Below are 144,179 nucleotides of genomic sequence, written 5' to 3' on the forward strand. Positions count from 1 at the left end.
TATATATTAATTCTGGGGTTTGAAGTGCCGAAAACTCCCACAGTGGGTAATGAGGGACGCAGTAGTAGGTGGACGGGTTCTGATTTATTTTGGGTGGTTCTTTTTAACTATACCCCGAAATTGAAATTTAGTTCCAGTTGCCGGGAATCGAACCCGCCACCTCATGCTCAGCAGCAGGACGCCGCAGCCGCTAGGCGTACACGCTGCGCGGGTGAGTGCGTTTCTAATTGTGGTCCAGTTCGGCCTGTTGAGGGGAATTACCTGAAGGGGTGGACACTACGCGCACCGCAATTCTCGACATTGATTAAATGAATTCTGTACTTACATTTTCATTGGTTTCTTTTAGGGTGCATATTGAAATTTCGAGCCGTTCAGGTAGTGAAGTCACATGCGCGTAGCAGAAGCCTCAATTCTTACGTTCCTGAGGCCCACGGGCCTGTATCAATCAATTAATTAATTATATAATTACTTAATTAAACAGTAAAGCAATCAATCAACCAATCAATCACTCAATCAATCAAATCTTTATTTTCCACGACAGTTGGGGGTCAATTAGACGAAAAGCGGCAATAACACCACTTGAAGATGCCTAAAGGCCCACGTACATGACAGCGGTATTAAGATCCATACTTTCAAGAACAAATTTACAATAATAGAATAAAAAATGCAGTTTTAAAGCAGACATAGCCGACTTTGATAACGCTGCACCCACTGCGGTAGCTTAGTGGCTATGGCGTTTGCGCTGCTGAGGTCGTGGGTTCTACCCCTGCCGCAGCGATCGCACTTCGTTGGGGCCGAAGCGCAAAAAACGATCGTGCAATTAGATTTAGGTACACGCTGATAGGAAAAAAATTAAAACGGAGTCTCCCGCTACGGCCTGCCTCATAATCATATATATATATATATATATATATATATATATATATATATATATATATATATATATATATATATATATATATATATACACACTACGAAGAAGAAAAACTAGGCAGTACCTTGTGACGCTATAAAAACTCACGTTAGTGCTTATTCATATGAATTTGCCCAAGGGAACATTTTTAATGCCGGAAAAACAGTCGGAAATTCAGCTCGCATACAAATTAATATTTATTGAAAGATCCGCATAAAATGCCACACACACACACAAAGACAAACAGTAGCCAATGAGGTACTTGTGCTGAACAATATATACCTCGTTTCGAGCCCTAGGAAAGCATGAGCTGGTGTCTTTTAGGCGCAAAACAGTGCGGAAGAAAATAAAGGAAAAGAGATTTTGAGAGAGTTTTTGTTTATTTATTTATTTATTTATTCTTTAAGAAAAAAAGTGTTGTGGTGAGCGTGGATTGCTCAAGCAAATGCTGGGAAAGAGCCATCTGTGTAAATAAAAGAAATATATACATAAATTGTGCGAGTTGTTAATTTATTCACGAGGCAAATAACTTACAAAAAGTGAGATGAAACGATAGCGCATTTGTTGCGGGTGAAAAAAAAAAGAAAACGGCGATAAATATGAAGTGCACTCTTATACGGTAAAGCTAAAGGCAACGCATGATATTTCCTGAAGTGAACAGCATTGGCCTGGCAGGTGAACGATTGTTATATGGCCCCTGCCGTTCCCACGTGTTTGCAGTCCCGAAGAGGGAAACACACGCTGCTCCTTTACTCTACCGCGTCGCAGGCGCAATCGCCGATTCTACACTGATGGTGGGCCTCTCTGTTGAACTTCCAGGCCTGCCTGGTGGACTATGAAATCTGGGAGAACACTTCTCGAGGAATGGGTATCGGTTGTTCGCCTTCGTAGGGCATCAACTTCTGAGACCTCGGGTGTAGGGCGTACGTGCCTTGGACAACGAAAGTCGGCCGGAACGGGTCTTGACCAGGCATTGGAGGCATCGGCCGCCTGCTTTCCTGCAACAAGAACGTGCCAAGCGACAGAAACATCAGACACAGTTTAAGACAACGAGGATTCGAAGGGAACAATAGGGACAAACGTAACCGCGAGCGTCGGGAGTTCTTACCGCATGCGAACACAACGAGCGTATATGGTCCATGGGACGATTGCCCGCTACAGCACTGTCCGTCAACCGACGGCAGCTTTAATCATTGCAAAAACTGGGAAGGTAGGGAACGGGTCAACCGCCCCCTGCCGCTCCCCCGTACTGCTGCTTGAGCTGAACTTAGAGGAAACTGCTTCATTTCGGTTGTCTTTAAGGTCCTACGTACTTTGCTGCCATACTGTCATCGCGTGATTTTTTACCCAGTTCCCTAATTAATTTCTGAAAACTAATTCTGTGCCGTAAGAAGTAAAACATAGAAATCTTTCATCCGCAAGAAAAGTAAGTTAAACCTAAATGTAGCGGGAAGAGGACATGTGACGAACATTGTTGAACGGATACACCGAGGTTTTCTTTGGATTGCGCGACACACGTACACTCGGTGCACGTATGGGACAATCATTCTGTGTGATGCACTGCTAACCATGCGTGAAGTATTTCCGTACACCTGAATATAGAACAAGGATATGCAACGGCTCTCCTCGCCAAACGAATTTCGAAGTCAAAGAGAAGTTCTTCCTGGCCCAGGAATCGAACCCGGAACCACCATCCAACCGGGAGATCTCACTAGAGCAATCGATCTGGCCAAGAGGTTGGGGAAAGGCGGCACGGGCGCATGATTAATCAAAAATTATAGAGGCCCGCAACAAGTTTGAAACATCGAATTCTTCAAATGAGTTATGCGAAAATGCGCATCGCACTTAAGTGCCCGTACTGAAACTGAACGGCGTTTCTTCTTGCCAAGCCCTCGCGTGTTTCGTAATAATGTCGCTGCTTAAATCTAGTGCGAGGCGACCGACCTTGACGAGACCCACACTGTTGCCCACTTATCAAGACTAAATAAACGCCACTTCATTCGCTCCTTTTGCGTGCTTTGGGAAAATGCGGAATTGAGAACTCGAATTCTTGTGCTAAAGTTAAAAAAAAAAGAAGGGATTGGAGAACACGAAAAATCACCGCCAAGGTGTATTTACGCCTTTGCGGATATTTCTTTCCGGCTTGAAAAGTTGAGCGTGTCGGGTTCGTGACGTCTGTTCGTCCAAGCATCGCTAGCCGCGAGGCCTAGAGCAGCGCGGGCTGCGTGTGTGGCCGGTGGTTCGATGCCGTATAGCGACGCGTATCGCGAAAGCCTACCGCGGGCAACCACGCGTGTAGCCGGCTCTCAAAAAGTTCTCAACGACCCACCGATCTCTTCATCTCACTGCGCGTTCGCCGTGCGCGCTGTACCGTGTCGACCCGGAGTCGCCGCCGTTCCCATGCCGCTTACCAGCGCTGCATCAAGCGCTGGCACGCCACGGGCGCCAACGACGGAGATCGCATCGCTGGGTGCTCTGTCAGAACGCGTTTCCGCGCTATACGGGCGAGCGAACTCGTTTCCCGATAGCATTTTTCTTTGCTCGCTGCGGGCGCGCGCACGGAAGGTGCGAGAAAAGCACTTGGGAAATGTTCCACTTCCGGCGATGAGCCTGGCGGGGCGCGATGAGCGCACTTCGCTCCATTAATTACGCCAGCACTCTTGTGCGCGAACGAAGGGTCGCGATTCAAGCGATGCGCCCAACTGGTGAGCATGAAGCCTCCCTGCTGGTGTGCCGGTTTCACGTGTTTTTCAAAAGACTCAGTTTTAATGGAACGCCCTGATACGCTTCGGTATACCCGTATTGCTCGAGTGTTGATGGGCCTTCAAATAGACCTTTCTGTGCCTAACATTTCTTGGGTTACCATTGTGTTAGCTCGTAGACCAAGTAATCTTGTGGCGATATCACTAGGAGCATCGTCATGCTTTCTGTAACGGATAGAACGCACGTAAAAGGGGCGGCAAATGGAGGGGTTAACGTTCTTGTTCCTCTATTTTCTTTTCTTGTCCTTGTGTTCTCTGGCGTTCTTGCTGCCAATACCAATGCAAGCTGTAGCAACCAAATCGCTCGCTTTTTCGCCTACTAAAGAAATCAAGAGACCTCAGCGGCTCCTCTCACTGTGAATTCATTTACTGCAGTTACTCTCGCGAACCTCGCCAATGCCCCTAATTTTATGCAAAACTCCTGCAATCTCGACCTAATTCTTCAACTGGATACAACGGCAGCAGCAAGTACGACGATGACGTAGGAACAACAACAACTACGTTAGCGGCATCAAGACATTATTTACACGGCGCGGCGTCACTTGGTCGCCAGACATTAAAAAAGCAATAATAATAACGCGAGAGGAACGCTTACAATAAATAGCTGTTCTGAAAGCCGCGCTGCGGAGTCGTGCATTGCTCACCAGCTAAGCTGCGCCTGTTGCTGCCTCCGAAATATATTATACGCAGACGTCATCACGCTCACGAGCCGGCCGTGGCCGCACACGCTGTTCACAAACCCGGCACAATTACACTCCCATGCTCGGATGTTGCGCGCAGCTTGGTGGCTGGCTCGTCGCGATCGCAGCTACGCAATGCCGCAGTGGCAGTGTGTTCGATCACGATCAGCGGCTGTTGCTACGGCTTTGTTCTTTTTTCTCTCCTTATGGCGATGGCGACCAGGCAGCGAAGTTGGGGAAGGTGCGTGAAGACCCCGCGACGACACGAAAATGACGGCGGCGGCATGACGATGATGGCGCACACCGCGAGGTTACGGAGCGAGATTTAAGGACCAACAGCCAGGGCAAATCTAGATTCTATAGCTCCTAACTGAGGTCACACTAAATTGAGGAGGGCACTGACGCGTCGTTCAGTGCCTCATCAGCAGCCTTGTCCTTACCTAATGTGCGTGGAAAACACTATGTGTAGGCAGATTAGATTAGATTGAGGAGGTTTACGTGTCAAAATCACAATTTGGTTATGAGGCACGCCGTAGTGAAGGACTGCGGTTTAATTTTGACCACATGGGGTTTGTTAACGTGCCCCCGATTCACGGGACATGGGCGTTTTTGCGCGTCGCCCACATCGAAATGCGGCCGCCGCGGCCGGGATTTGATTCCGCGACCACCTGCTTAGCAGCGCAACGCCATAGCCGGGAGCCACCACGGCGGATAAATACGTCTAAGCAGTGCCTAGGCACAATCTCCGTGTTACTGTTTTGATAAACCGGCAGTCAGCTGATGGGGTGCTGAATTGTATTTTCTGATCGACACGAAATAGAAGGAAGTTTTGAGCCCACTTTTCAAACCATGCATCTCTCGATATTCGGATGAACATTTCCAGAAAACAGTTTCTTGCATCGCTCTGTGAAAGAGTAATCAGACATGTCTCATTTTCAGTATGCGCCGCGCATGCTACATAGTTTGTCAGCAACTGTGTTGCCAGGAATGACATAGTGGCTAGAAACCGACTTTGATAAAGTTGGTATACCGCTTGTTTTAATGCAACTACCATTCTTAAGGCACTCCGTGAACTTTCCGGAGGTTATCTATCTGCCTATCTCTAACCGTTTTCCCACTAACTTGAGTAACTGCGGAAATTATGGTCTTATGGGTAGAGCATTTGGCCCCTGTACTGAAGCAACCAGGTTCAAATCCAACCACCAGCGAACTTGAATCACTGAGTTGGTAACACTAGGTATGGGCTGTTCTTTAATGAGCCTCTCTGATGCCAACTTAGGTCCCCGTGTATGCGCAACCGGACTTGTGCCGCTCTACAGTAAAGCTCTTTGATGCCAACTGGAGTAAAACTATGTGCTGCTTAGCATGGGCCACTCCTCAATAGTAAAAAAAAAAAGGAAAAAAAAAATTGGTAATCCTCCGGTGCTAGTCGCAATCGAACCCGCGTCATATACGTACAATCAGACAAACTTGTCTGAACGTATATTCACATAAGGGCCACGTGCGAACTTCGCGGTATTGCCGCTGAATAATGCAGCGTGTCCAGAGCGAAGCGCGAGAAAGGAGCCCAGCCGCATACACACATCATACATGACGCGTCTCCGCAGTGGCAATACAATGTGTCGCCAAATTTATTTATTGCTACTTGCATCAATTGAATATTAATTGCACGTCGACATTCTTCACGAGACGGGTTCTGCCGCAATTTCTTCGTTCTTTTATGTTTTCTAACGTTAACAGAATTTTCAGAAATCACCTGTGGCATATAGCACAAATCTACTGATTCAGCTGCAATACTCGAAGAGGCGGACATTACTTGCACAATAAATAAAAGTTGTATTGCTGAACTTTCCAGCTAATTACCTTACAGCCCACATATTGCAATTTGCAAAATGAAGCCAGTCATTTCATCACGCACATCCACTTGGAACGAATTTGGAACTAGCGCCAGTTTTGAGATTAGCGCTGTCAAACTCGCGGTAAAAATGCACTGTTGCTCCTCTTACTTTATTTATTAAAGCAAGTTTCTATGGCGAAGCGAAAAATAACTGGAACACCAATGCTTTTCATAACCGCCGCGGTTGCTTAGTGGCTTTCGTGTTGCGCTGCTAAGCACGGGGTCACGGGGTCAAATTCCGGTCACGGCGACCGCATTTCGATGGGGACGGAATGCAAAAGCACCTGTGTACTTAGATTTAGGTGCACGTTAAAGGGCAACTCTGGCGATTTTCTGGCCATGTTAAGGTAATGGAACATCTAGATTCCCGAGACCCCCCCTGCAACGCGTCTGATAGTAGAACTGGTCTGCGTATTCGAAAATCATTTTAACTAAGCAAAAAAAGCGCAAACACGAAACCGAAACCTGACCAAGCAGCCGAGCGAACCTCTTCGCGTAGCGTCACGAGTGTCCTCAGCGAGGAAGGCGCGCAAGGCATGCCGGTCTCGCCCGCTGGCAGCGAAGAGCAGACGCTCCGCTGATTGGTGACCGTGCCGGACCTCCGGGTGACAATGTCAGCTGCCCAAGCTCTTCGGATCTATCAAATATTGACAGCTATGATTCTGACGGATTCAATAGCCACGGATCGCCGTTCACATTCGACCCGCCACCACGAGAGCCAGCGCCCATGCGATACATATAGTTCTGCAACACGAAGACCAAGAGTAGCCCTAACCACTGATTTTATGCGTGCGGCCTGCTATTCTAGGTGTTTTACCCCTTCTCAGGGAAGCGGTGCGCTCGCTCACTCTAAGATGTGGAGCACGACTTTCCGCATTTGTATCTCACAAGAACTCCGCTGACCGGCCGAAGCACCGACCGGTGCATTTGTTTACATCGGCAGGTATAGGGACCACTCGTTCGCTTGAGATATAATGCTAGCCCCTCATCGGTGACTTCAATTAATGTCGAAACATACCGAAACAGAGTTCATGCATACCATCGTCCGTACCATCACTATGAATTGCGCTGATTTTTGCGATCACATCTTCGAAAACAGCGAGCGGGAGACCCTAGTACGGGAGCATTGTTGTGCTGCCTACTTAGCATTCTTCGTATTCTCTTCATGTACACATCAGGTTCTGTAAAGGAGACACAGATGAGGACTTTGCACGTATGATCGCTCATTTAGAGAACCCCTAGTTGTCTCGCGGAAACGCCGATGCCAGTATTGACACCATTGACAGCTGAACGAGGCGGTTTTTTGCGCTGCTCTATCGAAGGGGCCTACGCTCGCTGCACATTTGGGATACGCACCCACGTTCGTAGTCGCATTTAATTTAAGGAAATGCTGGTGAGTGCAGCTTGCAGCTTTCCGTCGAAAACGGTAACGTACCGATATCGACACTGCTTCGTGTCGTCGCTTCTTGCTTTTTGCGTGTGCAATGAGGAATGATTTATTTCAAATCCGTATGGGCAAAACTGAAGCACAGAATTAATTTTCTTCATCCTGATGGCTTAATTAGCTTTAGATCCGTCGCTCACGCCCGCCAGCAGCAGACGCATGAACTACGCGACTGTTACATACAGGCTTAACCTCGGCTGAACGCGATCGGCATCTGCTGAAACTGTGTGTGCGCATAGCGAGGGCTGAAGTTCGTGCAGCCAACAACGCAACACAACTTGCCTCTCATCTATTGCCCGTCTACAGGAAACGCAACTTATCGCGGCAGCAACTTCGGAATACATGTCTTACGTATGTTCATCCTGAGCGTCTTTTTACTGCGATAAGTAGTCATGAGCTAGGTATCGAGATACCCCTGTAACACCGCGCTCGAAGCCACGAAAATGGAAAAAAAGAAAGAAAATGTTTATGAATTTCAGTCGGTTCAAGGCGATAACGCCGTGGCTCTGAAGTGGGTAAGTACTGTACCGCTAACCCCCCTGGAAACCGCAGCATCTTTGCGGTGAAAAAAAAATTGCATTACAAGCTTGCTGTCCGCGTCCACAAAATTTTGTCAACGAATACATTAACCAAATTAAGATATAAAATCCATGCTTTTGTGATTGAAATTGAGCCTTGAAGAATACAATCGGAGAGACTCGGCCTTGTTGATGCAACATATTGCAAGCAAATAGCCTCAATAAAACACGGACTGAAGAAGGACACGACACGTGCGCTAATTTCCACAGCGTGAAGTCTTAGAAGTGCGCAAGGGTGAACCGGACAAGCATAAGTCCTCATCATCGTCTTCTCCCATCTCGCAAAAATAAAAAGAAACAACGAAAAAACCTTATCACCTTAGATCTATAACATGCTTTAAATGCGTTGCGTTCTACGTAGGATAAAAATGTGAAACTCGTTCTTTATTTATTTACATTATATCTTAAAAGTACGCAAGGACAGATTAAAAAATAATCCACGCGCGTCGTCGTCTTGTTTTGTTCAGTCATCCCTGGCTTAAGATCACGTAAACGCCAGGGCACCGAGGTGCATCACACATGAAATTGGATCCTTCTCAAAATTTCGCATTGTATTGGAAACCATTTAAACCGCCAAATTTGATTTCCTCTTTAAAACCATGCGTTTTGATCACAAATAACTCTTGAAATTAGTTTTTTTTATACTAGTTGTAAAATGCACACTTTTTCATTTACTTTCTCTTTTAAGCTGTTACTTATCCAACCCCCTTTAACCGCCAGCTTCTTGGCAAATTTCCCGTAGAGTGCCAATCACACAGGCTCGGTAGCCTGCTCTAAGCCAACACGTACTGCTTAGCGCCGTCAATTACGGCGCAAAGTAGCTTCTCTGCAGTGTGCATGTCCACATGAACTAGCAACCGCAGTGGTACAACTCAACGAATGTTCAGCCAAGCAATGCTCAAAATTGTTCTTCGCTTCTGACTTCATATTAGTTGGGCTCCAACCAGGAAATTCACGGCTGTAATATACCGCGGGCCCTTTGCATTGTTTGCAAAAACGAAAAAGAAAGTGAAAATAAAAAAAATTGCTTCGTAACAATAATTTCCAAGATCGCAAAAGGGTTTTAACAGGTAACTCTGAAGTATTGACAGAAAATAGGAAATCGCTTTTCTGATTGAAATTAAACCTGAAAAATATTGTGAAATGAGCTAGCTAACATCCGAGCTCCAGCGTATATATAGCTGAAACCGATATATACACACCGTATGCCTCCATTCAAACCTAAGTTCTTGCTCGAAAATTCATTGCCGTCACAATCCCTACAGTATATTTTGATGTTAAGGTGTACATCCCTCGAGGAGTTATTCCATCAGTCGAGTATGTGAGAGGTCAGGGACTAGGGAACTACAAATTTCACCATGCCCTTGATGACACCAAGCACAGTTTCGAGAAGTAGCATCTCCTAACAGAATAAGCACAACCATAGTTGCGACGTCTTCTCTTAACCTTTGCCTTGTTACGATGAATGTAATTTACTTTTGTAAAAGAAAATATTGATAAAACGTTCAATAATGCGCATACGCACAAATTCAACTTGAATGAAGTAAACCTATGTAACAGGAGCACGCATGGTGAACTTTCTGGTCTGTAGGGGCACAAAGTGAAGACAGTTACTGAGCAGTGTACAATTACGTTCGAGACCAATCTAGAGTATTGCTTATGTAAGCATCCGTTCGGTTGTACGACTATGGTTGGTAGGTCATGTGAAGAGGCACATTATAGTGCAGCTGCTTAGCGCACAGTCATTGCGCCGGGGCTGCCCAGTCTGTCTTCTTTATGAAGGGGGGTCCACATGACGAGCTGCTAGGCGGAATTGAATAAAATTAATGCATAAGTAAAAAATAATTACACGCAGAATCTTCTGTGGGAGTTCTCTAAATGATGCCTAAGCATTTGAAACTAATAATCTGCTGCTTCGTCGTCTCATGCTGCTGTGTTTGGTATAATTGGGAGACACACCGCGAAAGAATCGTGAAACGAAGAAGCGCGATTGCAACGCTAGAATGTTAACTGAGACCAGCACGAGACGACGAAGAAGAGGCAAGTAGTAGCAATGTGCACTTATGTTATGTAACGGCGTCTTTAGATGATGCCGCTGCTTCATTGAAGATGAGCACTGGCCGATGCGTGCTGTAGTACGTGACGTAATCGAACAGTGTCATGTTTGGTAGACTTCGTACGTAGACGTGTGCGATGACGCTGTCTCCTCTCGACGCGAACCATTACCAACCGTACTCCGACTCCGGCGACGGCTGCCTTTGGCATGAGCGTTATCTGCGGCCTCGAGCGGGCCCTATCTTGAAAGCGGTCTGCGATGGGGACTGAGTGCGCTGAGTGCTGATAGCTTCGTGAGCGCTGGTTCTCGCCGCTTAGTTCGCGTTGAAGCGAGAGGCAGCACGAATGGGAATTAGCTCGCTGCCGCGCACCCTATCTTTAAAGCGATCGTCTTACGTGCCGGACGGAGGGACGGGTTTTCTCGTTGGGTAGGCATAGAAATGCTTATACATTTAAAGGCAATGGCGGCACATCTCAGCAAATCTCGATGCACGAAAGGGGGGCCTCTGCAATTACTAACACACTCGCAGTTGCGCGTGATGCAGTAATACGTATGCGCAGGCTTCTGGCCAGAAGCCGGCCAAGAGTGTCCTCCAAGGAGAGGGACAGACCCTGAAAGACAGCGGCTGAACAGAGAGAAAGAGAGAGAGAGAAATAGGAAAGGCAGATAGGTTAGACAGAGGCGAGTTTCCGGTTTGCTACCCTGAACTCAGGTGGGTGATATAGGTGTTGGAAAGAAGGCAAGAAAAGAGAGTGAGAAAAAAAAAAAGCAGGAACAGGTAACAGAAAAGGCGTTCCAGTCACATTATCATTGGCCTTATGATTACACAGTGTCACGCCGTAGCGATGTTAACACTAAAATATGTTGATGCCACTGTGCGATGCAGAATATCTGCTGCTGCATTTATTTTTCATTCCGTGTCTTTCACTTGTGGAGCTCATGTTATTCTTCGTTAGAAGTCTATAACAATCTATACGCTTTTCTGATTCTCTAGAACGACTCACCCTAAGCGGCATATTACAGTATATTTCGGGATCGATATTAAACACCACGCAGTTTCAGCCACTATGATGATACCAGGCACCTCTCGACACCCAAGCACACATATAACGCTAACTGTTGCGGGCATTACTTCGAGGAAAACGAATCCGGTAGGTTTTATTTCTGTCATGTCCCATACTATATAAAGATGGGCTGTTTCAAAGACTGTGTTTTCAGGAGTATCGCAGTGTCTATGAAAGTAGTTAAGAGGTTTTATGTTATGTTCGTTATCTTGTTGGTTTATATGAAGGCAGTCACTGAGAGGCAGCTAGCGTTGGTTGTGCGTGGAATTTTTGAAGAGGATACTCTTAAGAGAGGTCGTTGCGTGACCTCACTTCAGCATCGAAATCCTCCGGCGGCTCTTCGAAGTGCACCCGCTCGCGGCTGCTGTGTCCGAGCAGCCGGCGGTCCTTGGGCTTGCGCCGGCGTATCACGTATACGGGGCGGTTTGAACCGCTCGCCACGGCCTCGAGGTCACGCATCAGGTCTCGATTCCGGCCCCGCCGGAACACTACCGGTGCATCGTCCACGTCGTCGGCATCCAGGTATCGGATGCGGTAGCGTCGCCGGCACGACGCCATTGCGACGGCCGCGCACAGCAGCACGGCCACCTGCGAACAGAACAGCCTTCACGTTCAGCCTCAGTTGACCCGTAGGGCGTGATGGCGCATGCAGTGCGTATTTGTGTGTGCCACCACAATTATGAGTTCTAGGGATCTGAAGTAAGTATACTATAGGTATACTATAATAAGTAGATTATAGGTACTATAATAACTATACTATAGGTACTATAGTATACTATAAGTATACTATGCAGGTTTGTCGATTCTCACCTCACTTGTGCGAAGTCTTTAATTTAAGAAACTATGACCACGCTGCGCAAACGCGACCCACGCAGTTTTCTTCACTTTTTCATTGAGCAACTCAGACAGTTCTACTAACCAACTTACTATATTTTCGCTGAGCGTAACTTGTGATAAGCGAAGAATAACTATATATATATATATATATATATATATATATATATATATATATATATATATATATATATATATATATATATATATATATATATATATATATAACGTCAGCCTGGCTGCGCTCACTGCAGGGCAAAGGCCTCTCCCATACTTCTGCAACTACCCCGGTCATGTGCTAATTGTGGTCATGTTGTTGTCCCTGCAAACTTCTTAATCTCATCAGCCCACCTGACTTTCTGCCGCCCCCTTCTACGCTTCCCTTCTCTTGGAATCCAGTCCGTAATCCTAAATGACCATCGGTTATCTTCCCTCCTCGTCACATGCCCTGCCCATGCCCATTTCTTTTTCTTGATTTCAACTAAGATGTCATCAACTCGCGTTTGTTCCCTCACGCAACGTGCTCTTTTCTTATCCCTTAACGTTACACCCATCATTCTTCTTTGCATTGCTCGTTGTGGCGTTCTCAATTTAAGTAGAACCCTATTCGTAAGCCTCCAGGTTTCTGCCCTGTAGGTGAGTACTGGTAAGACACAGCTGTTATACACTTTTCTCTTGAGGGATAATGGCGACCTGCTGTTCATGATCTGAGAATGCCTGCCAAACGCATCCCAGCCCATTCTCATTCTTCTGATTATTTCAGTCTCGCGATCCGGATCCGCGATCACTCTCTGCCCTAAGTAGATGTATTCCCTTACCACTTCCAGTGCATCGCTACCTATCGTAAACTGCTGTTCTCTTCCGAGACTGTTAAACATTACTTTAGTTTTCTGCAGATTAATTTTTTTTAACCACCCTGCTTATATATATATATATATATACATATATATTAAAGACCTTAGTAAAAGAACCTCCAGTTAAACAAGTTTAACAGCATATTGATAAACATCACAACCATTTGTTTCAGTGAAGCTAACTGACCTGTGTCTAATTTTGCCGAACTCGTCAATTGTGCGACCCTCTTTGAATGTTGTAACGCGTCGCATCGCGTTATTGTGTGAATTTCTGTCAATTTCCTTTTTTCTTCTTTCTTATTTTATTCCCTTTACGCCTTTCACCAGCACAGGGTAGCCAGCCGGTACTTACACTGGCTAACCTCCCTGTCTTTCCTCCCCTTTTGTCTCTCTCTCTCTCTATTTCCGAGCTCCAAAGAATTCGCGCCAATTGTAAAACAGGGCAACTGGACCGCATACTTTCGTGCAGCGATGTTATTGCCTTCAAAGAAGCTTTCGCATTAATTAACGCTGCTGCAAGCAAACGCGCTTTTGGCTGCGTTCGCACTTCACGGGAAAACGGCGGCTTAGTGGCTGTGGTGTTGCCCTGCTAAGCACGCGGTCGCGGGATCGAATCGCAGCCGCGGCAGCCGCATTTAGACGGGAGCGCAATGCAAAAGCGCCCATGCACCGTGCATTGGGCGCACTTAAAGAACGCCAAATGGTCACAAATAATCTGCAGCATGTCTCATAATCATCTTGTGGTTTTGGCACGTAAAACTCCCGAATTTAATTTAAATCTTCATGGGCAGGAACACCGTGAGCAAGAGGGCACTTCCGAGTTTATTCTAATAGACCACACAGCAGGTTTCATATTCACTTGAATCAAGCCACCGGCCGAAAGTGTTGCGTGAAGCTCTGCTGCCATTGAACACGCCTTTAGGGCGATTCAATGAAAGACGACCGCGGTGACATGTTCGGAGTACTTCGGAATTTCACTGCGCATATCGACCTCGACGTATTCAGTTGCTGATACATCGCTGGTGTGTACGCTGCAGTCTGTCGATATTGGCAATGGAGGAAAAAGGCAAGGTAGATGACGTGAAATCTATTTTTATTTCATGTGTGCTCTATGGACCACCTGCCTCTGCACTTGCTTATTAACATTACAAATTCATATGTTGAAGTACCAAAGTAGCAAAGTCCTTGTATTCGGCGATCTTAGTTTACCTGGTGTGGACTGTAAATGTCTTTAAGCTAACTCAAGTAACACTAGTCATGTAAATGCGATATTTGGCATTATGTTCGCGCATAATTTGAGGAAAACTGTTCTTCAACCAACATGTGTTCTAGACTTCTCGAGATCTGCGTTAGATTTAGTATTTTCCCCCGCGATTTTGATAACTCCGCTGTTGTAATTGATCAAGGGATGCCCGACTGCTACCTCAGTTCAGTGTTCATTCCCAGTATTTCTTTTACCTAAGAAATAACCTCAACCTCACGTTTCTCTATATATGCTATTCGAGCGCTAATGGCGCACGCATTATTGACTACGTAGAAGTACGTCTCATTGATTTCAATAATACCAACGCTTGCAGTCTGTGGGCCCAATCTTAAAAGCATTTGGGAACTATGTAAGCGAAGAAAAAGATAGATCAAGCATAGATATTGACGACAGTACTACGTTATCTGATACATTGCTCGACACTCCACTGGACATTGTGTCTGGAATCGCGAACCAAACTCAGTCAGTGAAGGTCAATTAAAAGCAGCTAATGAAACACCAATGAAGAGCACTTGGGTACGTTGATCCTCGCAAGGCTAGTGTTTAATTGTTTCACGTCTTCTTCAGAAGTTTACGCAAGAGGCATCCCCCTCCCCAATTACGGGTACGGGTAGTACGGGTACTTCCCTACTGAACCATGTCGTGCCGGGGTATAGATTACCGAATTCTTTTTTTTTTTAATCTCCTGGAAAAGTTGTGAACACACGCATCAGCATTTATACGCTGTATCACATCAAACGTGCCCTGTCACGTCATTACTCGCCAAGCGTTCCGCTTTCCTGGCCGTCGCCTTCACCGCGAGGCGCCGGATTAAGAGCAGCGAGCCAGGCGCGATTAGCATGCGTTGCAAAACGCCAACTCGACGGTCGGCGCTCCGTTGCACGCACGGTAGGTGCTAACGAGAGCGTCTCGCGTTGTTGCGTGTCGTGTATCCGGGACAGCATTTTGCGCGAGACACGTACGGCTCCGATTCACAGCAGGACGTTCCCCTGGCCTCCCTGCGCTCCTGGCCGTAGCGCAGCGTTGCAGAGGCCGGAGTGGTGGCTCGGGCGTATACACGGCGCGTGAGAGCAAACAATTCGAAGGATTTATAGCGCAGCGCCCAGGCGCAATGGGGGCGAAGCTTTATTTGTGCGTGCAACGCGACTGCGCGGAGCAGCCGAGCCCTTCGTGCCGGCCGGCTTTGGCGCCCTTCTTTTATGTCATAGGCTACCCGGTAAAAGGTGCTGCTGGTGCGCCCTAGCATTGTGGAGGAGGTGGGCCGGTGTCGATGAGTTTGGCCAACACAGAAGACGTGATGGCATGTGCCAACGTCGGTCTCGGCGCACAATGTGCCCGCAGCTCTCAGAGCCCGGTTTCGCTTTCGCCAATGGGTAGTTACTTCACAACCACCATTCCCTCGTTCCTTCGCCTTTGCATGTGGCGACGCCGGCGCTTGCCCCGCACGCTGGCGGTCGGTGATTAACGTTTGCGACGTAGCCTGGGAAGGTGTGGGAAGTTGCAAAACATCGGCGCTGACTGGCTCGACTAATTCTCGACATCGCTTCCTTGCGCGCGTTTTGCGAAAGCGAGGTTCCTCCGTTCGATTGATGACGAACGAGGAGGCGAATGTATGCCAACCGCCCGTTCCATATATTGCTTGTTACCACTCCTCCGGATAAGAAGGAATGATGGAGCGCACACGAACTCGGCGAGCTTTTTTAATTGCCAGTCCTATCCCCATGAACGTTCCCACGAAAATGGTTACAGTTTTGAAAAATTGACATTGCAGGGAACATTTATCACTCAGCCAATATCTAGCTCAAAGCACCACTGGTACGCTACTAAGGGCCTGCTGATGAGCTATCCATTTTGGTCCTGCCTACGCAATTCAATAATATATTTTATACTACGGTTCGTTCTTCCTAGACACATGTATGAACTACTGAAAACAGGTTGCACTCAAGGCACAACAATAGCGCCGAGTACAGTTGGCGATCGTCGAAAATCTGCCCAGCGGGTCAAGCACGTCGGCTTTTATGCATGACTCGTCAAAGGTTCCAGCGTAATCGCTGGTGCACGCGTGTCTTCCAGAAAGTACTACTCCATTCGTGTCGCGCATAAAATCAGATTACACAAGGTTTGGGGACAAGAGACAACAGATAGAACCGAGTTTCGATAGATAGTTTCGAGCATATATATACACGAGGCCGCGATGCAGCCTGAGATGAGCAGGTGCACAAAAAAGAAATAATCACTGGTTTTCTGGGTCAACACGGCTGACTTTGACCGATACTTTGAACTCCATACGTATATGTGTCATATTTGTAAGTGTTAATGTGATGAACCTTTAATATACATGGATAGTGACGTCCGTTGCAACGACTGACGAGTGAAACTCCTATTTGAGGCGCGCACTTAAACAGCGCCACGCGCAATGGGTGCTATTCGATGCGGACGGTGCAAATTGTTCTGGCGGCGGTCATTCTCACCCCTTCGCCGTCTCATGAAAACACCTCGAGCGTCACTAATAGCTCACGACGTAGTGTTTAGACAGCCTTTTTGGAAGTCAGGGGACGTTCGGAGCGGTCGCAAACTGCACCTGGCACGAGCGGGTGCTTGAATTTCTGCGTTCGCTTCCCTGCACTGCGCAACGTGCTATAGCCTGGGCGACCCCTCGAGCGATGAACGCAGTGCTCGGTCCGTGCATCACGACCGCACGCCGCGCTCACGACATGATCGAAGCATTGACCCGGCTTCCTCGCGGCAACGTTTTCCACATGCTCCGCGAGGGCCGAGGAAACTGCTTAAACATTCGTAACGAGAGCAATGGACGCAGTGGAAGGAGGAAGAGGGGTCTGAGGCATGTGTGTGGGAGGGGGGGGGGGGGGGTGCGAAGCGCCCGCTTGTTTATTGGCCACTGGACGACATGCTTTCTTTTGCTTTGCATGCGATTCCAGAACGCGGCAGTGTGGCGGCGCCGTTTATTTGCCACCACTATACTATAGAGTCTCCGATTTACATGCGCGCTCCCGTGCCGCCTGAAGAGCGGATCCCCCCGCGGCGCGTGCTTGTACACACGCCGCGGATCCGCGTGAGGCGCCTGTGGAAGAAGGAGCCGGTTGGTAAACCCACGTGCCTTAGTGCGCCATAAAACTCGCCTGGCGACGCGAGCCTGCTTCGGCGCGGGGCTCTCGCCTGGGCGGGCGGCCGCCTTCGTCCTCTTTCTTTCTTGCCGGCCGAGCGCGCGTGCGAGGCTTCCTGCTTGTCGCGGGTCGCGCGTTTTGCGGGCGAAAAATCAAGCGGCGAGGCAACACGAAGTCCGCGAAGTAACTGCATAAGAAGCAGACGATGTGTATAGGCGCGCGTCAAGTCGCTCGAGAGTCGCTGCTTATGCAGAGCCACACTACAGCCGGCTGCTTTTCGTGGCTGACGCTCACCGTGCCTGGCGAAAGCTATAGCGCTTACGGGCAGGGTGAGAGATGCGTGAGCTGACGTCTAGACGGCGTGGAGAGGTCACCGGCTTTGCGTCTTGGCCGATGAGAAGTTTAGAAAAGTTAGTGCTATAGCGCGAGAACAAATGAACCAGCCAACAACCGGCTGTCCCGTATAGCGTCTCTCCCTATGTACACGTGTGTCGTTGTGGCTGCTCAGATTTTCTGGTCACGTGCGCATGCGGGCTGGGCGTGGAAGCGTGAAAACATTAGTACCTGCGATCATTTCTCGTTCTTTTGCTCGCGAGACTTGTATCTTGATGCATGGACACGCGTTTTCTCCCTGCCGGCTGTTATCTCGAAACGGCTGTCGATACTACTCATATTACCTTTTGCTAGGTTCACGGTGGTTTCATGCGATATCTTATGATACTGAATAATTTTCAGAGTGCGTGAGGACGCCATCCAACCAGAATTCATATACGGGGGTGCGCCCCTCTGTCAAGCCAGTCATAGGCTTTTTGGGTGCACCCCTCACATCCCTGATGTTGAAATAAAGGTATTTGTATATAAGCGTGTCAAGGCATCCAGTAGACGGACGGTAGAGAGAGGCGCCCGCATCGTCGGCGATTGAAGGACCCTCCATCCTTCGCTTAAATCTGTGTGCAAAATACTGTGTCAGTTTTACTGGCAATGCGCAGTACGCAATGCGCAGATTTTCTATGGCATGGCCCGTGGTTAAAGAAAAGGAAAAAAAAATGCCTTTTTTTTTTACCGAGCGTCTGTGCCTATGGTAACGGCTTCCGCCTTCTTCTGGTGCGGCAATCAGAAAACGTTCGCATATAGTCTTCGACCTGTCAATATAAAAAAATAAAATAAAATAATAAATAATGGTGACAAAAGCTGTTTTTAATGCGAAAGCATTATGGCTCATGAGGCGGAAAATCCGGTGTTGGAGTGACCACACGAAGGTCTGAAAAGGCCACGAACCCTCGACCTTTAGTGGAAGTCGAACCCACGACCTTCGGTGTTAATAAAGGCACAGTTAATTATGTTAGAGTTGTTGAAGGCACTCGAACCCACGACCTTTTTGGGGGTCGAACCCACGACCTTTGATGTTAATTAAGGCGAAGTTAAGAAGGCTGAGACAGCATAGGCATCTTGCGGTGGCCACTACGCTTTCGCATCCATCCACGTAGGGATAACTAAGTGCCCCTTTTGTGTTCTATAAACTGCGCAAGGCACGTAAAAGAAGGCCACCTGTGTTCGTAATCCATCAAATTGGGTGCCTTTATTTTTTCTTTCTGCAATGATCCCATTGAAGTTATATTTGAATTTCAGTAGAATCCCCTAAATATCCACTTAGAAAATATTCAACACAAAACGAGTATAGCAAACTGGAATTTACACGTAGCGCAAATTTAAATGGAACTCTGATGTCACCAGTACTGTGAAAGGAGATCGAATGTATATTTTTATGATGTGACATTTGTTTACTTCGATGGTAAAGTGCAATGTGCCAAATGAGTTGTACCAAGTAACATTCCATCGTAACGTTTGTGTTAGGAAACCGAGTCATTGCAAATTAATTTCGGCATTTTTTCTTGAGACAAAGATTCTGTAGAAGCAATATTTAAAACTCCGCAGTGTGCACTGCATACTTTCTGAAATTACAGTCAGAAAATACTTCGTCTGAAATCCACCAAAGAATCCGCTATACTCCAAGTGATCCATCTTGCCCCTTAAGTTGGGGCTAAAATCCGCCAAGTGCAGCAGAAAATTCCCAAAGATGACAAAACTACTCGACGAAGCCACTTGTCCCCGAGTCCCTGTTTCAGTTCTATTTGCACGATATTTTTTTTTTTAAATCACAGTCTGAACCACCTTTGGAAATAAATGAATTTCGCTTCAGTCACTCGAATGGACGAGAAATGCGAGACAATATGGAAGTGGATGTGCATGGCTTCATTTCGTTATTATTATTATTTTTTACATGTTTATAAGATGAGCTTGGCATCAGGGTTGATGTCGTCACTTAGTCGTACAATACATAACATAGTTAAGCCTGCTCAAAGAAACGAAAGCCAAAAGAACCTTCAAATAAAATTAAAATCGGTATTGTATCACGCTCGTGCTCTGTTCACAAAAAATTTCAAGTAAGAGCTTTGTACCTCGCAACAAACACACACAGTACACCAAGCAATAACACGTAAAAGATGCTGTAGTGAAATAAAAATAACATTGAGGTACCGTTACTGTCGGTTCACAATAAGTTCGAGTACTTTCGAGGTAATGAGGCGGTCGAGACTTGTAATTTTGCTTTCAGCAGTTCACCTACTACAGGTCGTCCAGAAGAGCCCATAGGTGGGAGCGTAGCAAATGCCTCTATCGGAACATCTTCAATTTCCTTCCTTTCTTTTTTCCACATTGCTGCTCCATTTCCGCGATCGGAGCGGCGCTAAACGGAAGGAGCATCAATAATAAAGACGCAGTATACTCGCAGGCCGTCTTGGGGCTCCGCGGAGACGATGCTGGTGCATTCGTAGCTGCCGCATTAAAAGATAGGCGCTTGCCGAGCGCAGCAATTAAACCGGCCAGTGCGGGCCACGACGGCGGGGGCTTCCGTGCCGCCACGTGCCTGCCTGCTCTGCCGAGCCCAGGCCAGGCGCTCGCGGACCGACCGGCATCGCAGGATTTATGCAGATGAGAGCCAGCTGCTGTGGGTCCAGTTTGCGCGCCGCCAGAGCATGGCGCGGGGCTGCGGAAGGGTGAGTCGAACGTGAGCAGCGAGGGCCGACGCTCCGTGCTCCATTTAGAAGTAGCGGAAACAAAGCCGAGCGCGAGAAGATGGTGCATGAACCGGCGCCGGGAATCGGTGGCCAGAAAAGAAGAGAGAGACAAGAGAAAGGCGCCAGACATCGCTTTCGCATCTCGAACGGGTGATTACTTCCACTGCGCCTATACACGACGCGTGCCCACATGCGAGGGGCGACCAGGGGCTACGCCGAAAAAAAGGAAATAATAAGCCGGCACGGTTTTTGAATGTAGGAGGGCGGCTGGTGCTTGCACGACTAGCGAGTGTTGGCGCTAAACTTTATCCCGTGTTCTCAATTCGGACGGGGAGTAATTCTGTCAGTATATAGTACAGTCGAGAACGGGGCTGAAATACTGCTGCGTTTTCGGTCTCTGCTTGATTTGACATTTTAGTTCGACTTGGAAAGTGTTATAATACGGAAGCGTCAGCCCCCACGTCTGATTCTACCAGTTCTAATGCCAATTCTCATTCTACCATTCTGGCTATTCTCATTCTACCATTCTGCCAATTCTGATGTTCATTCTGCCAGTTCTATTGATTGATTGATTGATTGATTGATTGATTGATTGATTGATTGATTGATTGATTGATTGATTGATTGATTCTTCACAGTACAGCGTAACAGAAGGCGGAGGGAAAGGACGTTCAAATGAAGGATTTAAGATCCTTCGTCCCCTTTGTCAACAATGACAGCAGCAACAATATCACAACATTGTTTTCAATGTGACAGATTGTTTTAAATAAAAATCAAGCCCTAAAAACACTGAGAAAGTAGTTCTACATAGATTATGCAGTAAAGAAAGCCGTTGTAATTTACATTCAGATAACACACTCACTAGCTTAAACAAGAGCCGCAAAGTCGTCGGGTGCACTTAAACAAATTCCTACATAGATTATACAACAAAAACAGCCGTTAATTCTGCTCCACTTAAATGATAAACATATATTTTTTTGCTATAGTAATAATTTGTAATCCGTGGAAGCGTACGTCGAAGCGTTTGAAAGCCATAATTAGCACGAAAGTAAGGAGCGTTACACATTTCTGTATTTCTTGTTTCATAGGCCTTTTCCTTTAAGCAAATATTTCCCATCTGCATGAGCAGAAAGTTTGAGCATTTGCAGTTAAGACAGTATTCTTGTAGTAGTCTGTATTGATAGAGGTCGCTAATTTTGATTATCCTATATTAACACGTTTTCCTGCAGGTCCTTTATAGAAGATCGCTGCCTAGTTCTTGGCCTCTCTCCGCTCCGCATCCCCCGTACAGACACCTACGTAGAGCGATACCGTGTTGCTATTCTAGTTAGCCTTCCTTACTTGCGTCCCTCTGTGAGACCTTAAGCAGCTTTTCTTTTCCCTTCTCCAACGTTTACCATTGGTCTAAAGAAAAACGGTCGTGAAGAGACATTAAAAATATATCTATTCGATGGCGGGCGCACAGCAGGAGGCGGTTGAGGCTTCGTGAGGAAACTCGGCCATTATATGACAGATGACTGCCTAAGCAGACTGCGTAAAGTGAGAACTGATGGTCAGTGCATCAATATCACGGCTATAATGCGCAAACCTTGCTATGATGCAGACTTTGTGCTTGTTATTAGAGATGAATATCTAATCACTTTCGAGAGCACACGCAACAGCATTTCCTTATCGCTTTGCGGTATATAATATCCAAAGGTCAGTGGTAAGCCGTATACTGGCTCACCTATTGAAAATTGTTCTCACTGGAGGTGTGAGTAATCTACAGGGTGTTCATATATATAAATATATATATATATATATATATATATATATATATATATATATATATATATATATATATATATATATATATATATATATATATATATATATATATATATTAGCTATAGTTTGAAATTGCCTGTGGCAGATAACACATTTCTAACCCCTGATCTAAATTCCTTGATGAGGCGGTCACTACTTCTACGAGAAATCAAAATGCTTTCTTGAATAATTAACGTAATTAACATATTTACGCTAATTATGCGTTTAATTAATTTACCTACGCCGCCTGCTAAAATCTACGAATTGTAGCTAGTGGGTATGCAAGGGATATCGAATTGGAACGAATTCTGAGGATAGCACAGGTTTTGACATATGCGCCGTCAAACTTGCGCCAAAAATGCACTTTTGTCCAACTTTGTTAAGAAAACGCTGTTTTATGCGTTGAAGCACAAAAGTAACTGGAAGGCCAATGAATTTCGTCTGACATTTTGAAAATTATTATCTCGGAACTGCTGTAGTCCTGGGAATTCGTCCTAAGTTGATGTGCCTTTCATGCTCACTAGCTACAGTTCGTAGATTGCAATGTATGCCGTAACGCAATTAAATAAAAAGGTAATTAGCGTAATTAAGTTAATCTTTCAATTAAGCATTTTGATTTTATGTAGGAGTAATGGTCGCCTCATCAAGTAATTTAGATCAAGGGTTAGAATTGTGTTATATTCCACATCTAATTAAAAAAAAAACATTGGTGCAGCTCACAAAAAAAGAAACACCCTGCAATTGAAGTATATATATATATATATATATATATATATATATATATATATATATATATATATATATGTCGTGGCTCGGCTGACCCTTCTGCAACTACGCTGCCTACTATCATTAGAACAATAAATTGGTCGTACAAAGTTCAGTTTGTTCGGGTTCTCTCCTCTTATTAGTATATCGAAGCTTAGTATATCGAAGATGTACGTCAGAAGTACCACCACGTTGCTTCAAAGCTCGCCTCCCCCCGCTGCCAGTTCTCATTTTTTTCTCCAGCCTATCAATATGCGCCTTAATGAGCCACCTTCTGACCAAGTTTCGTAACCTACGCTTTCCTCGCGGGCTGTCCCGATGAGGGGGGCAAAGACGGAGGAAGCGGAGCACTTCCCTCTTGCGTTTACTGGGTGCTTAACATGCGCCAATTCGAAATCGGGGTTCTGTGTGCTTTGAGTGCACCGACCAGTCTGATTTCCGAGAGAGATACAAAAAATTGGGCTGGTCCCGCCTTGCTTTTCAGCATTCATTGAGCGTTTAGTCTACACGCGACGTCTCTTATCGTAAGACCGGGTCTTCCAACAACGGGTGCTATACTCATTGCTGATTTATTTAGTAGAATAACTCGGTCAGTTCTTGAAACCGGATGATAAGTAAGGCTCAATATTTGCATAACTCCCTTTGCGCGTGCCCTGCCATATTGAAAAATGACCTGTAATGAAGTGGTGCCATATTACCACATTGCGAAATCCTCATCTGCTCCAGAAGTAAGGGGTGGAGTAAGCTCGTGGGGAACTGCCTTCTGACAAGCGCCGAAATACAAGATTGCAAAACTGGGTTACTGGTGTCACTGGTTCCTGGTGTCTCTTGCGATAACAAAAAATGTAAATGGCAATGTTGCCTGTTTCCAAACGAAAATGTCTTCTCGAAAATAAACTCATTTTTTTCTAACGTATCTCACCTGCTATTGCTAATCGTCGGTGGTATCTTATAAAGGCTAGAAATGGTAACATGAAGCAGTTAAACGAACTGCTGTACGTCGGTCCCGAAACACCAATTAAGGCTAAAGTAATTTGTGCAGGCTTGTTGTTCATAACGGAGAGAGAGACAGAAGAAAGGGGAAAGGCAAGGATATCAAGGTTTGGTTTCTGACACTTGGGATAGACTGCTATCTTACACTGGCAGTGGGGGGTAAAACGATAAGAAAGTAGAGAGAGACAGAAAGAGACAGGAGAACATAGACACACAATCGCAGCCGGTCACTATCACGGCATTTTATCACCGCACAGTAGCACTTGCAGCACTACGAACACCATTTCAAGCTACAGCCACTAGTGCTTATACGGTTGTCATTTAAAACTGCTACAGTGTCCTCATCGCTCTCACTTGCGATGGCTGGTAAGGTCGGTATTCTAAAATGATTTCCTCTGAGATAAAGGTCTTTGATCAAAACGCGCTCTCGTGATTGCGAGTGTTCGTCTCTCTAAACTGTTGCGAAGATACTCACGCAGAACGTGTTGAAAAGTCTCCTCGCTACCAAAGTCACTAGGCGTTGTCAGCCAAACCGATTCGAAACCGAAAAGAATTTGTAAATGTCACTCTTAGCCATAGCTGACAAAAAAGGGTGGCCTCACGTTGGCAGAGCCCAGCTGGGATGCCAAGGCGGAGAGAAGAGCCCAGTTCGTGCAGCCGACTGCCTTGAAAACTTGGGGTTTTCTACATGCACGTAGAAGGTGATATCCCGTGCGCTATGCAGCTTGGTTTCTAGCTGCATATGCTCTTGGTAGTGGTATTGAATCTTCGTTGCTGCCTTGATGAACCGACTGACCAGAGTTATCGGCATGTTCATTACCTATGACGCTGCAGCAACTTGGACGCCTCTGAAATGCGATATGGTGTGCTTTCTCAGCCATGGTATGAATGAGTTCTCTAATCTCGAATGCAAGTTGTCTGTGTGAACCGCGCCGCAAAGCTCACAGCAAAGACTGGAGTGCTGACATTGAGTCACTCCATATTGACCATCTTCGAGGTTCTTTTCTTCTTCTTCTTCTTCTTTTTTTTTTTTTTTTTTTTTTGCTTATACGATACGAAGTGCAGCGGGGGGAAGACCTGCAAGGTCCGCAGCCGTCGATGCCTTGAAAGTGATGGTGGTGGCTGTCGTTGGGAAAACTACGACTCGAGACGGACAATGGAGGAAGGCTGATGTAATAATTGGAAATGGTATCACCAAATCATGCCTGCGGCCTTTCGGAAGGTAATGATGCGAGATGGCAGGAACGGGCTTGGGCGAAGTGCCTAATGTGCGCTCTCAACACCTCTCCCGAAATGTGTGTTTATATTGGTCGGTCCCAGGTGATTTCAACAGTCGCCGCTGTTGATGGGCATTTTGGCAAGCCAACTCTGCGAGCCCGAGCTTGTATAACCTGTAGAGCACGAATATTTGACCTGAAAGTGTTGGTCAGTACGGGTGAACTGAATCTGAAAAAGTCCAGATAAAATGCCCTGTACAATGCCAACATAGCACGCACTGACATTCCCCAAGTCTTTCTGCCAAGAAACTTAAAAAACTGGGAGATTGCTGTCAGGCGCTGTTTCATGTAAGTCACGTGCAGGCTTCATGAGAGGTCTCTATCAATGTTTATGCCAAAAGATCTCTGAGTCTTCTGATAAGAAATAATCTGACCATTTATGGAGACGGCGTAGAGTGTCATTGGTTTGCGAGTGAATGCCCCCAGTGCACATTTGTCTGACGAGCTTTCAAGAACTTGGTTATGGAGGTATACAGCTGTCAGAGTAGCAGCTTTTCGAAGTCTTGAACGTATCTGAGTACGTGTCATACCTGAATTCCATACACATATGTCGTCTTCGTACATTCGCATCTTGATAGCTGCTGGCAGATGTTTAACAAAGCCAATGAGTGTGAGGCTGAATAGGGTGAGGCTAAGTACTCCACCTAGAGGAACGCCTCGGTAGGTGTAGTATCGTGTAGTTTGGTCATCGTCAGTACACACAAAGAACGATGTCTCAAATAGGTAATCAGAAACCCATTGAAAGATTCAACCCCCCAGGCCAACCATCTGAAGAGCATTGAGAATAGCCTCGTGAAATACTTTATCATATGCCCCCTTTACATATATGAACAAAGCTGCAAATAATCTGCAGATAATCTGCAGATAAGCTGGACATACGTAGCAAGGTCAACAACACTCTATGATGAGTGGTCTCGTCGGAAAAAAAGTCATGCGATTTGGATACATGTTATGATTTCTATACCCAATCTCGCAAGTAACTTGCAGCACTGCCAAAGTACGATGCATACACAGTCAATATTCTTGCGGAGCGTGATAAAGTTCCGAGCGTATCTGTTTTATAATTGGTGGGATTAGAGAGAGAGAGAGATTCAACTTTTATGGATGCCAGCAATCACGAGGGCGGGCACCGCCTCCCTCCGCCTAGCAGACGGCCGAGATCCCCTGGGTCTCAGCGGCTGCTTCGGCTAGCTGGACGGCCCAGACCTGGTCTCGCTGGTCTGAGCTTAGCAGCAAGGTCTCCCACTGCTGCCGGTTTTAGAGAGCTTTATTTTTGCTTCATACGCGGTATGTTCTAGTGATACGTAACATGTTCAGTCCTTTGCGCATACACGTCGTGTACGGTGAAAGAACTGTGGTGTTTACCACCGGTAACAGTACTACAGCCACTCCAACCGCGATTACGTAGCAACATGACAGCGCCCGTACCTCCCCGACCACCCGCTTCGATCTGATTTTGCGCTTGTTACTTCCCCTCTGCCCTGACAACAACAAATAAATGGCAAAATCAGCCATCACTTAATGTAATCGCACGCTAAGGGCAAATCATCAGGCATGTTTTCTCGCTATTATTGAGATGAGATGTTGGCTTTGGCGCTCTTATAGGACTACAGAGGGGGTGCGGAGCCGTAAATGTGGTTTCCTTTCCAGTCACCAGATGGCGCCACATCATTACCACTCTGAGTGGTAATGATGTGGCGTAATGATGTAATGAGATTTGTTGACGATGCGGAGTGCTATAAAGGCCTAATTGTTCTTTGCATAATTATTTACTACTCCACTCTAGTAGTGTAGGTGGTGACGGTAGCGAGCAAACGCCAAATAGACACCGAGCGTTCGACGTGGCAGGGGTGTATATCTATGCGGGCGTTGGTCATTACTACTGGTTAAGGAGACTGCAAAGAACTGCTGAGAAAACGTATAGATGAGCGCGGAGCCCCACTGTCGCATTCAAGCAAACACAGTCTATTGTTAAAACGCGAAAATAGTTCTGCGTAAACCTACCAACCATGGAGGATGGCAGAGCAGACGCTGAGCAGAGGACGCGGTTCGGATGAACAAATTTTGAGGGGCGTTCGGCCTTCCTATATAGGTCAAAATGTCATGTAGCTTCCACAGTATTGCAAGGAACTACTTAGAGTATAGGTACCACGCCAAGCGGGCAAGAATCATTCTTTCCATTACCTGCCCCACACAGCTATGCTGTCTTTAAGAATTGTAGCAGTGTGCTCGTCACCCTCTGCAAAGAGTGCATTTTTAATAATTGCCAGCGGTGCCTTCATCGCCCTTTGCTGCGATAGCTTATGATATTGGCACTCTAAAACGGTTTGCTCTGATAATGGTCAGTAATCGAAGCGAGCTAGTGTCGTGCCGAGCGGCCGTCTCTGTACGAACTAGCGAGGATAGTAACCTAGAACATGCTGAGAAAAAAAAATATTTTAATTCTAAGGTTATGCATGCAATAACGACAATGTGATTATTAGACACGCCGTAGTGGGAGACTCCGGGTTACGTTTGGCCACCCGGGGTTCTTTCACGCGCAACTAAATCTAAGTACACGAGCGTTTTTGGATTGCGCTCCCACCGAAATGCGGCCGCCGCGGTCGTGATCGAACCCGCGACCTCAAGCGCAGCAGCATAACGCCAAAGCCACTAAAGGTTACCGCGGCAGGTGGAGAACGCGTTAAAGGCTCTCCTCCCGACCACAGTTATTTGAATGAGAAAAGCAAAAGGCTTCGTAGGACATTCCTAGCTACAACTGACAAAGCAGGATAGCCTCTCGTCGGCAGAGTCCAGATGAGATGCTAAGGCGGAGCGAAGAGTCCAGGTGATGCAGTCCGTTGTTTTGAACTTTGGGTGTTCAACACTGAGAACGAGATGTGCTGCACGTGATTCTTGGTTGTGATGGAGCGCGTTGACCATGACTAGCGGCAGTGACCATGACTAGCGTGTGCCCAGACTCTCCCTCTCTCTCTATTCTCACTTTTCTGCCTTCCCCCTACCTCTGTTCCCCAGTGTAGGGTAGCAAACTAAATTTCCTTTTGTGATTAACGTCCCTGTCTTTCTCCTTTCTTTTGGTTCTCTCACTGTCCCGGAAACATTGCAGTGTAAAAATTAAAGTTAACTTACGCAGTTTGCTATCCGAAAAAAAGAACGTATCTGTGAGAAACACCGTATAGTGGCGAACTCCGGATCAATCTTGAGCACCTGGGGCTCTCTAACTTTTCTTATTCCGCACCCGGCGGAATCGCACCCGTGATCTCGCGCTCAGCAGCAGACCGCCATAACCAATTAACTACTGTGACGATTAACCTTGTAGTAGTTGAAATAGTTCTTTTTTACTGTATAAGGAAGAGAGCTGCACTAAAGCCGCAAAAAACTGTTCAAGCATATTGCTACCAATTGTGGCATCATCTTGCTTTTCACGGGAAAAGAGTGTCATTCATCCAGTGCATGTACTTCGAAAGGAACCCAGTTACGCGAAATCAAGACACGGGCATCATTTCGCTGCATGAAACCACTGGCAAAGACTGCCTATGTTCGGCAACGGCCTTATGCCCCAACCACTGGCACGCGCTGGAAAGCTTCGGCGCGCGCCGAAGGGTCAAATGCACGGAGGAAGTTTCCTTCCTCCGTGGTCAAATGCGTCAAAGCGTCGGTTGGGAACTCGCTGAAGCGGAACGTCGCGCAGCGATTATGTCTACTGCCGATGCTAGAAGTTTGCCGGCGCGCGGCGAAGCTGCGCCGGCGTGCACCAATGGGAGGCTGCGACGCCTCGCAGGCGTCAACCAATCGGAGGCTGCCGAGGCCTCCGGCTGCTAAGCCTGTAATGGCCGACCGTGCGGAGACGCCGGCACCAACGATCGTCCGAGTGTTTTGGACGCACGACGCGCGCGACAGCGTTCCTGAAAGACAGTGTTGTAATAGTAAGCCGACAACGACACGACCGACCGACCGACTACCGTGGGTTGTGGCAGTGCGACGTGGATCCGAAGCGACTTCGAACGACGCCGACTAATCCAACCTGCCCACTGGGTTCCGCCGGGCTCGGTACGATCGTCTGCTAAAACAGCCAACCGAATCACGATTGCCGCAACGTCTGTGCTTGTTGTATGTGCATTGTGTTGTGCTCAAAACGAATGGAAACACGTTTACGAGCTCCGAAGTCTGGATAATCAACACTCGCCTATCGCCGATGTTGTTTACGTTACGCGTAGGCCTAGCGCGTCCATCGAGTTCGTAACTGGCGAGTGAACGAACTCACCTGAGAAATCTGTCGAAGGAAATGAATTTTCAGGTCCGTTTGGTGCTGCAGTGATTTAAAATATGGCACTCTTGACTTCGTGTGACCTGTGATGTGGTGAATGAACCGTGTGGAAGTTGGGTTGGTCAACCGCGGCGTGTTTCGTGTGGTGTCGGTTGACTCAAGTTTAACGGGCAAGTTCTGCGCTGTTTCCAGTGGTAAAGATAACTCCCGAAAGCGAACTACACTAGTAGCCGAACTATTGGAAGTACTTACATAATCAGCCGTGCCGCCTGTTTCAGATGACACTGCGCTCTTTTATTCGGCATGTGAATCCAGTTTAGTACAAGTTCACTGTACTCATTCACTCACTTCTTTCAAGTGCGACCGTCTTTTGGGCTAGTTGGGGATAAATCGCTCGTGTAGCAATCAAGAACACTGACGCACTGAAGCATACGTGGCAACGCAGTCATATTTGAGTCAGTGTGTCGTTATAGTTGAGCACTGCAAAAAGAAATTATCTGTTTGCAACGTGTGCCCTGTGTGCAGTGCATAGCAGGACCTGCATCATGCAAGACCTATGCATGTAGCAGCGTATACCACGATTGCTTCGATGCCCGCTTCAGAAGCAGCAAGTACTGAGTCAATGAAACTGTAATTGAATTTTTATCTCACTTTTTGCTTATGGAAAGTGTAGATGGTGTGAGTGCATTGTGGGGAAAGTGAAAAGGTGTCATCAGTGTTTTGTGCAGTCAGTATGCTTAAACTGCTGGAATCCCTTCAGCCTCTACTAAAATGTTTCTTGCTGCAATACTATAAATTGTAGTCAGGACAAAGATGTACTCAAAACCAAGTTACTAATGCATCTGCCCAGAATGTGTTTGATTAACAAGTTAACGCTTCCACAACAACAATATGCCGATGAACAGCATATGTGCTTACAATAAATACATTCCGTAAAGGCAAACGACTGGGCTTACAATATAAAACTTTGTAGTAGCACCGTAAAAAGTGCTGCCATGCGTATCAGCCACAACGAAACTACTGCACGTCCAATCTCCTTCCTTGGAGGCACTTCTATAAAGACTGTTCGGGCCCTTCTCATTCTGAGTGTAGCATTTAGCTGTTCTCTCAACTTTTCCACATATGTCACCAGCACTGTATGTAAGCACCGGCCCTTTCCTGGGTTTTTGTCCCGTGTCTCCCTTCCCTGATGACCTAAGGTTTTCCGAGCACTCTACACTTCTATCATTCTGTCACGACTTGAGTACTGCTCATCAGTACAGTTCCCGTACCAAACTCGCGACGCTAACAAACTTAAGCTTGTTCAGCGCGGAACAATACGCACCCTTTACTCCCATCTTTTCGGTTGTCACAAGCTCATGCCAGCCTTCGAGGATTGCCTCAAACCCCTCAAGTAGCACACCCTGCAATACCAACGCAACATTGCACTAGTCTATACTGCAGGGTGTTTGACCTCTCTCTGGACAGCACTAATCTTTCTTCAGTTCGTCTGAACAAGTGGTCAGCACAGCCTGAGCCCTCACCATGCCTGTATGGCCCGACACCACAACTCCATGATTATATCTGGCATGCAGAGCTTTCTCTCCACCCCCCTGGCGATTTGGATTCTCCTTCCTTGGAACCAGACTTCATTGGCACTCCTGTGTGTTGTGCACCTGTCGAGTGTGTGCGTGTGTGCTGTGCTGTGTTATTGAGCAAGTGTGTGTGCACGTGGAGGGGAAGGAAGTGTCTTCTGCATCCTGCAAATTCCTGCTTTAGATGGCTGGTTATCAGATTCTCTAACATACAGGCATCAGCCTTCTTTTTAGTCTAGTGTGCCAAGTTACCACTAAGATTATTATTATTATTATTATTATTGTTAGAATCATTACTTTGACCACATTGATTGTGTCGAAGCCAGCGTGACACATAATTCAAAATATTTCTGGAGCTTTGTGGGCTCTCTCTTCTAAAAAGAGTGCCAAAGATGTACGGCTTCTTCATGAAAATAGTGGTGTTGTCTCGAACACTGCTGATGCCTTTGCAGAACATTTCTGTTTGCTATGTGGTGTGAAATATGCTTCAAGTAACCTTCCTTTTCAGTCTGGCGCAGTGTATGCTAACAGTCAATGAAAACCTCATTTCCAAGTATATGAAGTGCCTTAAACTATCCCTTTCTTGTGGTGTTGATGGTATTTCCTCCACAGAGCTTAACCCTTTGAGACGCTGTCTACACAATTGGGCACAGCAGGAGCGTGCATCAATAGCAAAAGCACTGATGAAAGTAATGGTATTTAAAATGTGTTTCATACATCTTGAAACACTTATTATTGGAACTGTGCTGCAATTTTGAATAATGTGCAGAATGTTTTAACAAAATGAGTGGGAAGGTAGACGGCTGGGTGTTGTTACTCTGTGTCAGTATGTTGTATGTAGCGGGTTCAGTTTTTTACAATGTCGTGCACCAGGCATAATTGTCAAGTGGCTGGATAAGTGCTTTTCAAGCTTTTCAAAACACGAAATAGTACATGTTTTCATATTTTGTGTTCCTGTAGTGAGTTTTCGCATGGAGTCGAAATTTTGTAAACTTGACAAAACTCGCTAAACTATTGAAAATTCTTAATATTTGCTGCGGCTGTACACTTTCTACGATTCTGAGGATGCAAGAGATGTAGTGAAAGCAACTTTTCAATCAACGGGATAAAGTGGTGTCTGAAAGGGTTAAGATGTATGGAAGCATACTTGTTCCTCGTTCTCACAAGCATCTTCAATAGTTCCCTAAAGTCTAGTACCTTTTCTAGCACTCGGAAGGTAGCATGAACATTGCCCATGCACAAATCAGGTGCTAGATGTGCAGTTACTAACTGCCGACCTATATCTATCCTCTTCAGTGCGTCAGGTGTTTGAATCAATATGGGGTTCCTCGCTTTCTGTTAGTGCTAAGAGCATTTTAATAAATGAACAGCATGACTTTGTGTGCCGACATTTCAGACTTTCAGACTATTTCAGACTGTCAACAGTGTTCACTACTGCATCGACTTCCAAAAAGACATTTTTTCACTCTCGAACTGGTGCAGAAACAATAAGTACTCTTAAATGCTTCCAACACTATGGCATTAAGTTATATGCACAAAACGCACCATGTGAAATTTTGATACACCCTACGTGATGCTCCACTCCTTAAGGTCGATGAAATGAAAGATTTTGGTGTGTACTTCGACAAAATGCTAAGCTTCTCTTCACATAGATAATTACACAAGATGCCCTTCACGCTCTTGGAATTGCATGACGTATATTGCATGATTTCCACTCACCTGTTGTGTTTCTGAGATTCTGCTGTGTGCCTCCAACTACTAGAGTATGCCTCTGTAGGAGGGGGGTGCAGTGAGCAAATCTAATTCTGACCTCATTGAACCCATCCAGAATAAATTGATGTCTATCTTCAAGCACCACTTTTGCCATTCTTGCGACCACAGTTGAGCCTTTGTTCCTGCACCTTTTGTTCCTGTATAAGGTGGTCCATGACATTATACATTCCTTAAAGCTTCTTGATCATATGCATTTGTTTGTGCCGCAACAGTATACCAGGTAGCATTCCACATTCGTTGCCTGGGCTTGTTACAAGATTGTGCTAATAAGACTCGACTCCAAAACATACTTCAGAGTTCATTTCCTGTGTTTTGTGTATCTGTAAATAATCATGTAGGATTAACTCCCTTTTACTTTTCCGCGTTTCCTTTTTTCCCTATTTGTTTCTCTATCTTCAATTTTTTTGTCTACTGCATTCATGTTTTCTCTACATTTTGTCTCACGTAGTGCTCTTTAAGTGCACCAGTACAAAGGCTCTCTAGCTGTTCCTGGGCACTACAATAAAAATTTGAATGATTGACTATTATCGTAGTATAAAATTTTGCTTTTTAAGTATGTACTAGTATACTATTTTAGTGCAGTAGCTTTCGTGCAATTAAAAAAAGGGCATGAATTAAGAAGAGAGAGAGAAAATGATAAATGAAAGGTAACAGCCGCAGTTGCATAGAGGGATCGAGGGAATGCAATCGATGTTGAGTGAATTCAGGTGTGTGCCAGTTTTCCAATGTCAAAAGAGTGTGCTAGCTTGCCTAAGTGTGGGGCTGTGTCGGTCCGCGATAAAGGTACAGAAATAAGGATTGCTCCTTTGTGGGCTTTCCTAGCAGCTTCGTCAGTGAGGTCGTTGCCGGAGATACCGCAATGACCAGGCAGCCACTGAAACACGACGTCGTGTCCTTTCATGATCATGTGACTGTGCATTTCTCGTATCTCCGACACGAGTTGTTCACATGACCCGCGACGGAGAGATGACAGAAGACATTGTAAGGCCGCCTTTGAATCGCAGAATATTGCCCACCGATTAGCCGGTTGGTTATTAATATAATCAACGGCACCTCGGAGGACAACAAGCTCCGAACCGGTCGATGTTGTCAAGTGAGAAATCTTGTATTGGATGCTTAGTGATCGTGATGGTATAACCACTGCGCTGGTGGAGCTGGTCTGAGTGGAAGAACCATCCGTATATATGTGGACTCGATCAAAGTAGAAAGTGTGCAAACAATCCAGAGCTGCTTGCTTCAAGGCCAAGGTAGGCAGGACGGTCTTCTTTCTTATCCCTGGAACCGTAAGACGCACTTGAGGTTGTTTTAAACACCACAAAGCTGAGGTTGAACGTGCTGAGGGTGTGAAGCCCGATGGTAAGGAGGCATGATTGATGCTGACCTTGTTGAAGAAGGACGCCTGTGGTCGTCGTTCTGGCATGAATTAAGAAAGTGCAATATGCTATGTGCCTGATCATATGCATTGTGCTATTCATTTCTTCTGAGTTTTAATAATGGCTGGCTACTGTATGCAGTGTTGTGCAATAAAATAATATGCCACAGCAATTATTGCGTGCCTCGCAGAACAAATTGAATATATCTTTCTCAATCAAAACATCATAGCAGGCTGAAAACAATAAACTGCAATTTTTCTTTTTGTGGTGACGAAGTGTATAAATTGTGAAAATAACCTGTTTATATATTTCTTATACTATGGAAATGAGCTGCTCCCATACATTCGAATAAGTGCTTCAATAGTACGACTTCACAAAGGGCAACGAAAGACTCCTATTAAAACCCTCTAATTCTCAAGCTTGTATTATCTGAAGGTATGTCATTTGATTAATGTAAAGAAAGGCAAACTTGATATGTGGAAACCAGTTACAATAGAACATGGCCCTTACACTGTGAAAATGTTTTGTAGCAATACACTCAATGTGAAGGCCTCCAGATGCGGTGTTGATGCATCAAAACAACCTAGAATAATAGAGGTGCTCCATGGGCTAGATTTGGCAGAATCAAGAATTGGGGGGGGGGGGGGGGGGAGACAAGATGCGAATTGCATACATTTTAGCTATTCTAGTTTTTTTTTTTTTTTTTTTTGAGTGCTACAGGTGTTTCAATTCTGTTTTGCTGATTTTCTCAGAACCCACTTGTTCACGTTTCTCTCATGCACCAACAAGCATAATTATATTGACACGGATGCTTTATCTGTATCCGGTTACCGTATTTCACCGGCTAAAAAATGTTAAACGTTATCGCTCGGTGCAGGATGCGCCTGAACGTATTGGAAGTTTCGCGAATGTTATCGATGGTTCTGTCTGTTGTCGACGAACCTTGCTAATCTGATTGCATACGCGACACGAATTGTGTTGTAGTTTCTGGAAGGCGCGCGGGCACCAGCGAATAGGCTGTAACTGTCGACGACTGACGTATGCAAACCGACGCGCTTGACCGGCAGATGAGATTTTCTACGATTGCCGACATTGCACGCCGCTATCGTTGCGATTGAGCCGGCACTATTTATTTACCGTCACTACTACGTGGCAATATTTCCAACACAGATTTTTTTCAGTTATACATTGCACGCCTAATTCTTACATAGTTGGCTGTGCAATATATGGCATCGCCGTGCAGGTGTTTGCAAATTGCAAAGCGATCTTGCAGACAGACGACGCGCGAGCGCTGATGTCGATATTTTGTACACTATTGTTACTTCAAAAATAAAAACAAACTGTTGCGACAGGTTTATATTCATTATTCAAACGTGTTTTGTATATCTAAAAGCACATATAGATCACTAACTTATTGTTTCAAGCTTAGTTTACAGCAGGCTGTTTTAGGCCGGACTTTGACGGATGAAGACGGAATAGCCCAGCAACAGTGCGCCGCAGCCGAGGAGCGAGCTTCGGCGCGCGTCGGATCTTGTCTCCAGTGGTTGCGCGCCCTTTCCCTCCAGCCGAAGCGAAGCGGCGCGTTCGCTTGCCAGCGCGCGCCGAAGCTTTCGGCGCGTGCCAGTGGTTGGGGCATTACTGGAAAACGCGCGCGCGCTTTTGGAAGAAGAGCGCTTGTTCTCCAGTCCGGCCGTGATTGCGCGTGCGCCATCGCGACATGGACGCTGTGTCGCGAATTGAGCTCTGCACTGGAAAAACGTCATGAGGCGTGGGAATATACCTCCGGCAATTAGTGCGAAATGGGGGGAGAGGGAGGGGGAGGGGGCGTTCCTGCTCTTTCCCTTTGATGGAGTACGCGTTCCCCCTGCGGCGTACGGCGGCCCTTTGGGCACCGAGTAAGATAAGTGCAATTCGGAGGAGCCGAGCAAAGGAGCGCCGGCATAACTATACCAAGCCGGAACCAGACTTGTATTGGGCCCGAGCACTCTGCAAACGCTGCTCGCTGGGGTGGGGTGATCTCTCGAATGAGGGCACACACACGACCAGTCACGTTCTCTTCATCCGCGAAAAGGAAGAATATTTAGATATCAGCGTTAAGGGACGTGGCAAAGCGTGGTTTACGACTCTTGCTCGTTCATTACTAGTGCACGTGGAGAGCCTAAAAAACGCGGAATCAGCGCCTAGGGGCTTGATTTCAAACGGAAAAACCAATTATTGCCATCTTATTTCTCAACAAGACTATGTTACCACAGAAGCTGCGGCCACTGAGGGCCATGAGAACAGTGAAAATAGTCGCAAATAGGTTTGCAAGTTTGTGGCAATAAAATATGTATTAGCCATATTCCATCCCACCATCGGACACTTAAATTCATCTTTATTGGAGAGGCCCAATACGATGCGAGACAGGAACCTACCCCTACCTACCTACCACAAAGAGCCTGTGGATGAGCCAAAGAGTGATTCGCATTAAAATGTGTTTGCAGAGATCCTATATAGTCGTGGTCTTACCTGTGTTCAGTTGGTAAGTGCGCTCAACTTCTTGCCGAAGCAATTGAGAGATGTTAAGCGCTGGACATGTGAGACACAATGAGAATCATCAACAACGCAGATATTTAAGAAGGTTACTGCAGTGTCTTCCTGAAAAAGACACTTCAGCGTGCGTGCATGTGTCTGTGTGTTTGCACGGGCGTGAATGTGTGCTTGCGTGCGAGCACACATGAATCCGCCCCTTTAAAGCACCATAGCACCGGATGTGAAGCCTGCTCAAGTAGGAAGATATGTTGTAAGCTACAAGTGGGCCTAATGTTGCAAAGGCATGCTGGCAATTGCTTCGCCGAGTGCCGCTTTACACAAGTCTAGAGTTCATTGTACTGCGGTAATAACAGTGGGCGGGGTATATTACCCGACACCAATAGGCGCCCATAGGAAGCGCTAGCTAACCAGCAGAAGGGAAATAGGCCACATAACGCGCAGGTTGAATGCCTGAACTTGGTGAAGTTCGTCTCACACCCACCCAACCACACATCTGCCACACCTATCCCGTGATAATAACGATAATAGTCGCCGCTTGCTCACAGACCTCAGGGGAACACTGGACATGTCCCGCTCAAGAGGCCAGTCTCCTCGTGGGAACACTAATGGTAATCGAAGCAAGCGTGCAGTGCCGCTCTATGTCTGACATTCAAGAAGTACTATGCGCAGCTAGTGCAGGATATTCTCGACCTTTCTAATGAGTTAATTGCCACATCCCCCTGAGAGCGACAAACTATACACACTGGCAGCTTCGTCACTCCTAACTAGCACACTGGCATACAGAAGCACCCGCTGGTGACAAGCAAACAAACTGTAGTCGGAGGGTTTACAATCCGATAAATCTTTTGACCACGCAGCGCTGCTGAGCTAGAGACACTAGGAAGTTAAAATAATTTTCACAGTCTGTAAAGAAAAGCATTCAAGTCCGTTGCTACAAATCGAAAACGACATCTGAGAGAGAGAGAGAGAGAGAAAGAAAAGAGAAGGAAGTACAGGGAGGTGTGCCATGGTAAGTACCGGCTGGCTACCCTGTGCTGGGTAAAGGGGTAAAGGGAAGGAAAGGTGAAAGAAGAGACAAATGAAAAAATAAAGTTCGGAAAATTCACACAATAACGTGATGCTACACGCTACAACCTTCACAGTCGGTCGCACAATTCACAAGCACTTAAGAACTTGAGCAGGCCTTGAGTGCCAAAACCCGTCTGGACCAGTGTCCTAAAACTTTTTCCTCTGTGAAGTGAGCAAGTCTGCATAGGTCACCCAGAAATCATTTGTTATGTTTCAAGCATTTCATTTATTCTTGATTACATTGCATCACACAGTGATCACATGGTACACATACAGTGTCATGACTCTTCACAGTGATAGACAAATGCTTCCAGTAGTGCAGACTGCTATGAAGATAGAGCCCTGTAGGTAGTCCTCTTTTGCTTTTCTTTGTTACAGTATGTTAACACCTGTTGGCACTATTTCTTCATCATCAGCTAATAAACACTCGAGGAAAGGGCTATCACAAACTCCGCCATCATTTCTACGGCCAGGGACTTTAATAGTTGGTTGGCCGCCTAGCCATAGTAGAAATTTGTCACTTCCTCTTTTTCCTTAAACCCCTTCTCCTGTGTAGGGTAGCGAACCGCACCTGCGTATGGTTGACCTCCCTACCTTTCCTTCCTTCTTTTTTACTCCTCCTCCTCATCCTCTTACCCAGTATTGAACCAAACATAAGATAATGGCGAACACTGAGTAGTCATCATGGGTTCAAGGCACGAAGCGGAGGAAAGAAGGACCAAGGAGGAGGAGGAAATGCAGAGAGAAGGCAGGGATGTTAACCAGAAATGCATCTGGTTGGCTACCCTACTCTAGGGGACGGGAAAGATGGAATAGAAAGATAAGATAGAGACAGGGAGGGGAAGGGGACGAAAGCCGCGATGAGCTCGCGCACGCACGCGGAGGGCCTGAGCGAGTTAAAGACGTTCACATAGGCCAGCCACCCTCAAGAAAGGCAAAAGTGCCTTCATAGCTTGCTGGCCGACGAGCGATGGGGACGGTCTTCAAGCAGCAGCTGCACAGACAACGGCCGATCTTCCAGTCGTCACAATGCGATAGGTAATGTTGGTCTTTCCGAGTGAAATCGATGACAATAGAAGAATAAATGCGCTATGTTCACTTCCACGCAAGAGACGTCACATGCAGCACTGTCGGTCATTCCAATCAAAGTAGTGTACGTCTCCGGGAAAGCCACTGACAACCACAGCCGGTATAGAAGTGATGCCTCACGTCGGTGGAGCCCGGGGAGAGGTCGGAGTTGGAGCGAAGGGTTGAATTCATACAATCTGGTGCGCCTTATATTTGGGGTGTTCCACTCTGTTAAAGAGAGCTTGCGTGCCAGGTGACGAAGCTCCCTTGCAGCGTCTGTCGTGGAGAGTTAAATGGGAATGCTGTGTTGTTCTCAATTGACTCTCAGAGAGCTTTGTTTGCTTGATCATTTCCACTGATCCCGCAATGGCCAGGTAGCCACTGAAAAAGAATTTCGTGGCCTTTCTGTTTGACGTCGTGATGAAGTTTGACGATTTCGTATGTTGGCTGTTCGTGAGCTCCACGTATGAGAATTGGCTGCATGCTGTGTAAAGCCGATCTCGAGCCAGAAAATACGGCCCATGTACCAGGACTCTCTGTGTCAATAAAGTGAAGCCCACTGCTCAGAGCCGTGAGCTCTGCAGCCGTGGACGTCGTGACATGTGACGTTTTGAATCGGTGTTACTCCTCTGGTCGGTATAAACACAGGACCTCCAGAACTGGTCGATGTGGTCGCTCCGTCAGTATAGATGTGTACGTGGCTACTGTATTTCTCGTACAACAGGAGTAAGTTCAATTGTTTTAGTGCAAGCGGTGGTAGATCTGACTTTTTCTGAAGTCCTGGAATTCTGAGGTGTACTTCAGTACGACACAAACACCATGGAGGAGACACCAGCCTGGTCGCAGGTGTGTACCCTGATGTAAGCGAGGCACGATATTCACTGACAGTTGGGCTAAATGACGTGCGGGGTCTTTCCACGGTGAGTGTTGCAAGGTGGTGGCAGGGAGTCCGGGCAATATGCCTGACATGTGCACGCATTGTCACGACGGCGATGTGCGTCTTGATTTAATAGTCTTCAGCAATGGCTATAGTTTCAGCCCTTGACGTACTGCATGGTAATCCAAGGCATATCCTCAGAACTTGGGCTTCAATGCTCTCAACTGTACACAAATTGGTTTTGCTGGTGTTGGATATAACAGGAAGGCTGCACCGGAAGAACCCAACAAACAACACCCTGTACAGCTGTAACATGGATTGTGTGGACACTCCCCAGGAGGACCAAGGAATACAAAAAGCGAAAGGCTAGCAGCTATGACAGAGAATTTGATGCGGTGTTAAAAAACAGCCTTTGGCAGGACTTTCCGTTGTTTTCTCCGCGAACCTGTCTCGTCTGAGCAGTGAGGTACGTCTGTGTTCTGCATTAACAAGAAGCTAGGATGCACCCCACTGGGCCTCTTTACACAAAATTTGTTACTGCATACAGTCTTTGCCTAAATAAACTGCTGAAGTACCAGTGTTCACGTTACCTCTTTTTTGTAAACGTTCTGGATTATAAAAAGTTAAAGTAGTTCCTACAAGCAATCTGAATGTCTGGCACGGTTGAGAAATTTTATTTTTCAGCGACTCAGCGAGTGCTTTGGTATTCCGTACCGTAAAACGTTCCATTGAAATGTATTTTCGAAACCGTATTATGTATCCAATAGTTGAAGAGCCTCTGTGTATACAGAAGCGTCAGTGTGAGAGGTTGCCTCTCTGAGAAGAAACACCAATCTTGATATTTTTTTTCCTACGCTTTTCACTCAACATTCGAATGTATTACGGTCTGTATGCGGTCTCGCCAGCCACTCACAGTAGCCACTGGGAAAGAATTTATTTTCCAATTTGCTCTGCGCGGCGAACAGAAGAAATGTTGCGAAGCGGGTGAGTGATCGAACGCGAATGATGAAAGGCAACGGAACTGGAACTATCGCGCAGCGCTGGCCTATTTCGCACGCTCACCAATGTGAGGCGGCGCTGGAGTTTGTGTCCGCTCACCGAAAGGTGCACCCCACTTATTAGCACGTAGCGCTATGCGCAGGGCCAGCCCCATGTTTCTTCTGGGTCAGCGCCCCCGAATTTCGCCACGGTTTTAACGGGTGTGGTCAGCAGATTCGACGGCCTGGTCTGATTGCTTCTTCCCTTCGCCACGCGTATTTATGTGCCGCCAGTAGGTTTATCCTTTCGAAAGCTGAGCCCAAAGAGCAGAAGAGTGTGGCGCTACTTTACGGCTTTCGAGTCCTGGTGTCGGACATGTGAACTTCTTGCCTAATGCAATCAGCCGTGCGAGCATAAACCGCTGTTCTCCGCTTTTGTCGGGGGAGACAGAGCCCTTTTGAAAATAAAATACATATGAGTATCGTGGCACAGACTCACGAAAGCTTATCTTTCGTAAGATCTCGGGCACCGGCCTTTATCGATAGCCAGGTATTTGATAGCCAGATAACGTGAGCAACCAATGGGCACCTGCACTTACGCAAGAGTGATTAAGTGAGTTAGCATCTATATTTCAAAACGAAGGGAAAAGAAGTAATTAGGAAAATGCTCAGGGGCCTAATGACTGAATGTGGACGGGCTTCTTGTTTGTCGTGCACCACGTAGTTCGTACAGATTTCGTCGTCTGAACCACAGAGAGACAATTCCTTGAATAATATGCTTTAAATGTAGCATGGCTTGAAGGCGACGTACGTGGACACCTCCCCCGTCCCGGCAGTGGTGGCGGTGCATACGGATTTGCTGTAGTATAGCGTCCGGCATTTGTGATCATGGAAAGGCAACTGCTGCTGTTATTGTCGCCCCACTTCTAATTCTTTTCACTGCGGCGGAATCTCGCTATATGAGTCCTGGAAATAGAAAAAAAGAATAGAAGGGCTTGACAATGTGGGATACGCTGCTTCTTTGTCTTACAGCGACTTTTGTTCATTTTATTTCGATCCGGTATTGTTGTCAAGTAGATAGTGATAGCGTGGTTCCTCCTTCGTCTCTTCGGGGCTGAACAGCGTGGTGGTCAGGGTATGTGCTTGTTCATTCCCTAGAATACCCCTGTGGTCTCGGATCCAGGAAATCCGGATATATATGCCACCATCTTTAAGCAGCTTGACTTGAATATACAAGTCAAGGTTAAATCCCAGGCAAGATTAAGTAAAGCTTAAGCTTCTTGACTTTTGTGACATGTGTAATGCCACAAACTTACCTGAGTACTTTTATAGCGCTGCAGTAGAGTCGGTGTCTATGGGAATGTCATAGATATGTTCATTGCTAATTAATGCCTCTGCATAGTGCCATGCTGTAATCAATGCCAAGTAGGTTCACAACTAAAGGCATTCTCTAGTCGTTCACTGGAGACCCCGTAGCTTTTCTGCTACGGGGTCTACTTTTCCGTAGTTGTGTCTGCTCGTGCAGCTACGGATGCACCGCTACGAATGTCATCCTCCTGCTTACAGGCGCTCACAGTTTGCGTGTTAGCGACTGCCATTTTTATTGCTTAGCAGCATTGCTATATGTCACTGGTCCCGACGTTAGCTTCTCGGGCATGAGATTTTCTACTCCCCACGGCGGAAGGGACGGATCATCCTCCAGGGCCCATAATCCCGGAAAGTTCTTGCGCTAGAATTGTTCGTAAAAGCAATTCCCAGCCAATTGTGATGCTCGACTTATTATTAGCGAATTAAGGCGGCCAGCCAATGGCAACAATCACGAGCGAAAAGCTTCGTTAATTTGGCTCCAGATACTGTATTCTCAAAAGTCAGGCTAGAATTGGTGCTATCTAAATACACGTAAAAGGAGAATTCGTTTTTCTCGGCAACCACTGCACCAAATTTGGTGAGGTTTGTTGAATTTAAAAGAAAACTTTAGATCTAGTGACTGCTGGTTTCAAGTTTGTGATTTAGGCAGTCAATGTTTATTAAAAAGTGGCAAACATCGAAAATATTCAGAAAACCAATCTATCAAGCTTACAACGCAGTAACTCAGCAATGAAAAGTGATGTCACAATTATGTGAATTGCATCCAATAGTACATCTAAAGCGGACAAAATTGATATGTTACACATTAATCTCAAAAAATTTAGTAATATGGAAATACAGCTTTTGCCGAACCCTTGTACACAACGTAACAAATTCACGTAATATATAAAATGACATATCAAATTTGTCCGCTTTCAATGATCTAGTGAATGCCGTTTACTGAACCGCGATATCCGTTCTTGATGCAGAGCTCTTAGTTTATAAAATTCGTGCTTCTATTTTTTTCAACTTTTCGAACTTTTGAAAATCTTTTTAACAAAATTTGGGCCCTAAATCGAAATTTCGCTCCCAGTAGTCACTAGAATTTGACTTTCTCTCTCAAATGCAACAAATTTCATTAAAAGCGGTCCATGGGTTATCTCAGAAAAACGCTTTTGGATTTTACATGTCTTTGAATAAGCCACGTCGGCGTTGGACCCGAGCTAACGCTTCCTCTTAAGAGCAAATTCTAGCCAATCCTGATGCTAGACATATCATTAGAGAAGGTGACCAGCAAATGGCAAGGATCATTTACCAACGAAAAGCTTCGTGAATTCGGCCGCAGATCTTTAAGGTGGAGGGGAGCGTTCAATCTTTCGGCCTCCTTTACTGAAGTAGGTCAGTGATAGTGCTCATCTAGGTGCGCTGGATTAGAAGATTCATTAATAGAATTTTGGAGAGTCTGGAAACTGGTCTTATTGCTCCCTGTTCGCAACTTCCAGCTTTTCTAGTTGTCATTTCCTGAATGAATCACAGGTATAGCACAGTAATGCAAGCGAGATCGTTCCCCTGCCCTAACGAGCCTGGTTGCTACAAATCCTTCGGTTCAACTGGCGTCGTTGTGCGATTCTCCTGGTGAAGGGTATTGTTTGCTTTGCTGTTGACTCCCGTGCCCACTACATCTGCTAAGCCTTTCGGCATAATGGTGATTCAGAAAATTTCGAGTACATCTGTGTTCTTCACATGACTTGTGTGCGCGATTTGGCTCGTCTTGCATCGTCGATTCATTTTCAGCATATTAACTTAATCGTCAGCTTCAATGTCATGAATTATATCTGTGAAAACGCCGTCTCAGCCAGAAACTAAGGCTTATTCGCCTATGTTCTCTCCATCTGCAAGAGGTATGCCTTCGATTCGCATGTGTCAGTCAGTTCGCATGTGCGGAGCTGAATGGATACGTCTCTGCCGCAAGTTACACGTCCAACAAAAGCGTAGCAAAGAAATCAACGGAACTAATGCAACAACGTTCCAGATTGGGCAAGAAAACACGTAAAGCTCGCTGTTCAAGCACTAATCTGTGAATGTATATCGATTCTGTGCTTGGTATTTCGGTGAACACAATAGGCAATAACTGCAGCGGACAAAGACGACGTTGTTGGGTGCACCGCAAAGGAGTAGCTTTTTGTGAAAATGGCGATTTCAGCTTCGAGAACCGCGCCTCCTCTTTACTGCGGTCGCTATAAATGGATTGAAAGATAAGGAATCACTAAAAATCTTTTTTTCTTTCTTTCTTATTTTTCTTTACGTCTTTCGCTTTGCTTTGACTGCGTTTCTTCTACGTTTGCACTAGGCGCGAGGGTCGCACGCAACAGCTGCTTCCTTTGAGTCGGCGAGTGTAGTTGCTTAGCGTGATACGGCTGGCAGCAGCACTTGCGCCTTCCTTTGTCACAGATCTTGAGTAAGGCTCATGTCTGTTCTGTTTATTGTCATAGCAACGACGAGTTATTAGGTTGTCTTCAATCAATCTTTATTTCGCATTTATTCATTTACAGAAAATGAACGCTGGGACAAGAACCAAAAGCTGCTTTTTTTCAGCTTCACAAAGTTCTTGCCCGTATTCATGAGCGTGATGGGAACGAATCTGAGTGGTCGGTGAACTCGGTCATGTCATGCGTGGAGTTCCCAACTCTACTCACGAGAAGTGAGCTACCGCCGCGGTTAGTTCAACGCCACCTTAGCAGTATTGACGAACGAAACAAATTCGCGTCGAGATAAGGTGACACTCGCCTAAACTTCGATTGCGGTCTTCCATCGGACTGTCATTTCCGGATTTTGCAGTTCTGATCTAGTATAGATGCTTGGCCTCGTCCAACATGGCCACCACGAAAGCTACGCGGGCTTTAATGACTCTCTTAAAGTATAGCCCTTAAAGTATAGACCTCAAAAAGACTCTTACAGACACCCGGCGTCAAGTGTGCCAGTAATCTATTTGCCTTCTCCTTTTTATAGCGAAGCTGTTTATGCGGGCCTTGTGCCGTCGTTGTCGGAGTTCGCTAAAACTATCATCATCAGCAATGGCTCGAGCGTCGTGGTCTTCTTCCACAGCGCTACCGCGCGAACGCACTCGTGCCACTGCTCCTGCGTTCTTCGTCGTCGTCGTCTTCTTCCGCAGCTGGCTCCGTTGCCGTCGTCATTCCAGCGTAGAATTCCACTTTTCTTCTCTCGTCGTAATGGGGAGGCCGCGTTGATTATCTTACGTGACGGACATATTTAATTTTGAACCAATTTAATTTTGAAGAATCGCAACTGGCAATGCCGGGCGGATGCTGCTAACCACGCCACCGAGCAAACTCGCGATATCGAATGCAAGCGACAACAGCGGACTGCTGGCATAGCGTCACTGACAGCGTTCTCTCCGTCGCAGCCGGACGTGTGTGTAACCTTATTAAGAAACACAAAGACATCAATCGTCAAACCAATCCAACCAATCGTCAAAATGATTGCAGCGCTCACATCTCCAGTGGTGGGCCTTGCGCTTATATATGGAGCTTTGGATTAGTGGTTCCACATATTCCATCCCAGCTACAACTATGGGAAGACCACGAGTAGTGCGTACTCCTGAGGAAAAAGCTGCCTATACTACGAGCGTCACTGAGAGTTGGCTCGTGAACGGGCTCGTCGTCGTAGGGCCGACGCCGAGTTGCGCGCCACAGAAACCTCACGCGCAAAAAAAGAAAAAGATGAAAAATCAATGGGAGAACAGCAAAAAAAGAAAAGTACCCCTAAAGCATGCTCACCACGCGAGGCATGCAAAAGCGAAAATGAAATGAACGAATGGTGAAACAACATGTTTACAATATAGACTGCTTCCGAAGTTTGACTCGCATGGTGTAACACTCAGTGTTACTAACATAGCTTCGCTGTTTGACCATCTTCACGGGCTGGAAGGGGCGATTTTTTTCCTTTCAAACCTCTCTCCCCTGTGCAGGATCTACAACTAGACGACCATCTGACTAGCCTCCTTGTCTTTCTTTGTTTTTCTCTCTCTTTCGAGCAAAGAATAGCGATGCAAAAGCGTTGTTCTCTCGTCTCGCCGCATTACCGAAACTTCCTTACGTAAGACAATTTTTGTGAGTCTTGGCCTAGTGACGTCACTAAGCGAACAAGGAACAGAATTCGCGCGTGCGCTTTCTGAGACTTTCATGCTTTATTAGCACACGTCAAAAAAGATTTTCTTTCTTGTCCAGTGGTGACAACTCAGCTGCCTGAGTATATTTTCTAAAATTTCTATCTTACTCTAACTCGATACATCGACAACAATACATAGCCTCAGCGGGGTTTGAATGCGAAGTGACAGATGTTATCTGGGGAGGAGGGGGTATACTTGGGGTGCAAGAGTTTGAACCTCTAGGCGCAAGGCAGTAGGAAAGGTCTCTCTTTCGTCAGGACCCCTCATGTTGTAATCAGTTTCTCGATGCAGTAAGGCATAAATATTCTGAAAATTTTTAATATATTGTATTGTTCCTGGGCTCTTGCTTGTGCGCTCCTTTGTATTTTGTTTTAGTTGTGTAAGGCATGCTGAATTCGCATCCTTTGTCTGAGCAGAGAAGACCTTTCTTATATTATCATGATCCGAAGAAAGATAATCTGCTAATGTGTACACGCTACTACCCTGCAATAGTAGCAGAGTGAAAATCAAACATGGCAGATATATTGTGACCGTAGCTGTTGCCGTCGTGAAGAGCGGTGATTATTATTATTATTATTATTACTATTATTATTATTATTATGACGACAACGACGACAACGACGACGACACAGGATCGTCTGGCTTTGCGAAAGTTGTGAACACTTGACAACTAACATGACAAAGGTGATAGGTTACGCATCACGGTCAGCAAGCAATCCGCTTTAGTGTTGGCAATGATTCTGACGTGGGATAGGAGATTCGTTACGATCATCTGGGCGTCAGTTCATAACGGCATTCCTGGCTCTACAAGGTAATACATTCTCCCACGCAACCAAAAATCACCTCACAGCCTCTGCACAATTCTCTCCGCAATGCTGCTTCTACGCAGAACCAGGGTCACTGAGACATATCGTAGGGAGTTGCAGACAGGCACCATTACATCCTCCGAACCTTTATCAAACCAATGAGCTTTGCGAGGGAGCCTTGGCCAGCTACGACCCCGAGGATCAGCAAAGGTTGATTGCGAGGACCCAGGACGCGGCCCGAGCTCAAGGCATTCTGGAATGAGCACGCCTCTCCTAAGGTTCATTTATGTAATAAAGATGTTTATTCTCTCTCTCTCGCTCTCCACTAAAACGCGATGCTAAATCCTTTAGGGCGGAGGCTTTGGAGAAGACAAAAAGATTCATGGCTAACGGGTGCGGAAGCGGCAGGCACAACACAGGCATGACAGGCAGCTTGCTGCGTTACGTGCGTGTCGAGTAAGCGGTCGCTGCAAGCACACAGCAAAACAAGATAAAATGTTTGCGCGCGGCCATTGGCATATTACCCGCTTCTGTGCTGAGCGGCGTCATTCAAGACACCAGCATTCTCGTAATTGCTGGTGCCTGTATAAAACCAACTGCGAGGATCTGCGAATGCCTAGGCGAAATAGCGGCCCGCCGTATGTGTGTCACGACTCGCGTTGTTGACAGGGGGGCACGGTGTCCATGAAGGAATTATGAGCGAGTGCCGTTAATCGAGCACGCCCAAGCCTGCCTCATCGAGGGGCTTGCGTGGCGATTACGACGATCGGCCGTGATTGCGGCGACGCCCGGCGGCCTGACGCGACCCAGCGCCGCCATCGCCGGGCTTCCTCGTCGCGCCTCTTCCGCTTCGCCTCTCCCTGAGCTACAGCAGCAGCAACATGCCGAACGACTGCCATGCTCGCTCGCCACCAAAGCCGCTCAGTAATGTGGAAGCTGTAAAGCTGGCATCAACTGTTCGGACACTGATTTGACGATGCTATTGGCACGCATTGCTTTGACTCTCATTGAAATCTAGTAGATATGTGGAAGGTGGTCAGGTAGTCGAGGACCAAATCCAAAAAGCCGTTCGCCCAGCAGGGTCGCTCATTGTGGGCTAGGCACCTTGGTTATCGCATCACTGCCCCATGGCATTTTGACATCGCGCGGCCACCTGCTGTGTCATTTCGGTGTCGTTATTGTTTTGTTTCCTTCACTCTCGCTCTCTCTCTATTTCTTTAAGAGGAGAAGTGTAGTATAGATAACACTCATGTAGAGTGCAGAAATGGCGTGCTTCGGATACCAGTAGTGCCGTTTGCTACACTGACAGTGGCTTCGAACAACAGCTTCTTACTGAGCATACACGTTGTAGAAATGGCGTTGGAACAGATCAGGAATTCTGAAAGGGCCGCCACCACGCAGTTTTGTTTTGTTTCTCTCTGTTTTGTGTGTTTTGTGTGTATCGGTATTTTGTGTGTGTGTGTTTTTTTACATATTCTGCGGAGTATTTTTTATAGTGTTTCGTCATTTTATTGCCTCCTGCTATATTCTTATTGTTTTCCAGTGGCCAAACTTCATATTTAGTGCCCAAACTTTTCATACTTCGCTGCTAACAATGAAGGAGAAACCATCGTATTCCGCAGCGCGCTGTTAGCGCCTTCACCCTCAGGGCCCGGAGTCATTACGAGAGAGAAATAGACAACAAGAGGCGGAAATGATTAGTTACGAGGAACTAGTTATTGTTACTGGAGACAAAACAGCCAAAACAGATTGGCACAGTACTCCACCTATGCGCTGGGGTTGTGGCTAGTGAAATATACGAACCGAATTTACAAGGCTTTAAAATTTTAACCCCTTGATGGCCGATTTGTTTAAACCTGAGCAAGAAATGCTAAACTTAGTGATTCATTCGGCTTTTCGCTCCTATAATAAGCACTACACCAGAAAATGTCATAGCGCCGCTGCATTGCTTTTTCTAAAAAATTGGTTTGTCGCTAATTCGCGGCCCAACGCGTTTGGTTCGTATTCGACGAATGCTGAAAATTTATGCAGGCAGGCACTTACTCCAAGAAAGCGTCGTTTTTGTCTTTTGAAACGCTTTTTATCTTAAGAAAACCTCTAATTTTGGTCTTGCTGGCCAAAGTGCTCTTGAAAATTGAAGAATGAGCGCTTGCGTTTTCTTTGTAAGGCAGAGATAAACATTGCACTTGGAGCGTATGAAAATCGTCTGTTCTTTAAAGTTAGATTGTTTGCGCTTCCGCCGCGTGTCATTTACAACTGGCGAGTGCCACGCGCCCTCGTTCTGACGCCCGAAGTTGGAAATGCGTTTGCGACACTCTTCTCCTTTGCCACAAGGAATTTTTCCACGGACGAAAAGAGTTTGCCGCTCTGTTTTGGAGCAGCGTATATTTCCTGTTATGGAGCATGCTCCTTCATGGGAAAATTCTGAAATATTCAACCGGAGTGTGCACCCTCTCGCTCTCAGGCAGAACCTGGCACTGCAGCACCCACATTTCTCAATGTATAGGATGTCTTCAGCCACGCCATTTCTATTGCTAAAAGAGACGCGTTCGGAGCGACTGCACTTTTTGTCTTCCTCGTCCTCACTGTTCGCGTGGATTATTGGAGACGTCGTGTTCTGAAGTCTGTACGCATAGTTCTTGTCACTGTCCTTGCTGAGGGTCCTGTCATCAATATCGCCTTCCTGCTGAATTCGTTTCCTCAGCCGACTCGATCCATAAAAATAAAGCGCAATCTTGTGCGTCCATCATATATGAAACGAACGCATCACCTTACTATTAGTTTAAACCATTCTTCAAGGTAAGCACGAACAAAACAATTGAGCGTGGCACACAGCCACACACTGAGTCTATCCAAAATCTATGAAAGGGAGGCTTAAAAGCACCGCCAGCGTTACGCCAACAGGTGCCTATGGTCTGGCTGTTCGCCTCATTTCAACAGCGCTGCTAAATCACGTCCCCATTGTATTTCTTTACCTAACAGGTGGTCTATGGCCACCTAACCACTGGTACAAAAGAAGCTGCGAATTCCCGGTGTCATGAATTTGCGACACAGAGAGAAATATAGACCGTGAGCGGCGAAGACCACATTTTGGAAGGTTTATACAAGAAAGAACCAATACTGAGGCGCACGAGAACAGCAACTAATTTTATTTTGCAACGAGTCCCATCTCCTCTATCAGCAGACAACAACGAAAAAAAAAAGAAAAAGTGAAATCACACGTGCTCGACTACAGCATAGTTCTCTGGATTCGCACTCGCTTCTCGTTCAGATTACTAAACAGAAGTGATCGAAAGCTGTTAACGAAGGCGCTGTTTATGTAGAACACACAAAGACCAAAACCAGCCCGTAATTTTTCTGCGTTAATGTGGGGTCGATCAATGTTCGGTATTTCGTGAATTCGGAGACACTGGGCAGTAAGGAGTTAAGAGCTATTTGTCTGTGCCAAGTTTGCTATCCCGATTGACCGGTGCCTGTTCTTATGAACCGCTTTAGTTTGTAGAGTGCTTTGTGAATATGGGCGTTCATCCTTCATCCAAAGCAATTCACCTTTTCCAAGAACCGAATGGCAGTTGTCTGTCAGACTCACTTGCCAGACTCACCGGCACTGAGTTTCTTTTCGGGCAGTAGTGTACCGATGCCTATACTGCCTACATGCCATCATATCACTATTGACAAACTGTGATTGATTGATTGGTTGATTGACTAATTGATTGATTTTTCTTTGATATATTCGTCGCACTCAACTGCACCATTTTCCTTGCGTAGCTCCTTTTGATTCGCTTCCATATAATTTTGGAACTTGGAACAAGAGCAATGCCGCATTAGCTTTGACTAGGAAAGGTATCCTTACACGCCAGTGGATTGATGTCACTTCGGGTCTTTTGCTGTTCAGCGAGCGAACATGCAAATAGTAGAAGCCCTGAACGCTCACTAAATCGTTCAGTAAGTAAGCGGACAACCTACATCTCGACCCCACTCATACTAGAAATAACACCGAGTAGTTCATGGTTTCCTCGGACCCCGTAAGGTGTTTGGCGCGTGCGGTTAAAAACAATAGCGCACTTAAAGTTGTGGACCGACCACTCGGCGAACAGTCTTGTAGGGCGTCGTCGGGCGCTAAGGCTGCGATGTATACATGATTGGTTATTTTACCGCAGAGAGGTACACGCCTATATATTGACTGCAGAGCAAGGAAAACTATGTAATTTCTGCAAGGAAGCTCCACATCAACCGAGAAGACGTAAACCTCTATGACAGAAAACACCAATGACAGAAAACATGGCATACGCGAACATCAGCGCGATCCGCTATGAAGGCGCTGCTGCGGTACTTAAAAGACACTGGACTTTCTGACAAATTGTGACTACACTGTGTGACGTAGGATTGTACGGTGACACTGCGTAGCACTAGGAACGCCTTTGCGGGCTGCGTGACAATGCCAACAGAAACAGTTTGTGTGTACGTGTGTTTGTGTGTAGGTATCTTTTATTTTTTTTTAAATCCTCCTCTCTCTCCCCTATCGCATCCCTTTGCCCTCCCCCAGTACAGGGTAGCCAACCGGAGATAATCTTTGGTTAACCTCCCTGTCCTTACCTTGCCTTTCTATCTCTCTCTCTCTAACCGAGCTTCTGTACACCAAACCATAACCCGGGTATTGAAACCGGCAGTTCCTGTTAATATACGTCCCCTACTCAGCCAGGGTGAGGCGGTTGCAGATTGTCGAGGCTTGACGTACACCACCCTGCGGCGATGCGTGTTAGAAATGCATGGGCTGTAAAACTCTGCCTGCGGCGTCACGCCAACAAGAAGTAGCTGTATTATTCTGCAGAGCGTATTATCACTGCTCAGCTCCCATCCGCCATTGCGCTTAAGCGGCCTGCCAAGGAACAAGTAGCGGTTGAAGGCCAATTACAGCAGTTAAATTTCTAGCCAGAGGGCGCACGAGGCGCGGCTCTTCCAAACATGCGAAGCATTGCCTCGTCGCGAAGGTGCTCATTAAACGGTGCCCTCGTTCGTTGATCATTCTTACAACTCATTAGCATGCGCATGGATGTTTAGGGAGCCCGCAACTGTAAAAGAGAACCATATATCTGAGATCTCGCTTCATTCAGGACAGTGGCGCCCACAACGGTGACGCTAATCTTTTTAGCGCTGTTTACGTTCTGCGTTTTGCCTCGCTTGACATTTGCGGACGCAGACCGAGCCGGGCTCCGTCGGCGGCGCGTCCGTGTAGCTGCTGGTGTGGCGAAGACGGCAGCGTCGTCGCTCGGAGCCCATTCGTGCGCATGCTAGACGAACGCGGAAATGGCCGCCTCCGCCGCTCGCAAGCGGTCGAGGACGTGCGGCCGGTCGTCCTCGTCGCGGAATATTGAGTGGCACTCGCGTTGAAAAGCGGCGGCCGGGCAGCCGCTTCTCTGCCCAAGTTCCTCCTGCGGATTTCCCCGGAATCGGTCTCCGCTCGTCGTCGCTCTCGCCAGGGCTCTGTGCACGGACGAGAAGTGGGCGCGGGCGGCGCGCTTCCTGCATAGTGCGGCTCTCGACAATGACAGTAGCCGCGCGTGCGCCCGAAGAGCGGATACGTGCCGCCGCCAGCGCTAAATGACATCGCGCCCTCGAGGAAGGAGAAACGGAGGCGGCGCGGGTCTTCGGAGCGGCCGCAGTGGCGCCTGCTGCACGAGCGGGGCCTGCGCACCCGGCCCACACGGGATGAGGTGCTATTCCTGAAGCGTCAAGGCGTCCGCCGAAAACTCTCTCCCGGGTCGCCCGCTGCCTTGCGCGCGCGCACACACACACTCGCTCGCCGGCGAAGCGACCGCGTTTGCCGGAAGCTGGTTGACGAACACCGCGCGTCAAGTTTGTTTCCTACCGACGGGGGAGTATAAAGGCTGCTTGTAGACCGCGCACCCTCATAGTGCGGCTGGAAAAAAGTAAAAGAGCTGGCAGCTCCGATGTGCGCGCGTGTCGCTTACTTTGAAGCCAGTTTGCGAGAAAGCACCAGCGGCCTGCATCGAAATTCGTTTCTGTGGCCACATATCCATGGCGACCGCCACAGTTGACAAGCGTCATGTCCGACGGTGGTGAATAACGCTACGCTAAAAAAAAAAGAAAAAAAGAAAAAAAAAGAAGACGAGGATGAGAAACGGCTGAGACCGTTCTGAATTCGAGTTAGGACACTTTGGGATTTTAAGTATGCCAACTGGTTGCCCGGGTGAGCATCTTTGTTCTCGATATCATTGGTAAAAACAAAGATATTTATGCGTTCGCAAGCATTGTTATCGTAAACAGAAAAAAAAAGGTATACTGTCCTTCTCTGGAACGTTTTTCGGAGATTATATTTTCTAATCAATAAACACTTACTTGGTATTGTGAGGTTAAATTCGTTTGAGCAGGCCAGAGTGCTATTATGTCATATTATAGTATTCATGCTCAAATGAAAGTTGTTCATCCGAAGTATTTTTAGCTTATCAGTTCCTGTATAGTTTGCAGTGTGTTGTGCTAGTCAGTGGAACAGGAAGACACATGGGGCATATAACAGGGTCGTCCAGCTCTTTTGAATAACATTATTAGACAACACGCGCGTATAAGAACAAAAAAGAGAAAAGCAACAACTAAGCCGAAGCAGGCCTGCGAGATTGGTGCCATCAGTAGTTGAACACCTTTGTCAAATAAAATGTGAAATTTTATTTATTTCTCACGAGTAATGTTGGCTAACACATAGTATGCCCCTTGATGTGATACATTAAGCCAAGGCTAGTTCTAGAGTGAGCCGGTTGACGTGCCTGCAGAACATATATGTAGCGTCGTGAGGAAGCGCTAAAAAGGCTGTTTACGACATATCGATACTTAAATGCGACGATATGACTGTTCGCCTTTTAAGAAATTTTCTTCCAGCGCTGTCTCTTCTGCTTAGTACCTTCAATTGTCTTTTGTTGGACTGTTTTAGATGAACTTAAACCTTTTCGTGCATTGGACCGTGCTATAACTTATTGTTAAATCTCGCCGAGTGTTCTGACAGTGACCTGCCGTGCAGTGTCTCTATAGCGTTGTACACAGTACTCCCTCTCCGTTAACGTGGGTACAGATCCACAGGTGCGCGATTTTTCATCACAGCCGCAAGAGGTTTTCGCTGGTAGGGCTCGCATCCAATAAGAACAAGAATAAAATACTTTAGGACAGCGGTCCAAAAGGGCGTATGCACGAGACGGCTATACAGTCCTGCGAGACATGTGATAGTGACGTGCGCTGCCTCAGAAATTTGTGCCCCAATTTCCCTTTCCACTGATTTTTTTTGCTCGCTTGCAATTACTGTAAATTCATTTCGCCCATCTCGTGCACGGCATCTTTCTGGTTATGACCGTCCTGCATTTCCGATCTCTCTCTCTCTCTCTCGCTCGCTCGCTCTCGCTCTCGTTTAGTGCTTCTGCATTAGCTGCGCTGCCGAGGCTTCGGCATCTGTACACATATATCTACCAGAAAAGTGTACTAGAGCACCGTAAAGATGGAGAATGAGTGCAGAGTGCCCTCTTGTGGTACCAAACAGGTGTTTCAGGCAGGTTGATAGGTCCAGGTTTCTGTGTGGCTCACGGCAAAAAAGGAAGTGCCGAAGAGAAACACTGAAACTATCGGTTTATGCGCATTGCTGATCATTCCTCGTTAGCGCCGTGAAATATATGACCGTTCAGCGCCCCACCACCCCTCGACGTCTTTATTTTTCTTTATTCTTCTGAACATATTCAAGGAGGATGAGGCAAGATAAAGGGGACGCACACGTGATCGTCATCAATTCTGAACGTGCATGTATACGACGAGAATTTTGGGCCAGAGGAAAAAGGGCTTTCCTCCCTCCCACCTTAGCGCCGCTTCGGCGAGCGCTTGTATTTATGCGTGTGTAGGGCCTGTCCACCGATAGCGCCAACGAACTGGCCAGCCCTCATCCGTGGCACGAGGCGGCAGTAGTTTCGCTATATATAAACACCCGCGCGTCAGGCACCACGCGCTCCATCATGCAAATTATCTGGCGTTGGCGAAAGAGAACGCGACGCGCTACAATTACAGCGCTTGGTGAATGCCTACATGTACTCGACTCTGCGTGCGATATGCCAGCTGCGCGCTAGTTTTGGCCGCAGTTGCCAACGTCGGCGGTCCTGCAGCCAGTCCATCTTTATGGCAGCGATGCACTTTATAAAGACCGCACATGTATCAACTCCTCGCCGAGGAAACTGCGCTACAACCGATTCTTCTTTTTTTTTTTTCTTTCTTTCTTTCTTTCTTTCTTTCTTTTTGTCGGAGAAGAAAGTACCCTGAGGGTCGTTGATGGGCCCTGTCATTAGTAGACGCAACGAAAACTATAGGTTACTAGTATTTCTATACCTGTAGTACTAACACACAGCACGTATTGTGCCAATTTACGGCGACTACACCACTTGCTCAATATTTTCCCGTTGCTTTCTCCCGCCACGCCGAATAGTCGATCCTAGTGATAGCGGAGGTGGGGCCATGCACAGGTTAAAGCTCAAGTCTACGGTATGGTGAAGGACCAGAAAAAAAATTGATGCTTTGTAGATTCGTATTACTCCTGCTTCTCTTCCTGGTAAGCGGAGGCACAGTTCTACTTCTGTAAGCTGTATTTTATTAAATATGCAAGTCGGGCATGGCATCTGAGCAGAATCATCTGAGGGCCCACCTCTTTTTTTTGCTCTTTATTTTGTTAGAACCTATGAACTAGGATTTATCAGCGTTTCTTCTATCCTGTGTCTGCAGGTTTTATCAGGAATGCTGCTTACATTTGTCTACGTTTTCTAGCCGGAAGCGGGGACAGTTTTCAAGCTTAGCGACAGGACATTCACGTCAACCTCTGTGTACACGTATTGATTGTTTCCCTTTGTCCCGCTCTGACTGACCATATATACATGGCCGTTACCCGCCGCAAAGCCGCTCAGCCGTTCAAAGCTTACTTTGACATTCAAAGGATCTTCCCACAGTTCTGCGAGCCGGCTCTCGTGGAATAAAGAACGGCAAAAAAGAATGAAGGACAAACGACGAGGCCATTTTGCAATAATGCGCACGTTACTGTCATTTGCAATACATCCGGTTGGCTTCTTGAATAAGACATGAGTGCTAATCTGTTAGGGATTATCACAATACTAGGCGCCACTCCCGCTTGTTATAGCCTCTTTAGTCTCGAGACCTAGCGTCATTACCGGCAACATGAATGTCACTGACCCAATCCACCACAGCGTTTTCGGGTTGTCAATGTTCACGTATAACTAAAATCAAAGGATTGGGTGAATAGCAGCCCTGTCATTTCTGTCTGCAAGAACGCAACTCGTAACTCTGTTAAGGACGTGAGTGAGTGAGTGAGTGAGTGAGTGAGTGAGTGAGTGAGTGAGTGAGTGAGTGAGTGAGTGAGTGAGTGAGCGAGTGAGTGAGTGAGTGAGTGAGTGAGTGAGTGAGTGAGTGAGTGAGTGAGTGAGTGAGTGAGTGAGTGAGTGAGGTCATCTTGCATGATTGGCTAATTGGTTCAGCAGAATTCTTGTTTTATGCATCCTACATAATTCATATTGTGTTGGTTTAGTACCAAATAAGTGTATTCATAATCCTTTCCGAGTGCAGAAGAAAGAACGGTAACTATAAATGCAGTGGTTTCTACTAATATGTTCTCCGTGTGCTCCACAGCATAGCAGTGCGCGCATCTACCTCTTCACGAGCTATTAAGCTCCTGTTTTCGCTCTAAGCCATTTCTGCTGAGTTCGATCAGAGTAACAACATCCGAATGCGTTACATCCCGCGGGAGCGTGCTCACTCAAGAAGGATGCACGCCGTGCGCGACTTTTCATGTTGCGCATTGTCAACTTGCGCAGCAGGCACCGCGCCTTACTCGATCGCCGTCGCTTTCACTGATGGAGTTCTTGATATGCGGAACGTCTACATCTTAAATATCGATACACCTTCGAGATAAAAGGGAAACAGTGGCAAAGCAAACACATCGCCACAACTTGCGCTTGACTTCAGTTCGTCTCTGGCGGAAGGGCTGGGCGTACCAGACTACCCGCATCACGATACCAACGCCCCGCTATACGTGCACGCGCGCTTGTGGTCCCGGCCAGAAGGCCTGTTGTTTGAAGCACGCTTTGTTGCCTGCCTTGCTTTTTTTCCCTGATATGGTCGGTGTTATCGCGGCTTTCTCTGTTACTGCCCTTCCCTTTGTTCCGGCGGCTAATGTAGGGGTTGCAGCGGCTGCCGGTGGGCCTTTTGATGCCGCCAAGGCGGAATCGCTGGCAATTGCGCCTCCACTTACGCATTGTGCACACTACGCAGCAGCCGTCACTTGGACGACGTAAGCTTCGGCCGCTCGTTTCTTCATGCCGAACTCCACACCCCGGCGGTGGGCACCCGTCCGCCTCTTTTTCTCCGCTCTAGAAAGAAAGATAGAAAGAAACAAAGAAAGAAAGAAAGAAAGAGAGAGAGAGAGAGACGGCGAGTTCCGCGCAAGGGATGCGAGCACTGCGCCAACTGTTGCGATAGGCAGGTTACACTGCTGATGGCAGTGCACTGGCGCGCGCATTTGTGAAACCTCGCTTTTTTCGAAAATCTCGTGCTAGCGTGCGTGAGTGCGTTCTGCGGGGGAGTTCTCTTGATACCTTTTTCTGTATTCTTCTTCTGTGCGCTGCGCACGTTTTACTTTCTCTCTATCTGCTTAGCTTGGCGCGGTTTTCATTTCTGACCCCGTCATTCTTCCATTTCCTCTGGCGCAGCGATTCCGGTCAGCCGGCCTCCGATCGGTTCGACAGGATGGGAATGAGCCGCGCCGAACGGACACTGTGCTTTTCACGATCTGCGCCCCAACGCGGTCGCATCTCCGTGGCCCTGTCAGACGGAAAAGCAGGAAGAGCTCCCAAATGTTGACTCCACGACCGCAGTGTATGTTCCGGGCGCACGAGGACATTTCTGACACGATTTCAAATCAAAGGGTTCGAGCGAGCACTGAACGCTGCGCCGAATGGTCGCGGGGATGAAGAAGCAGGACAGTAGGCATGGTTTTCTTGTCCCCTTTCGCAGGCTTCAACTCGGCCACAATCACCACGGTATGCACAGGCTTAAGCGGACGATTGTTGGGCTCTGCAAGTTGATCAGCCACATGTAAGGTTTGTTTTTCATTGTTGTGCGTTTCAGAACTACATGTAGGGAAGCAATCAACGAGTTTACACGAGCGCTCGTAAAACATTAGACGATATCGCAAAACCGTTACTTTTAACGTAGGGACGTTCGAATAGTGGCATTTTCCAATCAAGTCGGATTAGAATTTTCGAGGAAAATGTCCTTCTAATTTCGGATCGAATATCAAATATTTCCTCGTTTCTAAACCAACTGAAATCTAAATTTTGTGGATGCATTCTGGTAGAAAGAAATTAGGCTTAAGTAGTTATAGTATTTGATACATATATGAAGAACAGTTCGCAACAAGACATCCGATCAACTAAGGAGCTTGCAAACAAGAAACAACCCCTTTCAGTTGTCTGGCGCACCTTGACAATGACAGCAACTAAACAATGGAGTCATACAGCGAGTCATACAATGTACTATGTTGAGTGTGGTGTTCGTTGAATGGAAGAAGTGCGCTACTAAGTACCACGTCTTCTTTTAAAGGATGCAAATAAGCTTAGACTGATTAGCTAAGTATTGCTTTGCCTAAACTGAGACGACTGATTCGATTATGGGCCCCTTGAAAGCAAGGTGTTTTTTTTAAATTTAAAATTATTGTGATAGACGGTATCTGCCGGGTGCGTTCTCTCAGGAACTGGCGCCCCTACGCAGAAACTGCAGCTCCCCTGCTGCATGATTATTCATTATCGCTTCCTTTTGTCCCTTGAGACTCCACTAAGTGCTGTTATACCATATATGTTCGAAAGAAAAGAATATTGCACAATTTGGAACAATAAACTGTTCAATTGAACACGAGTCGAATAACAATAACTGTTCGATTCATATTGGAAATTTACAATATTCGCATATCCCTACTTTAATGACATCAGTGGCAGCAGAATGAAAACCAATCTTTTTCTCGAATTTTCCGTTCATTGCTCTCCCCTATCGCGGCAAGTGGACCGCGCAATAACAGCGGCTCGGCAGCGCTCCAGCCCGCGAAAAGGGGCGGGGCAACCGGCTGGAATAAAATTAGAACAGATTCACAGGGATAGTTCTGCGTGATTTTTTTTTTCAATTTTTACTCAGACAATATAAATCAACCTTCAGTCTTTTCACATTTTTGTAATAAGGGCTGTTTCTTTTCAACTGCTCTTGCTTTCTTGTCGTACTGTGCGGCTGATTGTCAGCCGAAGTAAAACACAGTGGAAACTGCATTTCGATTCACTACCACGAGTACCAGCGATATCACTAAGTGGAACGATAATTATTACTTTTTTGAGGAAGTTGCTTATGTGATGGAACAACCTCGCTTCTAAATATTGATCAGTAGTTTTGTTTCGAAATAAACTTTCAGTCATAAGCCCACATGAGTAGGCCGAGCGCTAGCTTAATCACCGAATACTAGCCGAACCGCCGCACTGCCCCTGCGGCAATGTATCAAGTTGCGGGGCCTTGAAAAGTGGTCATCAACACCTTCGCTGGAGGTTAGCTTTTTAACTCTCTTGCTACAGGAAGGCTGCGCTTTTGTATTTATAGACGGATCTACAACACACGGTAGCCGGACATTTGGCATTTAAGTGTCGAAGCGAATGCCTCTCCATGCCTCCCGTAACTACACTGGCCGCGCAATTAAATCAGCTTAGTGAAAGTGCCCTCGCACAGCACTCATCGGCCGCAGCGCGCGAATCCACGTATACAATTTGGCTTAGCCCCACATATTGAACTAGCACTATATAAACGTAGCGCGACTGGCACTATAGAAGCTCGAGGTGTCATGATGATGTATGGCTCACGGGCAACTTCTTAAGCAGTGGGACACCAACAAGTGGGGAAGAAGCGCGCCGTCATAAACACAAAATAACACGCACAACACCTGCCAAGGGGTTTTAATAGGCCTGATTAAGGTGCCACAATGCGGCGCCTTAGGCTGGATGGATGGATGGATGTTATGAGCATCCCCTTTGAAACGGGGCTGTGTTGCGCCACCAAGCTCTTGCTATTATACTACCTACTGTTCTACCTAGGTTAAAGAAAGAAAAAAAAAAAAAAGAAACCACGACGAATTCCCATAACCAAATTTTCTGACCCCCTATTGTGAACTTTGTTTTTTGTACGTCTCCGTTTTTTTTTGTCGTTTCCCTTACTTTTCTTTTGCCAATCTTCCAATCGTCTCTCGCTGCTCTCGCTGTACTCAAGGGCTTCAAGTGGTACCTAAAGGGACTGTTGGGCAGATATCTTCACATTCTCATACAACATGCTCCATCGTTTCCCCAGCTTTACCGCAGCAAGCAGATGCGTCTTCTTCATTCTTATATCTCGCTTTATAAGTGCGTGTTCTAAGGCATCCTGATCTCGCTTCGAAAAGTAACGAGCTTCACTGTGAGTTATTTTATTTAGTCATACTGTTAACCCTCACTTGAGGGTCGTTACAGGGAGGGTCAGTAATTGATTTGTACATAGAACAAACATTGAATATCATTTGTAGGAGAACATTTGTAACACACAACATTTGTAGAAAAAACACAGTTACGTGCAAGGAATAAATAATAAGCTATCCAGTTTGAGCGAAATACTTATCAAGGCCAACCTCAAAATCACTCACAGTATTTTCTTGTACCACATCATTCGGTAATTCATTCCACAGTTTAATAGCGTCAGGAAAGAAAGAAAAGCGGAATAAGTCTGTTCGTGCTATTATTGGTTGCACGAATGTACTGCGTGTTCTTCGTGGGAACCTTTTGTGAAAGAGCGTTTGATAATCATCCTTATTTATTTTCACCTCTGCGTGTAGTATTTGAAAAAGCAGTTTCAATCGTTGCTTCTTCCTTCTTGATTCCAGTGGTTCCAAGTTACATATTTTGAATATTTCAGTTGCCGAGTCACTTCGTCGATATTAAGAGCAGATAAAGCGAACTGACATTCTCTGAATTCGTTCTAGTTTATGTTTTAAAACCTTTTGGTGGGGGCTCCACACAGCACCAGCGTATTCTAGGCTCGGACGGATATATGTCTTGTATGCAATCACCTTGACTTCTTTCATCGCCTGGCGCAATTTCCTTTGCAGGAAGCACAGCTTCTCATATGTTGATTGACAAATATTTTCAACATGGAGACACCAGTTCAATTTATCTGTTATGGTTATACCATAATATTTGAAACTGGTTTTTTTTCCTGATTTCGCTTTTTCCTCTTAAGCAGTTACACATGTCAGGTTTTTTTTTCCATTGCCGCCCCCCATCAGATTATCTCAGCCTCTCTGACTTTCCACTTGACGTTCTTTGTTGCTGTGTTGCTCACCATACAGGCCGCATACTTGTTGGTAAGCTTCCTAGTTCTTTTCCTCCACTGCTAATCAATGTTTTCCTGTACTAATACCTCAACACTCTCCCAGCCCATTTACTTTCTTCCACATTCCGCAGCCATTTTTCATAATCAATTTTACTGTGAGCTTCCCTCACTTCAAAACTTGTCCAGCCCATATCACCCTGCACAGCTTCATTTGTAGTCTTCCCGTGAGCACCAAATGCAAGACGTCCCACCGACCTTTGGTTGCCACCGAGTCCCGATAGTACCCCTGATTTCAAGCAAACAACCGTATTTCCAAAAGTCTGTCCTGGAACTATTACACCTTTCCACATACCCCGGAGCACCTCGTACCTGTTGTATCCCCATAGCGCTCTGTGTTTCATTATGACTGCATTTCTCTTCCCCTTTACTGTTATTGTTTTTTTCCTGTGTTTCCGTATATCTACTGCCTTCGTGTATCCATATACCAAGGTATTTATATTCTTCTACCGGAGGAATTTCCTAACCCTGTATTGCCACTGTCTGTTCTCTGTTTTCATTGAATATCATAACACCTGATTTTCTAACGCTAAATTTCAAACCTAAATTCTCGCCTTCCTTTCCACAGAAAATAGCCAGACGTTGCAAATCACTTTGCTTGTTAGCTAGCAACACAATGTCGTCCGCATAAAATCAACCCAGAAGCTGCTGCTCTACTACTGTACCCGCCTCTATGTATGAAAGATTAAACCCGATATTACTTCCTTCTAGCGCCCTCTCCATCCTCACCATGTACATCATAAACAGCAGTGGGGATAAAAGGCACCCCTGCCTCAGTGCCTTGTTGATATCAACGTTCTCCTCGCTCCTCATTCCTTCCCATTCAATGCAAACGGTATTGTCTAGGTAAATCTCTCTCAAAAGCTGTAGACAATCGTCACCTAAGCCTTCCCCTTCAAGAATATCCCACAAAATGTTGCGGTCTACGTTGTCATAGGCTCCTGTAATGTCTAGAAAGGCCACATATAACGGTCTGCTTTCTACTTTTGATATTTCAATACACTGAGTAAGAACAAATCAGTTATCATCTAAACGCCTACCTATTCTGAAGCCATTCTGAACTTCTCCCAAAATGCCATTATTCTCTACCCATGCCTGCAGCTTTGATTTGATTGCCTGCATTGCTAACCTGTACATTAGCGATGTAATGGCCCACGCTCTATACGAGTGAATTCTATCTTTCTCCCCCTTACCTTTTGTGGGGATGCGCGACTCTCACGCGTCCCCTGATATGTTGGTTTTCCCGCACGGCTCGCGTGGCCTGGCGCCCGCGGCGGTCGGAGTGGTTGAGGCGCAGTACGAGAGATGGCGCGAGTGTTGCGCTGCTAACACCGCCGACAGGCGGTGTTACTGGGGCGCCGAAAGACAAGGCGCTTGCTCTTGGGTTCGAGATCGTCAAGCCGTGCGGACGTCCCACGCGGGCGCCGATCCGTGCTTCTGCGAGACCGCCTCGCGTGGCCTGCCTTCGAACGCGCCCCCGTTCGCGTGACCGTACGCGCGAACGACCAGGCGTTGGGACCCAGCATGGGGCGAACATATTCGCTCGCTATCCGGTCGCGGTGAGTCGGACTTCTAGATTTGTCGCGCGCCCATCGGCATGTTTTGTGGATAGCAACTCGGCTAGCAGGCATTGATCTATGAAAGGTGCAATAAATGCCCTTGTGATTGTTTGCACTACTGTGTTGTCGTTCCTTTGTCTCAAGAGCACGGATGGAGAACCCCACACTTTATAAATTAAATTCATTCTACGTTGTCGCCAACTGTCTAGTATTCATCTATCTTTTAAAGTTTTTTTCCACTGCTTTCACCAGTGCTTCCTAACTTTTGGGTCCTAGTTCATTAATCAGCCTAACGGGAACCTCGTCTAGACCTGTGGCTGTACGCTTAGGAATTTTTTCTTCGGCTTTCTTCCAGTTGAACTTTGTCAGCACCAGCTCCCTTTACATCTGGTTCTCTTTCAAGGTCTTTTTTTTTCTTCAAGTACAACATTGTCTTTGCCTTGGAAAGATTCCGCTGTGCTTTTTCGGATGTAATTTATTGCCGCTTCCCCTTCCAGTTTGTTTCCTTCTTCATTTGTGGGGCCATCTTTGGGCCACTACGCGAACCACTGCGTACAACAAAAACGCTCTCTCCTCCGCTCCTATGACGACGAGTTTTCTGCCAAGATCTCTTTTTGTTTCATTCTGGGGCTGCCTCTTTCCACAATTGGGCGAGCTTCCCGACAGAGTGTTTAAAGCCAAGCTTTCTTTGCGAACCCTCCCGGACTTCCCTGACCATGATTGTCTTGCCGAATAGCTCGTAGCATACTCACTTCTGTTTTGCTTCCTTGCGTACCTGGCGTGTGTGTCTCCTGTTCCAACCCGAACCAAGCTTATCTTGGAGAAGGTCCTCTTTCATTTTCTCTCGAAATGGACAACTGGTTGTGTAGCTCGGAGGTGCTTAAGTTGCCCAAGGATACGGGAGGACTCGGAATTCCCTACCTGGGCATAATGGCTACTGCACTACACGTCGGGTGGACCCAAGTCGCTCTTAACTCGGATATGCTCCTGATTCGAAGCTTTACTTCCTTTTTTCTTAGTACCCGACTCCCCTTGTTCTCGCAGAGCACATTTTCCCACTGTGTGCCTTACTCAGGTTCCCCTTCCACCATTTATGTGGCGGCTGCCAACTCTCTGGTTCACTCCGGCATCGATGTAGTTTCAACTGCAATCCAAGAACTAGTCGATATCATCACCCCAGGTCTCTTCCCGCATTGCGGAAGGTACGATCTGTCCATCCACAGGCCAAGCTAGAAGCTCATTATGGCCAGTTTCATCGACGCCAGGCGAGCTACGTTCAATTTAGCGCCTGGCGCGAGGGTGCCTGCCGTTGAGTTACAGGCCCTTCACAACCATCCAGGCTCGTGGAGTGTACCCTTCTTGCGGTGGTCGTGAGGATTCGGTTCATATCTTTACACAGTGTTTGCTTCCCGCAGCTATTCTCCAACGGATTGCTAGTCTTTTTAGTCTCCCAGGTGTTTCATATCAGACTGTTCGATTTTTGCACCCTTTGTCTAAGCAGGCGATCAACCAGTTCGTGCTTCTTCTTGTCGAGTGCTCATACCAAGCTTGATTGGCACGCTGTGATGCTGTTTTCGGGGGGCGAGCGCCGGGCCTTCACGAAGTGCTTGCGAAAGCACGGAAGGAGGTCTGGTTCCATCTCACCCGGGAACGGCATCACTTGGGCGACAGGAAGTTTCTTGAAGCGTGGGCTCATCCTGCCGTGATTTTTGATGAGTCAGGTCGAAAGCTCTCCATTAAGTTAGGGTGCATGCTCCTAAGGTCGCTCGGCTTGGCCGGTGTGTGCCAGTCGATATACGGGGTTTTGTTTGCTCAGTGGAACCCAGAGCCAGAACCTGTCATGTGCATCCCCCGTGTGGTCGCACTGCTCCGTGAATGGCTTTGGTGGTCTCCAAGGCTGTATGGCTTGACCTCTTTTTTTGTGTTAAGACAATCCGAGGGTCTGTCAGGCTCGTGTCCTGTAAGATCGACATGGCTGTTTGTGTGTTGAGTGCAGTAGTTCAGTCGCGCTGCACCACAACAGCTCCCCGGCCACTCAACCCGGGTAGAGGGGGAGTGCCGGGGTCAATCTACCAAATGATGTTGGGTTGATGAGTACATGTGGGCTCTGGGACTCGAGACCTCCGGGTGCCAAGCCCTCTTCCCATCTGACAACGGCACAAAGAAAAAAAAATAGGCCATTACGTGCCAGATGGTAGGATCGAACCTCGGTACGTCCCACAGCACAGGAGCCCGATGCTTTAGCCATTAGGGAACACCGCTTCTTTTTATGTTTGATTCCGGATCTCCCCATTACAACAAACACGTACCACCGACTTTTGCACTTCACGGAGGGCACTAAATGCATGTGATCTATCAAACCTTTGTTGAAGTTGTCATTTTAAAATTATTTAAAGGCTGTCAGGGGTTCTACGCGGGACAGCCGATCAGGAAGACATTCTTGTGACTTTATCGCTTCCAAAAAACTTAGCAATGCTCTCGTGAAAAAGCAAGCGCACTGGACGACTGCCATGGTCACATTGAAATCCAGCCTTGAACACCCATTGGGAGAATACACCTGCAAAATACCTTGGAGTGGCCTCTTCAAAGTCACAAAAATAGTAGTAATGTGTAAAAGACGAGGGAATAGGCCTGTCACACCTGTTTGTGCGACAAATTGTGAACCGCTTCATGTTCGTTCTCGACGAATTTTTTCGCACATTGTGTCAGCCCATTCAGTCGATCATTACCGGAATATGTGATCCGCACTGGGAGTATGGCGGGGACAATTCGTGGGTACTTGAAAGAAGTTGAAGCCAGCGTACGTTTCTCGGCCACACGTTTTCTCAATCAATATGTATTTTCTGCAAATTGAGAAAAGTTGTACAATGATATCTGTGATATAGTTCTGTAGGCCACAATCACACGCATACCTCGACCATGCCAACGCCAGCTAGCTCTTTGAGATAATCACCGCACTTGTAACATTGCGTTCAACGGGTGCGCAGAGCACATGCGCCAGTTTCCTTTACGCCAAAGATGTAAGAATGAAATGGGCATATTTAATACTTTTGATTCACCGCTTCAGGAAAGCTTCGCTTCGCACAGATTCCAAGATGTGCGTTGGATGTGCATAATTTTTTATATTCCCTGCATTATTTTCTGCTGGGACTACGTTAATTTCACTGTCCATTCCACACCTGTGCGTGGACGGATTTTCAGACGAAACTTGGCATTAGCTTAGACTTCAACACAGTGGTATCTGTTTACGAATGCTTCCGTTGATTAGCAGTTCGGTCTGCGGACAGCATAGTTCGCAAAATCTTACTTCAGTTCACGAACTACGCCTGAGTTCAGGAACTTATCGAGCTCACGCAGATCGATCTTGTTGCGCTCGGATAATTTTATTTATTTAAAGTTAAATATAAACAACTGAGGAGATAAGCATCGATGCTATCAAACATGTTTAGGGTCATTCGTTTTCGGGTGCAATCCGATAATTGCCGTGCTTTGCAATTTGGAAAAACATAATTATAAATGGAGCTTATACAAAACTAATCAATGCTGCCCACCTTTCGTGAGCTGGTTGGAAATATCATCATCATCATCATCACCACCACCACCATCAGCCTATTTTTATTTCCACTGCAGGACGAAGACCTCTCCCTGCGATCTCCAGTTACCCATGTCTTGAGCTAGTTGATTGCACCTTGCGCCTGCAAATTTCCCAATTTCAACAGCCCAACTAGTATTTTGCCATCCTCGGCTGCGCTTCCCTTCTCTGGGCACCCATTCTGTAACTCTAATAGTCCACAAGTTATCTACCCATATGACCTGACCAGCTCCTTTTTTTTTTCTTGAGAGGAAGCTTGAGCCAGGGCCCAACTCTGATGCAGCCTATTAAATACATACAAACGCAGAAATGCTTTTCTGAGATAACCACTGGACCGATTTTAATGATATTTGTCACATCACATCAATACATCAATCACATCAAGATAATTGTCCGCCCCCGTGGCGGCCTCGACGTTAAAAAGTTCAGCCTGGTACATCTCTCCAGAGCGCTGGCCATGGCAGCAGCCTTAGCGCCGGAAGACACGACGGAGGACACGTACTGTCCGAACGGCTGTCAAAACATCTTGGTGGTATCGACTCCGCGGGAAGAAAACGCAAGAGCTTACGCCAAGGTACGCAAGATCCATACGAGGGATGGACCCTTCGAAGTGGCGGCCTACACCGCAGCAGGAGAAGATACATGTAAGGGTGTTGTTCGCGGTATCGACCTGGACATTAGCGACGCGGAACTGAAAACCCTTTTCGTCAATCACCGAAATCCGGACCTCGTCGAGGTACGTCGCATCAAGCAAACTACAACGGTGGTGGTACTTTTTGAAGGACAAAGAGTGCCAAACCACGTTATTTGTGGTAACGTAATCATGCCCTGTTACCTCTACCGACGACAGATAGATGTGTGCTACGGCTGTGGTGAAATCGGACATAGATCCGACGTGTGTCCCAATCCGGCAAGTGTTTGAAAGTGTAGGGGCTGTGGAATCACTTCCCCACCTGAAGATCATCATTGCGATCCCAAGTGCGCTATTTGCGGTGGCGCACACCTCTCTGGGGACCGAAAATGCAGTCGAAGATTCCAGATGCCTTATATTGTGAGGCAAAGGCGTCGAAGGCGCCAACGACAGCAAGCACGCTGTACACAGGTGGCCGACGACATTGAAGACAGCGACAATCCCCAGCGCAAAGGGGTCATGCAAGAAATTGACCCCAACTTGCGCTCTCGCACGAGAGGACGCTCCAGCTCACGAGGGCGCTCCCGCTCCAGAGGGCGTTCTCGATCCAGAGGACAACCCAGCTCTGGAGAATCTTCTGGTGTTGACCAGCAACCCCGAGGACCTGGGGCAAGATCGAGGTCCCGTTCACAGTCGACCCCAAGAGCAACCTGGGCCGATCGAGTCAAGAACGGAGGCCTTGGGAAACCAGGACAACCGACAAGGGCAAGGTCTAGGAGTACTAATGGTAGGGCACAGCCGGAACGTGAGTCAAATCCCCGAATATTGGCATTAGAATCAGAAAATCGGAAATTAAGGCAAGAGCTGTCTGAGCTCAGGGAGGCTTTCAAATCCTTTAAAGAAAGGTCCGAAACACCCCGTAGTCAGATGGAGACAACGGCTCCAAAACCCTTGGCCGGCAAACCTAAACGTAAAGCCCCCCACCCCGTTCCCATTAGCGAAACAGAGGAGGAAGATTTAGAAACCTCTGAGGCAGAGGAGATGGGAGAGAGTGAGGCACCCCCCAAACACAAAAAAGTCAGAATAGCCGCAAGGTTAGCCACAATAGACAGGACTCTGGCGAGAATCATGGAGCTCATCACTAATCTAGATGCTCGAGTGGGTCAACTAGAAAGGCCCAAAGTTAAGGCAAAGGCAAGCGCAGCGGCTGCATCGGCAGTCCACGGAGGCACAAACGGTAGCCCGAGCGCGGACTCTAGGGGTTCGGGTAGTCAACCAGTGGTATCATAATGGCTTCAAGCGACAACAATAACATTAAAATATGGCAGTGGAATTGTGCGAGTTTCCGAAGGCGCAAGGCTCCCCTGCAGCAGCTCATTAGATCGGCCAAAGTTAAGCCGCACGTTATTCTCTTACAGGAAACACTAGCTAAGGAGGATATCTCTCTACCGGGTTACAACTCCGAAACCTTGACCATTCCAGGGGGTCGGGGAATAGCGACTTTGGTTCGAAAGGGTACCTCCTATGAAACTCACGAGCTTCCCAAGTACAAGGTTGGTCTAGAAGCACAAATGATCGAACTCATCCTGAAGAACAAAAAAGCAGCTAACGTGTATATAGCTAACGTTTATAGCTCTCCGCAAGATAGGAAAAGGGATTTTAAGACCCTCTTGGGCCGCATTTCCAGTAAGGCAGATACAGCCCCACTCGTAGTGGCTGGGGACTTCAACGCTCCCAACAAAGAATGGGGCTATGGTCATCAGAGCGTCAAGGGTACTAATTTAGCAACCACGGCAAGTGAATTAAAATTTGCTCTTATTACAGATGCTAACTTCCCCACGAGAACTGGTACCTCCACTACCAGAGATACAACCCCCGATCTTACATTCCTTCGGGGAATTGAAGGCTCATGGGACAATCTGCAGGAGAATTTAGGAAGTGATCACTACATAATTGAAGTCATCTTACAGACGCAACCACCACCACTAAGGAAACATGAATACGTGGACTGGGATCTCTTCCGTAAGCTGCGTAAGGAAACCAGCATAGATGACGAATCTTATGAGGAGCTTTTAGATCAACTAAAGGCAACGGTTAAGAAAGCTACTAAAGTAGTCTCAACAGAAATCGAAGTCCCAAAAATGGACTCCAAGCTAGCTCACATGCTGGAAGCGAAAAATGCCCTTCTAACCAGATGGAAGAGTCACAGACTCAATAGAAGACTTAGAGCCAAGGTCGCCCAAGTTAATCGTGATATCGAAACATACGCGGCTCAACTTTCACGTCAACAATGGGACGAAACTTGCTTAGAAACAGACGGCAGATTGCGCAGAGGAGGCAAATGGAACCTATTGAAGAGCCTACTTAATGACAAGCTCTCCAGAGGTACTACAAACCTCGCCATAAACAGGCTCGTCAATAAACAGATAACTATAGGGCGGACAGCAACAGAGGTCGCAAACGACCTCGCACACATGTACCTGCCACTTAAAAATGAATATGAAAACGAAGAAGAAATAAGCGAACCTTACTCCGGAATATCGCAACCGGACTTGGACAGTGACTTCACTGCAGCTGAGATAAGGCATGTACTATTTAATTTAAATGGGAGATCTGCCCCGGGTCCGGATGGCATCACAAATAAACTTTTGCGAAACCTGGACGATGATGCCATAGACATAATCATGGTCAAAATTAATAGTCACTGGAGATCCGGCACTGTCCCACCGGAATGGAGGGAGGCCAAGGTGACGTTTATACCGAAACCCGGCAAACCACTAACAATGGAGAACCTCAGGCCCATATCACTTACATCCTGTATTGGCAAAGTAGCCGAACATGCTATTCATAATAGGATAATAGAACACATAGAAAACCAGGAGCTTTTCAGACACAATCTCATAGGCTTTCGGAAGGCATTATCCACACAGGACGCCATGCTAATGATCAAACGGGCTATTATTGACGACCCTAGCAGGGACGTAAAGGGCCTCCTGGGTCTGGATCTTAACAAAGCATTTGATACGGTTGCACATAAACATATCCTACATGAAATCTCAACCTTGAACCTGGGAAGCAATTTTTACAATTATGTGAGGTCCTTTCTAGCTAATCGGACAGCTCGGGTCAAACTCGGGATAGTCACAGGCGGTCCATACAATTTAGGCAACAACGGCACACCACAAGGTTCAGTATTGTCCCCACTCCTCTTTAACATTGCCATGCACAGGCTCTCGGAGGAATTGTCCAAAATCCCGAGCTTGGGGCACGTCATATACGCTGACGATATCACAGTGTGGGTCCCAAGGGGGTCACTCGCAGCACTAGAGCAGACACTACAGGCAGCGGTAGACACCACAGAATCCTTCCTTAAGGGCACCGGACTCAGGCTATCACCTAGTAAATCTGAGCTGCTGCTCTTCAGACAGGGGAGACAAGGTGTTAGAAACCTTGTGCCTTTAGAAACTCTGCCAATAAAAATCACGGACAACACAGGACGGGTCATACCCAGAGTAGAGCAAATAAAAATTCTGGGTCTTCTGATTGACGCAAGGAGCTGTAACGCTACGGCCCTAAACCGTCTCACAGGTCAGGCCAACAGTACGTTAAAGCTCCTGGGCAGGGTCTCAAACCGAAATGCAGGCCTCAAGGAGGACAATCTCATCAGAGCATATCATGCATTTTTCATCAGTCATGTGACGTACATTGCATCATACCTGAACTGGGGGAAGGGAGAGAAGGCTAAGCTAAACGCACTTATACGCTCCGGACTCAAAAGGGCTCTGGGACTCCCGCACGGAACGAGTACCGAACTCCTCAACAAGTTAGGACTTCATAACACTATAGATGAGCTCATTGAGGCACATTCGATGTCACAAATTGCAAGACTCTCCAACACTAAGCCAGGGTGTAAAATTCTAGATGAAGTCGGAATACTGCCTCGAGGAGGAGATGTCTCTAAGTTCAAAATACCCAAGGAGGTGGAGACACAATTAGTTGTAGACCCCATACCTAGAAATATTCATCCTGTGTACAACAAGGGCAGAAGGGACGCCAGGGCCAAATGCATTCTGGGTAAACTGTACCAACAACACAGCTCAGCTCTTTTTGTCGATGCAACTAGTTATGGATCGGGCAACCGCTACGCTATTGCCGTGGTCGACGAGAGCGGTAAATTAATAAACGCGGCGTCACTAAGAACGACCTCCATTCATGCCGCCGAAGAAGCAAGCATAGCACTTGCAATTACAATGAGGAGAGGCTCCACGATTTTCTCTGATTCCCGTACAGCTATTAGGAATTACTCAGCCGGCTTCATCTCAGTGGAAGCACACAAGTTACTTATACACAGTATTAATACTCATAATTACGACCAACTGGATAGCTCACACCTAGTCTGGTTTCCGGCTCATCAGGGCCACTCGGTCAGCCCCAGTGGCTGCAATCCTAACAAGCAAGCTCACTCTGCTGTGCGAGATCTCACATGCCGCGCATCAGATCAGGAACTGCTCCAGGATGACTGCGGCTCCTACAAAGACCCACTTACTACTTTTCACGAGATCACCTCACACTATAGGGAAGGCAGGAGGTTTTTTCCTCCCCCCCATCAGAAGCTCAACCGAGCTCAGGCAGTCACATTAAGAATGATTCAAACTAAATCTTATCCCACACCTTTCGTGCTTAACAAAATTGACCGGGACTTTCCCGCGGAATGTAAAAGTTGTGGACACACTCCGTGTCTATTTGATCATATGTTCTGGCTGTGCCCCAACCAAAGGGCTTCGGATCTCAACAGTGAGGAGGACTGGAGTCGGCGCATATCCAGCGAAGTCCTCCAAGATCAACTCCTGGCCGTCCGGAGAGCTCACGACATCGGGAAAGCCTTTGGCCTACCGGTGCCTACGTGGGCGGAGCCACCGACTTAGCCTGGGGGCTTGTGCCCTCGGACCCTAGTTTCTCTGGACTAAAATAAAGTTCTTGCCATGCCATGCCATGTTGCATTTTAGAGAGAATGTTAAATTCTAGTCACTGTTGAAAACGAAATTTTAATATAGGGCTTGAACATGTTAACAAGGATATTTTTTTTCTTTTAAATTATAGGTTTTAAAAAAATGGAAGGCTGAAGTTTAGAAATTTGTCCCTCTGCATCAGAAACACATATCGCCATTTTGTAAACTGCATCTGCAAGAAAATCTAAAGCGGACAAACATTTTTATATATTTGCAGCTCAGGTTAATTCACCACGATGTCTACAAGGATTTCGCTGAAGTCATACTTACCTATGAACAGTACACTGCAGAGTGGTGTAAAATAAATACATTTTGTCCGCTTTATATATACATTTACATGCAATTTACATAATTCTGATGTATTTGTGTATAGGTGAGTAACAGAGTTGTAAACTTGATAATTTTGTTTTCTGAAGATTTGCTATTTTTGACAATCTTTCTTTATTAAAAAGATTGACGGCGTAAATAAAGAATCCGCTCACAACAGTCCTAGGTGTTAACTTCTTTCTTTTGATGCAGCTGGTTGTTGCAGAGAAAAACAATTTCTCCTTTCTCATGTATTTAGATAGGAGGCCCCGAAAGTTAAAGCTTCCTCTTAACGTCAACTAGAATATTGGCTGTCACCGTTTGCTCCCTGATTCACCACCACTCTCTTTCTGTCTCTTAACGTCACGCCTAACATTTTTCATTCCATCGGTCTTTGCGCGGCCCTTAATTAGTTCTCGAGCGCCTTGGTTAACCTCCAAGATTCTGCCCCATATGTTAGCACCGGGACAGGAACTTGGAGGTGAAGATACACCATATTATTATTGCTATCGATATATTAATATGGTATATCCCTCGTTCTCGCTTAGCACTCAAGCGAAAACTGGCGTATGTAAAGGTGTTGCTTTTTTTAAAAGTTAGCTGCTTGTTTAGTAGCCATGTTTAAATGAATAGGACAATGGTGCATTACATCGCATTTCCCGCACGTCGCATAATGTAAACAGCGGTAATGCGCTAGGAAGCAAATTGCATGGTTCTTCCAATTCCACCTTTTTAAATTTCACGCAATTTTTCTCACGAAGAGGCAAAGTGCTGCGTTGCGTGTAGCTCAATAGACAGTGCACGAATGTCGACCCATTCATTATTTATAAACAATACATTTACCTCCGTGAACGAAAACAGCGGAGTGCAGGGGGTGTAACTGTTCCCGTTCGTCCTCCCGTCGCTCTCTTTCCGACCAGGGACTAGACACTTACTCTCCGAAATTTGCACACGGCACGCACACTCCTGCAGTTAGTCCCTTGAGGGACGAAAGCACCCTTTTTAAGACTAACTGTCCAGCTACTCCCGTTTTCCCCGGCATTTTTTTTAAGGGTAGGGTAGTGCAAAAAAAATTGCTTTTATTCAAAGGGCGCTTCAGCTTGGGGCCATTTTTAATAACGTACCCTCTTTAAATACATGTGACACGCAGAAATGCTTTCGTTAAGCAACCACTACCCCTATTTGAGAGCAATCTTCGTGTTTAAGTGAAATAGTTAAGGCAATATGGTGACTGCTTAAAGGGAAGCTGAAAGGTTTTCCAGAAGAAATGAGTGAACATCTGTACATAATGGTTTTCAACCCTCCGAATTCGAATATTGTATCGAAATTGAGCGAAAAAAAGCGTAAACACATTTTATTTCGACAAAAAGTGCAGTAGAGGACACGCCCAGCTCGCGCGTCCCGTTTCCGCCTGTGATTGGTCGGGCGCCTCGTGACGTCAACTCTAGTAACCGACCGCTGCCGCTACACATGAAGCGCGGTGCCAGGTAGTTTGGTGCTTTTTTTCTGAGACGGTAATGGAAAATTTAGAGAGACTGCATTTTTCTGAGGAGTTCGGCGTTACTCCCTACATGTACGAGCCGATTGCGAAGAGCCGGCCTCTCGAAGAAGCAAACGATGCTGGTGCGAGCAGTGCTTTCGACGCGAACGAAAGCAAAGTCTTGGGATCTCCTCGTGTTGGAATGCTGTTTGGTGAGTATGTTTTTTGCAAAGCGATCTAGTGATCTCGCCGATCTTTCACCGATCTAGTGAGCTCGTTTCCGGTCAAACAACTGTAGTGTTGTGTTCCTGCATGCCTCCTCGTGGAACGTAAGCGGGGATGCCATCGTCGGCATTTGTGCGCTGCCCAAAGCTGTCGGCAATCTACAAAGACGGTTTAAACGCGTGAAAAGCTTCCCGGTTCATGCAGTACGTGTAGTGACCTTCATCTGTTGACTACCACGTTGACTACCACTCACGTTGATTACCACTCACGTTGACTACCACGCACGTTGACTACCACTCTACATACACGCAGACGCACCAACAATGGAATGCAGGATTGATCGAAGCAGATTACGATGGCACGCACGCAGAAACAAGCGCGGTCAGGCACGGTCGCGGACGCTGCGAAGGAACGAAACACTAGAGTTGACGTCAAAACACCGCGGTTTCCGGTCTCCGCTTGCATCGTCAGCGTCAGCAGCAGCGCGCGGCATTCGACGGGGGGCGGAGCTACAGCGCAATTTCAACCGACGATTACGTCGCTCCTAATTGAAAAAAAAAACCCAAATTTTACCTACATGGTTTATAAGGTTCCCGCATCCGTATATGAGCGTCTTATTGAATTCGACAGACTCTTCAGCTTCCCTTTAAGTGCAATAGTTAAGTTACAGTGACGATTGGAAGCCATTTCTGGTTCAGGCACTGAAATGTTTTTTTAGAGAGCAGCTTTTAGGCGCCCGTTCCTGCCGCGAGCGTCGGCGTTGGCCTCGCCATCGGCGTAACAGAGTGAACGAGCACAACAGCGAAGGATGAAAACGAACGCGGAGCGGGATATGAAAGTCGCGAGCCCCGAACGGCGGAGACCAATGAGAGTCGCCCCGTCAGTGACGTGAGCGGGCGAACTAGGTGTCATGCGGACCCGCCCGACCGCTTGATGCGTACTCGTATCTGGCCTCAACCTGACCGCTTGTTTCGTACTGTCGTGTGCTCGCGTCAGCTCTCGCTCTAGCTTGTTTGGTTTGCTTGGTTTGGTCTGGTTCTCGCTTGTTTCGTTGTCATGGTTTGAGATTGTTTTCTACAATGATGAATTTAAATCGAGACGGCGTGGTGGAAAGGTTGTTGGAGGCAGTGCGCCTTATCCGATTCTGTACGACAAGACGGACCCCGAATACAAGGACGCGGGGGCGACACCCTGTACCTCAGCCTCATTGATTTTCGAACGCAGCGACGCCGCAACAAAAGAGCGCTCACCAACACGATTATGATCAGTGGCAACGACGTCGCCATCTTCGTAACACATGGCTCGCGTTAAGAACGAAGGACGAAGAACGTTAACACAGCGCCGACCTGTCAGCAGATGAAGGAAAAAGCACGCGACATCTCACACTTACAGAGAGGAGGTGAGATTTGCACGCTGTCACGTTACTGCTGCAACGGCTCGCCGCTGGTTGGTGGGGCCGTTCGGCCGCAGCTACGTTTTAACATGGTTTTAACGCTAGCGATGCGCCGCGCGCGTTTTATCGCAAATGTGAATGGGGCTTTCTGCGACGACGATCGCTTCGAGATGGCGCCAGAGTAGCGCGCGTCGTCTGTTCACCGATGACGCCATCGATGAGGCATACGGCGAGCGCGTCAAAAAAAAAAAAAAAAAAAAAAGAAGCGCTGCATGAGCGGAGATTTGTCCGCGGCGGCGGCTCTGAATCCCGCCCACGCGTCACACGCGCGCTGCCTCTCGCGTTCTCCCCATTCCATAGGCAGTCGCGCCCCATTTCGCTCGTTTGTAACGTGCCGCACGAGGCAGATTGCCCGTGCCAGCCATTATATGGCGAAATGAAAACACGTACACCGCTGCGCTCAAATTTCGCATTAGGGAGTAGCGTAATCGTCGGTGATAAACGGAAGAGGAAGACGACGCTGTTCGATCTGTTGTCATCTCAGCTCTAATTTTTGCATAGGCTTTGCTATCCATTTAGTAATTTATTTATATCCTTGGAAGACGGCCGCATCTTTAAGGCGGTACTGTCCCTATGGGGAGGGTACGGCTGCTCCGGCACCGGCATCTTTAAAGGGACAGCGCCATCCGAAGGAAGCCAGCGTGGCGGAGGCGGCCATGGCCTCGCAAGGCGTGGAGCTGCCAGCCATCAGGGATGATCAGCTGTCCAGTGCGTCATCATCGCTCAGTGGGGACGACTCAACTATCGTCAACCCTGACGAGGAAGTGGCTGATATGGCGGAAGTGGATAGCGACGGCTTCAAGGTGGTGAGTCATCGGAAGCAAAGAACGGTCGGAATCCCAGTGGTAGTTTTGCCAACAGAGAAAGGTGTTGATTTGAGAGAGCAGAACCCTATCAGGCTCTTCGAAGCCATTAAAGTACTGCTGGGATCTGCTCCGATTCGCAGTCGCTTCACAGCGCAAGGTGCTAATGGTCTAGATATTGCAACGGAAGACCAAGTTGACATTCTTCTCCGGTGCTCTCAGATTGGTGACATAAGAGTTAAAGCCCGGTTGCCCCACTCCTACATGACTAACACATGTGTTATTAGTCGAGTACCAGTCTGGTATTCGGAAAGCGACCTTCTTGACTACTTGAAACCGCAAGGCGTTCTGCACGTGAAACGTAGGATGCGCCGGCTGGAGACTCGAGAAAAAGAATGGGCAGCGAAACCTACTAACTCTGTTGTGCTAACGTTTGCTCCTAACACCGAGCGCCCAGAAAAAATTGACCTCGGTTTTACCAAGCATGCGGTCAAAGAATTCGTTGAAACTCCTCCCCGATGCTTTAAGTGCCAACGCTTTGGGCATCTAGCCAAAGTTTGCATCAAAGATCAACGTTGCAAACGATGTGGTGGCGCCCACGATTACAAAGCCTTCAAGGCAGATTTTGCTTGCGCTAATTGTACGGGTGACCATCTAGCGAGTTTCCATGGCTGCCCCTTCCGTGTAAGTGCCTTACACCGTCGATTGTCCTTCATTAGTGGTCCCAAACCACAACCTACTGAGAAGCCGGTACCTGGAAGTGGCGAGTTCCCTGCGTTAGAGTCGGAAGTTCGTGGCGTGGTAACAAGCAACGTCAATGAGCGACCTGACCCTAGCAAGACGGCAAAGTCCTCTGAGGGTGAGTCGGTTGTTCGATCTGCTTCAGTCAAAAGTGTCCAAGTTCCTCAGCGACCAGATCAAAGCCAGACTCGAAGACAACGAGGACATTCCCTTGCCTCAAAAGATATGAAGAAATTAGCTGCAGTGGCCAAGAGTGGGTCCCAGTCCGCATCTTTTGTTGAAGTTATGAGACAGTGCGTCCAGCAAAATAAGGAGCTCAAAAATCGGGATCTGTCCGACCTTCTGTGAGTTATATTTGAAGGCCTCCGTTCATAATGTTCAAGCGATGCAGACTGGCACCCTGAAGAACTTTCTACAGCTCGTTCTTTCCTTTGAGTCCATGATTACCGCCTTCGCAGCGAACTTTACCTTATAATATGGCTAATTTTTTTCAACCTCGTGCAACTAAAAATCCCCGAAAAATGCCGTTTATTATGCAATGGAACTGCGCTGGGATTATAAGTCGATCAGCAGAAGTGAAATTATTTTTGAAAAAAACTTGTGTTCCAGTATTGACTTTCTCGGAGGCTGGCCTACCAAGCGGGAAATCTTTGACTGGGTATGTCGCACACAAGAATTGCAGCATAAAGTCATTTCCCGCAGGAAGTGCCGCCCTTTATATTACGAAGAGAGATTCCTCATGTGGCTTTGAACGTCACCGATCTTTGCTCCGATAGTAGTGAGGTAGCTGCTGTGAGGATACGGATCCGCTTCCGAACTCTTTCTATTGCATCCGTATACGTGTCTCCGCGGGAGAAGGTAGCAATAGATTTGTTTCTCCAGCATCTTTGTGACCGTTACCCAGCGCCCCGAATTATCTGCGGTGACTTCAACGTACATCACTCTGTCTGGGGTGACAGGAACACAGATTCCCGCGGACGCAAACTTGTAGAAGTTATCGACAGTTTGGACCTCTGCGTGGCCAATGGCGGAAGTCCCACTTTCTTCCGGCCTCCAGCCTCAGCCACATCTATAGACCTAACCTTGCATTCACCTGACGTCCGTGTGAAGTGGTCAACTGCACCTGACCGCATGGGAAGTGATCACTATCCAATTTTAGTGTTTACTGCCGACTTCCATATGCGCGGCGCTAAAATGAGCCATGTTGTTAATTGGGACAAATACAGGAAGCAACTTGCAAGTGTTTCTGGTGATGTGATAGACAAAATGATTTATGGTAAGATGGCTGCTACCACAGCGGTCAAGTTGCCTAATCATTTTCCGACTCCGGATTTAAAACTCAGGAACCTTTGCACAGCGCGCAGAAGGGCGTAGCGACAACTGATGCGGAAGAAGGACGACAGATCCTTGAAGACGACCTTCAAAAGGCTTAACTCTGCCATTCGACGCCATACGAACAAGCTCTGTAGGTCGCGGTGGGCGTCCTTCTGCGCTAGCTTGACTGTTTTCTCACCGATGACGAGAATTTGGCGAGTCATTGGTAGCCTTGCTGGTGATCCTCGTCCTAGTAAGCCTTTCAAAGCGCTTGCACTGCGTAAGCAGAAACTTCTCGCATGCTTGGCAGAGGAATTTGCACATGCATTTGTACGTGCAAGTTCAGGAATTTATCCATGCGTTCTGTCTGCAACATCTACGTCTGTTATGGACGCCCCGTTCACACTTCGAGAGCTACAGACAGCACTCAGCAGCCCGCGGCGTCGATGTGCACCAGGTCCTGATGGCATTACCAACCAGATGATGCAGAACCTACCTCTAGAACACCGGAAGATGCTCCTAAGCTATCTCAATCGAGTATGGGAGACTGGCGACGTTCCTCCTTCATGGAAGGTGGCTTGTGTTATCCCAGTGCTGAAGCCCGGCAAAGAAGTGACATACATGGCCTCGTATCGTCCTGTATCACTGACGTCGTGTGTGGCTAAGCTCATGAAAAAGCTGGCAAGTCAGCGTTTGTCTTGGTGGCTCGAAGATAGAACGGCTCTGCCAACATGCATGACTGGATTCCGCACAGGTTTAAGTGCACAAGATAGCGTCTTGGACTTGATAAGCCACATTGAACATCAAAGAGCTTTCGGCCTCTCAACACTAGCTATTTTCCTAGACGTATCAAAGGCTTATGATAGCGTCCTGCAGAGCTCAATACTAAATAGTTTGCAGGCCATAGGAGTACAGGGCTATCTTCTGTGATTCGTTCACTCATTTATTAGTGATCGTAAAATTCAAGTGCGGTTAGGAAGTACCATAAGCACCGAAAGCGCGGTATCGCGAGGTGTACCTCAGGGAAGTGTTCTTTCCCCAACGCTGTTTAATGTCGTAATGGGTGGTCTTCCCGCTGAAGTGCAAAAACATTGCAGGCATATCCATATGTCGATATATGCGGATGACATTTGTATTTGGTTAACCGGATATCAACACAAGCGTTTAGCTCTGATAGCTCGACAGGCATTACTTTCAGTTCAAAATTACCTTCAACGTGTTGGGTTGACTCTCTCGGTGGAAAAATCTGGCTTCATCATGTTTCCAGGTAGAGGAAGACGGTAGGCGCGGTTGAAGATAGACCTTGATCAATGTTGCCTTCGTCAATTGAAGCCCAAGCGCTTTTTGGGCGTCATTATTGACTACCGTCTACAGTGGCGACGAGCTGTGGACTCTATTGTGATATCACTATCTCCGCGTCTCAATGTGATTCGTAGAGTTGCAAATGAGCAATGGGGAAATCACCCTTTTTCAATGATCAGGTTGCACGATGCACTAGTGACGAGTCGAATAATGTACCAGCTCCCTTTAATTTCCCCCTCGCTATCACAGCTGGAACGACTTGAGGTTTTGCACAGAAAGGGCCTAAGGAGGGCTCTTGGCGTTCCGCAGACTGCTCCTAACAATGCAGTACTTTGAGTCTCTATCGAGACCTCTTAGCCTAGTCGCTTCACAAAGGTTATTGATGCAAATTGGCCGCCTCAAACAGGCGATAGCCGGGTGAGCCCTTCTACAGAGCCTTCGAAAGAGATCTGATTCCCGAGCATACTTGGCCCTTAATACTCTTGATTACCTGGGTCTTGACGCTAGAGTTCGAACTAAGAGTTGGTCATTCGCGAGTCTCGATTGTTCGTTGACAATTCCTCACATTCGCGCTAAGCGGAGTTCTCCTTTGGCGGCAACGCGTTCGCTCGTACTGGAACATCTTGAGACTGAAAATGCACGTCACCTTCAAATTTTTACTGATGGCTCTGTGGACAAGGTAAGAGGATCTAGTGCAGCTGCTTTTCACATTTACTCTTTGAAGTATGATTGGTCGGTTCGCTTCATTGCAGTCGTGTCCTCCACAACGGCCGAAAGCGTTGCCATTGAGGCAGCCCTGAAGAAGCTACGGTTTTGTACGCCTCAACCTGTTGTCATTCTTACAGATTCAAAATCCGCCCTTGAAAGGTTAGAGCATGGGTTCCCTAGTGATGCCTTTTGTCTTAGCTCCCTACGCTCGGTGCACAATCTCCATATCAAGGGCTTCTCCATACGTTTTCAATGGGTGCCCTCGCACATAGGTATCATAAGCATAGAGCGCTGTTAGGGAATCCATTGAGAAAAGTGCCTCAAGAGGACAAGAGACTCTTCAGAGAAGCAGTATTGTGCCACTTTAGTTCTTTGTGGAGCTCACCTCACAAGCCATGTGTGACCAAGGGTCTCAAAAGAAACCAAGCCACTTTACTGCTCCGCATTCGCACGGGCTCTGCTCGTACCCCCGCGTGGATGTATAAGACTGGCCTGGCGTTGTCTCCATTATGTTCAACGTGTGGTGTGTGCGGTGACATAGAACATTACCTTATGTGCTGTACTCTGTATAACGCGGAAAGGAGTGTGTTATTCGGGTCCCTCAAGAAGACAGGAATTCCTCATAGTTCTGAGACGAAGACGAAGTGTCTGCGAGCCAGAACGCTATTTCTCTAGCTCAGCTGTTTTTTCCTTATTTCTGCGTACATATTTGGAGAGCCGGCATGGATCATGGCGCGGATGCAAGTTGACGTTCCCGTGCCTCTGCCGGGAATGGCGACTTCAGCGGCGGCTGCGTCTAGGAAGTGGACCGGCCTCCAGAGCGACACCGACGGCGATGACACAAGCGTCTACTCGCTCAGCAGTGAGGACTTCTCCGATGACACCTTCGAGCTTGTGCAGAGCCGCAAAGCGAAACGAAGACACAGCACCAGGGCATCCATGTCTTCGAGCACGCCAACAGTAGGACCAACTCAGAATACCGCAGTCAATGCGATTCTATTTGTACCAGAACTCGCTACCGACAACCTGAGGCGACTCAACAGAAAGTCCGTATCGGTGCAACTTGAAGCGGTGGCGCCAAATCAGATAGCAGACGTTAGAGTCAACACACGAAAAAATGTGTTGGCTATCGACGTCACACATGAGACTGCGCTGAGAAATTTGACTAAAGTTACAAAACTAGGTGGCGTTAAGCTCCGCTCGTACATCCCCCAGAACAGTGGTTCAACTACTGGTGTCATCTACGAAGTGGACGTCTCGATCTCCAGCGCCGACTTGCCGATTCTAGTGAAGCCTGCCGTCGATGGCGTCGCCATAACACATGTGTATCGCCTCGGCACATCCCGCTGTGTGAAAATTATATTCAAGGGCGAGACTCTCCCTTCGCACGTCAAGGTCGGCCATTTTAGATCCCAAGGCCACTGCAATGCCGCAATTGTATGAGGCTGGGACACGTGAGTGCCGTGTGCGAGAACACGAAAGTTTGCTCACGCTGCAGCGAACCCCATGCTGCAGACTCTTGTGCAGCCACGGTTCTGAAATGCACCAATTGCCTTGGGTCCCATGATCCAGGACTGCCCCAAAATGAAGAAGGAAAAGGCGATCTTGAAGCAGATGGCGAGAGACCAAGTGGTTTTGATGCTCCGGTCTCTGATGAATACCTTTCGAATGCTCTTAAATAACCTTCACACTCCGTCAGCGCGAAGTGCAATGCAAGTGCTGGATGCTCTCAATTCAGTACTTGCAACACTTGAGTAAGCATCATGGCTTACCCGCATCATTATATTCGCACTGAAGTCACAACGGCTCGGATTTAGCTTTAAAAAAAATATAGTGTCACGCACTGCAACGTACTGCTGACGCCCACCAGATCCTTGGTCTTCAGTGGTGACTTCAACGCGCATCACCAGCTATGAGCTACCAAGATTGACGGCAGCCTAACGTATCGACGGAGCACTTGCTTTGACTTGACTGATTTCCACGCACTTTGCTGCGTGCACAGACAGTGTTCCCTCTATCCTGCTTTCCTCTTTCTGTTCCCCCTTTCCCTTCCCCCGGTGTAGGGTAGCAAACCGCACGCTCGTCTGGTTGACCTCCCTGCCTTTCCTCTCTTTGCTATCTCTCTCTCTCCCCCCTCATAGTTCTCTTCAGGACATTGTATTCCCGCGCGGGAACCAGTTGTGTAGGAAGGAGGTTTCTCGCCTTCTTTTAATTTAGCTGCAGGACACGGATTTGGCCTCCACATGGTGACCTTAGGAGTGACTATGTGTAGTTGTGAGGTCTGTGTCTGATTTATGTGATTTATGTATTTTAAGTGTCGCTACGGTGGAGCAATTGCCAGCAGCAACTGCAATGCTAATCCCACCAGTAGCCTGCAACCACTCAACTCAACTCAACAATTTTTTCAGGCTTTTAAGAATTGTTCAATGAAAAAAAATTCGCCTAGCCAGGTGCGCGACGAGTTCGCGTCCTCGCCGGACCTGCAATAAAAGTTTCTTCACGCCTAGTTTACAACTGCATAGCTCTTCACCAAAAGCGATCATTGTAATTCTGCAAGATACAACTATTAGAACATCTCAAGTGGATAAATACATTAGTCTATGTTCTACGCAAGATTTTTATATTGTTTACATGTTTTCTAGAAATACCATACAGAATTTATTGGTATTCAAACCAAAGTATTATCAAAAGCTTTTGTGAATTTTAGGCGTCCTAATATAATGTGATATAGCCTTCCCTGTAGAGTTTTGGAGTTATAAACCTGGCGCTTCATTTTTTAATGCTTTTTTTTACAGCTTTCGTAGATTTTGCGCAACTAAATCAACATTCTACTCTCAGCAGTCATTACACTCCACTTTTTCTTTAAAACGCTGCATTTCTATTAATGTTGATTCCGAAGTTGCCAAATGTGAGCGCTTATGCGTTTTACATCTATTTAAGATTGGAGTATCCGAGATAAAGTATCCTTTCACCCCTGAAAGCGGGCGTTGGTGACGCTGCAAAATCCAGTAACAGAATTCACGGGGATTTTTTCCTTTGCAAGACAGGCCTCACGAACGAGCGGGCGAAATTTTTTTAAAGAGAAGTATCCGGGCCTGTTACACATGGTTTTCAGTATGTCTCCGTTACCTAAAAGATCCGTTGTTGCAATGGTGCTCCAAAGAACGTTGTAAGCATTTCCCATATCTTCCCACTTGCTGAACTTGCAAGAGTTTGTTTTGCTTTGTCTTGTACTTTAATTAAAGTGGCTCCCTGTAATCGTGTCCCAGAGTACGGTGGCCCGGCCTACCGCCCTTATTAAGTGGCGCTCGGCCGGAGCGGTTGCCGGCAGCGTTGGCAAGGCAAGGTCCGTCTGGGGCAAGCAACTCTCCTCCTCTTCCTATGGTGTGCAAAAAACAGCGTGCAATAAGGCTCATGTGGACAACTACACTAGATGCAGCACGTGTGTGGTGCGTGCAGACTTCTGCTGACGCGTGAAAAGTTTACACAGGGCAATCAAGACAGAAAGAGATACAGGTTTTAATGAGACGCCGGAGGTGTTAGTCTGGCTGATCGCCTGACATGCCACTCGAGATGCTGGGTGATAGTTAGGATATAACAAGCAATCGAGACTTTACGTCAGTGATGCGAGCATCTCAAGTTAGTTCGTGCACGCATGAGAGGAAACCTGCTTTTGCATGAGAAGCAGTGTGATCGAGCTTTACTATTTAAAAACGTACTGATGATTGCGAAATCGAAGGTCAGACAGGAACGTGGGTAAATGTTAGAAGTGTTCTGTTTCAAAAAGCTGTTTTCTGACAATTGTGTGAGCGTGTCGTACATGCTCCTGATAAACAAAGATCTTCTCTTCTTAGGCATAACTGTGCTTAATGTTGTACTGATCATTATGCAGTCACTACGACTGTGCTGTTACGCACATGCCCTTTCGGGTCTGTTGGGGACAGCGTTTCTAGAAATAAAGTCCGTTGTAAGATAAGTCTCCTATATACAACTTTGTCTGTGGCAACCTCTCTGTTTTTTTTTTCTAGCTTACCTTTCTGTCCGATGGAAATGTCCTGCTTATAACCTTGTCCCAAATCATCCATCAAGCTACCCTCGTTAACTATACTTATAAGCTTTAGGAAGGTGCGAATGCGGCCTAGTTAGCCTGATATCCCGAAGGAGATAACAGCTTGACAAGATGAGACGCGAATGCAGAACGTTTGTCTTCTAGCTTGTCCAGTGTTCATATATCATTGTTTTATGTTATGTAACTAGAGTTCCGACTTTCCAGTTTTAACCAAAAAATATCCAGCGGAAAATACGTTCCTCATTAGGTTAAAAGGGAAAGCGGCCGACTTTTTCTATACTTGGTGTTATTCAACTTTCTTCCAATCTGCGTGACGTATGGCAATAAATGCGAATGCCGCCCAAAAGAACGCATTTGATTGTGAAGACTGCGCTTGCAATAGGCTTGCAATAGTCGATGTGTTGAAAAAGGCAACAAGCAATGTTTGCTGCTATGCAATTTAGAAATAACTTCCATACACTCTTCCGCAGGTTATACCATAACGGTGGTGAATGAACAAATAACAAATCATAAGTGTGCTTTTCAATCACCGTGACAGTTCTTCCTTGCAGTAGCCATGCTTCACTTTGAAATTCGTCCAAAAAGCGTATGCTATACTCGCATCTAAACGAATCCTCCAACTGAAACTGTTCTAGACACCGAAGTCACATGCACTCCTTACTTATTGCTTTATCGGCCGTCATGCGGTACTGACTCTTGACTCTCTGGAAAGGCGGTTCAACTTAACCCTGAGAATTAAAACAAACATAGACGCTAAGGTAAAAAAAAAAAAAAGGTGTGAGGATCTTTGACGTGATGTCATGAACAGATGCGCTCTGTATCAACATTTCAGGATACCCCTGCGCTGAGTTAAATACCGTAATGTAAGCATTTCGCAATGTCCACTGAGCCTTTTTTTGCTACTCAAAGGCAATAATGGCGTAATCAGATACCCTTTAACGCTCCTAACCCATTCGATGTTGCCGACAATGCCGGAAGTTTTTCATAGACATTCCTAAGTTAATTGTTACGTCAATGTATTTGAAACCTTCAGGTTAGTGCAGTAGCCATGGAACGTTAACAACATCATCTCGGCTAGCGCCGGCAAGCAGGGCACGCACTCCGTCGCGTCGACCGCTCAGTGGGTGTAGCGATGTACTTGCACCGCTGCGTTGCGGCTTATCCATGCCCCGTTTGAGTCTGCTGGATTCGTCGATCTAGTGTTCCTGCTCATACCGCGACAGATGCCGCGTACTATCTCTCGACGGCTGTGCACCTGTTGCCTATGCTCATGCTCCCACACTCTGAAACAGTGCACATTCACAAAGACATTCTTCGGCGTACCATGCGAACTCTCATACCTCCGTGTGGTTCCGACTTCCCGGGTGACCTCACCCGTGAAAAGGAAGTATCGCTGCGAAGAGTTCGCTATAAGTGCGGTTGTCACACCGGGCCATCCGCGCACAGTGGGGACATATCGACGCCTCTTCTAGATGCCCGTACTGTCCTGCGCCAGTGTGCGAGGCAGATCTGTAGCACTTGCTATGGACATGCCATGATTTGCAAACGGCTCGTCGACGTCATCTGAGTGGTGTGTGTCTTCACCCCAATCGGCCGCCAGACTTTCACAAGTGGATTTATGGCCCTCATCAATGCACGTTTTTTGGACTTTTTGCGGGAGTAAGAGCTTCATAACCATGTGTAACTTTTTCTTTTGATGCCGTAGGGTAAACTAACGCAATAAAAAAATTCTCACTGCGTCATGCATCTGCCTATAGCAATCGGTGTTATCAGAATGATCCCACAAGATGGCGAGGCCGTAGTTCATGACATCATTGCAGCAACAACGCCTTGAACATTTAATGTATTTGTTCATACTACAGTGCGAATTGACATTGCCAATTGACGCTGCTGGATTGACAGAAAAGGAGTGACGATATTTGAATGCGTATATCGTAAACCTCTAAAACTCCGTGTCGTCTTCAGAACACGGTCCCATTTCCGAGTGGGGTAAACACTCGACTTCTTCCTGTGTCGACGAGAGAAAGAAGCCGAAGTGGCTGTGAACTAAGAGACCCCTCTCCCCCCCACTGCCCCTCGTGTTAGCTCGTCAAGATAATTAGTGACCTCAGCTGCCCTGTGCTTTTAATAGTGGTATATAGGCGTTATACACACCAGAAATGGATTTTCGCGCAATGTTTTTCTTTTGTTGGTCGGTATGTCATCACAAAATTGCGCTGAGCAAAACAGAAATCCTTGCCTTCCGGTAAGGTTCGAGTTGCTAACCACGGGCTGAACTCACCAGACCTTTAGTTCGTAAGCGTTGTTTGCCATTGTCCAGCCGACTCCGCAGAGGACTAGAGCTTCGCATTGGAATCATCAGAACGCTATGCATGAAAGTTGGAAGACTGATGCAATGAGACGTGCCACTTGGCGCATGGTTCGAGTAGTACGAGAGTCTGTTGTTGCAGGCACTGGAACACTATGCGGCTCATTGAGGAGGCAGATTTCTTTGTGCGTGAAGCCTTATGCAGTGAAAAACAAACTTCAAAGTCTTGTCAGAAGTATATACATAAGTGAATGAGCAGTCTTTACCCAACGGCATATGGCGTCAACAGTTTATAAATGACCTAGATGCTTCGTGAAGTGAATGTGCTAACGAATTTATGAGAGCCTAACGTGGCTTCCCCTCATATATGAATATTTCGTCTCGCTTGCTCGCACAAGCGAAGAGTCGTGCATAGAGTCCTGCGTTTCCAGGGGAAACCATTGATAACTACATAATTTAGCGACGCTGGCATTGATGGTACGCAGCGTGGCTCATGCATATATAAAAAGTACACTGAGCTTGCAGCTATGAACGTCGGCATTGAAAGATAAATTAAATTCGTTACGCCTCAAGGTGATTCTTAAGATGCCAGCATTTTTCATAATTGACTAGAAAAGGGAATTCACTTTTGACGTATGCAGTTTTGCACCGAGCAATCTTTCGCCTTTGCTGAAAAGCTGGTTCCTTTAATGGTTGGACATCAATATCGTGTCGTTTTTCAGTATACCCGTTATGGGGGGTGCCACTCTGTTTTTGGCCACAAACGAAATCAGTGGATGGATGTTTGATCTCAAACTGCGGAACTAGCAACAAACTTGCTCAATGAGTAACAGCTTCCTTTCTGCAAATTTAAATGGAGTCCTTAAATTGTGGCAGAAACAGTCTTTTATACGTTATGCAATTAAGTAACAATTTGCACTCACTGTTTCTATCAGATGCCATATGAGGACTTTCGAACTGAGCGTAGTTTCTGTTATTAGCTGCTGCTTCAATGTCAATACCATTGTACCTAAAAATATAAAAAAATAATCATTTCTACTCGCAACTAAACTCGAGAGTATCAGTACACCGTATGCTTACGTTGAAACAAAGCATCAAAATATACAATGTAAGTAACGCAGAGACGCGTGCAGGAGGACCTGTTTTTGTCACTACCGGGACAAATACAGTTTCTCACCAGTATAGAAGAGCAATCACGAAACCATTATGCCTACCAGACAGCATTCAAGCTACCCTTACCGTTAGAAGCCTCATGGCCGGTTAAACGCAAACACCGTCGTCGGCTTCAGATCAATGGGGATGTCCGCAATGTTCGCACCACTTTAGGTCCGTTATTGTCGTCCGAAGACCACACCCGTGGTAGGTGAGGTCGGCTGGAGGAGACAAACGGCGCGAAAGCAGCTGCGTCACTGTTTTGCGAGGATGAGCACGAGAGCACAACTCGGCAGACTCAAAGAACTGTGCCGTGTGCCGCCTGGCCGCAGAGTGTCTCGGTTGCAGCTCCCAATTCCAGTTTTATGGCGCATAACGGTTCAGTGACTTTTTTTGTCAGGCGATCCTCGGAGCGCATCTCTCTCCCGCCTCCACTCATCTGTTCGCAGCCTGCAGAGGAGAGAGTTGGGGACTGCCGCAAGAAGCTAAACAGCGTAATGCATGGGTTTCTCCCCCTGAGGCTGCACTTTATGTTATTATTTATTTATTTCTCGCACTCCTCCCAGTCTGGTGCAAGGGTAGGTTGCCGGCGGCCCGGGGCGTGGAGGGATCGACCTGGTTACAGGGATACTTCTAGCTGACCACGGAGACGCTCTCTGCTGCCATACCGGCGCGCGCGCTTCGCAAGATGGCTCGCCGCCTTTCGTTTCTTTTTCTTCTTTCCCGTCTGTCTGCCCGAGAGCCCCCTCCCTGGTGGCTCTTGTGCTCCTCATTTCACGCTCGCGGTGCTCCTTACGAGAAACAAAGGGGGCCCAAATCGCTCGACCGTGAACGCTGCTGCCGGCCGAATCAGCGGGCGCAGACACGAAAAGAGTAAAGGGAGAGCCCGGAGAATTGTTTGGCCTTGAAAGCACAGGAGACCGAAGCGACGGCGCGCGCCCTCCCTCTGTCGGCTTCCCTCCCTCGAGCAGAAAACCACCGACCCAATTTCACCCGGAGCGCCCGACTTTTCCCGACGACGCTGCGTCCAGCCAACGCACTCCGCAGTATGCGTTCGTGAAACCTCCGTTAAAAGTGCGTTCATGACAAGATGCGAGAAACTCTAGGCGCTCTGGAAGCTAACGCCCCTTTATTCGCTCCCTTTAATTGCCGTATAAGTATGCAGGCGATTTTCGCTCTTTTTTCGCTGTAGCATATTTTAATTTTTATTGAACCATTGAGGCCCTTCTTTTTTTTTTTTTTCTGGAATCACTGCGATGTCAGGGCGTGGAATTCTCGACCACACTTCCAAGCGCTACGTGTGGATAGCTCAGAGGTATAACTGTTAGTTTCGCATTTACAAGACAGGTGTGCACTGTTGACCATGAGGCAGTGTACTGACTGGGTCGAGCTACTATGAAACAGCTGGCTTAATGAAGCCGATCATAGTGCACAATAAACAAGGTCAAATCGCAAAAGTTGTCTGAAGCGTGACATATAAATACTGTATGAGAAATAGAAAGTCAGAGACGTGAAAACTGTAACAAAATGTGGAGATGCTAGCTTGGCAACGTGCATGGCACGTGAGATGAGGCGGGAAGTACGCACACACGCATGCCCACACTCACAAGGGCTCAAAGAAGAACACGCTCTCAATTCCAAGATATTATGTGAATGGCATCGTTCTCAGGAAAGCCCGAAGGGGCTGCCTAGTGTGCCTTCACAACTTCCCCCTCTTCTTAAGGCACGAGACGCAAGATAGCTAGGCTTCAGTGCATGGGGCACTGTGAGACAAGTATATATGTTTTGTACTCGTCACGAGAAGATTATCTCAGTCACCTACAGCACCATGCATGTAGGTTTAAGCTACATTGTATAGGACGCCAACTACTGACCTTTAGACACGTTAATGTGGGCCGCGTAGTTTTATTGGCTGAACGCAGGGCTTCATCCTGCCTTTCAGTGCGGCACTGGAAATTGCCGAGATCAATTCAGACACCCTCCTGCAAATGCCGCTCACCCGGCACAGTGGCGTAAGCAGCGGCCATGGCATTGCGCTGCTAAGCACGAGGTCGCTGGTTCGATTCCCGGCCGCGGCGGCCGCAATTCGGTGGCGGCGAAATGCAAAAAGCGGTCGTGTACCGTACGTTGGGTGCACCTGAAATATCCCCCGGTGGTCAAAATTAATCCGTAGTCCCCCAACCACGGTGTGTCTCATAATCATATGATGGTTCTGGCAAGTAACACCCTAAAACGTAATTTAATTAAGTGTCACTCAAGAGCACACAGCCGCGTCCCTGTAAAGAAAAGTACTGATACTTGGCTCTGGCGACCCGATGTGTACTCATGTAGTAGCACGACCACCTTGAACGTAACTATACGCACTATATAGACGTAAGTGTGAACAAAAACAAAAGTAAATAAATCTATCACTTTTCCACGGATGCGCAGTGGTAACAGGACGTGAAACATGCTAGTTTCACAGGGCGAGTTTGGAATCCATAAGCCTTCAAGAATATATTTTCTTTCTGCCTTCTCTATATTGTGCTATAGCTCAATGCTTGTGCATGCTTCCAACAATACAGTCAATAAACGCGAGATCAGTGTCTTCGAGTCCTTCAGCATTATATATTATATACGGGTAACTGTTATCAAAAAAAGTGAAATTTGCAGATGTCTGGTGGGCTGTATACGCGTATTCAGTCGAAGTCTGTGGAAAATGCGTGGTGCGAGAGCCGCTCCCGTGGGCACTGACAAAGAAGTGCACGCTGCGCCGAACAACTATTCTCTGTCATTACAAGTCATTAAAATGGTCAAGTGAGCGCTCGCGCTACGATAACAGCTCCGAGCATGTTATATATTTATTCGCACATCTACTACTCCTGTTCACGCGATGAAGGCTCATTACGGAAAGTAGGACGCATTCTTACGGCCCGTCTGAAGTTCTTATACATGAGCCGCGATCAGCACAAGCACCTTGGGGCAGTGCGTGCGAAGCCACCGATAGACTGAAAGGCGGCACGCATGGACGACTTAAGTAGCGCGGCATTCCGCACCAGCGATGAATCACGTTGGGCTAAAATTAAAGAAAAACAGCTGCACTTCGTGCCACTGACCTATCAAGTAATCATCCCTGCTGTGCACAGGTTGTATCTTGTTGTTGCTAGTGCCGCAGATCATCTTGACCACACTCCGTCCACTCAGAAAGTAATACACGGCCTACTCATTTTGTCAGAGTCGTCTTACGACGCGGTATCGTCGGGCAAGAAATACATACGTGAAGAACGCGTAGTTCGATCAACTGAGTCTTGCGTTCTTGTGTGTTATCGTCCCAGTTGCTCTGCGTTTTAACAAAGTATAAATTCGTTCAAATATAGGTTCTAATGCAGCCCATTTTTTACTTTGAACGTGTCGAGGGAATTTTCTGTTATCAACCAAAAGGACATAAAACCTTCGTTATGTGATCAAAATGTTTCGCCCCTACAGCCATCAACCTTCGCACTTTATTGCGTCCTTGAACATCAAAGCAGCCAGTGGCGGGAGCGAGAAACCCGCTCTCTGGCACATTGGTGGAAAGAAGACGAAGCATAAAAAAATCACCACCCAAGCACTCAGTACAGATGGTTAACAAGCGAAGCTATAACGTGCAGCCCCGGTGTTTATCCCGACGGTTCATTAAACGGGGGCTTGGTAGGCGGCCGGATCCTCGGTACGCAATTGCTGCTTGCGCTCGGCTGCACGAGCCTGTTCTTGTGCCCGGGTTGCAGCAACGGCATGGCGTAGACGAGCTCTTTCCCGGTTCTGCTCGTGGTGTTGCTTATCGAAAACTGGCTGTTCCTAAAGACTACGCATGACGCGTAGCCTACCCATTTCGGAGTCGAAGAGAAAGTGCTGCGCGCGCACTCGGCTGAGACGGTGAGCATCGACGTCACTACTGGCGCAGCTAATCCAACGCCACCTTGATAGCACAAGGCCTTTTCACTCCGATCCATGACGTCACGTTACCTGGCCCGACTTCCACAGAAGATAATGGGGATGCTCCCGAGTAGGCAACAGTGATATTGAAGTCACTGCTTTCATCACGCCGGCCTTATCAATGGAAATTTCGGGCCAGCTAGCGTGACGTCATGGATCAGAGTAAATAGCCATTGTGCTATCTAGCTGGTGTTGGCTAATCGCGCGCCTCACTTTTTCTCTTGTTTTTCTTTTTCGCTGATGCGCATGGGGTTGCGCCGAATGTGAACAGGCGACCGACAGGCCGACGGACGGACGGACGAAGCCATATACGGCTTCGCTGTAAAAACATGACATTACTGCGCTGTGTCGTGTCTGAATGGCAGCGCTCTCAATCGTGTTTCCAAAGAACAAACCTCGCAAGCCCATCGTACAACAGAAAAAGCGATTGATTGTGGCGTCCAGCATACGTCAGCACCTTTGTGGTGAAAATCAAAATCCGCGACAGACCTAAGAGACTGCCAAACGCTGGACACGGATAGAAACACATTCCTCGGCTTTCGACGGGTAATCGAGTTTTGTTCCACGGGGGAAAATTAAATTCTGGGGGTTTTACGTGCTAAAACCACGATATGATTACGACGGATGCCGTAGTGTGGGTTCTGCATTTATTTTGACCACCTGGGTTTCTTTAACGTGCACCCTGTGTTGACTTTCGACCCCATGGAAATGTGGCCGCCGCGGCCGGGATTTGATACAGCGCCCTTGGGCTTAATAGCGCAACACCAAAAGCCCTACGTCACGACGACGCCTGTTCAGTGGAAATACGGTTTAGAGCGCCGCAACCCAAACGTGCACGAGAGTGGCGGCGCACTTTCTTTTCAAATTTCGTGGGCTTTCTTCCGAGTCCGGGGAAAAAAAGAGAACTATACGTAAAAGGTAACTTTATGGAAACCGGCCGTGGTTGATCAGTGGCTATGGTGTTCGGCTGCTGAGCACGAGGTCGCAGCGGCCGCATTTTGATGGGGGCGAAATGCGAAAACACCCGTGGTATTTAGATTTAGGTGCACGTTAAAGAACCCCAGGCGATCGAAATTTCCGGTGTCCTCCACTACGGCGTGCCTCATAATCAGAAAGTAGTTTTGGCACGTAAAACCCGTAATTTTAACAACTTTATGGAAACAAGTTTACTTGTTGTTTCTTAACAGCTTTTCAAGTGCGACTTATGCCGAACAAATATTTGATTTTTTTTTTTTTTGCAAAATTATACGCAACTATTTAGCTAAGTAGTCGTACTTCAAAATATAGCGTGAGTAACTCAAGACGGCTACGAACAATATGCCGTTGGCCTCATTCATCCAAGGTTTGTCACTCTATTTTTAAAGTTTGGTTCAAATTAAGTGGAACCCGCCGCTGTGGCGCAGTGGCGATGACGTTGCCCTGCTGAGCTCGAGGTCGCAGGTTCAATCCCGGCCACCGCCGCCGCAATCCTATGGGGGTGGCATGGAAAAAAAAAAACACTAGCGTCGCGTGCATCGGGTACCTGTTACAGGTGTCAAAATTAATCTGCAGCACCTCTACCACGTACCAATGTGCCGGTCCGCTTGCTCACTAGCTATAGCGGGTGCGCTTACAACCAAAACGCTAGCTCTCATGGTGACTGTCCTTGTGTTTGCCGAACTACACAGTGAATGGTGTTTTTTGCGACTCCTGTGTCGAAGTCTGGTAGTCACGAGGTCTTGAAGAACGAGGCAGCAAAGAAAAAAAGAGAAGAAAAAAAAATAAGACGTCGTGTAAAGGAATATGATCAAATTTCAATGTTTATTCTCAGTATGAAAACTGTACATACCTGATGGTGTCACCCTGCGTGTTCATCAAGACTACAGAATTCATGTCCATTTTTACATTCTCGCATTTACAAATTTCTCATATCTTACTTTGCATTTTACATAATCTACTCAATTCTAATTCTGCTTACATTTACGGCGCCTATTTCTTTCTGCTTCTGGATTTTATATGGCAAGTTTATTATCACCTCGCACACATATGCTTTCATGGTTAGAATCTTCTATGTCGATCACGTGCCACGTGCGCCCACCTTGTGTCAGTGTGTTCCTTGCCAGCTTCTATGAGCACATGGTTGCTACGGTGGAGCTCGAAGGGTCGAAGGACCAGTTATTGTGGCTTGGAGTTAAAGCAATAGGGGTGGATAGCATGTGTAATTGGTGAGTATTAGCATCAATAAGGGTGAGTAGGATAGCATTTTGTAATTGCAGAAATAAAATCGGCATAAACTTTGTGCCTGCGATCACTATCGAGAAATACGGACTCAGAATGTCCCGTGAAATGAAGTTACTGCTGCAGTCTTTTTCTTTGCGATGTATCATATTCTTTCTTCTTTTTTTCCTTCCCTTCTTTCTTCCTTTCCATGCTCCGTCTCTAACCCTTTCTTCCAGAAGAGTTTAGGCAGGTGTTGTGCCTCTCCCAGCACCAGTTGACATGCCTTGCGCTTTCACCTTTTTTCCCCTCTGTCGATTTTTATATGTACATATTTTCAAACCAAACAAAAATGAATAATTTCCGTAATTTGACTCCGCAACGTGAAAAAAACGCAGTGCGAGAAGGAATGTGCTCATAAAGTAATTAATTAAACGTTTATTAGCAAATTTTAAATGAATTACTGTAATGGTAACTTTCGCGCATATTCTGGGCGGGTATTATGGGGCGGTTACCTTCGCTCGATTCTATTCCTTGATCATCCACCGTTCACGACCTAACGATACGGCTGATAAAATAGGCGGAATGCCGTTCGGACCACTGACCACGAGCGCAAAGGACCGAATTGGAATAGAATGGTTGTTACATTGTCCCAACTTGAGCTTGTCCTGCAAAAATAATAATTTTGTTACGACACTTCGATGTCTGAATAATCTGAGGCAGGTGTCGCAGAATCACGTGGTATAAGCCTGCCCAAAATAGCCAATGGGCTGCTTTGGGCCCTGACAAAGCGATTTCGACGACAACAGGTTCGAAGCTCTGATAAGGCGAACACGAGTCCTCCTTGTTCAGTTCCGGCGCGCGGCGTGCTGCTTCTTCGCCGCTAGTGCGCGTCGATCGCCGCTTGGTCGCATACGATCATCTATATGTCCTCGCTTGCGTCATTGAGGGTATTGCGAAATATTATAGGTGAGCCGTCTGGTTGCAGGAGGGGCAGATTCCGCTCTAACGTGTAGAAATGCTATCAGCATAGTTTCATCCTATCTGTAGCCATCGGAAGCACCAGTATGGACGTCACCGGTTAAATAATTAGCTCAGCCTTCCCGTCCCGACAGCGCAAACCACCTAAATTTCAATGCCCCAGCAGTGCTAGCCCTATCTGGAGGCGAAATTTACATTCTTCCTGCTTGTTTCCTTCAACAAAAAAAAAAAAGGAGAGAGAGCGGAAGGTTAAACTCCGTTTCCTTTTGCGGCACGGAAGTGGAGCGAAACGGAACAAAATGAGGCGGTATGGAGAATACACTTACACTGCTAGGAGCGATCCGTCTTTTTATGAGATATCGGGCTGAACGCGTTCCACCCAAATAGCCGTTTTCCATTGCTAGCTCAAGGAAGCCGCGCAAACCGCTCCACTAACTAAAAATGACAGCCCCCAAACTATTGCGTAAGGCAGCCGAGTTCGGCTCTTCAGTCATCTGTCGCTTCTCCCGCCCAGCACGCCATCACGAAACCCCGACGACGCTGCAAAGCAGCCATGTTTCGGAGATGCACGATGAAGCCCGCGCTAAGGCGCATGCTGCATGGTGGCCAGGGGGACGAGAGATCGTTCCCGAAGTGGTGTGAGCTTAGCGGCCGAGTTTTCCGTGAGAAGTTGGATTACGATTCATAGGCTTTGTTGGCGCTTTTCCTTGTTTTCGACACACTTTCGAGGGCGACTTTCGAAAGAACACGTCGGTACTCCACACAGCCAACGTCCGTCTCCGTCTGGGCTTTTGCGTCGAATCCCTCAGTCACGAAGTTAGACTGCGCATCTAGCCACACTTTTCCGGCAGTGGAAAGCATGTTGCCATTTTGAGCGCATACGCGTTTGCTGCGAGGGGAGAGGACGGTTTAAGCGCTCGCAGAGCTATTCAAAGTTGTTCATTCATGTACAACTATCAAAGCTACATAGAAGAATCGCACAGGGTGGTAATATACGCGAAGCTCGTAGAACATGCCAAGAGAGAGAGACAGATAAATGGTGAGAGAGAGAAAACCAAAAGAATCACATTCAAAGCACATGTCGGAATAAATGTGAAGCGAAGCTTTCGTGCTGCTGTTAATTAAATGCTACAAAAAAATTTGATGAGTACAATTACCTTCATTTTCATCGTGTATGCATCATGTAATCTCGTGCCATATGTATGTTTATTAAGCACTACGTACCATTTACAAGCTATGCCGAAATGCAAACAGCAGTTCACACGGATGCACACTGTGTGACGTCGACACATTATGTCACCACGACGGAGGCAATGTTTGATGTTTCTTGAGGGAAGAATGGTGACAAAATTTGTACGCAGAGAGAAGTGACACACGTATTTAACTATACATTTAAGTATTCTGTACCCCTTGTGGTACAGTGGCACGTGCCCGTTCAAGGCGATTGGCCAAGAATGGCCCAGTGGCCCAAGAAGGAGGTAGACAAAATATCAGACAATTAAGAAACTAATAGAAGCCGTTCAATGTCATGCGCAACTCTAAGATGTCTGTGCCATGTAGAGATACCTACGAGCCGGCATTATTCTGACGGGTTTTATGCAATAATTTATTTTTTTGATTACGCAGAAAATAACTGTACTTGCTGGCACTACTAGTTGATAGAAATTCCGTGCTATATAGGTAAGCCGGAGCGTGCGTTGGCACTTACGCACTTGCCTAAGAATGGGTAAAAAAAATCAAAGAAGCCGTGCAGTGTCATGCGCTATTCCATTAAGACATCTTTGTCCTTTAGAAATACATATAACGCGACATTATCAAGGGTGTCCCGACTATCACGCACCAAGTTTAAGGATGTGCAAACACCACGTATATAGCTGGACAGAACCTATAGGTAAGGATGTTTGCCGTCGCTTGGCCTCAGATTATTTTTCCCTTCCGCCTAATTACATAATTAGTCTTAAATTATTAATAAACTTATCCTTATGTGTTCTGTGCTGCTGCTGCTGCTGCCGCCACCGCCGCCGCCGCCGCCGCCGCTGCTGCGCGAGAAACTCGTTTAGACTCAACCGCGTGGAATGCGCACAATGCCCTCTGGAGCTCCCTGGGCGTCGCCACATTAGCCTTTTGACAGCTAGAATTATCTGTGACCATCATCATAAGCATTGCAGAAACTGCAGTGCTTTCATACTTACTTTGTTTTGCGCTAAACAAAGCAATTATAATCTTATTAAAAACACGTCTAAAATCGCCTGCTTCTTGGTCAATATTCGTAGCGGCTATACGAGTCATTTTATGAAACTAGACTGTGGGTATGCGCCACAACCACTCAGGTCAACAACAACAAGATCGGTGCGCACGAGGTTGCCGGCTAGATGCTTGTGGCACGGGATTCAGTGACGATGGATGCTGTGCTCCTACCACTCACTGTGCTCGGCAGTTAACGCGTCTGGGCAGTCGAGTCTGTGCTCGCGTCCGCAGTCTGCGATGCCGTTGCCGAGGAGGCCACTGAAATCGTGCTGGGCCGCGATTTTGTAGTGATGCCTTTTCCTATGCTATTCCTTTTAGCGCTTTTATTTTTTTGCACTTTGCCAGCAGTCAGAGTAACGCTCCGCCCGCGTTATCAACAGGATCAGCAAGCCGGGAATGGTGGATGATAAGAGTAGCCTAGAATCCAGCGAAAGTCATCGCTAACAAATCGCGACACTGGCGTCCACGACCGACCATCGTGCTGCCAGCAACATTGCTGCGTTGCTGCCTGCGCGCGGGTACGGTGACGGGTCGCTAACTGACGACAAATGACTTGCAACCAAACAGCGTGGACGACAGCGTTGAAGCCTTGCCGTCGTCGTCTCGCGACAGGGCCAAAGTCTGTCAGTGGTCCTTCGGTATCTACAATGACTGAGGCGTGTATTGTACGCACCGAGCGCCTCTTGCGGATGTCCTATAGAATAGTTGATGCAAGAGTGTCATACGTACCAACATTTACTAATTGTGTCATGCCCATATGTTGTTTCGTCATTCAGTTCGTGTTCAAGTCCTGGGGCCCTATAACGTAAAACTATTCCAATATGTTTTATTCCAATCTCCTGACGTCAAATTTGTGTAACCGCTGACGCAAGCATCGGGCGGTGACCCACAGGGTTGTCTGGACAGACCAATCAAACGCTCTCCTTGATCATAGAAGGTCACTTTTGTTGGCTTTAAAAACGAATAACATTGCCTACATTGAGCAGCTTATCTAATTGGCTTACAAGAGGCGAGGAGCACACTCAAGTGGAGAGAGATTCGATGGGGTCGAGCGCTCACTGCACTGAAATTCGATAACCGGATGAAGAGGGTGGTGCAGGCGTCTGCGATTCGTCCGCTTTCCTTCACTGAGATTGCGGTGGCTAGTCGAAAATCGCGGCAGCATGCAACGGAAGCTTAAGAATGACACTACAACGGATCCCCAACAAAGAAGCGTTGCTAGAACGAGGCCGTGAACGTGCCGAAAGTGCTCGAAAACGTTACACGGCCACGCAGAAAGCTTTATTATACGCAAATAAACCCATGATCTCAGGCAGGTGCGAGTAGCCAGTGCCTGAGTGATTGGCGGCAGCCATCTTTTATCCCTTTCGTAACGGGGCAGCCTGAGCCTATTCAGAAGAAAACTTAGTTTTGTTCGGCATATTAATGCATCTTTAACGCGTACACGTCACTTTGACGCGGTGAGTTCTTGCGGTTTTGTGATGTCGCGTGACAGGGAGATGAAGTAGGTGCAGCCCGAAAACTCTTGACCAATATAGCCGAGGGCAAAGGTTGAAAAGGTGTCGAATCAGAAACAACTATTTTTCTTTTTTTCGGTCAGATCATGCATAATCAGTGTGTACCCGTCATATCAGATGGGGAGCTGCCGCGGCTTTCGTGAGGTCGCGTGACAGACAGGCAAAATGGGGGTGGTCCAAAAAAGTTTTCGGCCAATCACGGAGGGCTGACTGCAGAATTGGAATAGAAAAGTTTAGAATAGCTTTACGTTATAGAGCCCCGGGTGCGATAAAATTGCCTTTGCTCGTTTCTCTTGTGCCTCCTGTTTGTGTTTGAGTCGAATTAACACATGTTGATAAGCAGCTAACGACAATACCGTGCTCTCTATGCGCAGGATTCTCTGGTGTAGCATCGATATATATTGCGCTGAACGGCGCAAGGCTTGACGCATAATAATTCGCCAGCTATCGCGTCACTTCAGCACATTACGGATTAAACCGCAATTTCTTTTTCATTTCTTTTTAAATTTCTTGCAAGGTACTCTGGAATTCTTGCGACGCACACCGGTGGACTCCAAAGTAAGTATAATATTAGGGGAGTGAGCCCACGAGAGAAAAATGCTGTTTTGTCCGTGGGTAGAAATCGAGGCTGTCTTAACATTTCATGGCTTTATACGCACTGTTAATCTCGTGCGCAATATTAGCCCACTACTTTGTCTTGGCACACTCAAGTCAACCATGATTTCGTGACAGCATAATGTCTTTTGCATTTGGTCAAAATGAAAGACAGAAGGAAAGAAGAAATCAAAGCCATACGGGAACAGTTCACACTGTAGTTTATTTCAAAGACACTTTTTAAGAAAATCAACATTTTAGGACATTTAATTTTACTTTCTCTTAAGGGCGATTTACTATCCGCGTAGTTGTGTCTCATGCATCTGGCGTATGCAGGACGCTTGCGAGTGAAGGAACCTTTTTTATGCCTAGCAGTATGCATTACGCCGCCAGGCACAGTTCGTGTCAGATCAAAATTGGAGAGCGTGTGAATAAAAATATTACAGAAACTTGTATGTACGTTCAAAATCCGGGTGACTTTGTTTTCCCCTACATTTCATCGAAATAACCTGTTTGGTTTAAAATGACTTAGGTTATAAAAGTGACTTAGTGTAAAAAGGAGAAGAAGACCTTCTAGGCATATAAATGCCTCGAGTGGCACATGAACATTCACAGGACTGCACAAGTGTAAATTTCTGCAAACCTTGGGCAACAATACTGCTACCTTTACAACTTAACGTGCGCAGTTGCGATTATCTCTCGTCTAAGTATTGCGCGAGTGCTTTGATAAATTTGTGTACCAAGACCTACCCGTCCCTTGGCAAGAACATAGGCACCTTAAAACTAGAGCTTGTTTTTGTTTATTTGTTCGTTCTCAAATTTTTTTTTTTTGGGGGGGGGAGGGGAGGGAGTGGTCAAATTAATAGAAGGTGCACTTCGCTCCGAACCAGGTATTGAAGTTTAGATCGACAGTCGTAGAAAGTCATTTAAAAAAAGAAAAGTAAGCGTACAGACACGGCCACAAGTAGAAGGAAACGGCGTTTGCGTTGTCCGTTTCTCTCTACTCTTGTCCGTGTCTGCACGCCTACCGTGTTCAAACACGAGCAAAGTATCTTCTTGCCGCAAGTCCATGAAACCACCGCTCTATTTTCATGTCGGAAAATCCAAAAAATATTTTCTGGTTGTTTCACCAAGCAAAATATGCAGCTCCCACATCTCTGTTTTGAGCGCAACTCAAGGGCAGACGCCATAAGAATAACAACGCATTGTGGAACAAACGCGTTACTGCAACTCGGTAAGTAAGCAAAGGTTCGAGGCTTTGGCGTGTGGATGCCGAAATGAAAATAAAAAAAGAGTAAAAAAGAAAAAGAAAAGTGAATTCCTTCGTCATCCGGACATCGCAAGTAAAAAACGAATCAGTCTGTTGTCAGTCCGGGTCCACTGGAGGCAATCCGTTGGGAGACACCGAACAAAATTTGCTTGCCGCTCAAAGCCGTCCCATGCAGCGTCTCCGACACGTGCTTCGTCCGGGCCAACCGAAACGGGGGTGGCGTTCAGACGAACTGCTTGATCCAGGGAAGGAAGGCGAAGACCCTGGTGAATCCGCCGTACTGGTTGGCCACCGCACACCCGGATGGGCTGCCCCAGCTGACGACGCCCTCGAGAATCCAGCGTCGCTCGGTGGTGACCGAGTCGTCGATGAACACCATGGGGCCACCCGAATCACCACTACACGCGTCCGACGTGGCGTTGGCGTGGCCCGCGCAGAACATGGCCTCGGACACTGTGAGCGGCACGCCTGCACGCTCGTACGCTTCCTGGCACTTCTCGTTCGCCACCACGGGCAGCACGGCCTCGCTCAGCACGTCTGCGTAGTCGCCGCTCTCTGTAAGGCCCCAGCCGGTTGCCTGGAGAGACGTTGTGCGCACGCTGTTGTCACTGCTTTAATGTATAACCTCCGCTAGCCTCTCTAATTTAATATTACTATGAATGAAATGGGCTTAGATAAAGGTGCCTCAGCGATCGCAATCTGATGACTCCCCTTTGCCGCTCAAAACTAGGACAATAAATTAAATGTTATTAAACAAGTTTGGTAGCACAGAAAAATGATATTTACGCCCTCAGGATGCGGGCCTCAGGACCGCAGAGCATGGTTCAAATTTTTGAGGGCCGCATGGTTCAAATTTTTGAGGGCCGCAGAAATGTATATAATTAAACTCTTCTCTGTCGCTTGCGGCACATTGCTGCGGTACTGTGACCACTGGCTGTGTTCCGCTGCGTGCCATCTGCTTCAAATTGCCGGTGCGGGTTGCGTCCATGCTAGCATCATCTTTGCGACAGCTAATTGCAAGGATACAGCTTTGATCACCCTCGTTTTAGCTTTACGTGGCTTAATCTTGCCATGTTTTCTCGTGCTGAATGGTTCGCTTGTAGTCTTTGTGGAAGCTTCGCCAGAGGGAGCATGTTCCTCTCTCTACTCAATGTAGCCCTCAAAGACGTAAACGAAATTCGAAAAAAACAAACGTACTTCACCCGACTGGTACATTACTCCGAACGGTGGAAGACAACTTGAAAACGCCACAAACAAGAGCAAACGCACACTGACTTACTGCCTCAAAGGGCGCAAATGAGTGCGCCTTGAGGGAATGTATGTTTCCTGAAGTTTCAAGTCAGCGCTCTGTGCACATGTGTCTAATCATGTTCTTCTCGTCTGCCTAGCTTCGTTCCGAGCTAGACATAGTACGAGCATTGTCGCGCGTGCGCTTACCACTCCCAGTTTTCCTTCCTGTAGGTGGACCCTGGCCGATCGGTCCGTGGGCAGACAGACGGGCCTCACGCGAGGCGTCAGCTCCACGGCCTCGTCCAGTTGCAGCAGCGCGATGTCATTGTCGTACGAGGCGGGATCGTAATCAAAGTTCACGTGGATCTCTGCAACCTGCGGAGTATTCAGGTTTCAAAGCCGGAAAAGGAGAAAACATATAGCGAACCGTTAGGGATTTCCGTTATTTTTTGTTACCTCCGTACAAAATTGGCCTCAAAAGAATTACTTCGATGTCATTTTGTAAGAGGGAAAGTGTGCAGTGGTCCTGCGCTTAGACACTCTGACTGCTGCTTCTCGACGTTGAGAAGGCGCCGTCGAAAGTTCTCACGCAATATTTATCGTGCCATGTGTTCAGTGTCAGTCACATCTTCACCATGATCAGGAAGCTTCCCAAAGTGCGTGAATTCGTAGAAATGAAGTCGCTTTCGATCTATAGCCCCATAAGAGCATGAGTAAATGTTCAAACGTCAAACACATCGTGAACAATACATGGCTTTGCAGCTTTCGAGTGTAGCGATAGAAATACTCGCAGCGATTTTCCAACGTGTAAGAGTGAGCGTAAATTTCACGCTACAACCATATGTCAAGGGAAAAGAAAACAAAGCAGCGGAAAGCAGAAAAGCTCACGGTATACGGTGCACAAGCAAATACAGATATGCTCGTAACGCGCGCGCGCACGCACACGCACGCGCACACCCACGCACACACACAAACACGCACATGTAAGCACTCACATGCACGCACGCATGCACATACACACACACACACGCTAGATGTCCTCCCTCTTTCTTTTTTTTTTCAGTTCAGCGTTCATTTGATGCCGCTTCTCCGCTCAGCCTCCGCGCGTGAGCTGAAGAGTCTCACCTGGCGCATTTGGACGTGGGCGTCGTCTTTGCTGTCGCTGCGGAAGTGCTTGCCCAGCGCCACGCGCAAGATGTCGCGCGGTATGACGACGCGCGAGGCCTCATACGTGACGCAGTGGGCTGCGGTCACCACCCAGGTCTCCGAGAGCAGGCTGCCGCCGCAGTTGAGCACCCATTCGAGGGCACTGCCGTTGGTCGAGGGGTTGCGCACGCTCAGCGCAGCCTGCCACGGCCACTGACCCACGTCTGATGCGTTTCCGTTGTAGATGAGGGGACTGCGTGGGGAGTCCGACCGGCCGCACACTGCAGGTGGTGGTGGTGAAAAACTTTTATTGATGAGAAGGCCAAAAGTAAAAACAAATTAAAAAATTAAAAAGCAGCGTTGTGGGCGGCCTTCAGGCTGCCGGTTGTGGCGTCCAGGCCATGCCTAGTCGCGACGTCCTCCGCCCAGTTCACCAGCCGGAGTTGGATATCCGGCTCGGTGCTGGACAAAGCAGCCTCCCACTGCTGCGGATTGCTTAGGCGCCAAGAGGCAGGGGGCAAGTGTGCCGGACAGGAGAACAGGACGTGAACGTAATCGGCGCGGGAGCCGTCACATAAGCGGCAAGCCGGCGAGTGCGTCCCGGGGTGGAAGAGGGCAAGACGTGCGGGAGTAAGATAGGTATGGGCCTGAAGGTGGCGCCATAAGTGTTGGTGGGGCTGGGAAAGGGATTGGTGCGGAGGGGGGAAGGTGAGACGAGAGAGCTGATAGTGCTGCGTGATATCGCGGTACGTGAGGAGCGCGTCGCGCGTATCCATTCCCGGCGGGGACGGGCTTGCTCGGTCAGTAGAATCTCGAGCGATGGAATTGGCCGCCTCGTTACCAGGATGGGCCGCGTGAGCGGGCACCCAGATGATTTGGATGGGGCGAGAGGGAACGGTATCGGAACGCAAGATTCCGATGGCCGGGTGTGCCACCCGTCCAACCGCGTAGTTGTAGACCGCAGGTTTGGAGTCGCTGAAGATGTACTTCGCGGAGGTTTGCGTGATGGCAAGGGCAATAGCTGCCTCCTCGGCCTCGACAGAGGTAGAATTGTACACTGAGGCAGTAATAGTGGGTCGGAGAGAATTGTCAGTGACGGCAAGGGCATGTGTTGGGTAGCGGCGGTACGGGGCAGCAGCTACGTAAGCCACGGCGGCCTGCCGTTCGTACTGACGCCAGAGCGCGGAGGCTCGCGCTGCTCTACGGGAGGGGTGGTGTTCGGGATGCATATTTTTAGGGAGGGGATTAACGGTTAGGAGGGGGAAGACATGGGAAGGGATGGGAAGGGATGGGCAGTGATGTGGGAAGAGGGATAAGGGGGGAGAGATTAAGGGTGGAGAGAAGTGCGCGACCCGGGCGGGTGCGGGAGAGACGGAGGAGCTGCGCCGTGCGATGGGCCTCCGTGAGCTCCGTCAGGGAGTTGTGGACGCCCATCGATAGTAACCGAGCCGTCGACGTAGATGTGGGAAGGGACAGGGCCGACTTATATGCGTGGCGAATGAGGCTGTTGGCTTTGTCTTCCTCGGTACGAGAAAGGTAGAGATACGGAAAAGAATAAATGAAGAGGCTGAGAACAAAGGCCTGGACCAGGCGGCGGAGGTCGTGTTCGCGCATGCCGTGGTGGCGGTTTGCAATGCGGCGTATGAGGCGGACAGTGTTTGTGAGTCGAGTGATGAGGGTGGTGTGCTTGCCATTGGACTGAAGAAAGAGTCCGAGGATGCGGAGGGTAGAGACGAAAGGAATGGGTGTGCCGTCAATGTAGACGGTGAGTGGAGAAGGCGACAGGGGGGCCATCCGCCCAGGCCGAAGGAGCAAAAGCTCCGATTTAGTCGGGGAGCAGCTCAACCCGATGGCCCGGGCGTGAGCTGCTACCGCGTCCACACCTGCCTGTAGAGCGGTCTTCATGTCGCCAAGATTACCGGTGGTCACCCAGAGGGTGATGTCATCGGCGTAGAAAGCATGAGACAGAGCTGGGATAGCTCGTAAAGCACGTGCCAGCGGGAAGAGGGTGATGTTGAACAGAAGAGGGGACAAGACAGAGCCTTGGGGGGTACCCTTGTTGCCAAGGGAGAAGGAAGGAGAAGAAAGTGGGCCGTATGAGATTTCGGCTGTGCGGTGGGCGAGAAACGCGGTGACGTAAGCATGGACACGGGGTCCGACATGGAGGGAGGAGACGGCGTCCTGGATGGCGGTGTGGTGTACATCGTCGAATGCTTTAGTAAGGTCCAGCGCCAGGATAGCTCGAGTGCGTTTGTGGGGGGAGGGGTGTAGGACATCCTCGGAAAGTTGGAGCATGACATCCTGCTGCAGCGCGCAGACACAGGTTGACACGGCGCGCAGGTAGGCGGCACCGAGCCGCTTGCACTCGTCCAGAATATGATGCATATCTCCAGTTACAAAGTGATATTCGATGAATTATGTCGCTAACATGACAGCAAGATTTTTCTTTAAATCATCGGTGCTTTACTTAATGCGCACCGCATTTTCAGATTTACGTAAATGTGAAAGTAAATCTGTGAGTGACTCTGTCGACTCATTTTCTTGTAGCCTATAGCTGTAGCCTTAGCCTTGAAACCTCCATAAGAGAAAAACCTTTCTATTTCATGCATATGAAGCAGCCAGAGCTTGCGTGCTTCACTTATTTCGGCATGCATCGCTATGTCGAGTACAACATCCCAATCTGCCCGCAGTATTGGTCGTATACTTGCAAACTTCCCAACATTTATTGATTGATTGATTGTAATCAAAATTAACGTCATTAAATTAACGCAAAGACTATGAGAAATGACATAGTTGGAGGGGTCGGGATTCATTTTAACCATCTTAGGTCCCGCGGAGCGGTACACAAGCGCTTTTCGCATTCCACCCCATCAAAATGCGGTCGCTGTGACCGCAACACGAGCCCGTGATCCCACTCCGAAATCTCACACACTATTACCAGAGCTCTTACAAAACTCATCAAAGATACAACGGGCATGTGCGCGGGAAGGTTTCGCTTCGAGCACAGGACGGATAGCGAAAATTAAAATATATATATATATATATATACTGCTCTCTCACAACCCCTGTTCAACTAATATGCGCACAGTTTTGCAGATTTGAAGCATTACGAACGCACGATAGTCTCCGCACTTACACCATGTGACGCTACGCTTTAAAAAATCCGCGCAAACCTAAGCACTTCTTATGAGTTGTGAATGCTAAAGCATTAATGTCCAATTGAACACGGTTGAGCGGTCTTTCGAGTTATGAACTCCCCGCGGACAAGCGAGCGCATTGAGACACTTGGCCAATGCCTTCTATATAGCACAAGGCCGGTGCCCTTCGATCCGTGACGTAATGCAACCTTGCCCAAGTGCTGTAGAATCTGATGGGGATGCTCCCGAGTAAGCTGTGGTGATATAGACGTCACCACTTTCGTCACGCCGGGCTTGGCAATGGAAAATTTTGAGTAGCATGACGTCATAAAGCAGAGTGCACAGGCGTGCTGTCTAGGACGCACTGGTTTAGCCCAGTGGGCAAGACACTCGACTTCCGTGCGTATGCTCGTAGATTCCAAACTCCCTACCGTCAATATTCTTCCTTTAGAATTTATTCTGCTTTCCAGTACATCAATTTCTTTATGGCGATTACCGAGACGCAGTTACAACGCAGGCGAGAGCTTGCGCGAACAAGGAACGCGCGGATAACATATAGCTTGCAAGAGTGAGGGTGACATGGCGTCGCGGCGGTGCCCTCTCCCCTCATGCAACACCTGGCGGGCTAACGCTGCAGAGGTTCCCTTTCGGTCGCTCTGTTCCGCAGAGGCGCGCTCGTGACGTGGTGTCGCTGCCAATGGGAATTTAGTTGCCGTTTTCTTGTCCAGACGACAGATGCCGGCTTTTTCGCTCAATGGGACATTTGATGCTTTCTCTTCAAAAAATCAAAAAAGAAAAGAAAAAGCCGAAGGCTGCAGTAACAATTTCCTTAGCTCAATTACCGTGAACAGTAGTCATTAGCCCCGACTCATCGTCACGCTTACAAACATCAAGTGGCCTTGAGAAGAACCCGATGCTTCTCACGATCGAACTCAAAGGAAGCAGCGAATTTCAGTGCTTTTTGTAAGATTGGTAAAGCCTGTGAAGCCATACTTAAGACGTTTTTTTCACTAACCTGTTTTTCTGTTCATTTGTTTCTATAAAAACGCTGCAATGATATTTTGATTTATTTATTCATTCATTCATTTTCTTAATTCAAACTGTTACCTTACAAAACCTCATTACAAGCAAATCTAGAATACGGTGGTTCAGTGCTAGATCTTGCGCGTGAAAAGATAAGCACTTTTCTGTAGATTACCCGCTGTGGGTGCTTAGTGCTTTGGCGCTGCGGCACTAAGCACCAGGTCACGGGATGAGATCCTGGCCGCGGCGGCTGCATATCGATGGGGCAAAATGCAAAAGCGTCCGTGTACTGTGCATTGCGGGCACGTTAAAGAGCCCCAGCTGGGCGAAATTAATCCGGAGTTCCCTACTACGGCGTGCCTCATAATCATATCGTGGTTTCGGCACGTAAAGCGCAAGAATTTAATCACTTAATTTAAGTTTCCTGTAGATTGTTCAGAACACCTCAGTTGGTTCTATCTTCTCATTATATTTACACTGAGAAACATAACTATAAAGTACATCTATAGCCGGTCGTTGAATATTCGTCCACCAGATTTTATTTGATACGATATACCATCATACCACCCTTCGCGACGAAATCATTTTACAGTCCCGGTAACTGTCACATGGCATTTATCATCACGATATGTTAGGCATCCTATCGTACAATGCAAGAAAGTTTTCCGGCCATCTAGCACGTACTGAAATGTGGGCAACCACTTCACAGCTGAAATAGCAGCTATCGAAAATAATCAGCGTTCTTGCGATGCACTATAGCGAGCATTTGTACGCACGCCATACACTTGAATATAGATTGTCGTTATTACTCATGCCATTTATTTTATTGTTTAACCTTGCAGCTTACTCACATCTGTAGCTTACCTGAAGAACTCTGGGAAACACCCGGACAACGCTAAGAGGCCACCCCACAATATGTAAACGCAAAGATGTGTAAACGCAAAGAGCACTAAACAGAGATACTGGTCCCATGACTTGCAACTTCCGGCTCTCCACAGGTAACCACTTGAAATGCGGTCGGGAAAGTGGTGCGAATGGACAGAAATAAAAAAAGCTCACAAAAGAAGCTACACCGACTTGTCCAGCGCTAGCCAGCAAAGTAAAAACATTTATTCAAGCGTTTTTACGTGGCAATAATTCTTGAGCGGCTTACAAACTAATTGAGATCCCATTCGTAGTGCCATGTCTCAGTGCGAAGTTGCGTCTAAGTAATGGCGACGCATAGGAGCTCAGCGTCTGGCTACAGCTATATCTTACTTGCACATATACAAAATTTAGATGTAAACGTGTGACAGAAATGTCTGGTTGAGTAATTAAATGACAGCACTCAAGCACCAACCAAATATATTACAGTAAAATCAAACTTTTTAGAAGCTTGAGTGCTTGAATTTTATCAATGCCAAAGTTGCATTCTGAAGTTCACTTTAAGAAACTCTGCATGTCAGGTTGCTTATGATAATTATGAAGGAAGCAGACGCATAAATTATGTCGGGTTAGAGGCGCATCGATTCCTGCTCGAGCTGACGAAGTAGACTATATTAGGACAACATGAATGGCAATGAATTGGGCGAAAATGGAGACAATGGATAGCATGCCTGTGCAGAAGCATTGACACGTCACCACTGTGCTTATACGACGCGAAATAATTGATTTAAAAAAAGAAGAAAAAAGAGAATTGCCGGTTTTTTCTATTCTCTGCCTAAAAGCATATTAACACAACTTGCATTTCTACACATGTTTGTGATGCAGCTTCACGGTGAGCGAGGTAATAGTAAGTCACGCAGGCTTTCTAAGGAGGACGTGTAATGTAGCAGGGAAGGTACCTTGGGCTTTCCTAAGCCACTTCAGTGCTCTACTCCGCATTACTGCTGACACGGTCAATTTTCTACGGATTCTTTCGAAATTACAAGTCTACAAGGCTTTTTTTTATGTTAGACTTGCCCTGTAAGCAAAGAACGGGCGGGAATACACGTAACAGCACTGTGTTTTACTTTCTAAATACAAACTATCCGCTCTAAAATGTTATACTCACTTAAGGAGTAAAAATACAAACTTGAGAGCGAGAAACAACTCGCTATAGCAAGATTGCGCATGGAATTCCTTTGGCACCCAGGAAAATTTCTTTCTCCAGACTGGTGTGCAATCACTTTCCCCGCATCGCCCAATGGCACGGCCCATGCAGCAGTAGATATTAGCACGCACCGGGAATGCAACGAGGCTTCTGGGCACTCCAGGTTCCGTTGGCGGTGCACGTGAGCGTTCCCTCTCCGCTGAGGTAGTTCAGTTCCTTACAGTAGTACGATATGCGGCTGCCCTCCAGGAAGCGACCGTGCGAAGTCTTCTCCACCAGCGCCGAGCCACCCTTAACTGGGCCTGGGTCCTCGCACTGGACTGCACACGACGGCAATGCTTTCATATCTACACAATCTGCATCATGTTGCACGTGATGCGTCTCTCTTCCTCGTCCCTTCACAATCTTAACTTTGCGTGTTATTGACCGTATCGCTCACTAAGTACCCGCTAAGTGACCAGATGTGTCCTGTTGTAGTGCCAAAAATACTGGTTCCAGTTTAACTGGAGCATAATGGCCATGGGATGAGAATTCTTCATGTGGGTGTACTATGTCGTAATTTCTGAGTGAAATACGCACGTGTGCAAGCTTACTTTCTACTTTAATTTGATTTTAGAATGTGGAACTTGGACGGACTGAATTGATTGGCAAATTTTAACTAGTTATACGAACTATACTTAACCTCACAGTACTCTCTTCGAGTGGACAGCTCTGCTAGTAACCTAAGTAAAAAAAAGCAATACTACCGACTACTTGAACTACCCTATCAGACTGTTGCAGTAAAAATAACTAGCCTATTCAATATATAGAAAGGAGGTGGTCTTAACCCAACCTAATGAGTGGTTGCATTTGAGTGCTGCTAGCGTCAACCCATGCGAAAGCGCAGAAAATGTGGCCTCATTCTCACCCAGCTTTAAGGTCTTGAGCGCAAAGCATATGACAGGAAGACTGATATTGCACGGCCTTGTAACGACTTCGGGCTGACTGGGATTAACGACGCTTAGAGCCATGCAACTGTCTCCAGGGGTATCGTTGTTTGCCGGGATTGGCAGGAATGGCGACTGGACTCGAAGCTCTGAAAGCCACGTTTCCACGATTCCTGCAAGTAGCAATTGTTTTAACTGACATTTTTATCACAATAATTAAGGGCAGAGGCTACTACAATAATGCAGCGCTATTTCTATTCTAAATATCACAGTAACCGCGCATAATTTTTTTTGCAAATTAAAGCATTATACTTTGATGTTTAAAACATTATTGTCGCATGATTGAGGTAGCGTTCAAATTTTTTAAAGGATTCCTGGTTATTAGTGTGTAATGATGAATTAATATTATTGTAGCATATTGCTATATGCCGTAAACTTCAAAGTACGGACAGCGTAAATGTTTTTGGACTCGGTAAGAGTTATTTTAATATTTTTTTACTTGTCCTTCCATGGGTTAATTTTACTTTCAATAAGGTTCTTTCGATCGCGTCTCACCTCTCGTATTCCCAATGTGAAGCATGCGTTATGTCCGCTTAGGTTGCCCATTTAGATTTAAAATGGAACCGAAGTAGTGAAGCATTTCCAATTTCTACGCCTGGCCTACTAGTTACGGCCTTGAATATACTTGGTATCCCGAACAAATGCTCATTAAAAGGTCATTGAAGTGAAGAATGTTTGCGAGACGCCATGCCACAGTGAGTTGCAGCGAAAATTTACCCAGAAGCACGCAAAATTGGATGAAATTGCACTTCATTTGAACAATGAATTGCGAAAGGAAATACCGTTAGCCGCCATGAATTCGGCAGCAAGGTTCCTCGTAGTGTTATCTCCACGAAGAGCTACAACTTTACTTCCCAGATTCCGGCAAAAGTTTCTCGCTGTTGTCTGAGATCGGCTTTTTCCGGCAGAGTAAAAACAAAAACTGCCGGCATCTCTCCATTTGGGTGGACAGCCTGTGAAGAGGAGTGAAGTAGCACAGAAATTATTAGATCAGCGAAAAGAATCAGGGGAATTAAGCGACTCGACGACCACATGAAGCCGACAGACGATGAATCGAAGGGAAGCATATGGGATATTAACATTGTTATCGAACTGTAGAAATAATTATGGATGAGGGTTAAATTTGCGATACCCTTAACATTTTACATGGCGGAAGAACGACATAAAAGTGCAAGAAAAGACAACTTACGGCCGCTAGCAGCCGACCCACAATTTCCGCATGACACCGTCATACACGTACATAATTACACAAGAAAGTGGACGAAAGGACAACTATCGCCGTGGTGAATTTGGTAGAGCACTGCACACGTCATGCGGCGGTTGCAGGCTCTGCTCCCACTGGCGGCAAGTTCTCTCTGCTTGCATTGCCCTTTCCTCTTGATCAGAATATTAGGCTTATCACAAACTTCAGCTTAATACATAATTTGTTTTGTACAATAAAAAAGGAGTGGCAATTTCCGCTGTGCTTTTCCTCTTTTCACTGCCTATCGACTTAATAAAACAATGTATTAGAGCCATTTTACATTTGAGAGCATCGTAGAGAACGAGCCCGATACGAGTATACAAATGCCAACTGTTAATGGCCGAAATAAGGTACATATAAACATTCTTGAGGTTCTCAGCGACGAACATTCTGAACGACGTCAGCGCACATTCTTGCCTACGTACTTCGTGCTGTCAGCTCAAGTACTGTTCGTGAGGTGACCCTGTTAGGCCTAGTCGATCATTAATCAAAGCACATTCCTGGTGTGCGTGTGTGCGCGTTTGTGCGTTTTGCATATTTGCGCACCTTCTTCAGGAATCCTCCACTGGGAGTCGTCCACAGTAACAAACTTGAAACTGGCTCCAAGAGTTGAGTAACTGTAAATTATAAAAATATGAAAGTTAGGTACACATACATCATCAATAAAGCGAGAAACAGCCACAACCCCCCTCTTCAAGAAAAAACGTGCCCGTGTGAGCAAGCGTGTGAGTTAGCGCCAGAAATAAAAAAAAAAATTGGAGAACGCTTAAGCTTCGCCTTTAATAGTGGAACGCGATAGCATTCAAAGATCCCTGACTGCTTCTCACGCTTTCCGGCAACTGCAGCTTATGTAACCGTAACGTTTACCGGAAACCCTGGCAGCGAACGCTATGCACGAGGGCGAGCTTTCTGGTTGAAACGCGGCCTCTTGCGTGGGCCGCGAATGCACACGCAGTCGACCGCCATCTGGATTGTGTTGTCAATAAAGACAAAAAAAGAAAAATCTGGATTGTGTTGTTGCAAGGAACCGAGCTCGGCGCGCCGCTATACGAATGGTAGAAACGCTGTAAAAGGGGTTTATGTTTGAGTTTCCGCGTAACACAATTCTGTTTTCTCGTATATTCAAATTGCAATCCGACGATGTCATGTCTGTAGGTTGTGTGTAAGTCGTACCTTACGATTTTTTTGAGCATTTTACTTTCAGAAATTCTATTACTTCCGTAACGTCATTGCGTTACACGGAGGGCCTGCGTGGTCGGGCATGCGTGGTTCGGAATAACTTTTCGCTCAAGGACGGTCGACGCTGGACGTGGGATAACGACGCCGGATTTTCTGCGGCACGGAGCCCTTAATGCTGTCGCGTTAAAACCCAGACCTGCCACAGTGTCTCAGTGGTCATGGCGTCCTGCTGGTGAGTGCGACGGTCACGGGTTCGATTTCCGCCCGCGGCGGCCGCGTTCCGATGGGGTCGAAATGCAAAAACGTTGAAATACTACGCTTTGGGTGCCCGTCAAAGAATCCCTGGTGGTAAAATTAACCCGGAGCCTCCCACTACGGCGTATCTCACAAACCGTGAGCTGCTTTGAAACGTTCAAATTTATAATTCTTATATTAGCAATGCCCGGGAGAAAGTCCTACGTGTGGAAAACAGTTCACAGATACGTAAAAATACAAACCAATCCGCAACTCTGCAGTGTGTTTCACCAATTCATGGCCGACAAGATTTTACTGGCACCAGTGCATTTCTTATACGGCAGTGAAGGTTATATCAGTTCAGCAATAAGACTAATGTGGTAACGTAAGTATAATGTAAGCATAAACGAGGCTCCTATTTCTATATATGAAATAGGTAATGTGTGTGATTAAAATGTTACGGCTACTGCTCTTCTGCTTCTGCCAGAAAAAAAAAAGGTAATGTCTATAAGGAAGCGAAGCGTTGTCATTCGCCAAGAGCAGCATTGCAACTGCGTACATGTCAATCCTCCCGAATTATTCGTAATGTTCAAGATTTTGGGCTCGTTTTACGCTTTTACAAATGTTTGCGTCATGTTCTGCGAAAAATAAATTCTTTTCTCAAGAAATATTCGGCCGTCAGCATCCGAAACTTCCGTTGGAAGTTTTCTGATGTTGAAAGGACGCCATACGGGGTATTGCGCCCCCGCCCCCACCCGCTCGCTCCCTCCATCGCTTAGGCATTCACAGGCTTTGATGTATGCTGACGACACCGCTCTTCTATTTACTGGAGACAGTCTGCTCGATATACAGGATAAAATAAATGCAGAATTAGATAATGTTTTTAAGTGGTTCACGTCCAATGAACTGACCCTTAATCTTACTAAGACTAAGTATGCAGCTTTTCATTCCAGGAAGAAAAAGCTCAATACTAAAATACTGGACATATCATTACGTGGCATTAAACTACAACAAGTTGTCTCCTACAAATATTCAGGTATTTTCTTTGATTCAGACATGCACTGGAAAACTCACATTAAACACCTTTGTTCTAAGCTTGCTTACGGATGTTATATTCTTCTTAAGGCTCGTGAATGTTTCGGATATCCTGTCCTACGCATTCTGTACTTCTCCTTCATTCAGAGCCACATATCGTATTGTATTGACTCATGGGGAAACACCTTTCTAACTTACCTTGAGCCTGTATTCCGTCTGTAAAAACGCGCATTAAGAATTATTACCTCATCTAGGTGTACACAATCCAGTACGTACTTGTATAGCTCATTGCATGTGTTGCCAGTGCAGGCATTGTATGAATTGAAAATTGCTGAGGTAATTCATAGTATTATCGAAAACAATAATCCACTTCCAATTACCTTGTTTAAAATCCCGTTACGAAATACAAGAGCTGCAAGTAATCAGTGTTTTAATTTGCCCCCATGTCAAAATCTGTACGGGAAAAGACTCGTGGAATTTAACGGCGTACTTATTTGGAATTCTTTGCCAATACATATAAAAGAAGCCCGTAACTTTAGGTCTGCTGTGAGAAAATATTTTTTTGAAAAATACAGTCGATAAAAAGAAACTACTTTAAATTTAGATTCCTGTCTAAGTTGTACATGTCAATTGCTCAAGTTGTGAATGTCAATGTCATTGTTAAGTATTATGTCTGTTTTGTTGCTCGCGCGCGTTGAGGATAAAAGAACGCTGAGTTATATTTACATTCGTGTCTGAGTTATCTATGTTTATATTACTATTATGTAATATGTCTGCTGCTTTTGTGTGCTCGCGTGTTGCGTTTTATAGCCTAAGTTCACTATGGACCCGGGACTAGCCAATGGCTATGGGTCCAGTAAGGCTTTCGTATTTTGTAAAATATGATTTAAATAAAGAATGAATGAATGAATGAATGAATGAATGAATGAATGAATGAATGAATGAATGAATGAATGAATGAATGAATGTACAGGAATTTTACAAATTTTAAGGTTCACAGGTTGGCAGGTTGGCAACTGTCCCGTAAACTTCGGGGAGAACCCACTACAGGAAGCTTCTCGCGAGCGGACGAGTACGAGAAATCCCGGCGTGAAAAACATCGTGCGTAGAGAGTCGCAACCTAGTCTGCCGCGTTTCCTATCGACCATACCACACATTGATACCGCGCGGCCGATGATGAACCAGCCATGGGCCGGCGCCACTCACTTCGCTGCAGACACGCCGTGCGCCGTGGAGGAGACGAAGTCCGCGTAAGCGCCCGTGGCTCGCACGTGCACCGCGCCGCCGGCGTTGTTCAGCCGGCCAGCGTGCACGGCCGCGCGGCAGAGCGAGGACAGGACGTGGTACTGGTAAGAACCGACCACCGAACCGGACACCAGGCCGCAGCCGGGAGGGCAGTGGACCCTGCGAGTTGTCGGAAATGAGGCAGTGTGAGGAGATGCGGTAGGCGCGTTCACGCCCTGTAATGTACATACCCGGTGTTTCATCGAACACTTTCAAAATTTCTTTTTTTTTTTAGTTTCCTGCGGCAGATAACACAATTCTAGTCCATGAACTGGTCTACTTGAAGAGGCGGACATCACTTGCGTAAAAAAATTTAAATGCATAATTAAATGTCTAATGCTTAAATAAATGCATCAAAATGCTTAATTCACTAATTAAGTTTTTGACTTACAATCTCATGGCACATATTGCAATCTACAAATTCTAGCCGGGGAGTTTGCAAGGCGGATCCACTTGGGACGAGTCATCCGGATGACGCCAGTTTCGCGATGTTAATTCCCGAACTTCGCAGGGAAATGCATTGGCGTTCCACTTAAGTTTTCTGCTTCAATGCATAAAACGACGTTTTAAGAAAACAAGTGGAACGACAGTGCATGTCTCGCAAATCGTGTCAGCCACACATTTATTTTCAAGTGGATAGGCTTTGCAGCCTCACCCGCTAGAATTTGTAAATTGAAATATGTGCCACTAGGTAATTAGACAAAAACTCAATTCGCGATTTTTGTTAATCAGCCGATTATCCATTTCAATTTTTCGTGCATGTCCGCCTTTTCAGTTCATGGACTGGAATTGTGCTGCCTGCCACAGGCAATCTAAAAGACTTTTAACGTGTTCTGTGAAACATCCTGTCTCTCTCTCTCTCTCATATTTGTACATATATATATATATATATATATATATATATATATATATATATATATATATATATATTGTAAGGAAGTTTATTGAGCGAGTCCAACAAACGGGCGGTAGCTCGGAACAGTGAGCGCGGAGAGCAAGATGGTGGTGTTCGAACGCCGGTCTCGTGCCCTCTGTCCTTGATGATGATCGGTATGCCATTCTCCTCCTTTCTTCATTACAATTGCCCCCGTCGAGAAAGGTGGAGCCATCCTGGCGATCTAACAGGTGGGTACAAGAGGATCGAAGTACGGCTTGAGGCGGTCTACGTGAACAACATCACGTCCACGTCGACGACGGTCGCCTTGCAGCGTAAGAGGCTCAATGACATAGTTTACGGGGGAAGTACGCTCGACGATGCGGTAGGGACCATGATAATTTGGGAGCAGTTTGGACGACAAGCCAGTGGCGCAGGGTGGTACAAGCAGCCACACAAGTGCTCCAGGAGCGAATGTTGCGGCCGGAGAGTGATCATCATCGCGGGCGTTTTTCTGGCGTTGTTGGTCGGCTGTAGTAAAGCGCTTGGCTAGTTATCGGCAATCTTCAGCGTAACGGGCCGCTGCTGACACGGGCGTGCACTCTGAGGTATCTGGTGCGTATGGCAGCAACGTGTCGATAGTGTGCGTCGGCTGGCGACCGTACAAAAGGAAGAAGGGGGAAAACCCGGTTGTGACTTGCGTAGCGGTGTTATACGCGTATGTCGCAAATGGGAGAACCAGGTCCCAGTTTGATTGATCAGATGCAACATGTGTCGCAAGCATGTCGCCCAGAGTCCGATTAAACCGCTCAGTGAGACCGTTCGTCTGAGGGTGGTAGGCAGTACACGTCCGATGTACAATTTTGCACTGGTGGAGAAGTGCTTGAATTGCATCGGAGAGAAATACGCGGCCACGGTCACTGAGGAGTTCGCTAGGAGGACCATGCCGAAGCACAAAACGCCTGAGGATGAAAGAGCCGACGTCCTGTGCTGTCGCCGTGGGAAGAGCAGCGGTTTCGGCGTATCGTGTAAGGTGGTCGACAGCAATGATAGCCCATCGGTTTCCGGCCGTGGTCAAAGGTAAAGGTCCATAAAGGTCAATTCCAACGCGGTCGAATGGGCGTTCTGGGCATGGAAGGGGCTGCAATGAAACTGCGGCAGGATGCGGTGGTTTTTTTCGTCGCTGACACTCGTGGCAGCCGCGAATGAACTTGCGGACAAAGCGAAACATTCCGCGCCAGTAGTACCTTTTCCGTAAGCGTTCATAGGTCTTGAAGACACCACCGTGAGCACACTGCGGGTCGGAGTGAAAGGAAGCGCAGATTGTAGAGCGAAGCGTTCGAGGGATAACTAGGAGCCACTTCCTACCATCTGGCGAGTAGTTGCGCCGGTACAAGAGGCCATCACGGATGCTGAAGTGCGAAGCTTGGCGTCGCAGAGTTCGAGTGGTCGAAAGAGTGGGTGCCCCGGATAAAACGTCAAGAAGCGAAGCGATCCAGGGATCGTGGCGCTGTGCAGAGGAGACGGTGGCGACGTCAAGAGCTGACAATGGAAGGGCTATAGTGGATATGGACGCAGTTTCGGTGGATAGTGGTGACCGCGACAGTGCATCAGCATCGGCATGCTTGCGTCCGGAACGATATATAACGCGGATGTCAAACTCTTGAAGTCGAAGAGCCCAGCGGGCAAGGCGACCTGACGGATCCTTCAACGAAGACAACCAACATAATGCATGATGGTCCGTAACTACATCAAACGTGCGGCCATATAAGTAAGGGCGGAACTTGACAAGCGCCCAGACTATTGCCAAGCATTCTTTCTCGGTGACGCTATAGTTTGATTCAGCCTTGGTGAGCGTTCTGCTGGCGTATGCGACGACATACTCTGCGAACCCAGGCTTTCGTTGCGCGAGAACAGCACCGAGGCCGACACCGCTGGCGTCTGTGTGCACCTCAGTTTCGGCCGTAGGATCGTAGTGGCGCAGTATAGGTGGTGACGTCAGGAGACGTCGAAGGGTGGAGAAGGCTTGGTCACACTCAGAAGACCATGACGAGATATTGGAGGCGCTGCTTAGTAGTTGGGTCAAAGGCGCAATTATAGAGGCGAAGTTGCGCACAAACCGACGAAAGTAGGAACATAACCCTATGAAGCTTCGTAACTGCTTTAGAGTCGTCGGTTTGGGGAAGTCAGTCACGGCACGTAATTTAGCTGGGTCCGGAAGCACACCATCCTTTGATACAACGTGACCAAGAATTGTAAGTTTTCGCGCAGCAAAACGGCACTTCTTGAGATTTAGTTGCAGCTGAGCGGTTTTCAGACACGTCAGGACATGGTTGAGGCGTTCGAGATGGGTTGCGAAATCTGGCGCAAAGACAACAATGTCGTCGAGATAGCAGAGACACATGTGCCACTTCAAACCCCGCAGAACCGAGTCCATCATGCGTTCGAAGGTGGCAGGCGCATTGCAGAGGCCGAAGGGCATGACATTGAATTCATATAGACCGTCAGGCGTGACGAAGGCTGTCTTTGAACGGTCGGCCTCTGCTAAAGGTACCTGCCAATACCCGGAACGCAAATCTAACGACGAAAAAAACTCGGCACCTTGTAGGCAATCAAGGGCATCGTCAATTCTGGGTAAAGGGTACACGTCTTTTCGAGTGACCTTGTTTAGGTGCCGGTAATCCACGCAGAAGCGAATCGATCCATCCTTTTTTTTAACGAGAACCACAGGGAATGCCCACGGGCTTTGTGAAGGGCGAATAACGTCGCGTTTAAGCATATCGTCAACCTGATCGGTAATAACTTGACGTTCCGCGGTGGAGACGCGGTAAGGGCGTTGTCGCACTGGCGAGTTGGAGCCGGTGTCGATGTTGTGAACAATGGTAGAAGTTCGGCCAAGGGCACGTTGGGCAACGTCGAAGGAGTCGCGGAACTGGTAGAGCAGCTGGAGAAGAGCAGAGCGTTCAAATGGGGACAGTCCGTCTGCGATCGACGAATCGAATACGTCAGCAGCTGGAACATCAGAAGGGGTAAGAGCACTGATGACGTCGAGGTCGCGTCGAGCTGAATCTTGCTGCACGGAAAAAATTTGGCCGATATCAATGGGTTGCACGCATCCAAGGGATTCACCTTTAAGCAGTCTGATGGGATATGGAAGAGGATTTGTGTGGCAGAGAGCGCTTGTTCCATTCGAAATAGAGAGGGTCGAATAAGGCAAAAGAAGTGGCTTCCGATTTAGAAGAAGGCGTGATGGTTCAAAGAATGCAGCTTCATCACATATGCTGTTGCAGAATACGGGGAGCAAAACAGCTGCTGTCGGCGGAATTTCTGTGTCTTCTGTGACGACTATTTTGTGTGCGGCTTGATGAGCGGGGTAGTAGGACTCGTCACACAAGGGGAAGAGCTCAAGTTCAGATCTGGCACAATCAATAACGGCGTGATTATACGATAGAAAGTCCCAGCCAAGTATAATGTCGTGCGAGCAAGAGGAAAGGACGATAAGCTCGACAATGTAGCGCTCTTTAGCTATAATAAGTCGAGCAGTGCAGGCAGCTATAGGCCGAACAGGGTCTCCATTCGCTGTACGTAAGGGCATCATCTCAAGAGGCGTGGTCACCTTCCGAAGCTTGCGGCAAAGTGTGGCGTCTATAACAGAAACGGCAGCACCGGTATCGACAAGAGCATATGCACGGATGCCTTCTACGAAAACTTCGACAATATTCGACGGCAAAGTTCGAGGACTTGAGCATTTCGACAGCGCAGTTCTTGCCTCACGAACTGCGGAGGCTAGTTTCCCTCATTTTCAGGGGCTGGTCGACGACGCATGGGCGACAAGGAGCGGCGACGGGGTGAAGGTGAGCGACGAGAGGTGGGTTGCGGATAGTCACGCGAAGACGTGCTTGGTTGGGGACCCGGATCTTCATAACGAGAGCGGGGACGATCTATGTAGTTCGGTGAACGGGCGTCTGAATATCCTGGCGCGCGACGGCGGCAGAATCGGGCGATATGACCAGGGCCACCGCACGCAAAACAGATCGGCCGGTTGTCGCGCGTTCGCCAGGGATTTGCAGGGATGGGAGCAGACCATGTCACGGACGGCTGAATCGGGGCTGCAGCATACGACACACCATGGGGTGGTGAGGGCTGTTGAAGCTGCTGCCGCTTTACTACCTCAGCGTAACTAAGAGGCGCGGCGACAGGTTGCTGCTGAATGGGCACCGGCATGGCCTCGGAAATCTGCTCTTGAATGACGTGTCGAAGCACGGGAGCCAACGGGATTGGTCGCTGCAGTTGCTGCTGTTGTGGGAGCTCCTGACGCTGAGCAAACGGCAGGAGAGACAATTGACGGGCCACCTCCTCACGCACAAATTCTTTCATTTGTGCGATAAGGTATGACTGGTCAGGCATGATGTCCAGTGCAGCGAGCGGTTGATTGTACATCTGAGATGAACGTCGGGTGAGAGCCCGCTGCCTTCTCAACTCGTCGTAGCTGTGGCACAGAGTTACCACTTCAGACACTGTGCCAGGAGACTTCGCAAGAAGCATCTGAAAGACATCGTCGTCGACGCCCTTCATGATGTGCTGTATTTTGGCACTTTCGCTCATTGAGGCATCGGCGCGCCTGCAGAGATCGAGTACGTCCTCAATATAGGCGGTAAATGTTTCATTCGGTTCCTGTGCCCGTGTGCGCAGCCGTTGCTCGGCGCGTAACTTCCGCACGGCAGGGCGACCGAAAACGGCAGATATTGCCTCCTTGAAAGCAGACCAGTTTTCAAATTCCGATTCGTGGTTCTATACCACAGCTTCGCCACGCCAGCCAAGTAAAAGTTCGCGGTACTCAACTTAGCAGCGTCATCCCACTTGTTGGGTCCACTAACTTTTTCGTAGGACGACAGCCAGTCCTCGACGTCCTGGTCTTCCGTACCCGAAAATACCGGGGGGTCTCGCTGGCGATCGGGGCCGGGACAAACGGCGGCCGGGAGAGGTGGCGGCTGTTGGGCTGCGTCAGCTTGCATGGTCGAGTGCAACGTGCGGGATCGGAGTTCCAGGGTGCCGACGATGTGCGTACCCAGCACGATCCACCAAATGTAAGGAAGTTTATTGAGCGAGTCCAACAAACGGGCGGTAGCTCGGAACAGTGAGCGCGGAGAGCAAGATGGTGGTGTTCGAACGCCGGTCTCGTGCCCTCTGTCCTTGATGATGATCGGTATGCCATTCTCCTCCTTTCTTCATTACAATATATATATGTATATATATATATATATATATATATATATATATATATATATATATATATATATATATATATATATATATATATATATATATATATATATATATATATATATATATAGGGGGGTGTTTTTCGTTCTTCTTTAGCTGCATCAATTTATAAATTGTCTGTGGCAAATAGCACATTTCTAACATGTGAGTCAAATTGCTCGCTGAGGTGGTCATCACGTCTACAAGAAATCGAAACGCTTAAGTGAATAATTAACATAATTACACTAATGATCTTTTTCATTAATTACTACATTACCCATATTTCAATCTACGCATCGTAGCTAGTGGGTTTGCAAGGCATATCCACTTGGAATGAATTCTGAGGATGGCAGCGGTTTCGATATATGCGCCCCTTGCCTTATGGTAAGAAATGCACTGTTGTTTCACTTACTTTCTTGAAGAAAACGCTTGTTTTATGCATTGTAGCAAAAAAAAATAACTGGAACGCCAATGAATTTTGTCGGAAACTATGAAAATTACTAACTTGAAACTAGTGCAGTTCTTAGAATTATTTCTGAGTGGATAGGCCTTGCGAAATCACTGGCTAGAATCGGATGATTGCAGTATGTGTCGTAAAGTTATTAATTAATAACTAATTAGTGTAATTGTGCTAATTATTCAAATAAGCTTTTTGATTTATCGCAGAAGTAATGGCCGCCTGCTCGAGTAATTTAGCCAAGCATTATAATTGCACTCCCACAGGCAATATTCAAAAATTCGGTGCAGCTAAAAGAAAAGCACGTGATATAGAGCGGCATACGTTCATCAAAGGCGGCCCGCGTTCGTCTCCAACAGGCAAGGTAACCCTCCCGCGTTGAAGCTGTCATTGTTGTTTACTCTTTAGCGCTTTGTTTAGGAAGGTATAAATAAATAAATATGCTCTTTGCTTGAACCAACCTCTCTCGGCTAGCTATATTTCGTCCAATTTTACACGATTTCCGCGGCGCTTTATGTGTCCTGCCTTGCGGCTATGGACGCGAAGCCTCGCAGAGGCCCGAACGGCCAGAGGATTACGACAACGAGCTCTTCATTGACACCTGCCACCTGGTCCACCAGCAGTGAAGACTTCACTGAGGCTGCTACTCTCGTGGCCATGGACGCGGAGCTTGCCAACCCGGCAGGCCAAAGGTCTACTTTGATAAGCTCTTCAAGGAACCGAGGTTCTTGGTCCAGCACCAGCGAAGACGTTGAGGTTTGCTCAGTCTCAGGCGATGACTCGTCGGATGACAGCTTTGTGTCTGTGATGAGCCGACAGGCCAAAAGGAGGCTCCTCAAGAAGTCATCACCTAGGAATACATCAATGCTACTGGCAAAGCATGAGCGCTGGCCCACACCATCCACTTCATAAATGTGGACTCTTCCATCAACCTTCGAGGATTAAGCAGGCAAGCTCTCGCCGTTTTCCTGGAGGGAATAGCACCAAATGAAATTAAGGAGGTACTACTACACACGCGGAAGAATATGTATTGGCTGTCGACACAACCTGCGGAAATGCGCTAGAAAAGCTCCGACAGATTACAGAATTGGAGAACATCAAAGTACGCCCCGTTATACCAGTAGAAGGCACCTGTACTGCCGGCGTGAACTGCGAACACCTGAACACTGAACACCTGAACTGCGAGCTCGGACCTGCCTATTCTGATCAAACCGGCGTATTGAAGGAGTGGTCAAAACGCACGTATGCCGCCATGGAAACAGCCGCTGCGTGAAGTTAGTGTTCAAGGGCGACACCATCCCTTCGGATGTCAAAAGTCGGTCACTTCCGACACGTCGTTCGACCGTTTGTCCCCAAGCCGCTTCAATGCCACAAGTGTTTCAGGATTGGATATGTCAAGGGTGCCTGTCCAAAATCTACGATGTGTCCCCAATGCGCGGAGTCGCACATTGCCGACGTCTGCCGCGCAGTGAATATTAGGTGTGGTAACTCTGATGGGTCTCATGAAGCCACATCTAGAGATTGCCCATGTATCAAAAACGAAGTTGCTATCCTGAAACAAATTGTAAGAGACAGCTAATCTCATGGTGAAGCTTTTGAAAAAAATTCTGCGTCGACGTCGTCATCGACGGAAGCGTGCAACGCAAGGTGCAGTCCATGCACAGATTGTGCCAAAGACATCAGCTTCTAGTACAAGCAGACCAGGGATCCCAAAGAGGCCTCAAACGGAAAAGTCTTCCTCTGTATAGGGGACTGGCCGGCGCTCCCGAGCAGCCAGCCTTCCAATGAGCCTACACGCTTGATACTTCCACCGAAGTTCAGTCGATGTGCCAACAGTAGACCACCAAATCATTCCGATGCTGTATTCCCTAATCAATGTCATCAGAATAATGTCGGCCAGCATCGAAACTCCATCCGTTCGAAGGGGACTACAAGTGCTGGACTCGCTGAGCCCAGTCCTAGCAACCATCGAGTGAACCATGGCTGACAATCACCAGTCATTTCGTAAAGAGGTCAGAGAAGCATCGATTATTCAGTGGAACGCCAGAGGCCTAACATCTCGCATTGCTCATTGTCGCAAATTCGAGGATGTTAACCGTTTTCCAGTCATCGTTATCTGCGAACCAAAATTATCCCATCCGATCAGATTACCCGGCTACGAGTCAATTACGTCCTCAAGCAACAACGAAAGTAGCAAAGTCGTCGTCTTCATTCGCCGAGAGCTTACTTACGTCGTCCAGTTCGTGCAACCTGATGATGACAATCAATATGACTGTCTAACAGTCAAAAATAGAAAGCTCGCCTTTACACTCGTAGGTGCTTACCTATCTCCATCACGCCCGTTTGACATCAAGAGACTAGAAGACATAACAAAAGTATATCCTGGTCCTAGGATTACTACAGGCGACTTGAACGCCCATCCCACCATTTGGGCAAGCTCAAGAGTTAACGCAGCAAGACGAAGACTCGCTTCATTTGCCTCTCATCATGACTACTTGCTGCTGAATGACGTTAGTCCTACATTTCTACGCGATCCAGTACAGCAGATGCCTGGACTTGGCCTTTGTATCACGCCGCTTTGCCACGCGCGTTAAGTGGTTTTTGGACATTGCGACATTGAGACATTGGACATTGAGACATTGGACATTGAGCAAACACATTCCCACTTGCCTTATGATTGACGGGATATCTAACACTCATCCGCCTAACACACTATGAAGAATAGATTGGACTGTGTTTAAAAACCTACTGGAGGACGCTTGTCAGAAAGGTATCTCCTCTGGACTGCAAGAAGCTATAAAAGAAGCGGCGCAGACTGCTTTGCGCACGTTCATGTGCTCACCGAAGAACTCGCAATTCGACCTGGAGCTGGAGCGACTTCTGGCGATTCGTCGTCGCGCCGAACGACGGTACCGACGCACCAAGCCCATTCAAGATGTAAGGACAGCCCGTCGCACTCAAAAGAAAATACAACGTCGCACGGATAAACTGGAATCCCAAGACCCCCGTAAACTCATATATGGAGAACTGTGAGAGGCCTACGTTCTGTTCCGGAACAACACTTCCCATTCAAGCCCTTAGCGCTCTTCCAACGCCGACAAGACCTCAACGTAGCGGAAGATTTTTGTGCTATGATTGCAGGCCAGTCGACGGGAACAAGTTGGCTTACATTTAACTGCGTTCCGGGCACACGGGATTCAAGTATGGATCTGCCATTCACCACTCAAGAGCTCGACGTGGCACTTGCCCTATGTAATCAGTCGTTATCACCAGGGCCAGATGGTATATCTTCCCGTATATTGCGCCACCTCGGTGAACATGTGCGACGCGCATTGCTGCACATCTTCAATGAGTCCTGGTAGGCTGGAGACGTTCCTAAAGAATGGAAGATCAGTTGCCTGGTACCGCTCCTCAAACCTGGCAAGTCTCCTCTAGAGGTTACTTCTTACCGCCCAATAGCGCTCGCTAGTTGCATTGAGAAGGGGATGGAACGAATGATCCTCGCCAGACTTTAATAGTACCTTGAACGCTATGAAGTTTACCCAGATGCCATGGCTGGATTTCGAAGTCACCGATGCTCCATTGACAACGTCATCGATTTGGTAACGTACGTTCAACATTAAAAGGCGTGTAAGCGATTATCTGTCCTCGACATCAAAGGAGCATATGACAATGTTCTGCATGAGGCTATATTAGAGGCTCTGGAAATGGTTGGCCTCGTCGTTCGACTCTATCGGTTGGACACGCAATAATTTACATATGCGGTCTCTCTTAGTGAATAACAAAGACGGCCCAACTTCTCAAAATTATACACACCGTTGAGTACCACAGGGTTGTGTGTTGAGCTCAACACTCTTCAACCTTGTGCTTATTGGTCTCATAGAATGTCTACCAAATACGGTGAAGTTGTCAATTATGCTCGTCTCCATTTCTCTCTATCTCCCCCTTCCAGTCTGTTTCTCCTTTTATCCCCCTTCACCCTTCCCCCCGTGCAGGGTAGCCAACCGGAACTGCCTCTGGCTAACCTCCCTGCCTTTCTATGCATCCTTTTCTCTCTCTCTATGACCGGCCCTACTGTGTGTGATCTGTACTGCGTTCTACTTTAGTCTTTATATTTGTCCTGTTGCTCTTCCTTTCCTCTTTACTCCCCTCCTTCCTATCTTCCATTTCTGTGTTGCTGTCACCTCCCTTCAGAAGAGTAGGCAGGCCTTGTGCCCCTTCCGGGGGCAGTTGCCAGCCTGCTCCTCGCTTCCCCTTTCCTGTTAACTGTGTATATGTGTTGAAAACAAATATGCCGATGACATCTGCGTCTGGGCATCTGGTGTGACGCGTCCTCAAGTGTGTGCAAGGCTGCAAAAATTTGCGACGTTGATATCGACGTACCTTAGGGAACAAGGCCTCAGAATTTCTCCAGATAAATGTGCATTAGTGGCATTTAGCCGGAAGTCAATGACTTCCTTCGCCATATCCATTCATGGAGAAATTATCTCTTATGAAAGGACGCACAAGTTTCTAGGGGTAATCATCGACCGTGACCTCTGTTGGAGTCCCCATGTGGCCTACCTAAAGAAGTGCCTGACGGCCATCACTTATCTCTTCAAGTTTTTTGGAGGAAATGCCTGGGGTGCGTCAGTACGCGTTATGATGCAGCTGTACCGGACGCTGTTTCTCGGGTATCTGAGGTACAGCTTGGCATTGCTGACCAACATCTGCAGAACTAACATCCGTACGCTCGAAAGTGCTCAGGCCCATGCACTTAGGGTTTGCCTAGGGCTGTCACGATGTACATCAACATCCGAATCCATTGCAATTGTACATGACTATCTAGCCAAGATTCACATTGTTATGGAAGCGCTCAGAGCACATGTCAGGCACCTAGCTCGCGCCCCTCTCCACTATCTCGCCTCACTGCCAGAAGACTGCCCACATGCCTCTTTTTGTTAGACGATATTGCCCTATCGTGTATACCTGCCATCAGATTTCACGGCTGCTGCGAGAGTTTTGCTTCCCCCTTCGTGCTTGGCTCAGCCACAAGTTCGACTGACAGTATCCGGGATTCAAACGAAGGCACAACTCTCACCACCAGCTCTCAAATAACTTTCGTTGCTCTTGCTGTACGAACAATACAACGATCATACCCATATATACACTCATTGTTCAGCAACCATGGACGGATCTGCAGGATCAGTAATTTTTCCTGCGAAAGTCACCACCTTCAAGCTAAAGACATCACATCAGCCTACATCCACAGCCGCGGAGCTTGCTGCTTTTCGTAGCGCATCACGCATAATTCGACAGAAAGCACCTCAAAAGTGGAGCATTTTCAGCGTCTCTAAGGCCGCTCTACATTGCTTGCTTTCCGCCTACGAACAACTAATGCTGCAATTAAGCGAGCTCCTTCATTGCTTCGTCGAGCAAGGACACGACATCACATTTCAGTGGCTCCCTAGCCACTGTGGCATAATGGACAATGAACAGGCCGATGAAGCTGCTCGATCTGCTCATGAAGACGGCGTGCAGGAGCCAATCCCGCTATCAAGAACAGATGCAGCCACGAAACTTTGAGTGCTTGCTTATGAAGCCTTACAATCGTTGTAGAACACACCTAGTTTCCAGCACACACGTCTACATCGACTGGACCCCTGTCTGCAACTTCAGCCTCCACCTGGAATATCCCGACCTGAGACAACAGTAATTTACCGGTTGTGGCTTGGTGTCGCCTTTACGAAGTCGTTTCCTTTCCGCATCGGATCGGAGGATAGTGCTGCGTGTGGCCACTGCGGCGACGAGGAAACTATCGAACACGTTCTTTGTCATTGTCCCCGATACAGCGCACACAGGCAGTCACTCAGGATTGCACTGGCGCGTCTTGACAACCGGCCGTTTTCGGAGCAGACAGTCCTGGAACACCGACCTATACGGTCGTCAGGCCATAAGACAGTGAAGGCACTCTTGAAATTTTTACCTTCGAGTGGCCTATTGAAGAGACTGTAATTCTGATGGACGTTCACGACATTCCCCACATTTTTTTCTGTTAGTTTGCTTTTTCTCTCTGCCTGTTTTTTTCCTTCTTTCATTTCCCCTTACCCTTCCCCCAGTGCAGGGTAGCAAACCATAATCTCATCCGGCTAACCTCCCTGCCTTTCCCATCCCGTATATATATATATATATATATATATATATATCTACCACAAGGAGTAGCCAGCGCCGTCTAACAGGCACCAACATCTACTTGGAAACAGTTTATAAATAAAATAAAAGAGTGCAAAGTTTCAGGCTGCATACTTAGGCCGCGAAGTATTTGAACTCTCTTGAACAGATTCCCTCTGCACGGTTCGAGTTCGAGGATAACCATGAGCACCCACACCTGTACCTAACTACAGATCGACAGACACCATGACCTAACGCAGAGGATGCACGACAGTCAGGCTGGTGCATGCAAAAGCTTGCTCGCGCCTGAAGGTATCTGGAGCATATATCCAGAGATTTGAGTTACTAACAAACTCCTCCGGTAAATTAGGAAAGCACTGTAAACATGGTATTTAAAGATAACATAGTAACTGCAAGATGACTGGCAAAAGAAGTTTCTGTGTCTGTTCTCACGTAGTCAGTTATTAGTAGATTACTGTTGTAATCACTGTAAGTTCAATATCAAGTCATGTTTTAAGTCAGTAGGGGCATGACTATTAGAATTCGTTACCCCTCCTCCGGTACAGGGTAGCCAACCGGAGATAATCTCTGGTTGGCCCCCCTATCTTTCCTCTGCCTTTCTCTCTACAAGTGCATCTGTTGAAAGGGGGAAAATCGTTATTCAAAAGAGAGTAAAAGCAAGAAGCTATACAAAGGAAACCTATAGGCGTTTCTCCGGCATCTGGTATGCCTGTTAAGTCCACAATGTGCCTCAATCGTCATCTCCGCAAGATAACTTTTGTTGAATAAAGCGCCTCTAAACATATAACGTTGTCTGTTAACTCTGGCCTTTAACTTCGTTACACAAATAATACGGCTAACCGAGAATTTCAGGCGGCATGGTATAAAGCAGGAGTTCCTGAACTGCATCTATAGTATTCGTGCTCGGCCGACCGACCATGCAGACTGGAGGAACATTGCAGCACGATGACAAGTATACGTACTGTTGTTAAATCGGGGTCTGCGTACATCTCGAGTACTCTCTAACAATAGGCAGCTATTTTTGTAGCTAAAGGAAGGAAAAAGTGGAGAAGGAAGGCAGGGAGGTTAACCAGTTTAGCTTAACCGGTTTGCTATCCTACACATGGGAGCGGGGGGGGGGGGGGAGATGAAAGATGGGGAGAAGAGATAGAGAGCACATAACACGGCACACACATCGTTGGTTAGAGTCTGTCACTCTTGCGCGGTACGTGACATCACTGTCACAGCCGCTTGTCCAAGCCCGTCTCCTTCATAAAAAAAAAAGAAAAAAAAAAAACAGAACACATCGCAGCTGAAGGCGACGAAGGGACTACTTCGGTTTTGTAGCTAAACGTGAAGTGTTTGTACATGCTCTACTTACCTCACCGCCGTGTCGCTATCGTCAGATAAGATCTCGTTGGCTTTAGTTGAGCAAGTCACCTCTGTTTCGGAAACTGGAAAAAAATTGTCAATCTCAGCGAGAACGTGTCTAAGATATGGTACGTTGCCTTTCTTAGTAGAAATCGAGCCAATTCGTGACACCGTGATTTCGCATCAGGGAGGATGATAATGTTTTAACTCGTGTGACAAATGTCTAAACTTGAGATAAATAGTGCTTGTATAAGAAACACGTGCGCGCTTCATTCATTCATTCATTCATTCATTCATTCATTCATTCATTCACTCATTCATTCATTTGTTTACTTATCAAACAGGGCACACGTTCGGGGCCGAACTTGCATCCCCAGCATCGAATCGTCTAGCTGTGAAAGCGAGACAAGAAAGCTGTTATTGGCGATGCAAACTTTCATCCGGCTAACATAAAAACCTTCTGTGCATGTCATAGCGCTTCGTCCAGCATAAACGTTGCGCGAAAATTTTCGGCACTCATGGGTCAGCCTAACTGACGCAAAAAAGTAGGATGACGACAAGCTTAGCATGGACAGTGTCCTAGTCAATTTTCCGTCTCCATAATATTCTGCATGTCGGTTTTGTATTATGCTGCTTTGCAGTGGCTTTTTAACTAATCTGTGTACCTTCCCTTGAATGAAACATATACTTCGCCCCACCCCCACCCCTTTTTTTCCTCACCTTCGAAATAGAAATTTTTCGAAGCACGGGAGCTGCAGAGGTGCTTAATTTTACAGTGAAGCTGTACATGGCTAGGTTCTTGAAAAAAGTGCGTGCATCAATCGAGCCGTGTAGATTGAGAATTTCTCCCCATACGTCGGCCGATACCGAAGATAGTGTGATACCAAGCCAACCCGCAGCGTTGGTGAAGCAGGCTTTAAGCACTCTGCCAACTTGCAAAAATACGTTTAATATCTTAGGTCAAAGTACAACCCGTCTGAGATAGTAAGCTGATAAAAACAGATACTACACTTTGACCCATGCCTACGCTCGCACCGCGCTCTCTTTGTCGGCGTTCCAAGTGCTTGCGTACCTTCTTTCCTTTCCTTCCGCTCTTCCGTGGTGGCCGTCCCGTAAGCGTGCTGCCCCCCAGAACGCTGAGGCGGAAAGAAATGCGAACCGTCCATGTGGCCCCGATCCAGCAAACTTCGAACGTTTTACCGGAGCAACCGCCAGGTTTCAGAGGGAGCTTGTGGGGAACCAATTTTGTGTGGTCTGTGTTGTGTGTGACCACTTGTGGTTTTCGAGTGACCGCCCAGCCATTACTGCACCGTGGGGCGTCGACCAACGCATGATCGCCATGGCTACGGTGAAGCAGTGTGCGCCCTCAGAGTGCGGTGAGGTGCGTGTCTATTTTACGTGCCGGGATTCGTTAGTAATAGGTAAATCGGTATGTATAGCCCCCGGTGCCTCATCCTCTTCCGAGGCTCAACATCTTGGAGGAGCGACTAGTCGCGCCTCGCATTCAATTTATATGCATACGGCTTTATATGCATTATGTGCAAACGGCATTTGACGCACAGCAATGGACAGTTCGCCATTAAAGAGCCCACATACATATCTTCGCTGATCATCCACCTTCATAGAGTGGAATGGCACTGAATTCTTTTTTCAAGATATCACCACGCAGTATGGAATTGGAAGGCACGTTGTGGGGGTTAAGTAGAATATTAGCTTGCACGCTTAATCTTTTAGATTTCATTTAAAGACTGCGAGGTGAAATTTTTTTTCATGGCTTCCGGTCTTTATTTAGCTTAGCACAGCATGCAGTCAGGAGACGCATGAATGGTGTTGACTGATTCCGTTGATTTAACGAACTTTTATCAAGGCGCGTTCAATGGAATTGAGAGCTTAGGGGAATATAGTACCTAGACACAGATCGTTATAATATCAGGAATCCGAAAACAATAACTTCATTCTCGTTTTATGCGTCTCAGTGATCTCTTTCTGGCGTAATGAAACACGAGGTCAGCCCGCTCTTAAGCGCGCTTCATTATTTCATTGTCTAAGATAACCCTTTGTGGTTCTTTCGCCCTATGACCCAGCTCCCGGGACCTCGGCTCGCTTGTTAGGGCAATTTACCGGTGTTATTTTGTTTTTGTATGACTAGGCAATCAAGACCTGTTTTAACAAAAACGTCTTACGATAGAACTGTTCGTAAGAGCAGATTCTGGCCATTCGTGATGTCTGGCATAGCATTTGCGAAAGTCGCCTGCCAATAGCACAAAACAGTTACGGATGAAAAGGTTTGTGAATTCGGCCTCATAAGTACAAAGCTTCCCCGGCAGCAGTACTTGAAGCTAGTTGCAAGGTCATTATTTACGAACGCAAATAATAATTAGCTGTTTAAATTAATCATAGTGAGCACGTTCCCCGTTAGCACTTGTTGCGTCGACTGTCTGGGTATGCGACAGAGCAACACGCAAGGAGGCAATAGCGTAACGATGCAAATGGCACGTTGCAGAGCACTTTGTGTCGTGTCGTTGTAGCCAATAATATGACACCAAATCGCCTGACAGAATCATTTCAGCAAAGCAACGCGAATGTTCGTGTGCAAAGATAGTGCCGCCTCCTGCATGTACATGCCCTATCTTTTCGGTATGCGAGCAGACTGTGAATCGACTGTGCTAATGCAATAGGAAATCAGGACGAGGATTACTAAAATTATGACGCGCAGAAAAGCAACTGCGTGCAAATTGGCTGTTAGAGAAGCCATCACTCAATGAAATTTTACTGAGAAACACACAGATGAAGTTAAGCGTTTTTGTTAACAGGGTAGTAGTGGCATTTGTTTAATGCTTCCTCACATTCCTGTTAAAGGGAAGTGTTAGAAAGTGAAAGCATATAAGACATTTCACCGGTGGAATTCACACTCAAAGCCTTTGCCTGGCGCGCGGCGCTCTACCAGTTGTGTTATATGGTGCGGTACCACAGATGCCAGCACTCCTCCCTTCTTCCCTCCATATTATTCTGTGTTTACGTAAATATCAAGGCATGGAACCATGCCTTAAGAGTATTGGCCAGGGCCTTAACTCCCCGCGGTAATCTATTTAACACTTCATTCTTTCAGGCAGTAATCATCACGTGGAAAGGATAGGAGAGGGCATTTGACCTATAAAACGGTTCATGCTACCAACGACACTGAGACTGCCGATTGTAGCACGGGCCCAGGCACGTAATTAGCGTAATAAATAAAGAACAAGTAAGGGTAAATAAAAAGGCGCATTATGTCAAATGTCTACCAAGCCAGTAGTCAATGAGGCATGTCATTGACCGTTAATTTTTTACAGTTGCTTTATAAAGACGCCTCTCAATTCCCTTATCATTACACAAGTCAGGGGACGTATCTTCGCACGACCCTACCGCCTTCGCGTGACGTAGTGCTCAACCAGCCAATCACCTCATCCGGTTTTGCCCAGCCAGCCAATCAGCGCGCGCCTGGTGGCCGAGGCGACAGTATCGCCGTAACTGATCGTCTCAGAACACGTCCCCAGCCATTTTCCTCCTTCGTATAAGGCTGTATTCTCTCTCTCTCGACTGTCACACACCAGCAGCGACAATCTCGCTACATGTAAAGCCAGGCGCCTTCTCTGCTCGACAGACTCACCTTTAAGGCAGGATGGCGGAGGCTCAGACCAGACGCCCACCTGGGTGCACTCCAGTGACTTTGCGCCGACAATTTCGTATCCGTCGGCGCATGAGTAGGTCACGGTGGTGCCGTTGTACTGAATCTCCCGCACGCTGGTCGCAGCGCCATGCACCTGAGCAACGCTCCGGGCCACGTCGGGTAACGGAGGGCACGGCACTTGCCTCTCTGTGTAAGTGTTGACGTCGCATAAAAAACGACTGGCAAAGGAAAAAAATAAAGGATAGGAGTGGCATGGGGGAGGTGGACCCTGCACTAGTCGTTGCACGCCTGTGAAACGTAGATTGCGAAGTAATTGCTGTCTTGTCCAGCGCCATTAGTAAAAGTGGATCTTCCCGACGTTTGTCTCGTTTTTCATTCGCATAGATAGTCTAGGATAGCCTAGGCGTAATGCCTCCATTATATTCTGCGTGTCCCTGGCATGCAAAAATTAGTATCACTGCAGCGGTAGAAAGGAGCGCAGCGAAAGAAATTAGCGAGCCTTATAGTAGGCCACACCGCGAGTCGTTCCAGAATAGGCTACAATATACTATGCGTTGCTTGCGGCTTCAATGTTAAAAAGAAAACTAAAAAGAGACTGAAAAGCAAAGCGGTGCTTTCATTTGGGCTACTGAATCATCACAGCATGCGCCATGTGCTCACACCATTTAACGTGAACCGCTCAGACTCTCTCAAGACTACCACTACATTAGAAGGACAGTGACGCAGTCTGTTCCCTCCCTCGAGGCCCATTATGTCTTAAAGGGGCTACTCTTCACGACGACCGTTCATACGATAGCTTTGAGCAGGCGCTCAAGGCGCGCGTGTGAGTTGTTCGTCCAGCGTACCGAGTGTCACTGAGAACGCCGAGGTGCGCACAAACTTACTACATCTCGCCGACGACTGAGGTTTGCTGGTCCATGCAACATGACCTGCCTCTCTCAGCTTAGATTTCAAGCATCAGATATATGCAACGTCACCATATGCCCTTAGTGCTGTCACGTCGTTGCACAATTATCACGCGAACGATGTAAAGCGGCATGGAGGGATAAAGGCCCTTTATATAAAGTTCTAAGAACTTTTAACGTGACAGCGTTGAAGACCCCGTGTCGCAGAAAATCCGATGCCGACGCCGACATGGGTGTCGGCGGAGTTGTCCGTGAGCAAAAATTTCCGTATATATTTAGGTATGTGTATATTCCACACCTTGCTATATGACATGCGGTATACGCGGGTTATATTGCCACACCATTCTATCACTAAAGCTGCTCATACCTTGTCTTACATTCTTGGCAAAGTTATTCCTCGGAATTTCGAGAACGACAGCCCACAACCAAATGTCATGAAACGAAACATCGACAGTACATGCCCTTTATGTTAAATCACCTCAGGCTTAAAAGTGCGAAACAATAACATAAACATGAAATTGATGTAATTTCTTTGACGCAGCTGGCGCACACCTCCGGGATTGGCCTACTCAAGAGGCCGCGTTTCTACAAGAAAGCTCGCCTTCGTACATAGCGTTCGCCGCCAGCGTTTCCCGGTAAACATTACGGTCACATAAGCTGCAGTTGGCGGGAAGCGTGAGAATCAGTCAGGGATTTTTTAATGCTGTCGCGTTCCACTCTTAAAGACGAAGCTTAAGCGTGTTCCAAGTTTTCTTTTCAGCTGAGGAAGAACAAATGCAGAGAGAGAGAGAGAGAGATACGCAACCTCCAGATGGTGGTCTCACCGCAATAAGGTGGCGCTCCATTCCAGGAGCCATCGTTTTGGCAGTTGATGGTGCCAGCACCGATCCTCTTGAAACCAGTTGGGCAGTTGTAATGAATAATTTTTGGCAGGTTTGCTGGCGCCATGGTCGCCAAGACACCTTGCTGATGAGCCGGAGGAGTGCATCCTGGCAAAAAATCGGGCAGTAGATAATCAGCGCAATAGTAACGATCATTGATAGGCCAAATAAAAATATGCAAATAGTTTATTTGATTGATTGATAAATAAACAACGAGCGGTGATGAACAAATACGAAATTGGAAGCCTGGGCGACTTAGCAGAAATGAGTGTCAAACCCACGAGTCAAATCGTTAATTGGCGAAGCAATGCGAGGAGTTCAACTTAGTTAATATAGTAAACAAAAGTAAACGGCAAACGAACGGAAACTTATCCGGATGACAGCTATAAACAAACGTAGATGAATACAAGAAATGGCGCTGGCCTCTAGTGGCCCCACATGTGGCCGTAAAAAATTAAAAACAGAATCACTCCAGTGGCGTTCTCCCCGTACTATAGAAACTTTACTGCTCGTCAAGGTATGATGTGAGCTTTGAGTGAAACACAGCTTCTTTCAAGTAACACAAAATGCTGTCCTTTATGTCAATAGCCGAGTAAAACTATATGCGAAACATTAATACAGTCTGGTTCGTGGATGCAACTGCGATATCTGCTCCCTTTACCACAACGGGGGAACATCGCAGAAGTAAGACGAAAATAGAAACTGAAACTTTAGCGTAACACTCAAGGCGTTGTGCTTAAAAGAAATTATGCAGATCCAACGCGTTTCTTAGAATCTGATTGAAGCGAAGCTTCCGAGACGAGGTCAATCAAGTGCTGTGAATTTGCCCATCTCATTCCTGCGTCTTTGCAAGCTGGCGAACCCCCGCGCTCCCGTGCAACGCAATGCGACGCACGCTGGGATTATCTCAAAGAACTAGCTGGCATGGGCACAACAGAAGTGTACGCGCGGACTGTGACCTAATACGCATCAAAAGGAACACCAAGGTAGTGCACATTTCTGGCGAGAACGTGCACCGGCACTTCAACGCCAGGCGGATGCCTTTACGCCACACCGCCTTTCTACATTTGGCAGGGCGGCGGCTTGTAACTTGTTCCTGGCTATAAAAATATTTATCTACTGCAGATACTTCATTGTGCCCGGACATACATTGCACGTTTTCATCGAACGTTCGCTACTTTTGTGTGGTCTTCTACTTATGAGCCGGCGAGGCGAGATAATATTTTTAGGCCCGTATGTGCTGGTGGACTTGGTCTGGTGCATCTATTTGTGCGACAGGCTGCGTGTCGTTTCTCCTATTTTAGAGATATTTCACACTCAATACTACGGGCCATCCGTACAAGTTAACTTAGTAAATGCTTTGCCCAACCTGGTAGTTTCATCCCTATATTCTGAGCGACCTTGTTTGTGGGGTTTCAAGTGTGAAGTGTATTTCGCTGTGCAAATCCTCTTGTGTCGGTTTCCTACTCAGTATCTCTTCACAGTGTCCAGAAAACAACTGTATAAAGATTTGTTGTCAACGATTTTCCCACCTCCCCTTTACCGTTCTACATTCTCCAGCCTGCTAGGGCATGGCGTACTTCTGCGAGCCCTCAAGGTGTCTTTATCTCCATGTACAAAGACATTCTTTTCCTTTAATTTACACAGCCGAAACGTTACCTGTGAAACCATAGTTACAAAAAAGGCATTTTTGTATCCACTGTGAATTGTCGCCTTTGCGACGTACCTGAGACTATGGAGCATTGCTTCATAAGTTCCAAAGATGCAATATTATTTCGGGATGTGCTTCAGAGAACTCTTAAGAAAGAACTCTTAAGGATCAGCATTCCATCCGATACCTGATTGCATCCCACGGTGAAGACATGCCATTTGAGATGTTTTTTTTATCGCGGAATCGAATCCCGGCCACAGCGGCCGCATTTCGATGGGGGCGAAATGCGAAAACACCCGTGTACTTAGATTTAGGTGCACGTTAAAGAACCCCAGGTGGTCCAAATTTCCGGAGTCCTCCACTACGGCGTGCCTCATAATCAGAAAGTGGTTTTGGCACGTAAAACCCCATAATTAAAAAATTATTATTGAGATGTTTTTCCCAATTGGACTACATAGCTTATGGAAGGCACGCATGTTGGACCGAAACGGTGAACTCGTTGTTTCGTCGGAATTTCAGTATTTTCAAATGATTGGACACTTGAAGGACATGTATGACTTTACAGGTTTTCAACCGGACTGGTTACACCACTTGATAAGTTGCTGGACATTGCCACTTGTTAAAGTTCAAAGCTAGTTGTAGTTTTTGTGTGGTGCATGATGTGTTTAACGTGATTTATAGGTCCTTCCTAGGCCATGAATACGAGATGGGTTGGCTAGCGCTCCCACGTTTTTACCGTATAGTACGACTCTTGCATATATATTATGCAATAAATACCACGAGAAAAGACAAAGTGTGTCCTAATGATTAGAGCATCGGGCTGCTATTGCTGGAGAACCGAGGTTCGATCGCATCATCGGGCATGTAACTCAGTTTTTTTTTTCATCTGTTCGGCAGGACAGCAGCAGCACCCAGCAGCCACGGTCAGGAATGTCCGGGATCGTTGGCAAAGGAAGCGTCACTTTTAAAACGCCCACTTTGCCGGTAGAAACAGACGACGTTTCAGATTTCGTTAACCTGCGCTGCTCTCTAGTAGCGACGAATAACCAACCTAAAACGCATGCTCGATCCCCTTACCATCTCTGATTTCACAAAGAGTGCCCGAGAATCCTGGGAGACATCGGCAATGACCTGTGTCCTTGTCGCAGACTCCTCCATTCTGACAGTTGCAGACTGCAAGAAATGGAGACAAGCTTAAAAACAAGTACTCACTTTGCCCAAATTCACGGAGCTTCGCTACAGGCGCAAAAACTAGCGCCGTAGACGTCATTTAAAAACAAATTGCCGTTACTTCTTAATGTGGTCTTGTCTACAAGCGTCGCGAATGTAGTAGCTTTCCTTTTATTTCCATTTCCAGTGCCTCCTGGAAGAAGCGGCTGGCCAAAACCATGGCCACTGGCCAGAAATGGTTGATGGACGTCGCCGAGCCAGTGCTGTCACCTAATGGTGCCCTGGACAAGAAACTCCGCTTTGGAGGCACAGCTAGTAGGCGCAGGTAGTCACCACGACTATGTAATAAATTTAAACAAGCCCCATGCAAGAAACAGGTGACAAGTGACAATGCAAACGCCATCGTGCATCTGCAGCCTTTCTTTTCATTGCTTCGTTTTCTTTTTTTTTCGTTGTCTTGAGCACAAGAACCCAATGTTTTCTGCTTGTTATATCAAAAACCTTCCCGTATTGTCATGAGGACTTCAGCACACGTCAGTTAAATCTAATCGAGCCCTCATCCACTGCTGAATATTACAGCCACGTCTCCCATATCGACGCGAGAGCAATTCAAGCACACAAACTAAGTATCTCCAGGTGATTCCTTTCTGCAAATGGGGGAGCGGGGGGGGGGGGGGGGGGGGGGGCAGATAGTCGGTAAGCTAAACTACCACTGCTTTGGGACGGATGTTTCACGTTCTGTGTTGACCATGGAGTGCCATAGACCGTACCTATTATAATCATTTTGAGCCAAGTGCTGCTGTCAAAAGAGTGGATGTTTCGCGTTGTAGCTGATGGAGAAGAAACTGACTGTTTTCAATGCACAGGACAAAAAGCCATGAACGTCATAAACCTTTCTCAACGGGTGTGGTAAGTCTTAGTCGCACAGCTGCTACAAACTTGCTTTAAGTCTAGATGAACCACAATTATTAAGTAATGTTGTCGCTTTCTTCCTTTGTGGTCACATCAGCGCAGTTGTGTAGCCAGGTTTTTGTTTCGGAGTCGGAGGGAGTTCACGGTGGGAGAAAGGGGCGGGGAGGCGGGTGTGTATCTTCGGAGCCAGGCTCCGGCATCAGCGCATAGGCCATAAGGATGAAAAGTGGTGCATTGGCATATGACGACGGCTTTGAGCTAAATGTCCATATTCTATCGCTGTCGTGGTGCACTCAGTTTAAGCACTTCCTCTCCTCTCCAGCCATGCACTGGTGTGGATCTGCAATCTACGCAGAGCATTCACACTGACATGCAGTTTTTAATACAGCACATCCATTGCGGTGGCGTAGTGGCCAGGGCGTAGCGCTGCTAATCACGAGGTCGCGGCAACAAATCCCGGCAGCGGCGGCCGCACTTCGATGTGGACGAAATGCAAGAACGCCCGTGTACCGTGCATTGGGTGCACGTTACATAAGCCCAGGTGGTCAGAATTAATCCGGAGCCTCCCGCTACGACATTCATCATAATCAGATCGCGGTTTTAACTGTAAAGACCACTGCTGCTTTCTTTTTAATAAAGCACAGGAATTCAACCGCGACTGGTCCTTTCAGCTTCATAATTGAGTTTTACCATTCGCGAATGTTACTAAAAATGAGTTCCAGCCATGATTTACAAGATGTGACTTGGCTTCGAAACTCCTAACTTTGGGGTCCTTTACATTCGCGTATATCCTGACGATTCCTGATTTCTGCATCCCGAAGAAGTTTTATCAAAATCTCGCTAAACTCAATTTATCACCGAAGTTTGCCCTTTCGTAAAGCATAATAATAAATGCAGTTGTTGCAAAACTAGTGAACACTGCCTACCTCGAGCAAATATAGCGATTATATGTATTAATAGGATAAGTGCTTCCTTTTCGCTAACCACTCAAGCAAAAATCAACCCATATAATATATTTAGCGCCTTCTGGCTTTAAGTGAATTAACTTTTTTAGTAGCCGCGTTTACATGGCCCATCGCTTCGCATTTCCCGCACATTGCATGCATGTAAAAAGTAGTAATGCGTTTGGAAGCGAACGCAGCAATGACGTTGCTCTGCATGTCGAACGGTAGCTGCGACCTCGCAAAGAGACTTGGCCAACTATGTTACGTTCAAAGAAAGATGGCAGACTAGCCTTCGTATTTTACAAATTTTGCTGCAAGAGCGTGTGGCGCGAAGCACTAAAGCAGGGCGAGAGCAGACAAGGATGAAAGGCCCGACAAATATAGGATAGACACAGCAATGCTCAAAATGCGTATGATAATGTACGTCAAAAATAACAACGGGTTGTAAGACAAGAAAAAGCATCTCCCCTCTTGCGAAGCGTGCCCTTGTGCACTACTGTTCTTTTTGTTGTATATAAAGTGCAGAGAACAAAGTAAACAAGACATCGCGAAAGACGTCTGCATCTTTTTTTGTTGTTGTTGTTGTTGTTTACGTGGCTTCTCTTAAAAGCATAAATAAGGCAACGAGGACTTGCATAAATGACTTCGTCACATGCCTTTTCAACAGCTCTCTTTGTCAGTACGTGTTCCCGTGCGTGATTTCGCTTCGTTAAATAGGTTTGTGTCCAAAAATGGGCCATTGCGTGTGTTAATCGTTTGTGAAAGCCAACCGGAAAATCCCGAATTCCGGACTGCCAGAGAAAAAAACTCCAATTTCCCATCGGTTTTTCTCTTTCAAAATAACACTCATTTCTTAGTCCCCGAATTAAAAGGAAGATATATAAAATCCGAATCGAAGAACACATAACTATACTGCATGCAACCAACGTGGACGCAATCCAACAGCTGGCTAATGCGCAGCCCCGGAAACTTGTCCGTTGCGGCCATGCGTTCGCTGACAACTCACCCGAGGTGCACCAGACACCGTACTTTCCGGGCGGGCAGGTTTCGCATGCATTTAGACCTTCGACACACGTCTGACAATAGCCATAGTTTGGGCAGACCTTGTTGAAAGAGTCCCTGTCGCAAGGTCGGCAGCGAAATTCGAAGCGGCGGACGTAGCTGCACCTGCAAGGAAGGTTATTAGTATGTGGGAGTACTCCATTTACTCGTGAGTCTTAAGCAAACAAGCAGTCATATCACAGAGTGTCAGACTATCTAAGGCATTTGTTGTAATTCCCGTAAATGTGGAGGAAAAATCGGCATAAAGTGTTTATTTTATTATGATTCAAGGGACTTTGGGTCGCACGTCGACGGTGTGTCACGAGATCGATACGGGCATCCACGCTACGCTGCGTCAGCGAGCTTATCGCTTATCATCCACAGAGCGCCGTGTTATTGAAGACCAAGTCAGCGATATGCTTCAGTGTGAAGTTGTTCAACCTTCTAACAGTCCCTGGGCGTTCCTTGTAGTACTCGTAAAGAAAAAAAGATGGATCCATCCGGTTTCTCGTGGTCTACCACTATCTTAATAAGAAACGGGTAGAGACGTGTACCCTTTGCCGCGCATCGGCGACGCTCTCGATTCTTTACAAAGCTCGTTGTACTTTTCCTCACTCGACTTACGTTCCGGCTATTGGCAAGTGCCCATGACAAGTGTCCTCCACTACCGCCTATCACCCGCTGACTAACGGCATGACTGAGCGATTCAACGCAATTTGGACGGCATGCTATGCATGTACATTGCGTCCGACCACACCAACTGGGACCTCATTTTACCATATATGTGACCTAGGCCTACAATACCGCCTCACAGATGACGACGGGCTTTTCCCGATTCTTCCACATATATGGCCGTGAACCTTCCTGTACATACGACGAGCGTCTCACTTACCGACCTGACCAATCACGCCGCTGTATGAAACTTCCAAATACGCCGAGGAATGCCGCCAGCTCGCCCGCCCTTTTATGACTGAAGACCAATGGCAGCAAAAGTTCCGTCACGATCACGACCAACCCACCTATGCATATCACCCGGACTCTTTAGTATGGTTCTGAATACCTTCGACTACTCCTGATTTTTCCTCTACACTCCTCGCCAAGTACCACGGTCCCACCGCGTCGTGCAACAGACGTACCCGGTAAATTTACCTCGTCGACCAGCTCACGCAGTCCGCTGACTTAAGGCACCGTGGACGCGAGACGATGCATGTGCAGCGACTCAAACCGTACTACGATCCGGTGGTTCTCTCCTCCCCTTGTCTCGTCTGTTCAGCACGAAAAAAGCCTCAGGAGACTGTCAGCGGCGATGTTCCTGGATGTTAAAGGCGCATATGACAACGTAACCCATCAAGCCATCCTGGACGCCTTGGGCGATGTCGGCCTAGGCGGCCTTGTTTTTCGGTGGATATCCAGCTTCTTGAAGGACAGGTCATTCTTTGTGCAAACAAAGGATGGTGCGTCATCACAACGCAACACCTACCGAGGCGTACCACAAGGCGGAGTCTTGAGCCCCACTCTATTTAACCTGGTGCTCATCGACCTGGTTCATACCCTTCCGGAATCCGTCCATGTGTCGATCTATGCAGACGATATATGCATTTGGTCATCAGGAGCAACGCGTCCCCAGGTGCGCGCCAGACTTCGAAAACCGGCCACACTAACATCAGGTTATCTTCGAGCACGAGGTCTGGAGCTGTCCTGCGAGAAGTGCTCTATAGTCGCTTTCACGTGTAAAGCAATGAAACCGTACGTTATCAGAATTAATGGACAGCCAATTGCCTACGAGAAGACGCACGGCTTTCTAGGAGTGATAATAGATCGAGATCTTTCCTGGAGTCCTCATATCTCCTACCTAAAAAGGAAATTAGTCATGATAACCCACGTGCTCAGATTTCTTGCGGGAAAGTCATGGGGTGCGTCTGTGAGTGCGATGCTCCAACTCTATAACGCATTGTTCCTCGGTCTCCTGCGCTATAGCTTACCTGTACTGGGTGGGACCTGTAAGACCAACCTCCGTACCCTCCAGTCTGTACAAGCTCAAGCTCTGCGAATTTGCCTTGGTCTTCCCAGATGTGCGTCCACGGCAGCAACAATAGCCATCGCGCATGACCACCCCATCAACAAGTATCTTCAGGTCGACACTTTAAGGATGCATATCAGGCACTTCGCCCGACTTCCATCGCATCGTCTCGCCTCCTCCCTTCCTGCCGCTCGACCTCGTTCAGCGTTTAGCAAGATTATTGCCGCCAACCATGGAACTTTACCGTCAAACTTCACGCCTGCAGCACGACCATCTCAACCGCTGTGGTGCCTCCATCCACTCCAGGCCCTTCTTGTTATTCCCGGTATCAAAAAGAAAACGGAGATGTCAACTTTCTCCCTAAAACAAACCGTGCTTTCAGTGCTACATGGCAAGCACAGAGGACGCATCCACGTTTACACGGATGGTTCTGTCTCCTCTAATAGTTCAGCTGGAGCAGTGGTGATTCCCGCAGAGTGTGTCACCCCCAAATTCAAGACATGTCACATTACATCATCGACGACTGCAGAACTCGCAGCTATCCGTGCTGCTCTGGAGTTTATTGTTCACAAATCATCGCATTCATGGTCCATCTTATGTGACTCAAAGGCAGCTCTTCAGTGTCTCATGTCCCCTTTCAACCATGGACCAAATGTGCAACTAGTCGCAGACATCTGACTACTCCACCATCACGCAATCAACAAGGGACACAACATCATCTACCAGTGGATACCGGGTCACTGCGGAAATTAAGGAAATCACAGTGCGGATGACGCTGCCCGGTCGGCTCATGATGGTGCCCAGATTATACCCATACCGCTGTCAAGAACAGATGCAGCCACAAGTCTTCGCTCCCTCGCCCGCGAGCTTACACAGAATCTGGAACACCAGTGAATTCACGAACGCACGTCTCCACAGATTGGATCCACGTCTGCAACTCCGCCTACCACCAGGGTTACCACGAGCGGAAGCAACACTTCTGTGCCGCCTGTGGCTCGGCGTGGCATTCACGAACTCCTATTAATTCCGCATTGGAATGGCCGACAGCCCTACTTGTGACACCTGCGGCTGCGAGGAGACGATTGAGCACCTCCTTTGTGACTGTCCCCGTTACAAAGTGCCAAGAAAAGTGCTCGTGACCACTCTCGAAAAACTGGACAAT

At 47.2% G+C, this 144,179-nt stretch overlaps 2 protein-coding genes and 1 non-coding gene across 3 annotated transcripts; all 3 read right to left on the reverse strand.

Moving 5' to 3' along the window:
* Positions 1–1,092: 1,092 nt before the first annotated feature.
* LOC126547079 (uncharacterized) lies at positions 1,093–88,746 on the reverse strand. Its single transcript, XM_050194930.3, has 3 exons — positions 88,473–88,746; positions 11,707–11,982; positions 1,093–1,911 (listed from the first exon to the last, which is right to left on the reverse strand). Exons 1-3 carry the CDS (start codon positions 88,485–88,487, stop codon positions 1,747–1,749), a joined length of 456 nt encoding a protein of 151 aa, XP_050050887.1. The 5' UTR covers positions 88,488–88,746; the 3' UTR covers positions 1,093–1,746.
* An 11,332-nt stretch (positions 88,747–100,078) lies between these two features.
* Positions 100,079–138,090, reverse strand: LOC126547165 (clotting factor C-like). Its single transcript, XM_055062730.2, has 12 exons — positions 138,008–138,090; positions 135,223–135,387; positions 133,473–133,679; positions 129,837–129,909; positions 115,635–115,832; positions 112,527–112,597; positions 111,520–111,690; positions 110,659–110,850; positions 109,883–110,071; positions 103,500–103,801; positions 102,582–102,749; positions 100,079–101,721 (listed from the first exon to the last, which is right to left on the reverse strand). The coding sequence occupies exons 2-12, from the start codon at positions 135,344–135,346 to the stop codon at positions 101,368–101,370; spliced, it is 2,049 nt and encodes a 682-aa protein (XP_054918705.1). The 5' UTR covers positions 135,347–135,387; positions 138,008–138,090; the 3' UTR covers positions 100,079–101,367.
* On the reverse strand, positions 130,677–130,869 carry LOC126547496 (U2 spliceosomal RNA). Its single transcript, XR_007602737.1, has one exon. It is a non-coding gene; the product is annotated as a U2 spliceosomal RNA (small nuclear RNA).
* Positions 138,091–144,179: the final 6,089 nt, after the last annotated feature.

This window comes from Dermacentor andersoni, chromosome 1 (genome assembly GCF_023375885.2).
Source record: "Dermacentor andersoni chromosome 1, qqDerAnde1_hic_scaffold, whole genome shotgun sequence".
NCBI lineage: Eukaryota > Metazoa > Arthropoda > Arachnida > Ixodida > Ixodidae > Dermacentor > Dermacentor andersoni.

Coding starts and splice junctions, on each gene's coding strand:
- LOC126547079 (XM_050194930.3), bottom strand. Junction 1,912..11,706: donor CGGAGGATTTCGATGCTGAA/GTGAGGTCACGC, acceptor TTCTTGTTGCAG/GAAAGCAGGCGGCCGATGCC.
- LOC126547165 (XM_055062730.2), bottom strand. CDS start 135,346: ATGGCGCCAGCAAACCTGCCAAAAATTATTCATTACAACTGCCCAACT. Junction 103,802..109,882: donor GAAGCCTCGTTGCATTCCCG/GTGCGTGCTAAT, acceptor CACCACCTGCAG/TGTGCGGCCGGTCGGACTCC. Junction 101,722..102,581: donor AGGAAGGAAAACTGGGAGTG/GTAAGCGCACGC, acceptor ACGTCTCTCCAG/GCAACCGGCTGGGGCCTTAC.